This window comes from Pogonomyrmex barbatus, unplaced genomic scaffold (genome assembly GCF_055798465.1).
Source record: "Pogonomyrmex barbatus isolate J1 unplaced genomic scaffold, ASM5579846v1 scaffold1, whole genome shotgun sequence".
Lineage (NCBI taxonomy): Eukaryota > Metazoa > Arthropoda > Insecta > Hymenoptera > Formicidae > Pogonomyrmex > Pogonomyrmex barbatus.
Genome location: NW_028297098.1, coordinates 26,122,717 through 26,244,612, shown reverse-complemented (window position 1 = coordinate 26,244,612; position 121,896 = coordinate 26,122,717). Strand labels below are relative to the sequence as shown.

General features: G+C 39.5%; 4 protein-coding genes across 5 annotated transcripts; 2 read left to right on the top strand and 2 right to left on the bottom strand.

Moving 5' to 3' along the window:
• Positions 1-3,603: 3,603 nt before the first annotated feature.
• Positions 3,604-50,158, top strand: LOC105432273 (uncharacterized). Its single transcript, XM_089085158.1, has 5 exons — positions 3,604-3,978; positions 34,035-34,070; positions 35,457-35,627; positions 47,503-47,845; positions 48,378-50,158. Exons 1-4 carry the CDS (start codon positions 3,927-3,929, stop codon positions 47,673-47,675), a joined length of 432 nt encoding a protein of 143 aa, XP_088941284.1. The 5' UTR covers positions 3,604-3,926; the 3' UTR covers positions 47,676-47,845; positions 48,378-50,158.
• Positions 50,159-51,664: 1,506 nt separating this feature from the next.
• On the bottom strand, positions 51,665-53,173 carry Roc1a (Regulator of cullins 1a). Its single transcript, XM_011647012.3, has 5 exons — positions 53,007-53,173; positions 52,804-52,831; positions 52,552-52,673; positions 52,392-52,477; positions 51,665-51,994 (listed from the first exon to the last, which is right to left on the bottom strand). Exons 1-5 carry the CDS (start codon positions 53,097-53,099, stop codon positions 51,982-51,984), a joined length of 342 nt encoding a protein of 113 aa, XP_011645314.1. The 5' UTR covers positions 53,100-53,173; the 3' UTR covers positions 51,665-51,981.
• A 1,888-nt stretch (positions 53,174-55,061) lies between these two features.
• LOC105432615 (jmjC domain-containing histone demethylation protein 1) lies at positions 55,062-62,603 on the top strand. The gene is made up of 7 exons (XM_089085397.1): positions 55,062-55,346; positions 55,504-55,783; positions 55,916-56,603; positions 56,720-57,044; positions 57,124-57,412; positions 57,591-57,886; positions 59,797-62,603. The coding sequence occupies exons 1-7, from the start codon at positions 55,305-55,307 to the stop codon at positions 60,814-60,816; spliced, it is 2,940 nt and encodes a 979-aa protein (XP_088941523.1). The 5' UTR covers positions 55,062-55,304; the 3' UTR covers positions 60,817-62,603.
• Positions 62,604-64,647: 2,044 nt separating this feature from the next.
• Positions 64,648-73,540, bottom strand: LOC105432288 (uncharacterized). 2 transcript variants are annotated; one of them, XM_089085398.1, is made up of 8 exons: positions 72,614-73,540; positions 69,505-69,757; positions 68,645-68,932; positions 67,247-67,569; positions 66,826-67,069; positions 66,310-66,598; positions 65,894-66,197; positions 64,648-65,816 (listed from the first exon to the last, which is right to left on the bottom strand). In XM_089085398.1, the coding sequence occupies exons 1-8, from the start codon at positions 72,782-72,784 to the stop codon at positions 65,655-65,657; spliced, it is 2,034 nt and encodes a 677-aa protein (XP_088941524.1). In that variant the 5' UTR covers positions 72,785-73,540; the 3' UTR covers positions 64,648-65,654. The 2 variants fall into 2 exon arrangements, with proteins under 2 accessions (XP_088941524.1, XP_011645334.2); XM_011647032.2 differs by having other exon boundaries at positions 66,310-66,514; positions 72,614-73,525.
• Between the last annotated feature and the right edge of the window lie 48,356 nt (positions 73,541-121,896).

Genomic DNA, 121,896 nt, shown 5'->3' with positions numbered 1-121,896 from the left:
TAAAAAAAAAGATATTGATATTAAAAATAATACTATACAATAAACATGATAAAATAAGTAAACTAGTAGCTTTTTACGTCATTTATAAACAATTCCAATTTACCTTCAGTATTGTTATTAGATGACACTATTCGTTTGAAAAATAAGAAATAATTTCTCTGATTTATCAACGCCGGAAAATAATGCGAATGCAACATTATTAGACTGACAATTATTTAAATATGAATCTTCAATCTCGTGAAAGGAGATTGTCGTCATCATCGTCGTCGCCGAAACAATAGTAGCCTAATACCACGCAGGAGAGAAACCTTCTCATACTACCGCGATATGGCTTTAATTCGTGACGTCTTATTCGGCTGTCTGGTGAATCCAATGGTCGTTTGATGTTCACGACGCTTTAATATACAACGGCTGGTCAACAACCGGGTACCTATGCACCTCTCTCAAGAGCCTTCTGATAATGATTAACAAGACGAAAATTAACGAAGAACGGATTGGATCCGTTTAACGCCATTCTCGTTACCCTTTGTCTGGAAATTCTGTACTTACAAATACTTCTGTAATTGCTCGCATCCTTCTACAGTGTCTATTCAACCTTAAAGTACATTTCGTAATTCCTTCTTGTTACCCCGTAGCTTTTTATAACAAATTTCATTATTAAAGCATTAGACGATTTTACTCGAACTGTATTTTTGGATTACGTATCTTTAAGCAGACAAAGTCTCTGAAAGATTTAACGTTTGATCAATGAATCAAGATTTTTTTTTTTCATCAAACGCCTAAAGTGCGAATAAATATCCATCGTAACTTATTGAACAGCTCGATTATTCTGTCAAGTTATTTTGCCAAGTACCTTTAAATTATCTTTTTAATCCTTTATGTCTGACTATGTTGCTAAAAAGAATCTTTTATTTTTAACGATTTCCTCATTAAATTTCATAAGATGATTGATCATTTCTCGCCGCAACAAAAATTGTATAATTTATATTACCAACGATGACGGGTTGATTTATAGGCATTACTAAAAAATACATCAAGAGATACGAAAACAATTAAGAATTACGAAGGCCACACCGTATCACCGTTATTGCGTAATCTACGCCTGCAATATAATATAATATATAATGTTTTGGACGAATTGCGAAATGCGAGAACGGCCCATTGAATGTTGGATGTTAGTATAACGTCGACATACTTATTGCCCTTTGATGTTGCCTTTCGTTTAATACATTCCAAGCTTAATCCCGTGGTAATAATCCACGTATCCTGCTGCTCGCATACACAAATCTCTGCAGTAAACCGGGTCAGTGACGTGATTCACATTTGTTAGCAGCAGGATAAAATTCACCCTTGATATATATTTCTTAACAATAAAACTCATTGGCTTTAATTAGTGAAAATACTGCGACGGCGGCGGAATACGATTTTTATAATATTGTGCTACTTGTACGATATATTCTGATAAAATTGAAATAAAGCACTTTTAGTGAAAAAACGATACTTTATAATTTACTAATCTTCATTTTATTGTTGCAAGAAAAGAATAATTTTGTTGCAGCCAAAGATTTGGCAAGATACAAATCTGGAAAATAATTTTATTTGAATCAAAATTATTATGTAGGTCAAATTATGTTTGTTTCAAAATTATTATGTAGGATGTTTAAATATGATGATAAAATTGCCAAATTTTTTTATATTCTAGCAATTTGAATCCTACATAATTATTTTGATAACCTAACAAAATTATTTTTCAGATCTATCTCCAGTAAACTGTTTTCTCCGTGTGTAAAATTCATTACTTTTTTAAAACCAATGAGGAGGCAGTAATTTCGCATCTATTCTAGGAACATCATAAGAGATTAGTGATATTTTATAGAAAATTGTTCTATAAAAAAAGAATATATCTATAAAAACTGTGTCGTGCAAAGACTTATAAAAAAAAATAACCCACATGCAGAATAGTCATGTTGATGTAGGACCGAGCAAAAAATAAATCTCGTCTTAATCGACGCTTTGGTTCTCGCAAATTTTTTTACAATAAAGTTTCCCGTCAAGGATCGGCCCGTTCCCGTTCGACAGGACTCTACCACGTTAATTCTGCAGGACGTTACATTAATTCCAAATTGGTTTCGGCCAAGCGGAGATCCTCGGCGTCGCGCCAGGCACGAAGGATCACCGATCCACGGAATACCCGGCTTAGTTCCGTCGTAATTACAGGCCAGAACGGGGCTTAGCCTGTCCTTATTTATACGCAAGCTAGGACGCGACGCGACGCGCACGCTGATACTTCATTCCACTGCTCCCGTACGCCTCGTATGCGTTTCTTATTAACTACACGGCAGGCAGATATTGTCCTCTCCGATCAGTCCCGATGTGCGATCGAGGCTCGTTCAACAGCTCGTATATCCAGCATTTCAGCTGGAAACGAGACAATGCGATTTTGATGTATTTACATCTCAATGTTAAAGGCAGATTTTGTATAATTGTATAATTGAAAATTTATATAATTTTCTACGTCATATATAATAACATTAAGAGTTTAAGAGCGACCGAATAAGAGTTAATTTGAATTAAAGCGATTCCAAGTTCTTTCAACAGTTCTTTGATCTGTTTGAACTCTGGGAAGAATTATGCGATTTATCGAGAAAATTTATCTGCGTTGTCAAAAAAATTTTCCAATACTGCATCAATTTCGTTTTTATTTTCAATGAACAAGAGAGCGACTATATGTCTATTATAGTAGTGAAAGAAGTTGGTGAAATTCCGAGCGCGACTAAGAGAGGCGCGACTAAGAGAGGCGCTCGTAAGAGCGGGTAAGAGCGGGTGTCGGAGGATGGGTAGGGGTGTCTTAAGCACCACATCGCTATATTTAGAACGCATCCTTATCTCCGACGACCCCTTCTAACCGCAGTTTTGAATCGTGACGCGCGCGCCGGCGCTAAGCGCTGGTCCACGTCGGTGGTGATTCCGCGGTAGGAAGGGGTTGCACACTCCTGTGAGACAGAGACAGACGGCGAATGAGGCGAATGAGGGGAAACTGAAAGAGAGAAGGAGAGAGGTATTGTAGAAACGAGAGAAAGCAGAGAGCTGGCAAACGATGGGATAACCCCGTGAGTGGTCAAAGGCGTCGGAGCGAGACGGCTGACAGTCGCGACGAGGGGGATGAAACAGCTCACGGGAGCTAAAGGTGTCGTAATGAAGCTCTGCTCTGCTGAAGGATAAAATGAGACGGCGAATAAGTAGAAGGGGTAGCAGGAAGAGAGACGAAGACAGAGTAGAGAAACCATCGATAGGAAAAAGAAGGAGAATCAATCCTGAGGAAAAGAAGAAAGGGAGAGAGAAAGAGAAAGAGATGTAGGACGACATTGTGAGAGAAAAAAGGAAAAGATGTTGGAGAGCTGGAAGGAAAATAGAGAAGGATTGTCACGCTCGTCATCCTGGTGGGGACGAAGATAGTGGGGTGACATGGAACAGTGCGAAACAGGGGAGAGAGAGAGAGAGAGAGAGAGAGAGAGAGAGAGAGAGAGAGAGAGAGAGAGAGAGAGAGAGGAAGAGAGTGAAGGGTGAGAACGGAGACAGAACGAGGGTAGCGAGGAGGGGTTGAAACGCGTAGGGACACAGAGCCATAAGAGGGTTGATGGCGGCCGGGGTTGGCCCCAATAGCACAGTCGCGCGCCAAACTCCCGTAAGAAAACACGTAGCCAGTGGTTCGAACGCTCTCGTGCAATCTGCACCCTATGTCGACGGACGGATTTCTTTTTTTTTTATCAATGACAAGAGAAGTTCAAGAGTTCGGGATGCTGATCCGCCATCTCCGTCATCGCGCATCTTAGAATTCACATCCGAGAGGGTTGATACTACCTGTGACTATCATTGAGGCCGGTGACACAATCAGGTTTTTTTCCCGAAAAGACTTAAATCTCTTCATGATTGGGACATATTTGAGACACTCTCGAGATGGAAAGATGGATTTAACAGGTAAACAGCACTTAATTTATTAAACATTAATTATTAAAATCGATAAATGAGAACATCAGCCACCCGAGTTGAGATACTACTGACACAGCTATTGAAACTCTATCTCTAATTATTAGCTATCTGATAAATGTATATTTTCGGATTTAGTTTGTCAATCACATAAACATATTTGTTTTTAGTAGTGTTTTTATTTGTATTAATTATATATTAATAATTTTTTCTAAAAATTATTACAAAACACTTAAATAATGATCTGATTAAAAAAATGAAAATTGCACAAGATTTCATATTGTTTATAACACTTTATATAAATAGTGCTCTAATAAATTGTTATCTGTCCCAAATTACATTTGAGTTGGTAAAAATTAAATTTATATTTAATATATATAATAAGAAAATAAAAAATTTTACATTCTGACAGCATATTCGACAGGTATCTTTTTCTGTTATAAAATATTTTTTTTTGGTTTGCGGAAAAATATGTTGTCGAGAGAATCAATGCTTATGAGTTGAACATGAGATAATTATGCTCACTGCGTATTTCGTGTCGTGTGTCGTCTGCGGTATTTATGTCCGCGTTTCGTGAGCGGCATTTGCATTTTGCGTTACTGGCGCCTGACATAATGCAAAAGTTTCCGAACGGCGCCAGATGTGACTCTGTCCGCGAGCGAGAGAAACTCACTGTCTTCTCCGCGCTTGTGTCGCTCGTTACTGAAAAAGTAGTCTAATTTACCAGAGTGTTTCGTCCGACACAAATTCCGGGAGACCTATCCCCAAGTTCTAAATGATATCCCCAAGCTCTAAATGATATCCCTGTACAAACGCTTTCTGATTACTGAAAACTTTGAAAAAAATCTTGTCTCGAAATTTATTTTAATTCTATGAGACGTTTCGACGGAACGAAATATTATATTGCGATATGGAAATTCCTACGAAATAACATTGCCAACAAATTTGTTTATTTTTATAGAGCATCATTATCATAATTTCAAATAATTAGAAATTCAATACATAAAAAATAATAATTGAAATATAATATAATAATATAATTTCTAAACGTAAATGCAAAGTATCACATATTATTTTTTAATTAGTAAAATGTTAAGTATATTTATCAGTTTAAAATTTAATAAATAAACTATCGCAATAGTGTAATAATTAATTAAATATATCTCGAGAGTAAATCAGTCTGTAGTGGATAGTAAAAATTCTCCGCGTTAATTCCAAAGGTTTAATTTCATACCACTGCTTTTGACGAGAATTCTGATTATGTCAACCGAATCACGCGATAGAGCTCTGGCTCGATCTCATTCATTATCGAAACAAAGTAGCCGAGCGAGCTCATTATGCCTCGCGCTGATCGGACGTGTTATACAAGTGCAACCAAACGCAGTATTGTGCCGAACGGCCGGCCGGGTTTGCACGACAATTTGCTTGACGATTCATCGCTTAAGCGTCGAGAGATTAACGCATTGCACGTGCTGGCAAATGCTGCAAAATTGAATCTTCATAGCATTTTGCGTTACTGGCGCCTGACATAATGCAAAAGTTTCCGAACGGCGCCATGTCTCCCTCTCTCTCTCCCTTTCTCTCTCTCTCTCTCTCTCTCTCTCTCCCTCTCTCTCTCTCTCTCTCTCCCCCATCGTTGTAGCTACAATGTTACTGCCCCTCGGCGCAACGTAGAGATAAACGCATAAATGTCGCAATGGCGATGTCAGCGAAAATATGTACGCATTCGAGCGGCGAATTCTTTTAGGATCGCGACCGTCATCAACAGATGTATCTTTATATCTGCTCTCATGATGTATAACGGGGGATCATCAACGAGGATCGTCGCCGTTACGTGTTAACGTCCCGTTAAAGAGATTAAGTACCAATTACGTTCTTACCGCGGCGAAATTACGTGACACGGTTAAACTTCTAATTCGATAAGTGGCAGTTAACCGCGCTCGAGCTGTGTCTGGCGCGCTCCTCCAACTGGATGCATTCACTCGTCGTTGTTTGCATCCTACCATTCCGTTGAAGTATTTAGCAGCGACCTCTTTTGAGATTAACGCGTCCGCGAAGAAACCGCGTTCTTCTTACGAAAACACGATTGAAATATCGTACCTGGAAAGTCTCGATTAATGTAGAAATCGCAAAAATAGGCGAAATAGAAATATGTAAAATTTAACGAAATTTAAATCATGGCAATATTTAAAATATTTTTCCAAGAAATATTTATCGAAACATTTCGTGAGTTTTAGATCTGTATTCGTCGGCATAAATTTTGTTGGCTTACTCACGAGGCAGTAATTTTCATACCTCCCTCCCCTCCCCCCGTACATTTCTTGATTGAAGTTAATAATTAAGAATATCTGGAAAAACAATGTGTGTGTGTGTGTGTATATATATGTGTATTTGCGCGCGCGCGCGCGCGCGCGTGTATGTGCGGATTTTCTTCTTAAATTACTTTTCTCTCGGTCGGTGCAGCTGTATCTCTATTGTAGACGATGCTTCCACCCTTCTCTGTTTCTATGTTGTTGGTTTTAAGACGTATCCCATTGTCACCGTAAAAATGCGCTTAAATTCAGCACAATTTATTTCACTCTCTCTCTCTCTCCACCTAACTTCATCCTCGCTCGCATATCTGCACGAGCAACTGACTTTATGTCTATATGAAACTATCCGTTATTCGTCTTATCCATATTATCCTCTTCGCCGTCTTAAATATATTTAATAAGTTTTCCGCACGATCGTTTTCCAATGTAACGTTTCTTTTTTTTCTTAATACGCGATAGATTGTTGCGCATTGAAATTATCGCAGGTTGTTGTAAGAAACTTATTAATTGCAGATACAATAATCTCGTGTTTCATTTTATCCGAAATCTCGTCGAAATTTCTACAAAATTTATGCTCAACCGTGCGGAAGATGTAACACGATGTTTATCAAATTCTCATGCAATCTCAAGTTTACATGATATACAGGACATTCGGAATATCGCTCATATTTTCAACAATGTAGACTTCTTTCATGAGTTTTCATGAATCTATCTTTTGACAGCAAATATTTTATTTAAGATTATCGAAAGAACTTGTAAAAATATTTATCAAATATTTACATACTCTCGCGCGCGTTTACACAGATATCTCTGAAATTATTATTTGGAAGCTAATTGATATCACTGATATCCCGACACACACGGTAAACAGCCGTAGGAGACGACAAGGGTAAAAAAAAGAGGGAAAAAGGAAGAAAAAAAAAAACGAGCGTAGATATAAGGACGCGGAGAGGACGAGACCGACCTCCGGTAATTTTCATTCCGGAACGAGACAGCGCCGAAGCTCTGAGAGGCTGAAACGTCGTTTAAGGAAATCTTGCCTTAAGTCGAGAGAGGCGTAGCGTTTAACGCAATTGGAGCTCATTTAAAAATCCCATCAAAAATGTACTCGGAAATATCTGCGTGTCCCTGCCACCCTCGCGAGGATCACCAGTCACCTCTTCCTCCTCCTCCTTCTCCTCTTCCTCCTTTTCCTCCTCCTCCGCTACAACTATGCCGCCCCTTACTTAAACCACCCCCGAGGCTATTTCTGCGGCCCTGCCGCTTCTGCCTTACTATCCACCCTCTTCTTGATCGTCACCCTCGCAGCTACTACCCTTCTCTCTTCTCAAACGCGCGCGCACTGACACATACACACTCGCTTCAGTAGACTTCTTCTTTCTCTCGCTTTCGTCATTCCTTCCCTCGAGCGTCTGACGAACCTCGACGGAGAGCTCGAAAGAGAGACAGAGTCAGGGGCTGTCTGATTGGATTGTAAGCTCGATTTACACTACCTTCGGGTCTCCCGTGTTTCCCTTTCTCTTTCTCCCTCCCTCCTTCTCTCTCCGTGAACGCGACTCGACACGGTCCATCTACGTACCAATTTCGCGAACCGGGGCGTTTTAGGAAGTTAGTGGACGAGCACGGTGCGCGCCCGGCAACAAAATAACGCCGACGGTGACCGAGTTATAAAGGGACAAGTTACGTGAGAATTAAATAATGTTTGCTTAACAAACATTTTTTTATTTCTCATATCGGAGTTGGAATTTTGCACGATGGATGTAACACAAAACGAAAAAGTTTTTTGTGAATTTTTTACATGCAGCTGCAATCAAATCTTTTGCAATTTCAAGATTTATATAAAAGCTGCACACGCGAGTATTCAAAAAGAGGAAAAAAAAAGACATAAACGAGAGAGAAGTATACTTGGAGATTGTTAATCGAGTAAATAGAATCTTTTATGGAAGCTGTGGTGCCCTCCCAGAATATTAATATTGAATCGCGGTAAGTGTCATTCATTCTGAAATGCCGCGCGTGCACGAAAATGGCGATTAAAACCGCGCGCGAGTCTTCAGCGAAACTTTAACAAATCGCGACGCGATGGTATCGACGAAAGTATCGACAACTTCGCATTCGCGGATGTCCGTCGCGCCGTCAAAACATCGCACCGAGTTGAATGACTCGATGATTGCAAAGCATCCAGAACATTTGTTTTCGCAGTTAATGAAGCATCGCCGTTAACGAACCCATTGTTCACAAGCGGAGTTTTGTTTCTTCGTCCTCATTCCGATTACGCGCATCGCATTATTCGCCGTAGCGATTAAATGGTTGCTTTGCAACTTACTCATTAACGTGTAAAAGTAGTGCAGCTTGCGTGTAACTTGAGCCGAAACTCATCCCATAAAAAGATATTTTGGCACAGAACGGTACTTTGATATATACTAGAATATTTATCCGAAATCGTCTAGTGTCTACAACGATATCTTTTCGTAAAAGATTAATTATATACGAGTACATGTTTAAACAAGGCACAAAACATTTTTAGAAAATAATGTGTCAAACAACACAATTACTTCAACAATATTTTTTTGTTCTTATTTCGTAATCAATTTACAATTCAAAACTTACGATATTATTTTTTATCTTTTATCATGTAATATAAATAATATTGTTGGAAAAAACAGGTTTTGATTTAACCAAATTGAAACGAATAATCATAAATGGCCGAAAGAAAGATAGTGTGATAAATAAAAGAAAAACCATATATCCATTTACGATTTGATGTGTCGGCTATTATTTGAATTTAACAATTTTATACATCTCGTACAGACCGGTTGAACCGATAAGGAGATATTGCAGCGAAAATATCAACGAAGTTATGATCATGTAATATAGAAGAAGCGTTGGTTTTAATAGTAATTATTTTCTAGCCACGTGTTCTACTCGTATTTCTTCACCTGTCCAAATTATCGTCTTCATATCTCACGTAATACAGTAAAACGCGATAAGAACAAGATAAAAAGCGCTAAAATTAAATCTTCACTACAATGTGAGGATATGAATGTGAATTAACTCGTGAATTTTTCACAGCGAGGAAGAATATTGCAATGGATTGATTAAAGAGATACGGAGAGTTGCAACTTTGATAAAAGGAGCAAAAAAGAGTGTAATTCTGTATAAAGTTAAGATTGTTAAATTTTTTTTAAATTCCTATTTGGTATCACGTTCATGCTGGAAATCGCCTTCTTCCGTTTATCGCCGCTGCTCATATTTCATCTTACCCTTCATTGCGTCTCACGTCGTAGCTAATGTAGGCGGCGTACAAGGCGCAGCGATTATCCGCAAGTAGTCAATGGCCGACTTTACACCGACATGAACGTAGTTCGTACCAGGCGGGGTTTAATATCGCCGAGCTGGCTCGCTTGCGGCGATGTTGTCACTTCTGCAGGCTCCTACCCTGGCTGGCAAGTATCTTAATCTTTAATTATTGCCCCTCGCCGTTCTTAATTACGCCGTAATTGTAGTTAGATAGCGTATCAGTGTCCCGCGGAAAAAGTTTGACGGCGGACGCCCGTCGGTGACGTCGGCGTGAACGACGTCAATTCCAAGACGTCCAATTATCAGGAGGCTGATTATCGGGGCTGATTATCGGTTGAATATATACGGGAAAGGGCTAAAGAGGAAGAGGAAAATGCGGATGAGAAAGAGAAATGAGGATGAACGAGCCTCGCCCTCTTCCTGCAGCGAATCTCGTGCGGGGCGATCGTTGCGTTAATCATCTTTCGCTTCAAATTTTTTAATAATACTTCTCTCCTGCTAACGTTTCCCAATGGTGCCACTCGACACTCGAGAATGTTGTTCTTTATGCGAGTGATTCTAATTACGTTAACAAGTACAAGAGGCAAGGATTTTAATAATTCACGTCTACCTGAATATTTTTACGTTATACTTATTATAAAACCAATTAAGATAATAAAAGTTTAATTTAAAGCAATTTGATGGATATTTTTCCATTTGATGTTCTTTTTTTTCTTTTTCTCGATAGAAAATGTATCTTTGATGAATTGACACAATTGTCGATAATCAACTTGAGATTCGAGGAAGTGAGCATAAAGTGTACATCGTACACTCGTGCGCTGCGTAATTACATATTTTCCGGTAAAGATAGGCGGCGATTGCCTCCCGGTGCGAACGTAATTACAACCGGACGCGAAGGGTACGGGAGGGAATGGGTGGGAAGGCGGAGGGGAGAGGGCTGACAGCTTACATGTAAATTGCTGCTTAGAGCGCCGATCGTGCCCAACTCTCTATCCTGGCAGCTAGATTAGAAAAAGTAAGGAGCCTCTTACGCGCTTGACTGGCCACGAGCCACCGTGAAGAAAAGGGGATTGAAGAGGGAGGAGGGATGGTTGGGGATGGTTCGCAGGCGTAAAAAAGGATGCAAGCGAGAGGCCGAGCTCCGAGGTAAATAAGGCGAACAAAGAAAGGGAGAGCGAACAAAGAGAGGCAGGTGTACGAGGGAGGGTAAGAGCGAGCGAGAACGAAGGACGACGAGATACTCTCGAAGCACGCTAATTCGTTGCCGGGCCGATAATCAAGCGGAATAACGATCGATCTGGTAGCCACTCTGCCTAATCTCCGTGCATCTATGTCGAAATACAGAGAGATAGAGAAACGAGAGGGCAACGAGGAGCGCCTTTCTGCGCGCTAATGCTCATAATTAGTATCCCCGTTGGCCACGCGAAGCGTGAAATAACACGCGTGAAATATAATCACGGCCGCGTCGAATACGTTAAACAGACACGGAGTCGTAATTCCAACCCCGCGGTTTTTCTTAATAATTAAACGTGGATTATATCCGTGTCAAATGAGCGGCGGGGCGATCGTAAATCCGGGGGGATAAACTTTTTATGGAGATTTTCTCGTGCGTCTCTCGCGTTTGAGAAGGAATATCACTTGACGATTTTCTCCTGATTTTCGTTTCGTCCCTTAGCTCGGTGTCGACTCGGAGGAAACTGGCGAGACTCCAGTCTGATACGCGTGTGACGTGGCGTATGAGATACGTGTTATTGATATGGATGTTGGAATAAATCACAGCGCGTTAAAAACACAACGCGTTTTCACTGCTTTATCAGGTCTATCGGATTTCCACAAAAGTTCGTCTGCCAAGTGCAAAAGATCCAATAATCTCTCTGCGCTAGAAACTAACAAATAGCTTTACTCTGAAATATATACATACATTTAAATGCACGCTGTGTCGAACACAGCACTAGATTATGAATCAAAATAAAAAATGCAACGTGATATGACATTTTTTTTTGCCTGAGTTTAAATATAAATCTTCAATGATTGATAAAACGTAAATTGAAAAATTCCGATAAACGTATTGCATATGTGAAATCAGATAACAAAGATATGATTTGATCGTTTAAAGTACTTTTTAAAACATATAGATATTTATCTATTGCAATATTTATTGACTAAAAAATTATGACATAGCAATATAAATATAACATAGCTTGACTGAATAAAAATATTTATTATCAATTAAAAACGGCACTATGATATTTTTTTATTATATATATATTCGGTATCAACAACAATTAAAGTGCGAAAATACATTAATCAAAAAAAGAGAGATTAAAATTACTTAATAAATCAATATCTCAATGATTTAATATTTAATAATAAAAATCGTCTGTTGTTAATCTCTCTGAAATTTTGAAATATCTTTTAGACGGCTCATGTGTTTTTCCTAAAGAAAGAATCCCAAAGGCATCTATGATCATATTCAACGACATTTCACTAGCGGAACAAATCTAGTTTATCAAGACTGACTGTTTCGGGGTAACGCATAGTTCGGTAATAAAAACGTATGAGGACGTTGCCTGGCGAATATCCGACGAAGAAATTGGCAGGAGAGAAAATATCGGACCTATACAGCTATAGCCAATGGAACTCGCAGCGATTCGTGCAGCGTCTGTGCGTATAGGCAGCAATCCTATCTATTCGCATACGTCTACTTTCGTTTACGTATTTTTCTTTCCTGCCTGCGAGGCAGGGGATTGAGGACATCGTGAAAGGAATCGGTGAAGAGCAGAAGAAGGGGGGAGGAGATCGCTGACGACGACGACGACGACGCGCTCGGATGCGGGATGCAGCAAGGCTGAATTCAACCGGGCTGATTGATTTCACGGGAAAAATTCCGCGCCAATGTGCACACGTATATCTCTTCGCTCGGGAAGAAGAGGTCGAGCCCGTTCGCGCAACGACGCGAGATTTCGCCGATTCATCCTTGTAATTGTACAAAATCAGATTGTACAGAAGCGGATCGAGCCGTTCTCGATTAACCGACGTCTATATCTCCGCGATAGAGTCTCCTTATCAGCGTGTGCGTAATACGCAATTGCACGTGGGGAAACGGCGGATTCGCTCTTCGCCAACATTCGTTATCAAACGGTCTTCCTTTTTCCTTCGACGTGCCCACGAGATCGCTTTCATAACGAGCATTAACGTTTCCATTGTGAAATCAGAGAGATAATAATACATCGGTGCCACGTGCACGAGATGAAACAGCACGCGATAAAAGCGCGGATTGCATCAACGACTCATCGTCGATTCGCAGTAATCTCCCGCTTCGAGCTCGCATGGCAGAGGACATTTCTCCACGTGGCGGGTGGTTGGTTCAAAGGTCGGCCGGTATGCAAACAGAAATTACCGCGTGGCTAGCATAATCAGATGAGATGAGGAAATACACGGTCGCGCAAGTCGCGACAGTGTCTCAATCTCTTCATTCTTCAGTCTGAATTACGTTCAATTTGTCTTTGTATTCTTGATCACAAATGAAAAAAATATCTTTTTTTAGTATTTATAAATTTCTTTTCATATTAATATGTCGAGACTTATTTTTACAAGATTTGCTTTTGCAATTTAATTTTTCTACGCCATATCATTAGGATTTTATGAAATCAATCGAAATTTATGAAAAATATAATTTTATTGAACACTTTTTAAAATTTTCTTCTTGTTAATTTAGGTAATGAAAAATGTTTTTTCATCGCCAACAAAATTCTTTGTTACATTAAATTTCTTAGAGACATAAAATGAGCGAAATACAAATGGAGACCAATCATGATTATTGATAGTCTAATGATTCTTGAAATAACGATTATTGTACGATGCGATACTGAAAAGCGACAGAACATTTAAAAATATGCCTACTGCGCGCAGTATCCGCAATGAGGGCTTTAAAGACGAACGAAATCGCCGACACTAACACTTAAGCCTCTAAAAAATTAAATTCTCTCCTAATGGGTAACGGCGAGTCTCGCGGAAAACAGCCGGCAATAAAATTAGAGGCAAAGCCTCGAACGCTTGTAAAATTTTATTTTATTCGCCAGTCGGCAATTCGATTCGAACTATTCCTCCAGTTGTGTCTTCGTTGTAACATCCTCTCTAAGCATCTACCATTCCCATTTCGGTGGATGGAAGCCATGGAAAGCCGATGTAAACACTTCTAAATAATCACAATTTATCCCTTAATCTCTGTTACATCTATCCTCGTAAATCACGATCTTTTACATCAAAAATGTAGGTAGATAGGGCATGATTTGTAATCGTTTAGCTTTATAATTCATAATGAAACAGCGATTTATAACAAAGTACAATTAATCCCTCATAGAAAGATATCTTTCCACCGGCGGATAAAAATAATTGCTCACTTAACTGTGTGATAAGAAACGTGAAATTAAATTGCCACGCAGAGCGCAGGATTACTCGCCGGTAATCATTTCGCGGATAATCTTGAAGTCTTTTTCTGTTCTGCCGCAGACTTCATTACGTTCTATCTTGTAAGTGGAGCGCGAAGAGATTGAAATCTTCTAAATCTTTAACGCCGGAATTCTCTTGTCTGAAGATACCGAGGTGTATCGCCGTGAATTTGGATCTTGCCACTCGAGATGAAACGAGACGAAAGGAGTATCTCGTTCGTGTATGGAGAACCGATTGCGGCCGGAATTGAAACAGAACGCCATGAAAAGACGAGAGGCGGTTTCCGTAACGGCGTATCTTCGATCGAGCCGTATGAGGGAAGATTTCCGAGAAGACCGTACGTACCCACGTCGTTAGGGGAGTTAAGGGGGTTGCGAGCCGCGTTAGCACGTTCGCGCGACGATCTCGAAACCTCCTACGAAATCACGTCCGTGCGAGGCGCGTACACGCTCACGCGGATTGCGGTCGAAACGTTGCGTAGATGCGTTGCCACCCCCAACCCCCGCAACATCCCTTCTCGCCGCTTTCTCACCGTAGCGTTCGAATGCGTCTTCGCGCTAACATCTATGGGACGTGCCCGTCATCGGCGTACGTGAAACCGGAATCGCATTCACGTAAATACCTGGCAATATAACGGGTGCGTATAAAGGAGAGAGCGTACATATGAAATATGAAAGGAATGGGAGCAGAAGAGAGAGAGAGAGAGAGAGAGAGAGAGAGAGAGAGAGAGAAAAGGAGGGGAAGGGAGAAAAGCGGTAGATAGCGGCCGGGTAATAGCGAGGAACCATCCGGTAGAAAATCTCTTCCACTGAATATAAGTTCGAGAGATAGAGAGGGAGAGAGGGTGAGCATAATATAATGGATATACGCGAGCTATCACGCAATGCATACTAAGCTCTTCTGACCGTTCACGAGTTGCGGCGATCTTCGCCATCGCTTTTTCCAGCCTCTTTCGCCTACCGGTTAAGCTCGGATTGTCTTTCGGTTTTGCGAGGATCATCTTTGCGTCAGGAAGACGTTCCTCTCCTCGTTTTCCTCGCGACGATTCAGTTTTTCTCCATTTCGAACAATCGCACTGGCACGTACCGCAAAATCGCATGCGCCGGCAGAGTTTTTCGATATAATTTCGAAATTGTGTTTCCGCGATATAAATGTCACAAGCTGACAACTTTTAATGAGACGCTCCGACATCGTGTATTTTATTAACCTTTAAAAGCTAAAACTACGCGCGATATGCATCCCACGAAATGAGAAATTACTCACTCGTCGATAACGTATGCAATTTTATCGTGATCATTAGAGCATATTTTGTACTCGCATAGTGAGAATTTTAATGTTCTGTCATGAGATCAAAGTTAATTTAGGATAATCATTTTATATATATATATATATATATAATCTAAATTATAATTATTATAAATAATCCCAAGATATGAAAAATCTAAAGTGATAAAAGAATTAAAATAAAGATTTAATATCCAATCTACTTTTGAAATTTGTCTATTGAAATTGCAATAAATCGAAAATTGTTAAATCTATAATTTAGGCGATATTGTCGACATACGATTAATTTTGATAGCACAAAAAATTGCAAATACGCTATTCAATCGCACGAATATCAACACGGTTGGTAGACCCGAATACGCTAAATTTGTCGAATTGTTATTTGCACATCGTCGCGTCACCCGGGCCCATTCTTTTGTCTATCGTTCGCGTTGTCTATCGAGCGTTTCGCGCAATGGTATCATTATCGCTCGTATCCAATTTCGCGATCCAATCGAAACGATGGATCATTAGGCATGAATTCGACCATCGAGCCATAAGCAATTAACTACGTCACCCGTTAGGTACAGTCAGTTGGATAAATGTAAGTTTGTTGAAGTGAAAAAAGAAATATTTTGCAATTATCATTAACTCTTCGAAGTTTAAAGAAACTTTTTGAAAGAACTTATTTATAACCGTAAAAGCAGCATTTCGCCAGAAATAACGTCCTATCACAAAGCGGAGAATGCGATTAATACAAAATACACAGATAATCAAGAGACTAACGTTTGTTCATTCATATAAAAAAATATATACATTAAGATTAACGAAAAGCCCTTAGAAAGAGATGTTTTTGCATCGCCCAAAACGTGAAAACTATAATAAATTAAATAATTACGCGCGTTATCATAGCGGTTAATTTATGCGAAAATAATCCGCGGGTTAAAACTGTATTTGCTCGTAATAACGCCGATAAATATTCATGAGTCTTTGAGAATTATTCAAATCTGAAACAGAACGCTATTAACATTAACGCCGGTTACTCATAACTGTCTCCGCGAGAGAGGGAGGAGCGTTGTTGAATCATTATTCTATCTTATTATCACTTTTAAATTCTTCATAAAGTTTCATGATAAAGTAACGCAAAGTCTTGCCTGTTAATTCCGTGGAAATTTATCTTCGTATGTTATTATACCTTTTGTACTATTACATTTATAAAATTCGATAGATCACGCATATATAATATCTAAGAAATAAAATATCATGATACTTTAATTAATGTAACTCTGTTCGCATTACATTTAATTAAATAAATCGACTCGCTTATTTAATTAATTAAGTAAAACATTATTTGCGAGAGCTTCTCTTTTGCCGTAATCGAAATGCTATCGCATGTTTGCATTGAAGTTTCGCTAGCTCGCGTTTTTTAATAAAAATTTCCAGAATACCATGCCATACTATAAATTTGGCACTGCGGAGCAATTGTGATCCGAAAGGAGAAAACAATGTTCTATTCTACTCTATTTTACATCTATTCGAGACTGCATAACTCGTAAAACGGCGGCCACGTTTGCGAATTCATCGAATACCGTCGATAAATTCGCGCGGCACACCGGAAAGCTGTAAATTCGATAAATGCCGCGCGCTCTCGCACGCCGGCCAAAGCTGCGCGGCTCGGTCACCCAGTTCATTCGCAAAAATTAACGCTTAAGCCCGGTCGGATAAAACGCCACTGAACGACCATTGATCCCCGTAAGCTCTCCGGTCGTGCTCCCTGATATCCCGCGCGGAATCGCGCGTGTATGCGGCGAGATTACACGTACGTTCACGCTACGTGCTCGCCACTCGGACAGAGTGGATCCCGACACGACGGGCATGCGTACGGGGTGGCTTGAAAAGGAGATTCAAAAAATGCGAAAAGTACCCACAATGCGGATGAAAAATCACTAGTTTCGCAGATTAACTTTTGCAAAAATGTATAGAGATAATTTAATTCATTTTTTCGACATTCATTTTTATTTATAAGTATGAATGTATGTACATACGATACAATAAGCACAATAGACAATCTCATTCGGCATCCTTATACACTTATCGGTCACCTGTTTTGATTGAATCATTGAATCATTGAAGCATTGAATCATTGTTACTTTATCATGAAGTTTACTTATAGCTTTCAAGTATAAATCACTGATTTAATAAGACTAATTTGTAAGCCTACGTTAACTCAACATTTTTGTGAATTTATCGCGTTACGTTAATTTCTAAATGTTTGAATCGTATTTCTAGATTACCCTGTATACGCAATCGGTAGTTTCTGCGTCTCTTTTTATTCCAAGCCGTGACCCCCGTGTGCGGCCGCCGCGTACGTTCTCGTTATCGGCGCGATATTTCAGTTAGCGAGCGGAACGAAAGCGCTTCTGCAGGTGCAAAGCGAAAATCGAGCGCAATCGTATAAATTTCACGATCATAAAGAAAGATCCGTTTGTGCGCGCTTAACGGTTTTAAATCGCGGTAGTTAGCGGGGATTGCGGCGTGAAACTACGGAGTATGTTGTCGTTGATGGCGTTTATCGGGACGTTGTTGTTGCTGGTTATCATTGAACGAGAAAGAGAGGGGCTGCAGAAAAGAGTTTCGTTTTAGTGATTTTAGATGGGAGCTGAGAGACAAATTGAATTTGCAAGCAGAAATAATTTCATTGACAATGTCGCGTATTATTTCTGATAACGTTAATGACATTATCATTAAATCTCTGGTTGAAGAAAATTATATAAAATCTTTGTGAAATTTATGATCTCTCTCCCCTCCCCTCTCTCTCTCTCTCTCTCTCTCTCTCTCTCTCTCTCTCTCTTTCTTTCTCTCTCATATCATCGTTAATTAAGTGTGACATAACACTATGCAATGAATAATTTTCCAAAGAGATCGATTTGAGGACTGACTCGGCCGAATTGAGGTTTTACTATAATATCTTCGCTGATAACAAGGAACAAAGGATATAATAGCTCAGATTGGAAATGTTCTACTGATGTCTATTGTGACGCGGGACAATAGATTAAGAGTAAAAAATGTGGGGAGTTATCAGTATCGAGGCAAGAGAAATACATGATTGTTCCACGGCTCGATAATAAGACGGAGTGTGCGATTGGCAAGGGATTTAATGCGAAAGAAATTCGCCGATCAAAAGAACGTCGTCCGATATTCTCTCTTAATGTTGCGGAAGAACGCTTTGAATCTAGCTTGTTCACGCTTTTCCTCCTCGCTTCTCTCTCCTCTTTCTCCTTCTCTGTCTTTCTCTCCACCCCTACCCTCCCCCTCTCTCTCTCTCTTTCTCTCTCTCTCTCTCTCTCTCTCTCTCTCTCTCTCTCTCTCTCTCTCTCTCTCTCTCTCTGTCTTAACCTCTCTTTTTCTGTTTCGCCATTCCGAATGCCCGATGTAGCCTACGCATAATTAAAGTCGTCGCGAACTTAGATTGGCGAGAATTGCGCATCCACTCTTTGGCAAGCTCGCGAGGAAATTGGTGCTCGTAGCTCCAGAGAAACTTCGGTGGGCTCTTTAATTGGTAGAGATGCAGCGCGAGATGCCGGAAATGGAAATCGACCTTGAGAACCGCGGATATGCTTAAAATTTCGTTAAAACGCTGAAAGGAAAACCGCAGCTTCGCGTCCCGTCAGCATCGGAATTCATTTCTCGACTGCTCTGCGAAAATAACATCGTTCTCCTCCCACGTGAAACGGATTAATGAAGATCAATGGACAAATCAAATTCTTACGAGTATCTACTTGTTTACGTATCGATGTTTCCGTATCAGATGTATTCGTCTTTTATTTCTAATTTAGTTTTTAAATGATATACTATGCCTATATCCTTTCCAGAAGAAAATATATTTCCATCGACCAAGAATTAAAAGTATTACGAAAAAAAAAAACGAGGGAAAAGTTACAATTCATGTATTCTATTTCAGAAATTACCTATAATGAAGTTACATGTCCAAGCATTTCTTTGCGATTGATGTAATTTATATCAATAATTATTGATACTTGATATAAAAGTATTAAATATAATCTGAAATATCATTCAATGGTTCAGTAGAATTTCAGATGAAGTTGGCTAAGCTGGAAATTATTGCACGTAGATGCATTTTTCCAAGGAGCATTTAATGAATTCTTTTTGCGGTATTCCGATCCGAATCGTTCCATGGAAAGTCGGCAATGGGGCTCGCGTACTTTCGTTTAGATATAATAATTGAGCGAACGTGACGAGAATTCTCTCGGACGCTACGCGGCAAGAACGATTTTCGCGGACGAGAACTTTTTAACGGGACATTAACGGAAGGGGGGGACGAATACGATTGGTCGATAGGAAAGGAGGGGGAGAGAAACGGGGAAACGGGTAAAAAGCCGCAGGGGTAACTTCCACGGAGTAGAAGTAGCAGCAAGCAGTGGAAGGTGGAGAATGTCGCACCTACGACTTTTAGAATCGTAAAATTTGAAATTGCCCCGGGGGCCATTTGCATGCCGCGTTTTGAGAGGACGGTTTGCCGCAAATTTATTCGTCCTCTCTCGTTTCCTACCCCCCGTTTCTATCAGGCCTCCTTTTTCCTGCTCTCGATCTTCGCACCGGTGTGCGAATAGAATGGGCTCGGTACTTTTAGAGACGGAAATGATGCTGAATTCGGAATCTATTGGAAAGCACGGGCAAGAAGTTGATTACCATGTACGAATTCACGCATGGAAAAAAATTCTTGTCACACACGTCAATATTTGCACGAAGAGAGCAGATATTCTCTTTTCATATCTTTTAAATTGATAATCGACAAGCAAACTTGTATAAGAATTTTGTGATGATTTAATATGTAAAAATTTTTGTCACACAATTTAATTAAATTTAAATTCAAAAAACTACGATAATTATTTAATTATTTATATATACATATATATATATAAGATATAAAAGAATATGCTAAAGTTATATATATTTCACATTGACATTTTAATAATGGATATACAGAATCGAGATTTATTAATTTCTAGATTTTACTTTTTAATTGCAGTTAAATGTAATAAAAATAATCGTATTTTCGTTTTAATGACTTTGAATAATCCATCTATGAGAAATATATTTACTCGGATATTATTTATATCATAATAATTTTCATGCTAATCCGCTAAAATAAATTTTCTCTGGACGAAGTTTCTAATATCATGTTGTAATTATAAGCTGTTTGAACGCAACGTTTGAGCTAAATCCGCACGCATTTCGCGGCCTAATTCTAATGTTTATCAAGATTAACCATTAACACATGATGTAATATAGTGCTATTTTGCAGCGTTAGACGTTTACGATCACAGCTACGTGATGATGAAGCTTGTTTTGCATATAATAGGTTCATTCCGTCATCAAAATCATGATCCGTGAAATTTCAGAGGCTGCGCTCATTTTCTTTAAGTTACATTGATGTTGAATCACCCAAACAGAAAAACTTTGCGTCCCCTCCAAACAGAAAAACTTTGCGTTTATGTTTTGCACATAAGAGAGAAGGAGAAAATAAGGGGAAAAAAAGAGAAATAAAAGGAAAAAGAGAGAACAAATAGTTTCTCGAGAGTGAGGAACAAGAAAAACGGGTCACGTCGATCGAACGACATATGAGGAAACGGCGCGTAGATATCATGCGAGAATCGACAATATCACTTCGCGCCTTCGGCTGTTTTCTTATCTATAGTGCCGATCTGTGGGCGCAAGCGGCAGCAATCGCATGAAAAGCCGATAGGAAGTTGCCACTATCGGCGACAACGAGTACCGCCCATCGGCTGTACACTCGGTACGTGCCTTTATTGCCGTTAGATAACTCGTTTGAGACTTGCTTGCAGGACCATTGTTAGCGATCGTGCCCGGTGATCTTTGCTCTCGGACCGCGACACGAAAACTTCAGTCATTTTCCTACCGATCCTACCGATTATTATCTAAAACGGAAGTAAAACTATTACATTAATAACATATTAATTTTAAATATATATATATATATATATATTTATAACATATATTATTACATAATTATATATATAAAATAATTGTTGTAATTATTGTAATTAATATTCTCGTCAATATTAATTATTAAGTGTTTTAGATATAATTTTATAAACGAAACGTAAACATACAACATAATGATATGATAAAACGGTCTGATCGTGATTGACTGCTTCTACTTAAAATGGAATACGCTATGAGGATCGCCTGCAATCACAGGTGTCTGTCTGAAAATGATTTATACTACTTCGGTCAGCTTAATCCCGAGTTTATTCCACGTAGTGTCGATGGACTCAAAAAGGAATCTCGCGAGAGAAGATGAAAGACGTATCTTTTTCTGCAAGTTAAACGCATCAGGATCTAAATTCATTATCGCTTGTTTCGCGAAGTTTAATTGAATGGGGAGGCGCGGCGGGGTGTTCTCCGTAAATCCGAAGACAATGGCAGGTAGGGACATTAATACGAGATACCCCGCGAGAAACGGGGAAGATAAAGATTGCGAAGTCAGGAAATTAATAAGTGTCTATGCAAATATTTCACGTGGGCAAACCGCTTCTCGCGATTCGGTAATTAAATTTCCAGAAAAGCGAGGAAACTTACGTCGAGAGCGCCGTTGTTACTTACGAAAACGAATTACTAACAAGCTCAGGATGAAAAAGTTCCACGCGTAATTCGCCCGCGATAAAATCGCAACAATGATCGCATGCGAATTTAGGAGAGCCGGTCGTATTAATTTCGCGCAGTGCGGAAAACGACGTCCTGCGCTTCCGCGACCTCCGCAATTATCCGACCGAGCTCGACGTTTAAATTGCGAAAGTTGAACGATACTCGCGACCCAAGTTCATTACGATTTTTCACAAAACTCGCAATCAAGTAAATAACTCGATTTCGACCGGCGCAAACTCTTATTGCCGGCGCCATACGACGCGAGTTCTCTTTAGCGTGGCTAACAGGAGCGCGAGATGAAATTACGAATTTATCGATTTACGTAATTCAAAAACCAGCAGGCGAAACACGTTCGCGCGCTTTACAAGCTCGTCAAAGTTGTATGCAAAAATAAAAAAAAAAAAAAGAAAGGAAAAAAACATGTGTTCCACTTTCTCGCCGAAATTTAAATCAGAAAAACTCGTCTTGAGACGCATCTCCTTTACTCGGTTTCCGTATTTACGTCCATGAGTATTACGACAAAATATAATTAAAGCGCATATTGATCACAATTTCTATCTTTCGATCAGATTTACGACAGTCAATCCGGCCGAATGAACATCACGCCCGACTCAATTTTCAGGAGTGACAAAATCATTCGCAGAAATTGAATATGTCAAGAGTGACATCGGTTAAACTTGCAATTCGATATTCCTTCGTGCACGCACATTCCACAAGATACGGTCCATTATAAACAGTACACCTAGACGTTCTCCGTTCGTCCTGAATAATTCGATTTGTTCGGGGGCGTTCTGCTCTACTTTTCATTGAAAGTAACCGAGAGAAGTCAACAGCCTGATTAAAAAGCGAGACTGTAGACGCGAAGGCAACGTCACTTCTTGAATTTGCGGCATGCCACGCGAGTTGTGTGAATTACTGAATGCGTGTCGGGAACGGACAATGACGTTAGAACGTAGAGAGAAGACGAGAGAAGGCTGTCAGATAGTAAAGCCGCGATAGCCAGATCGATTCACTGTTACTCTACACACACACACACACACACACACACACACACACACACACACACACACACACACACACACACACACACACACACACACACACACACACACACACACACACACAAACACAAACACACACACACACACACACACACATATCGCCTCTCATTCTGTCTCTCTCACTCTCTCTTTGCGCACAATGTACCCTGTGCGCACAATGCAGTCGATTGCCTGCGACATAAATGCGCATTATGCACGCACATTCTCTCTCTCTCTTTCTCTCTCTCTCTCTCTCTCTCTCTCTCTCTCTCTCTCTCTCTCTGTCTTACTCTCTCGTTCTCTTGCTTTCTCGCTCGTTCGCTCGTTCGCGCACGAGCGCAAAACGTCGAGCACAGCACGCTCGAATCGTATCTCGAACGGAAGGCGCGCAACGTGCATTGTCTCGCCCGAGCGGCAACGCCTGACGTCGCCGGCGACATTTCCTTCGCACTTTAAACACCCGCACTCCGTCTTTCTCTCTCTCTCTCCCTGTCTCGGGATCGCGTATCTCGGGATTCTCCTCTTCATTTTGCGTATACTGAGTGTATTCGAGTGTCTTTCGCCGCAGCTTCTCTTTCGGGAAGGATATCAAAGGATGCCAATCATTTCGGTGTCGAGATAAAACTTAAGTCATTATAAAAACTTAAAACATTTAAACGATTTTGGTCAGCAACGAAAAAGGATGAAACTATTTTTTTTTTTTTTCAATCATCGATAAGCAATGGCTCGTTTAATATAGAGCCAATTTTAAAATATAGAAAATATTTGAAAAAAGATTCTATTTTTTCCACAGATATAAAAACTATCGTGTTGAATTCTCGCTTAAAAATACTTAAATAAATTTTTCCTAACGTGGATAAAAAAAAACACTTATACGCATTTTCGCATATATTTTCGATTCGTCGCGAGATCGCGGCGCGAAGTCACGAGTTTAGCCCAGTAACGAGTTTTCATTTAAAAAAATTTTTTAAAAAAAATTCCTTTCACCCGTCGCGGCCGGCATCAGCAGTAACAACGACAGCAACATCCAAAATCTCAACTTGAAGCCGACGTCTTCCTTTCCTTCCTGTTTGCTGGTGCCGGTCACCCCTCCCGCCGCTTCGCAGCGTAATTTTATTTCTCCGATTTTAAGCGACGCTCGGAGCCCTAATTTCGTTAAATGAGTTGTTTGCTAACTCGGTTAAATTCGCGAGCAGCCAGCCAACCAGCCAGCCAGCCAGCCAGCGAGCGAGCTATCTAGGCAGGAGGCAGCAGTCTAGCAGTCAGACAGGCATGCAGCTCTTCCCGGTCGGTCGTCGGTCGACCGACCAACCAGCACCGAACCGGTCGACAGGGTCTCGCACGGGTAATGGTTTGACATGGTTATTGACGTTTCAGGCCGAAATCTAATTATTTGATATACGTGCTTGTCTGCCGTCACTGCGGCATACAGATACGTCAACCATCAACGGTGACTCCTCCCGTTGACCCTCTCTTTCTCTTGCTCTCGCTCTCCCTGTCGTCACTCTCGCTACGACTACTACCCGCTTCCTGACTACCCAGCACCTACGGCCATAACTGCACACGAGCTACAAATTGTCCAAGGTATATCAACACTTGAGATAGACGGTGGAAATATCGAGCGTGAAAAACTCAGAAAAAGAAAGAAAATATCGGAGAAATTAATCGAATGCGTAAGATATGAATTCTTAGCCATCTCGAGCGAAATATTCTTTATTCTTCGAATAAAAGATTCCTGAGAGTCTCATGCGTTTCGGACGCATCGTCTCCCAGTTCTATGTTCTAATATTCTGATATTCTGATGATAATTTGTGCCACATGATAACATATTAGAGGAATCGATATTATGTAGGCTTGCACGAGAGGCTGAAAAACTTCCATCCCGTAGCGACGCCGGCAAATACTCGATGGAGCCCGTACATTAGGCATGTGCACGACCAAAGTACAGTTAGTTAGTGTCTGATCACAAGAGCGGTCGGTTGCACTACTCTATAACAGCGTTACGTTATAGGCTGGCTCGCAATATGCTTCCCTATCTACCGCTCCTCCTCCGCGCTCCATCCCGTGCTCCCTCCCGACTCGTTTGCAAGGGTGAATCTCGGGGCAACCAACTACTGGGAGCGATGGTAGTTCACTATACCTGCACTATACGGCTTTCGCGCGCGGTATACGCGACGGTGTACTTAACATAATTACAGGACGCCGTAGCATTGTTCCGCATCACGATGCCTTCGGGACAAACGATAATAAAGGTCGAACTTTGCTCGCCAAACCAACCACTGATTTCCGGTTTAATCTAGCTGCTTACGATCGGCTCGCTACTTTCTCCTTCTCCTCCCCTCCCTCCCTCTCTCTCTCTCTCTCTCTCTCTCTCTCTCTCTCTCTCTCTCTCTCTCTCTTTATTGTACGACTTTCTACTATATGGTTAATGAACTTATCTCTTCTTCAAAACTAGATAGTCCGTATTCAATATGGCTCTACGTTTAAATTGTCATAAATCGTTGATTTTGTTAATCTTGATTTAAAATTGGAACTATATGGTTGGAATTATATGGTATAATTTTCGCGAATGCGACGCGATAAAATTCGCATTTGTTTGATGAGAAACGAATCAATAAACGGGAACTTTATCCGTCCTTTATTCTGGAGTCGTGCTCTCGATCGTTCATTATTACGATATACTCGGGCGCTGCGCAACGTCGTGGCCTAAGTTCGCAAATGAAGCACAAAGCTGTCGTCTCTTTGACGCGTCCACCGTCCGTGTCCCTCCCTTTTATAATTTTAATCGTTATAACACCAGCAGATAACGCCTCGAATGAAAGACGGGCCCGGCTCTTTACAGGCAGACGAACAGGTTCACCCGAAATCGATCGCGCTTTTCATCCGGGAGATGAACCGGACTTCGTCAAAGGACGTCGGAGAAGCGATCGGTCGGATTTTCGTGAAATATCGCGGCAACCCGGGTCCATGGCATCAGCTTTACGCGTATGGAAGTTTAACCGGTTAATGCAACAAAAAAAAGAGCAAGAGAGAGCGAGGAAGGACGGAACGAAGTACTTTACCGGGCGTCTCTCTCTCTTTCTCTCTCTCTCTCTCTCTCTCTCTCTCTCTCTCTCTCTCTCTCTCTCCGCAACGCTCTATTCCTCCACCTCTCCACGCTGACGCTTTTTTCTCCCTCTACGATATTTTGTCGTCTACTAATAGGAAGGCCTGTCAATTGCGCTTTTCACAAAGCTCTCGTTCGGCGCTTTACAAAGAGCTTCTCCGCGGCGAAAGAGCACGGATGCGCGCGGCGTGTGGAGTGGCGCGGCGCGACGCGTCGCACGCACGGGCGTCCACGCGCGTGCTTGCACATCGCAGGCAGGCGGGACACGTACACAAACACAAATGATGTTTGCACGTATACACGTGTATACGCGTGGAAAAACACGTATGCACGCAAACACGCGTTCATGCGGCCCGGCATGTGCATGTACGCGCGGTAGTTCGTGATACAGGGATGGACTTTACGGTCTGATCGCCGCGTGTATCCGCGCCCGCCTCCACGGGACGTCTTTCAGGGAAGTAACATCGTAATTTCATTAGGTAGCCTACTCACTGACTCATTCGCTCCCGCTTGTCCTCTGTTCCTCTCTCTCCCTCTCTCTCTTTCTATCTCTATTGTGCGCGCGTAGATGTGCAAACAATGCCTGCCAATCTCTCTTCTTCTCTCTTTCTCCCTTCCTCTCTCTTCCTCTTTTCTCTTCTATCCTTTCCCCACCGCCATCGTTCTGCTCGTCGTCGTCGTCGTCGTCGTCGTCGTCGTCGTCGTCGTCGTCGTCGTCGTCGTCGTCGTCGGCTATCCTTCCTCATTAACCCAAGCTCGATAACGGACGGCGAATAAATCGGGCGCACGTATCGAATGCGCTTATTAACTCGGTTAACGCGGACGATTAGCGGCCGCTGACGGAATATTTAGCGGGCGCGGCTTACAATAATTTCGTGTCACACGTTGCGCTCTCGTAATATCATCGTAAGCACTGATTAAACGCGAGCCGGCCGTAACGATCGCGATGCGATACGGCGACCGCGGTAATTTCGCCGGGAGTATTACGAGCGCAGTAATGGAATCGATAATAATTACACGGCCGTGAGAGCAGCGCGACGCGTTGTCCTCCGGAGAGAGAGAGAGAGAGAGAGAGAGAGAGAGAGAGAGAGAGAGAGAGAGAGCCTTCTTTCAAAGGCTGCCCTATCGGCTTTATCCCCCAGGTTGGCGGACTGCACGCATAGGACGTTAAAACCAAATCGTGATTTCTTTTATATGGGACACCCCATTTTTACCGGATTAATCGTTAACAGCGGAATCTTTGGCGAATTCCCGCTTATTTCTCTCTTAGCGGAAACGTCGGTGAAAACTATCAGCCGGATAAAAATATCGCTGTACATGAGAAGAAGATTTGATTAAAATAAAATTAAATTACTCCGGCGAAAATAAATAGAAAGGAAGGTGCGCTGTTTCTGCTATTTCTGCAATTGAATCGAATCTGAATGATTACGTGGAGTCAACAACTGAACCCATCACCGGTGTTACGTTTCTGATCCAAATATCACTGATACAAGCACGTATCAGTTTTAAATGAAATATTATTCTACTTATTCGTAACAGAATTTATACATAAAAAGAAAACGTTTCATTCAAGAACGAAATATCTGTTGCGGATTTAAATTCATGAAATGTCAGATTTATTTTTCCTGCATCAGCTTTCTATATTTTCTTACCTATTTAAAACAACGTCATGCTGTAAACCTTGGGCTCGCTTTTTAATATCAGCTTTCTTGAATAGCAAAAATTTTATAAAGATTTCTGTACTACACAATAAATAATTTTATCTTACACACATATAATTTTTACCTATTCACAATTTTAACTTAGATATCTCCTTTTCTTTCACTTCAAAAATTTCAGTTATGAAAATTTTATTAAAATTTTTCAAATAAAAAGGAAGAATCTAGTTCTAAGTCAATGAAATTCTGAATAAGTAAAAATTGAATGAAGAGATTAGACAGTTAACATCTTGACTCGTCGTATCATTTGGGGATCAGTACGGAAGAAACATCGGAAGCATCAGGAAGAGGATCAAGCATGGACGCAGACGTCCGGGTTTCGTGACAGGCGAGCCGTTCATAAAACTTGGTTCGTTGTCGACGAAACCTGCACGATCTGCAACCACGTCGACGGTGTGCCAGCGGCGTGTATGTCGCGATGCGGATACCTCGGATTTCTCACTCTGTGTGTCGGAAATAACACACGGCGAATGAAAACCGCGAGACCTCAAACAAAATCGCAACGCGTGAAACATCGACGAGCGCGTCCGTCATGTGAAACGACGCAAGTAATATACCATATCGCGAACAAAATGAACCGGAATACCGGAAATATGCACGAGTATCATATAAACGCACGATTCATCGTGTCTGATGATATAGGGAAATATATGGAACGTGAACTAACAAAAGGGAATTAAAATGCGTAATGAATATCTCGAATAAAAGAACACACAATTAAAAAAGAGCGTATTATATTATTTAGAATACAATCAAAACTAGTTTTTCTTTCACGGTGCAACACTCCTTTAACAAGATTATTATTCATTGTCAATGCAAAGTACATATGGTTAAATTATTCTGTAATTATTAGCTTTACGCAAAATTACGTCCATTTACAGTTTTCCCGTAAATATGAATTTATCGTGTACTTGGGGGGAAATAAAGAGAATGTCCTTGTTCGCGATAACAGGATAATGCGGCTATAAAAATAATAGCTTCGTGATATCGACAATAGCAGACTTTAGCTATTTTCATCCGCAATCGGCGAGTAGTATTTTGTTCTATTTTGATTGAAAAATGAATTTTATACTTTTTGATAATAATTGCATATAATGATATTTCCCAAGATATATTATACGATATCATCACTGCAATTATGATATACTAAACGCTTTATGCGCTTCATAACTTGTTCGATAATACCGCTTTAGAGATACTCGGGAAATCGAGATTTTAGGATCTCGAGAACAGATTAATATAAGCGGCTCCTTCTCGAAACTGGGTAAGCTCTTAAATTAAATAAATGTTAACCCTCGTTACTCAGCCAAAGTTATCGAATTAAAAAAGGCCGCGCAAGCCAAAACGCCGCTTTGAGGAAAATGCATTTCAACTTTTTATTTTATTTTATAAAATACTTAGAGAGAAACCACAACTCCATTAACTATTAACGGAGTTTTAGTGTTCCCTTCCAGGTATTCCGTACAAGATGAGGTAAGAACTTCAAATGCGTTTTTCTGAAAAATAACATTTACGAGTCTTTCGCAGAATTTTCAATCAATCAAGATTTTCGGCAGAAATGCGTCTTTCGCCAAAGATCACCCCGAATCCCGTAGGACTCTCGACGGTCGACTCTCGTTAACTCATGCGATGCAAACGTAGGCGAAACGGATGTTCAAGAAGGGCGAAGCAGCCGATCTAACGAAGTAGCGAGAGGATCTCACTCGAGGTCTGCTTAGGGGTTTCCTTAACTTGAGATTAACTCGAGGTTAATTCACTTAGGAGGACTTGGCCCGGGCACTGCTCCGGGCTGCTATTAAGTATTACTACTCGGATTAGTATTACCAGTTTACTCGAGCTGCGCCACACGATGCCGACGCATCGTGTCGTGTACGCTGATCTGCACGTACTTACGCACGTACTTACGCACATACGCAGGAATTTACGCGCTTTACAGTAACGTGCCTCAAGGTGCGCATCTAGAATATTCCCTCCCCTCCTCCCCCCCCCTCTCTCTCTCTCTCTCGTTTTCGAAAATGGCTCCCGAGGCTATCGTATTTCCCTTAATAATACACCCTGTGTGAAGGACGACTTTTCGGGATTTCACGCGACGCCGCTGTTTTACGGTGAACGCGGGGATAAAGCGGCGTTACCGTAAAGCGATGCAGTTGCGCGCGGCGTTTCTACAACGCTCGAGGCATTATCGTAGATTGCACCTTCGTACTATCTCTGGTGTTGTTTCGCTATAGTATGTAGAACAACAATGCCAACTTTTGAACCGACAATTATAGGACGGTTCGGTGAGAAATAGTTTAAACGTCCCGTGCACAGTTCTTTTCACTCTTTCTACTATCAATTTTTTCACGACGAATATAGAAGAACTATAGAAAGAACTATAGAATTATAGAACTATAGAACTATAGAATGTAGAAGAATATAGAAGAACTAAAGTGTTTACGAGATTAACGAAATTCAACGAAATTAGTGAAATTAACACGAAACATCCACTTCTTTTCGTCGTGGGATTTTAACATTACATCGTCAAAGTTTTTAGTATGAAAGAAGAGAAATTGTTTGTTTTATATCATAAAATGATGTTGCATAATGAAATTCTATCGCGTATCAATTATAGATATTTGCCTCAATTTTTGAATATTTGTAATATTTTAGTAATTCGTAAATCATAGCTACAACAAAAAAATTTCCAGTATTTTGCCACTATTCATGAACAGACAATTTAAACACTATTTTCTATATGTACAGTTTCGCAAAATGTTCTACGTTGACTACCTTTTCTATGTTTATAGAAATAAAAAAATATGTGATATTTATTCACGGATTAAATTTGATAAACACCTACATCTCTGCAAGCTCTGAAGAATATTAAAATATATCTTTTAGTACCGCAAAATCATCCCTTTCTTTTATATAAAAAGTTAAAATTTTATAAAATTCTATTTTCAAAGCTAAGAAGCTTATTTTTCAAGCTATTTAATTTATATCTTTTACGAGAAGGTTCGTATATTGTCTTATATTCATATACAATTTCGCAAAAGATTATAAAACGCAGTTATTTGATCGTTATAGTAAAACTTTTTAGAAACAAGTTATTGCTATATCCGCGCAAATGACTTCACACCGCGCAAATGACTATATACCTTACTCCCCTAGAGCCCTGCGATATTTTACATTCCCTTCTTCTCTACTTTCTGCATATATGTCCGTCAACGACGCGCGACGAGGCCGTTTCTCTCTTCTCGTCGTTTCTGCTCGTTTCCCGACTTCGTTAATTAGAAACGTGTCACGTATTAGCCATTAACGGCAGCGACAGACACGGGCGTCTTTTTCACGCGCACCGACGACGTTTGACGTCCAAAATGATCATTACCAGAGCTATCGGAAATCATAACGTATCGTCACGCATACTGCATAATAACGAGGGCTGTTTCGTAATGACAATTGTCTATCACCTGCGAATGGACGAGCGTGACCCGCATGTAGCGATGGTATCGATATTGTGCCAAATGTGAGTGTTTCTCAAGCATCGACCGCGATCAATTTTCAAAATATTCAATCGCCATTAGAAATAAAATGTAACGATGTAAACGTTAATATATAAGCACAAAGATCTTCTTGAAAGATCCAAAATAAAAATGGATTAAATTCAAAATTTATCGACTCTTTCTTACAGACAATACACATTTAAAATAAAGTGTATAAAATGTGGATTGGTATATTTTTGCTCTTTAATCGAGCCTCCCTGTCGATCGAGCATCCATATTCAGTTTACTCGAAAATTGCGAGCAAGCATTGGTTCGAGGGCCATCACTTCTCGCGCGTGCTCTCTATCTCTATCTCTCTCTTCCTCTCTCCCTCTCTCTCACGCGCGCTCTCCAGGCCCTTCCGCACGGTCGCCGTTCAATACTCACGTATGAATAGCGATGCGAAATCGGACAGCGCCTCGCGAATTCGCGATGCACGCCCGGGACTCGTTTAAACGTGTCACAAATGGCATGCATCTGCCCGACGAAATCGCCGTGCCAAATAGCGGTAGAAAATTTTTGCGCGTCGACGACGCCGGTCACTCTTGCGTGCGTCACAAAGCGGTCGTTTGACAGAAAAATGGGGCAAAAGTCAAAATTGTCGCAGGTAACTTGATATCAGCGAGGACCGATACTCAAAAATTATCTACACTTTATTCGATGAAGTTTCACTGAGTTTTAAGGCAATTTCTATTTGATCCTATCTCAATAAAATGTCACTTATTCGTTATTAAAAATCTGCAGCTTAAAAATTTTCACGAATTAAGTTGAAGAGAAAATAAGTATACTAAATTCCAAATACATTTTAATAGAATGCTTTTATATGATCGCACAGATATTAGAAGGTAAAATTATAGATTAATAGAGATTAATTCTTCAAAAATGTATGACGCTATTACTGATTAAATAATTTAAATATCGTAGCTTTTAAATTTACGAAATAAAAACTTTTATTAGTTGCATTATATTCTCTGTTTTTTTGAATTGTATATAACGGATTAAATTTTTCTGAATATATGCATCAGAGCCGAGCAAATAACAAACTAAATGTACGAGAGATAATAAAAATTTACATTAACATTAAATTAAATATATAATAGCTTAGTTCAATTGTAACATTGCAATTTTAAACACGTTGCTCTACGAAAGATATATTCACGATACGACGATACAAAATTTCTGAAACCTTAATCCGTCTTGCGTGTTTGTCATTCTCAGCAAGAAATAATCATCGACGATTAAGTTGAATTCCCGAACGCTCTCTGTTATAATTTAAATTGTAAATCCAGAGTTAATACACTGGAATTAGTAGTCGGATGCGAAAGCCGTTCTGAATCGAAAGACCTTTACTTCTTTCAATCTTCGTTACAAGCCGAAAGCGACATCGGCAAACGGGCACGGAGAAAGAGGATCAACGCGGTTCCAGTAGGATGATTGGCCGAGAAAAAAGAGGATCTAACGAGAAAACGAGCAGCAGCGGTGGCGGCAATGGGTAAGAGCGGCAGGCAGATTTCAATTACAAACAGGAACGTATCGCAAAGTGGTGGACACTGGGCATAGTATTAAAAGCCGGGCGGACTTGGCTTTTCGGCGCGAACCACTGAAGAGAGAGAGAGAGAGAGAGAGAAAGAGAGAGAGAGGGAGTGAGAAGGAGAAAGCCGGGGCGAGAGGACGAGCGCTCTCTCGCATCACCCGCACTGGTCCAGCATTCATCCGTTTCCATTGAGCCCCGACCTGGCTGCCGTGCAGTCCTCGCACAATGCCGAGCTCTCACTATTGCGCGCGCGAGAGACCTATTATTTCATCAGCTCGTCCCTTTTCTTCGATCCGCGTATCCGATATATCCCCCTCCCTCCCTCCCCTTCCCTCCCGATATTCCGACCGATCCCTTGTTTCCCCTGAGCTCCGTGCGCTTCCCTCCCCCTCCCCCCCTCCTCCCGTCCGACCGTCGATCTTTTCCTCTTTTCGCGTTGCCTACGTCTCGCCTACGTCTCTCGTATTTCGCGTTATTAAGGATCATCCTGAACCGCCGACGTTGCCGTCGCGATGCGCTCGAGCAAGCTCGAATCGATTTTCAACTCGTGCGCTTGAGAGAGCGGTCTTCCTCCTCCGTCGACCGAGGAAGACCTTGAGGACACACCTGCACCTGCACCTGCATCTCGCTCGAAATAAGAGATCGGCTCCTATTCTTGGTACGCGCGGTTTCGTTCACATTCCAGGTTAAAAGTGAAATGGAATTAAATTTTATCGATACTCACACTCTATAGTTAAGGAAGCAATCAGCTATAAAAATACAGTTATGTGATCTAATATCCCTTTTCAGTAGTATTTCCTACCTTTTTCTCTTTTCTCTTCCTGAATATCTTGTTTTGTAATGTATTAAAATATTCGTACTCGCGCCGTCTCTCGATAAAAAAACTATCAAAATAAAAGTATCTTGACATCTTATTTAAAGTTATAAATTCCGTGAAAATTCAAAATTATTATATATTATTATATATTATTATATATACATTCTAATTTTTAATACTCGTAATACTTTCAATAATGTCCCTGTGTCTTTCCCACCTACATAATTTATTTTCGTTTCTATTATATATACGTTATCTATTACCAATTAATTAATTTCCTTTATCTCTTGTCCCCAGGTCAATCAATACCGGCACTGACGTTGCAAGTTTTAGGTAAATTTTCTATGTATTACAAAGTAAGCAAACCTATTGTATTCTCTTTCTGTTTAGTCCTATCTCTCAACTTCCTCGTCTCTCTTATGTACACATGCACGCTAACAGGAAGCTGTGATAGCTCTTGACAAGTACGTGACATTTGCAGCCGTCCTGTTACCGAGTATGTAATTATCGCATAGCGCGTAGGCAGCTAGTCGCATTCCGAAAAATCGCGATATATTAAGAGAAATGCATTTCGATTGTATTGGGACGTGTGGAATGAAATGTATCTATTCGACGTGCCGCCATGCGGGAGAAAATAAATTTGAGCTTCAATTTCACGAGCAAACCAATAATAAAACGATAATGATATGAACCTAGTCGTATAATAAAGTGTGCAAAAGCACCAGTAATTCTAATGCATAAAAATCGCCGAGTTGAATTCTATTCTACTAAAATATGTAATTTAATATATAATTTAAAATAATGAATAATGCCTTTCTCATGTACCGTGATAAATATTACTAATCGATGTTTGCAAATTAGAGGAAATTGTAATATTTTAGGACATCTTGTTACGCGCGTTTCAAGAAAAATTTACCATGCTTTTCGATAGCGCCGATACGTGTGACACAGAATTTGTTGAATATACTTTCAAGTTAGACTTTATAAAAACAAATAAATATTCAGATATATACGTGGTGTGTATATTTCTAAACGAATATCAAATTCATTCGCTAATATTGAAGTCAGATATCTTCAACGTTACAAAAACGCTTTCAATAAATAAATCTGAAATATTCGATAATTCTGTGGTTCTGTCCGCGTGTAGATCGTATTAAAAAAAAAAAAATGGTACGATCTCCCTGTTAGGCTACCGGGCCGGCTAATCCAGCAATAACGACGCGATAGCGCTCGCAGACGATCTCACATCCAACCGACTCTTTCCGCATTAGAGAAACTTAATTGCACCGCGAATAGATCGAGAGAAATGCTGGACGTGAACTCGTTCTGCGGTACTCGTGCGGAATCGCGTATTGTCTCATCTCCCGACCAACCCTTCAAGCTCGCTTCGTCGCCCACACGCCTCGTTGGTGCGGCACCCCGTACCACCCGCTCCACGTGCACGCCGTCCACGGTAACGAGCCATCTCGCCATCACCATCACCGAGCAGCACCAGCACCAGCACCAGCACCAGCATCAGCACCAGCATCAGCACCAGCAATGACCGGCTTTACCTCTCACGCGCGCGACAGTAACGCCGTTGTGTGAAAGCCGCTCCTGATCATTCGCGCGTGCTATATTATTTTTACCTCGGCAACTAGAGCGGTGAAACACGTAGCGTTATCAAACAACGGCTTTGTCTAACTTTAATTGAAAATATTGGAATAAATTTTCCAATAGACGTCGCCGATGAAACCACCGCCACCGTCGCCGCCGTCATCGCCGCCACCAAGCGCATGGCCACCCACCCGACGCAGAATGAATGGATGACTGAATCGAGCGTGGGGAGAAGAGGGAATGTACCGGAGAAGAGAATGGAGAATCCATCGGCACATACCGAGAGAGAGATGGGTAGGTAAATAGCCGTTTTGCGAGTTTATGACGCGGAATTGTTGTTCAAAAACGGGACCGCGTGGCCAGTCAACCGTTTTCGGCTTCGATTGATGTTGTACCGATGTCCGCACCTCTTCCTTCATCCGGATACGGCAGGTAGCTCATGACAGAATCATCGGTGCCATAAATGGAACGTATACGTACGCTCGCAAACATCGGTGGCGATAACCACCGCCGTCGCGTACTAATGTGCGCGCGTGTCGGGATAAACGATGAAATCGGTCAAACCGCGAGCGAGCGACGCTGTCGACGATTAATACACGTCCCCACGTATGTCGCCAAGATCTGTTCGTTATCCGGGAAAGGTTGCAGCTATTTTTCACGGCTGGACTCTCGGACAGCCGCCAACGTCCGTTGGTGATCTAGCCTGCGGTAATCTAGTTGATGATAAGCGGCTCTTGTGCAAAACACGTCAAACCATGGTAACTTGAATAATTTATATTGCAGGAAAACACGTAAAAGTTATAATAATTTCAAAGGAAATATTATATAATATCTACGATAAACATTAATCTTTTATTAAAATTGACTATGAAATAAAATTCAATTCAGCATAGGGTGCAAAAAATTTTTAGATTAAAAGTCGTGAGAAAAAATTTTTTTTCTGATTGAAAACTAAAATGATCAGTGAGAAGCCGAAGATAATCATTTATCATCAATGTAACAACGGCACAGGTGAGAGGTTCAACGCAACGACGAGCTTGCAAAGAATAAAAGTATTTCAAAAAGTTAAAAGTCAATTTTCTATCAATTATAAAAGCGATATGATAAATGAAGAGATAAAATCAATCACTAATCGACTATTACAATTCGAGGCAGGTGAGAGGTGATTCAGGGGCGGACAGGTCGCAACAGGCGAAATTACAGACTGGAGGGCAGAGACCGGAAGCGAGTTCACCGCTCATCTGCGTCAGGATGGAGCCATGCCCTCAACCCTGACTTCTGCACTTCCCCCGATTCTCCCCTTCGATTCTCTCCCGTCTATCTCTCCTTCCCTTCCGAGCCCTCATCCCTCATCTGCGTGCCCCTTGCCGTTAACCAGTCCCGCTGGATGCCTGGGGCCCACCGACGATCTCCTCTTCCCGGAGGCGGGACCAAGCAGAACCGGAAGTGCCCGGATATGAGTTTCCGGCACGGACAATTTGCAACGCGAAATTGAATGATCGACTCCGATAACCGTCCCAGGGCTGTTCCTACCTAGCAGCCGACTGCGCGGTATTCGAGGACGGCGCCATCGCCGTTATGTCGAAAACGAATCGTCGGGCTGCCTCGCCATTACTGCGATTCGTTATCGTCATTACCGGCACCGACGGTGCACGCCGGATCGTTCTGGGGGGAAGGACGAAGGAGAGCGTGTGAGTGATTGTTGCAGCCGCGGTTTGCGGGCGCGAGCGCGAAGGTCCTCCTCTTTCGATCTGGACCAGATCAAATGGTAATAATAGCAAATATGATGAGATAAGTTAAGGATAAATAATAGTCAATCAATAGTGATAAACAATTAATTATCAATAGTGCTAATCATAATAGTTAACTCCAGATTCCCACATATTTCAAATTATCACGGGTCTCCCACATTGGGATAATGGCTACCCCACGTCTAACATTTCATTATAGATTTTAAAAAAATCAACTGTTTTTTTCATCGAAACCTCAGGCATCAAGGAATTTTCCTATGCATAGAAAAATACTAAAAAGTAATAAAATATTTACGTGTAAAAAGAGGTCACACTCGAAAATGGTAGATTTGAGAATTTCACTTAGAGTAATAAATTTTCGGAGTGGGAATCTAGGATTAATAATTCAGTACAGAAACTGATCTAGAGTATACCAATAATTTTATCTCAGGGATTTCGATTCATCGAATCAGGTAATTCCCGCTAAATCCCATCTATTCTTGTCAATATTTATATCCGCCATCAAATCAGCACGATTTTATTAACATTGTTGCTACTCGTGTTTAACGGAATTATAGCAATAACAATCAACATATGTTACGCCTTGCAAACCGGTCACGCTTCAGGCAAAGTCAACTTGCGTGTCATCGGTGGCGCTTCCAGCATGATACAATCGATAATGGCGATTAATAATACGGATATCATGATTATAATTAGTAGAATCATACGGGCGGCGAAACGGGAGAGGACTCGTCGTTTAGTGCGACAATAAATTTTCGCTGTTATCCGCGTCGGCGATTTGATCGACGTAAATTTCGTCGCAATTAAACGCGCTGCGCGAAACCGCATTTTGACCGAGGTGTCTCTCTATATATTCAACAATCGCTGCATCGCGTTTTGTAATATTTCAGCTCGAGAGAGACCAGGGCGAAACGCCAATGCAAACGGTAATAGCTTACTTCGATACACGTCCACCCTATGTAACACTTTTTTCAACGCCCACCATTTCCACGTGATTAAAGTCACTTGCATTCACAAGTGATTGATTTTTTTCGCAAACCAACTAAAGAAGTTAGAGAGACATTAACATAAAATATTCCTCCTCTATAGTATAGTAATCTTCGTCCTTCACACACATCTTCTGCAAATTGCTAAACTTTGTATAATCATCGTAATCAATGTCTCTTGATTTCTAACGATCTTATCATATCTTTTCAACACGATGGAAGAACGGTTCTCGACAGCGAAATTTTTCGGGGTCCCATCCCAGCCTGCGTTTCCGACGCGAGCAAATGGATAAAAGAAAACTTATCTCCGTATCTCTTTCTCTGTCTCTCTTTCACAAAGGGACATTCGCGCAGCGGGCTTTTGTGCGATTCGTATCGTCAGTGGTAGTTGGTAGCTGCTTGCAGCTTGCAACGCCATTACCGCCTTGCCTTGCCGGCGACAGAACTGAACTCGAGTGGCACATTACGGCTGTTTCTGTCGACTAACGCACCGATAGCGTCACCAGTTTCCACGATTCGTTCAACATAATTCAAACAAAAGTTCCCGAAGTTACGGCCGTTGTGTACTGCAGTCGGCATCATATGTACCTACGTCGAATCAATGCGCCGGGGAATTACAATCCAATGAGGTGAAGGTAAAAGGAAGAGACTGCGGTCGCCACTGCGACAAAGATGCTGCTTCAAGTGGTACTTTAACGTTATCAAAGTTATGTAAGCCTCATCTGTTCGTTTAATTATATTTTACAAAGAGAGACCTTTATCGTTTCGATCTTCGATAACAAGGAGAATAAATCTAGATAAAGTTACAGGTATAAAATCACGCAACAAATATTAGATTATCTTGAAAACTTATTATTATTATTATATTATATTTCTATTACGTACAAGGTTATCCATCAGACAGATTATCCATCTTTGCGCGTTAGTAAAAAATCAATTATAAATACTGATATGTTTGTCGATATCGGAGTACGCGTTCTTATTTTTCAGATCAAGAATTTAATTTCCTTTTCTAGCTGCATGTTAAATCGGTAACAAACTGTTTTCGATCTATTTGAACGTGTTCAATGCGAAACAAACGCAAAGAGAGAGAGAGAGAGAGAGAGAGAGAGAGAGAAGGGGAGGAGAAGGAGAGATCGATCAATCACTTCTCGCATAAAGAAGAGGGTGAAGAGTAACGCACAACAGTACGAATGAGAGAATTCTCGGATCTCTAGCGAGACCTTTTTGTCCTCGTTTCGCGAGGAGAAGGCAGAGAGATTGACTCCGGCAGAATCACTTTCTTATACTAGACGATTAAGCGAGCGGGCGGGCGTTTTGCTGCCACCGTAAGAAAGAAAGTTCTGCGCGTCGGCCTGCTAAAAATTCAAACGCCTGAATTTTCCCGGGAATAAATTTACAAGTTTCCCGGCCGAGAACAGCCGAGCAAATACATCGTGCCGAGCTTACCCGGCGCCGAGCAGCCAACGCGCGGACCAACTGGAAAGTTTGGCGCATTGTCAGCGAATAAACGGAAACGATTGTTGTGCGCGACGCTCGCGATGGGATGGAGGCTGGAACTTTGCGGACGCACGATGCGCATTTATTGGCGCTCACGATTGGCAACGAATGCGTCTCATGCGGGGTGACGTAAGTCAGAATAGCGTGGGACGTGCGAAATAAAAAGGCGTTTTAACACAATAACTCATTCAGAAAAAGAGAACGCGAGAAGAGTCGCGCGGCACGAAGTGCGAGATACTTCGTTGAACACTGTGGAGAATAACAACAAGAGGGAAGATTGCCATTCTCTCATCTTCATGAAAAATAAAAAACACTTTTAAACGCTGACGTGTACATAAAAGGAAACTAAATCGACATCGGATAAAACGGTTTCGATATCAAGATAGTATCTCGAATGAAATTATCCAATTGTTGTTTTTCTTTATAAAATTATCCTTATAAGTATTCGAAGATTATCGCAAACGCGGATGTTCCGTAAAAGAAAAAAAAAAAAGGTTTCGAAACTGATAATTATCTGTCAATTTAAACGCTGGCAGAAATATATCCTAATCACCGTGATAAATACTGAAAATTAGCCGCGGAATGATAATTTGGTTAAGGAAGATCAAACAAAGTGGTCCACCGTGGATTACAATCGGACACACGTGACTACAAGCGGAAACATTGCAGCACTTGGTCAATCATGGACATGCTTTGCGCGAGACTGCTTGTCGTAGTCGGAATAGCTGTGCCAGTCACGACCAGTCTTAACCACAGAGTACTAGTTGCTCCGAATCAGATCACTGGCGACATTGATGGACCGTGTGTGCATCTCCCGCTTACAACAGCATATCATCATTGTCCCCGTATACCTACTCTATTTCGTAATAAGCAAACAAGTTGAAGCCGAACTTGCGCAAATTTCTAATACTTGCGAATTATAAATGCCAACTGAATAACAAGAATATTGTAAATTATGAAAAGGATTATTTGCAATTTTATTTGTTTAGGAATATCGTTTAATAATTTTCTCGTTCAATAATTTTCAAAAGGATTAAATTATATTCTTTGCCAATTTAATACAAAATTAATACGTGAAATGAAAATTTGAGAACATGTGACACTTAACTCATGTTTGAATTTTATTTTGCTTATCCCATTTTCATTATAACACAATTTCATTATTGCAATTCGGTAAATTTTCTAGATTTTATAATATATCGAATAATTACCTCAATATCAATGTAGAATTTAATTTTTTGGTACTTTCAAAGCAAATTTCTTGTTCGATATATTTCCAGTTTTACGAGAATGCTCCTATCGATTTTATTTGACTTTAATAACGCATTCTGTCACGTGTCAATTAATGAGATAATCAAATAACGATCTTGAAAATGGTAATCGACGTTCGCGTAAAAAAAAATATATGTTCCATCGATTTGACGATTTCGCAGATTAAAATACGTGGCGATTTAAAACGTAGCAACAAGTTAGGACGAGCATACCGTTCTCGTATTGCGGAAAAAGCGTAACGGCACGTTTCGCAACAAAACAACAATGAGAGCCTTACACATCGCAAGCGAAGCAACCGGCTTTTGTCTGAGACTGGGTGCGGTGGTATTTGGCGCTGGCTCACTGGTATTTACTGGATTGCAAATTGGGGCGGAAATAGCTTCCGGCCTGTTCAGGGCGATTATACCGCGTGCTCTAGGCTGCTTCTGATCACGGCCCAGATCACTTCATATTCCTGAACGGCCTGAAGAATCGACAAGATCCAGCCGGCCACATTCGTAAGATTCGCGCCACTGTATTCGGATCGATGAATCTATGCGAATAACAACTTGCAAAAGAAAGTTTTCCGAGTTTTAAACAAAAGATAAAAAAAAAATTACGTGCGTTTGTATCGGGAAATCAATATACGATTATATCCGAGATGAAAGTATGTCACGTATGAAAACCAATATTTAATCATACTAATTATGGGATATTTAATCTATATAGTAAAATCTTAGAACTTTTTTATATTTAATCGCATAATATTGATGCTTAATTATCTGTTTAACATTTAATTCATAAATTTCTTTTACTCTCAACTATGACGATGTCACAAATCCTTTCTAATAAAAGATCGAACATATACTCTGAACATATAACGAACGAATTCTAAAAAAATTTAAATTAAAATTCTCTTCATATAGTTGACAAACTTTAATTTGTATTTTAAGAATATTTTATGTATCAAGATTATGACAATTGTCATTATATAAAAACTAGAACGCGGCGGTCGCAAAGAATGATTTTGTGCCACAACAATCGAGTACAAATGTAGACGATGCACGCATCTAATTATTATCATTATTATCCGGTTAATTTGAGTTCGATCGCGTGATGGTAACGGCCACTTTGAACGGTAGACTTGGAAGCATTCGCCTTACTATTCTATGCAAATCAAGGACAACTGATCGTTACGTAGATAGAGGATAATGGGAGGATGGGCATCATCGAAGCAGGAATTACATTCCGATAATCAATAAGCTTTTAATTCCGGCAAGCGTCGATTAACCATGCCCAGTATTTATCGAAGTCGAACGTGATATTTATCGGAGTGCGGCGCCCGATATTTATCGAGATCGCGGTTGCCGTATTTGTCAACGGGCCGTTGGATCCTGTTCGACGTATTTGCGAGAATCCCCCTTGTTCCCTCCCCGAAGTCGTCCGACCATCGCCATCGAAATTATTTCAGCGCGTAAGTGATGTGAACTTTTAATCGCCGAGATAGTGTCAGTATTGATTGATAACGGGGATGTTTGCCGCGATAAAATTGCACCGGCACCTTTCCGAAGAATCAAAATTTTTGTACCAATGGACACGACAAAATCGATTTGTGTTAACAATTGACTCGTATAATTGAATAATTTTCAATACACACATAGTCTACAATGCATAGACAATTGATATATTATATTTTAATATATATATATATATATATATATATATATATATATATATATATTTTCATTAAAAGTAGAAATAATTATACGCGTTCAAAGCAGCGAAATATGAATTAAAACATATATATAAACAATTGAATTTGTATTAGGTATATATAATATAAATAATTATATTACAATATATATAATTTTATTGTATATACGTAATTATAATAATATTATAAGATAACTTATATCTGCATTGATATTGCATTGATATTGCAAAAAAGTTATATTAAATTGTTTAGAAAAACAATTTAAGTTTTATCTGAAATGCAATCTATAATTATAATATTACATTATTTTCATATCATATATTTATTGCCCTAAAAGTTTTTTTAAATTAACGTTAATTTAACGTTATTAATTTAACATTACCTAGAAGAAACTGTCCTGCATCCTGATTTCTTAGAAGTTTTTATAAAAAATCGCTAACTAAAATAAAATTTTATCAGTAAATATCGAAAAATATTTCAATAATGTTATAATTGGATTTACTCCATCTACATACAGTTACTTTCTTCCGAATCATAATCCGATATGTCAGTAACAGAGAATACAAATTTTATTGAGTAAGATCGATTTTGTATATATTTGCTTCGGGGTGAATAAACTTCGCAAGAATAGAAAAATGGAAGATTGCGCGATGACCAAAAAGGACGGTTCGCGAAATTGATGGAGATACGTACTTTTATCGACGTACTCGAAAAAGACAGACGGCTACAACGCTGAAGCGGGCCGGCGCTCGACAGTTTGATACGGTTTACGGTAAACACATTTCGGTGGCAATCACGTCATGGGGCAAGCAAGCAAGTAGCAAGCAAGCAAGCAAGCAAGCAAGCAAGACTAGTTGAGCCGAAGAGTACGTGATGCGTCCTAGGTTGGGGAAGGTGCGCGAGTGGTCGCTGAAGAGCTCTTAACCGACCCTTTGTTGTCCCTGCCATCCCCACTTCTGTCATCACGCAAGGGACGACGGTGGGGCTGGTATGGGGGTTAAAGGGTGACCTCGCTCTTGGCCAAAGGCCTCTGATTTACTTAGCCTATGGAGTGCTCTCTCGGAGACTCGCCCGCACTAAGAATACCGTGTACGGAATGATCGACAACAACTATCGTACGATACTTTAATAGCACATGCTGAAGATTAATTAATTTAAAGTCTCTAATGCGTAAATATTGAGAACATAATAGTTTTCAAATGGGTTTCAAATTAAAAACAATCAGGCATTTGATTTATCGAAATGGCATAGAGTACGCGGGTGCAATCTATAATTACGCGAACACAATGTCGATCTGTCATCTTTTATTTATTTTATTTGCTTAAATAATATTGATTTTCATTATTATTAATTTTTAGCTAATTTTGTCTTTATGTAATTTTTTATTTTTTAAATTTCGTTGCGATGACCTAAATTATTACAGTAATTATGTATAATTTTTTAATTTAAAAACCTGTATTTATATTATGCATATCCGAAAACGAATACTTTTTTATGATACAAATTATAATACAATTATGTAATACCATTTAAAAATCGTTGATTTCTCTGATTTTTCCCCAGTCGCTCTTCGTTAATATTAATATGAGTTTGTTCATATGTTAATTATACTTTTCTATACAAATTTTTTTATCAATATGGCATTGATATCTTATTAATTTTAAATACTGAATATTAATATCAATCTTATAAAAAATTATATCTAGAAAATAGAGATTAAATTTAAAATGTAATATTTCGTATACTAAATACGTAAATATATCAACGTAAATATATCTATTATAAATTTTTACCATCATTATTTATAATATCATTGTCATTTTGAGTATAATAAGGGAAATATTTCAATATCAAATATTTTAAATATCTGAACAATTTTGAGATAATTTATATTAACAACTTTTTTCTTTTGCCATTAAATATTTTTATTAGATTCATTATGTTTTATATTTTATATCATATAATATATCAATTATGACAATATCTATATGTATACATAAGTGACTAGCGTAAAAAATTAAAACAGAACTGGTGTATTATAAAAATAATTAAGAATTATTGATGTGTTTAAAATATATATTTTTAAATAACAGATATTTTCCGGATTTTGAAATCATTTTTATTTTACGTAAATAAATTAACTTTTTTTATGTATTTTTGCCAAACATACTCGTAATGTGAAATATTTTTTATCTTTTTTCATTCATATAAGTTTTAATTCTCTATAAATTTCAAGTAATTTGTGTACTTCGTAATTAATATTCTGCTGCATAATAATACATCAAAATATCCCAATAAATGACCAAATCGGTCAATGATGCATTGATAATAAGCTCTATTTTATGAGCTTTCATATATATTCGTTCTTGTTCATACAATAAATCGACATACAATAAATGATTATATTCCAGAGTTAAATATTTTGAATAACGTTCCATGTATTTTAAGGCACACAATGGATCTATGAGATATACATATATATATATATATATATATATATATATATATATATATATATATATATATGATACCCTTTTATTATAATATTACTTTTAGTGTATCATAGAAACAAATAATAAATAAAGTTATTAAACAATTTGTTAAATTAAAGTAATTAAAAGTATGTAACACAATATACACAAAATATTTAGTCTATTATGATACTTATTATAAATTTAAATTTTTATGCATTAAAATATAGTCGCCAAAAAATGATTTTTATATATAAATCTTTAATTTTTAATTCATCACTTCATATTTTATACGTTATATTTTAAATTATAAATCCATTGTACCTCTTGAGAATAAAATAAAAAAATAATACAACTTACCGAAACGATGCACAAGTAGAAAGTGATGAAAATAAGTTATTAATTCTATAATTACTCCGCGTCGTCACTCAGGATTTCTTCTCCGCTCACGTTTTCCACTTCTCATTGTTTCACAATGACATAAACAACATTCACTCGTGAAAACATGGTTAATTGTGTAATAGCAACGGTTGCTTTTCACCCTAATATTACGTGATGCAGTTAATAAGGTCGCGCTTAATGGCTAATTAGAATAGATCGAAAATATAGTCAAAATTTAATATCATGTACAAGCGTAAACGCATATATTTTGAATATTTTGAATAAATTCCACGAAATGCATGTATTATTAATAAATACAATACGGTATATCATGACTTTTCATTATTTAAATTAGACTATTCTACTCCGACTACTAGTTGTGTAATTTGAATGAGTGTAGAATCTGCTCTTTCTTTCGATTAACAAATATTACAAATTACGATGAAATCATAAAAAAGTCATAAAAAAGTCAAGATGTCGAAATGTATTCGAGCATCGAGAATAATCGTACAATTCCCGTTCGCTGTCGCCTCGAATGAATTCACGTGAAATAACTACTTCGACAATTAATAGTCGCCTCGATACGCGCGCGAATCGACAGTCGTAATAATGACGATCCCGTTTTTGACTGTCTTTCAGTGCTCATCGTATCTCGATCGTATCTCGAGGAAAGAATGCGAAGAAATAGCGCGTTGCTGCCTTCCTGCTCGAGTGTCGCTGCGCGAATGGTAGCGTTACAACCTTGCGTTACAACCTTGTATACATACACACAACGCGCTGCGTAACTATGTCGCAAAAAAGCAACAATAAATACCAACTATCGAGTACGAACCATGCCGACTATTACATTACAAAATATTCAACGTGCTACAAAATAAACATCATACCATTCGAATATACCATTCTCTTGTATATATTTCAAGTATCTAATTTGAACGAGCTATATCTACATATGAATATGTACATCTTATGTAACTTTATCATACTTAACTCTAGGATGGATACAGGGGTAATCCATTTAGGCGCAATCCTAATTGTTTTTAAAATTGCCTCTTGTTTTATTATCTAAGAGTTGTCATGAGCCATAGTTTATTAAACGATGTTTTCTTAGAGTGTGAATAAAGTTTTTCTATATTCAAGTTATGATATCGCCGTTTTCATTATGGGATGATTTACTATCCCATGTATCCGGTCTAGAATCATGTAAAACCTCTCGTTTTTAATCGAAAAATATTTAACACTAAGCTTAATTTCTGTTTTCTAAACGCAATTTCGAAAGCTTAGTCATAATGTTTAATCCTTGAAAATGATATATAATATCAATGCTGCACTATAAAAATTTATATAATTTATAATATTATGTAAATGTAATTTCTATAATGAAAATGCTCAATAGTTTACGAATATAAATGGCACAAGTAATAAATTAACATTCATTATTAATATCGTTGTGCCAAATTTTTATCTTCTGAAGGAATTCTCTGGAAGGAATGAAATTGCGTGATTTTAATAAATCGATAATTGTGATTTTAATAAGATGATGAGATTAAATCGCCGCAAAAAGATGCGGCAACTTAATCTCGTTTTCTCAATTTATGGGAGAGAGAATCACACAATTTTATTCCTTTCAAATTATAAGAAAAAAGTAAAACATAGTAATAATAATATACTAATTTCTACAGTGATTAAGATAATAAAATAAACTTAATTTTATTAATTAGATAAATATTACTATTTATTAATTAGATAAATATTAGACTTAATATTAGATTAGATAGTTAATATTAGATTTAATAGTTAAAATAATTGTCTATTTAAATTTTTATTTTCTAATAGAAATATTTAAAATTTAATAAATATTTAAAACTTTTCGTAATAACTAAAATTTAATAAATAGTTAACTTGTTAATGCTGTTATACATTTTATATCTATCAATAAAAAAATAAGAAAGTGACTGACTAACGAGCAATAAAAATTAATAACGAATGACAGATCGAGCTCGATACGAGCAAAAAACATAATTATAAAATGTCTCAAATTAAATAAATTTCGCAGTTTTGATTTTCTTCCTTATATTACGTGGCGACACATAATGTCTTAAGAAATATTAAAAGGAAGGAAACTGACGACGGCAACCGGAAATTCGCCACGAGAAGGCAAAGAGGCGGCCAAGAGGAAGCCAGGAAGCAAGGAGGCCAGACAACCCCTTCGCGTGATAAGAAACTCAGAGAGAGGGAAAGAATATCACCAAGTCAGTCGGTGCCCTTTGTTTTTCTCGCGCATCTAACGAGGATTTACCGTTGTTACAACTACCCGCGTTCTCGGCAGTCGCCACCATCACGGACGCAGCATCGGTGTGAAGATCTCTCGATGCCGGGGAAAAACGGTGGTATCTCGGTTCCGGCAGGAGTCGTAAGGATAAAGCAACGACGCTGTCTCCCGCAGGAACCAATTTAGGTACGCTCTCGGACAGATTTAAATCAAATCAGCCACACCGCTATATTTGCGAAAATTAATCCGCGACGAGCTGTCTTCCGAGTTTTTCTCCCGGAAAAATAGTGGTATTGCAAAAGTTCTTAATTTTGTGGCTTAAATTGTTATAACCGACTCATCATCGTTATCTGTTATCTCTATGTTTAACGATAAATATTAAATCGCTTTGCTCGGTTAAAAAATTTGAAAGTAACAGTTTGTAATACACAAAGAAAGAATAAAGGACTGCGAGTTTAATCTTTCTTTTATATTTCACTTCAAAATAAAAAAATACGAAGGATAACAATAATAACGATCGGAAGTTGACATCGAAACTCGAAACATTAATTAATTATTATTTCATTATTCATAACTCTTTTACATTTCACATAATTCTATTCTTAGAAATATTTATATTAATATGACAGATTTGGGTCTATTTATTCCTTTATTTATATTTTCTTTTTCAATTTGTCATTGTCTAATTATTTCATCTAATTACTCGCATTATTTTCAGTCCTGTCAACTGTTTGAGAATAACCTACGGCCAGAGGAGAAATCTCTCGATTTATCAGCGCACTCATCCCTGAGTCGCATCGACAATCTCGGCTGATTCGAAAGTCTGCGGCGCGAGGAGGAACAAGTAGAAAAGGACGACGGCGATCGCGGCTTGGCGTGGGGCGACGAGGTGAAGGAAGTCTTGATATATCTGCCAAACACAAGAGGCCCGAACACCTCGGCGGGATTTATCGGGACTACGGATAATGGATGGCTTCGTGCAGCCACCGAGGATGCCGTTTTTTTTTGTTTTTTTTTTTTTTTTTTTTTTTTTTTTAAATAATACAATGCAGAACGCTGAAAAATTCCTGATTTTTGCGATAACCGCGGCTACTCGAAAATGTGACAAATATAATGGAGATTACCGAAAAACTGTCGATTCCGTTTGTTAAGTGAAGCCGTTACAAATGATTCTGTTAATCCTGATTTGATATATTTACCATATCATTCATCAAAACCACGATAAAAAGATGAGTTATCTTTATATCAAATAAATGTTTATCCTGCTTAACAAATTCTGCTTGAAACTATTTTGAAAAGTTTTGAACAACACGCCAAGTTAAAGAAATGTGAGAATCTTTTACATTTTTCACAAAAGTATATGTTACATGCATAATTATGATAAATGCGCACTGTGCTTTTAGTTTATCGAGATAAAAAATTGTGATAATATGTAAAATATACTTTCGCATCTCCTGTCTCAAACGCGAATACTATATAAGAGAGTGAAAGAAAACACGTGGCTATTTCAACGTAAAGAAAACATGTGACTATTTCAACGTAAAGAGCGTAGTTACGGCGGTAACGTTAAAACTCAAAGGATTTCGGCGATTCGGGCTTCAGGTGTAGCACAGTGATGACAGCTTAACAGCCTTAACCGGCTTTCCAGAGCAAATTTACCTCTAGAAAGTAGATTTACACTAAGATTTAAGTGGAAGCAGGAACGTTCGGGCGGACGAACCGCGAGACAAAAACCGCGAAGGCACTGTCGCCGGATTGGATCCACCGCGGGAACGTATTTAATTCGATTGGACTTTGCCGCCGCCGCTGCCACCGTCGGATCTGAAGTAAGAAGGGTGTGAAGAGCGGGATGGCTCTTACCAAGAGAGGGGGGGAGGGTGAGAGAACCTCTGTTTCCGCCGGAAATGAGGCCCTTGCTACCATCCCGCGTCGCCCCGCACCAGCGACCTACTCTTCCTATCAACTTTTCCTCCTCTCCTCCCTTTCTCCTACCTTTCTTCGTCTCCGCCGTCATCGAGGATGAAAATCGTATTTATATCCCATCTCTCGCGCGCCCAGGTAAATATTACGGGCAGGTGTACGCACCTGCCACTACGAGCTGTGACAAACAAGATCCACGACGCCGAAAAATCGACGCTCTCGTCGCTACTCTCGACACACCAACCCAGCCACGCTTAGATATTTTTACGCTCGTAAATTACGAGCATGGCAACGAGAAATTGAAGCAATGAGACCAAAAACCTCCGGTTTACTTGTCACAAGGCAGACATGTTAGTAGTTTACGCTCAGGATTAAGAAGTAATTGCGAATTTAAAATTAAAAAGTAATAATTAAATATCCTGAACAAAGAACCGAGTTTTAACGCCGTAATATAAAGACCGACTTTTATTACGAACTCTGAGGAAACTTAATTCATATAGCTGCGATATTTAGATACTCGGCTTGAATATTTCTCTCTATGTTGTATATACATAATAGCTAATAAAAATATGAATAAGATTAGTAGTTTTATTCATATGTTAGAAGAACAATAAAGATTAATAAATCGATTAAAATTTTAGTCTCTATGCTGATGTTGATTTTGCACATATATAACTATTTTCTAATGTCTCTTTGCCTACATATTTTTATTATATTTTCTAAATAATTCAGGAAGTTAGATCAAGTCCACTTCGCGAAACAATGCTCACGGAAATATTTCTCCATCCCTCGAAATATCCGCTCGCAGCGAGGTACATCTCATTTCTCATTACGAACGCAAATTAATTCGAACTTTGATATAAAGTAATATAAAATCCGTCCAATGATCCGAATCAACCAATCGGCCGAGCCACCCACGGGTTCTCCCCGTTAGGTGTGCGCTTTCCCCGAGAGAGACTGAAGGTGATCTCGCCCCTTCTCACGCCTCACTATTCATAAGTCCTCTTAGAACAGGTGAGGACTGTAGTTACTTCTTTCTCTCTCTCTCTCTCTCTCTCTTTCTTTTTCTTTATTTTTTTTGTCCCGCACACGAATCCCCGAATAAGGCGGCAAGATCTAGAGCCAGACGACGGAGAATCGAGATGGAAGTAGCTTACCATTGCTCTCTCTAGGCAGACCGGCTCTCCTTTCCCCGGCCATCCTGCGAGAAGATGTAATTTTCGCTGTATGCCCAGATTAGAAGCCAGCTCATCGGGACTACCCCCGGTAGTTCCGCCTACCTGATAAGTATTGCCTGCCCTACGCCAGCCTCCTACTGAATGCCCTAGAACTGGAAAAGGGATTCGAGAGATGATCTTGGTACGATCGATCGGTCTTACGACGTGACGTCACGGACGACGATGGTTGCCCGTTATATCTCGTTAAGGAGCTATGTATTCGCATAGACATGGATTTGCAGAATCGCCTTGAGCGTAATGAAGATCTATTAATTGAACTATATTAAATAAATGTCATTGCTATTAATACTTAAGCTTAAGGCGAACCAGATAAGCCGTGTATGACATCTCGTTTAAACAAAGCAGTGAACTATTAAAAAGATATAATGATCAATTTAATATATGAGTCTTCGAATTGCATAAAACGAGAAATTTTTTTCAAATCGATTGATATCAGAATTAAAGTTATTGGATCAAAAGGAGAGTGTAATAGTAGCAGCATGCGTTCAGAGGTAAAAAGAGTAATGCTTTTACCCCCTACTCCTTTCGTATTCACTTCACATGATTCTTGCGACAGAACGGGACGAAACTTTTGCTAGACGAAATCTCTGAAAGATCGGATAATCGGATTAATCAAAGTTACGGTTAAAAGAATCTTTATAAAAAATACAAATTAAAATATTAAATACTTTAAAAAAAAATACAAATAACTAATATACAATGCTAATGTATCTAAAAATGCATGTTTGATCAAAAATATCAAAAATTGATCATATCAAAATTTAATTTAATATTCCATAATATTTCAAAATTAGAGATTGACGTTTAAAAAAATAACGACAGGAATAATGTGGATAAATCATCGGAAGCATGTGAACAATTTTCATTTATTATAAGACTTATAATCTATACAAAAAAATTACATAATTGAATAATTTGATGATGATTGTGATTGTTTTAATTAATTTTGTTTGCAATTGAAATTTTTATAACAAAAAATTAGTTGATTAGTCTATATATAAGTTCTCCTATTTTTCTGCTCTTATTTTTTTCCTATTTTCACTTCATATGTTCGTCACTTTCTTACAAAGTATTTTTTATGAAGAGAATCTCCTAGTATACTTGTATTATATTTAATATAAATAGCAGCACAGATTTCTGGCTAATACAGTTGAATATATCCAATTAATGACCATATCTGTAAATAGAAATGACAAAATTATAAAAAATTTAATTATTTCAGAATTGACACAGAAACAAGTGTAGTAGATCTTATTAACATGTAAAAATTTATATTTTAAAATCTTATTAAGGATAAAACTAAACTCTTAAAGTATTTTCAGCGTCATCATCACTATACAAATCACAATGTATACCAGACAAATATAGAGAACAAATACCATTCAATATAAACTGTATCATATAAAATTAATTAAATTAATTATTAATAATTTGGTATTGTTAAGGTGTTACAGATATCTGTTTATAAATTTTTAAATTTAACATTTCTAATTTGAATTTTTTATTTTGAGAATAAGATAAAAATATGTATGTATATACATGAAAGTTATATTTCATCAAACAAGTTTACTTACTTTTGAAATTCCCATTCACGATTATCAAGTGGACAGACTTGTCGTGTCTTCAACCAACGTGAAATACAATGAAAATGAAAGGCATGCTGAAAATAATAACAGGTGATTACTGTGAGCTCTGAAATCTTAATGATACTAACATCAAAATTGTCAAATTTACATTGCATACACCCCAGGCTACTGTGCATTCCTCACTAGTAGCAGATGCTTGATTCGCCTGACATTCAATACAGAGATCCATGATATGATTACGACAAATAGCACAATTGTCCACGACGATATCTGAAGGACATATGCAAAAGATTGATGTTAAATAAGTAAAATATGTATAATAAAGATGTTAAATAATCTCATTATATCTATTATATTGCATCTCAAAGACTGCATAATCATAATACTTAATCATTCTTACCCCAAGCCCACAGAGCCACCGCGTTCCACTGAAAAAAATGTAATCATGTTTAATCGCTCAAAAAGATAACAAAACGCACGTGTGTCAAGAAATAGAGTGAAGTGATAAAGCGTAAATGAGGTTAGGAATTACATTTGCAAGCCGCGCGGCGACTACGAGTAAAATTAATTTTATATAATCCATACTGCGTGATTCTCACTTACTTTCTTCACTTCGAAACGCTTCTTTTCGCCTTTTCCGCTGCTGGAGGTCGGCAAATCACAATCATCATCGTCGATTTCCATGGTCGTGGCCATTTTATAATTTTAAAGCGTCGGATAAAGCAGTGTTACAGAACGTGCGACTGTTACCGACAACGACCAAATGACGTCTACCGAAAGCGGAGTATAAAAAAAGCGGGATAAATACACTATACTTAAGTCTTGCGTACAATGGAGGGAATATTAGGAACAGGAAATATCAAATTTTAGAAATGAAAATTTGAAATGAAGATCAAACGTTACACACAATAGACATAAATAAGTATAAGATATAGCATATCTAATATTTACTTTTTCAATCTTTTTTTAACTTTTTACTTTTAATTGAACCTATATTCACGATATAATAATCGGTTTTGATTCAAACGTACTATCGCTAAATTACTATAATATGCTATACCGATATAATATGTGAGACAAACTCGACCAATGAATTTTGAAATATATTCTTACTAGATGAGCAATTTAAACAAAGATGCGAGTACGCAATCGCAATATTCAATGTCCTCGGCAACGAGAAATTGTGAAAAATTCTTTCCTCCTCCTTCTAATCAAGAATAAACGATTGCCTTCAAATTAACCCATTAACATTTGAAAATAATTATAATTAATAATCACACATTTTCACAAAATACATATACATTTACTTGAATACTTGATTTAATTAGCAAATGTTTAAAACAAGAAACAAATAAATGACAGGATGTCTACTCAAATTTGAAATTTATTCCTTGAGAATTTTTTTTATTTTCAAAACAATTTGTTAAAAGTTTCAGATAAAATAAAAATATTTTTAAATGTATCTTATAAATAAATATATATTTATTATGTAAAGTCCTTAATATTTTCTACTCATACAAGTTTATAAAACCTAAAACAGAATAAAAATTCTCTCGAGTTTCAATAGCTATTAAATTTAAAAAATATTTAAAGAAACTATACGAGCTCTAAACAAGAAATATTTTATATTACATAAACAAAATTACATACAAAATTTTCAAGTCAAAAGTTACAAACAGAATATATAATACATAAAAAAATTCAACTTTTGGAAAATTATTAAAAAATAAATTCATCAAATTCCTTGAGAATTCCACATTTTTCAGATTTTTCCAAATAGTAGACACCACTTCGAAATCGATACCTGATAAAATATCTACTCACTGTTAAAAAGTTTTTGGCGCCATGATCATCTGATGGATCTGCTCATCAAGAAAGATTCGTCGCACTCAGATATGAGAAGCGCGATTAATTTGCACTTAACACGGCAATTACTCAACACCATGTTTGACACTCTCGACGTGAATTCATACACGCGACATTTCATTTTTGGCGAGAAAATTGCGCGAAAATGTCGGAGTTGCTGGCGGCAACCGAACGCGACGCGATGCAACAATATGGCGATCACGCAATCGCGTTTCTCGAATTTATTAGCGCGAAATGACACAGTGCGATATTTAGAAAAATATTCAGTTCTCTTATTTCCCTCGATGTCGCATCAAGTAACGTTTGATTTTTCTCTCGACTTTCTGTAAAAAGAAAGCAAAAATATTAGGAAGATTGTTGACAAAAGAAATATATATATATATATATATATTCTCTATCTCTCTCAATCTCCAATTTTTATTTCTCTCTTAGAAAGAATTTAAGAAAAGTTATTATAAATTATTTAAAAATTTAAATTTTGAATTATTTAAATTAAAAAAATTATTATTCGTAACTTACCGACGTTTCCAACAAAGATGCGTACACTTGTACTCGAAGAATGCCTCTAAGTGGCTTGTAAACCTTGAGAAAGATTGATTGTAATAAAGCCATTTTTAGAGGTATTTCTATTAATAAAGAGGATTCAGAATGTGGATCTGCGTCGATCACACAGACGCACATATGTTTCGCAGAGTTTTCTAACGTTTTATTGACCTCTCGAGCTTCCACACTTCTTCTAGACTCGCGACACACATGCGCGCGCTTTCGGAAGTCGTATGACCGTCGCGGGAATTGGATTGCTAGGTTGGTAGCACTGGCCGGTAGGAAAATGGCGTTGCCGTTTCGCTGCGAAAGCGTACACGAACGAGGAACGTGCTTCCGCGGCGTCATTGACGCGTCGCGCTTGACATGTAAATGGTGAACGATAGACTGCGATCGATCGTACTAACGTGGTCCCATTTTCGCCGTTTTATCGACGTCCCACTGGGCACTCCGATGAGAATTCGGTGATACGTTTCTAGCTGCGTGTCCGCAATGGCCGACGACTCCGCTCCGCTGCCGAAGAGGCGCCAATTGGTAAACAAAGAGCCCGCGCGAACCCGGCGTCGGTGTTGCCATCGGCGACGTCGACGCCGTCGACGGCGACGACGGCGTCGATGTTGACGACGTCGACATTGCGTTGCATCGCGTTAAATAATTTTAAGCGATATCCTCCACGTGTGTAATCTTACAGCGCGAACGACCCAGGAAGTTGTATACGGACGATTGGACCATAGGTGATGAGGAAATCGAGGGTCGCCGTACTTTTCAACTTGACGAAAAAATCGAGGGCAAGAAGTACGATCTGAGCAATTTCAATGGCCTGTTCCGTGAGATGACCGGACCAGAACTGACTTTGACGTTCTTGCAAAAGCATGGTCTGAAAATACCGCTATTATTCAAGGAGAAATCTGGATTGGGTTTGCGAGTGCCCAGTACCAATTTTTCTGTTAATGATGTTAGAACCTGTGTTGGTAAGTTTCAAATATATAGAAGAGAAAAAAAGAGATGTTGCTCAATATATATATATATATATATATATATATATATTTATTTATTTATTTATTCATTTATTTATTTATTTATTCATGACGTTTATATAATAGGTTCTAAGAGAATTCTGGATGTCATGGATGTTAATACTCAGAAAAATGAAGATATGACTATGAAGGAGTGGCAAAAGTATTACGAGGATCCCAACAAGGAGCGCTTGTTAAATGTGATCTCTTTAGAGTTTAGTCACACCAAATTAGAGAATTATGTACAGTCGCCTGCATTAGTGCGACAAATAGATTGGGTAGACGTAGTATGGCCAAGACATCTGAAGGAGTCTCAGGTAGAATCTACCAATCTTCTAGAAGATATGATGTATCCAAAAGTACAGAAATACTGTTTAATGTCGGTGAAAGGTTGTTACACTGACTTTCACGTCGATTTTGGTGGTACAAGCGTATGGTATCATATTCTGCGTGGTGGCAAAATCTTTTGGTTAATTCCACCCTCTGAAAAAAATTTAAATCTCTATCAAGAGTGGGTGTTAAGTGGCAAACAGTCAGATGTATTTTTTGGTGATATGGTAGACAGATGTGGTAGGATAAGTCTAACAGCTGGTATGACTCTGTTCATACCAACTGGTTGGATACATGCAGTATATACTCCTCAGGATTCGTTGGTCTTTGGTGGTAATTTTCTTCATAGTTTTGGTATCGAAAAACAATTAAAAGTGGCGCAAGTAGAAGAGCATACAAAAGTACCACAAAAATTTCGATATCCATTTTTTACAGAAATGTTGTGGTAAGAATGAACAATATATTTTTTTAAATAACATGTATATTATTTATATATATATATATATATATATATATATGTGTGTGTGTATGTATATTATAAAAATTTATATATTTCTATAGGTATGTCCTCGAAAGGTACGTGCACGTACTCTTGGGTAGAAGTCATTTGGATATACCCGAATCGCAACGCCAACACTTAGCTCCGCAGCATAACCAGCATGTGCATCTCACAAAGTTTGAATTACATGGCTTGAAAGCCATAGTCATGTATCTCCATTCATTACCATCAACGAAGAAAAATGTTCCAGATTTAATACGCGATCCGGTCGCTCTTATTCATGATGTTCGATGTTTAGTTGAACAACATAGAAACGATAATTCAGAAGCTGCTGTGACAGGCAATCCTGTTTTACCACCGCCCCCTCCTTTGACCATTGCTGATAGGGTATTTATTGATCAACTATATGAAATTAAGACAAATATGTTTAAATATTTTAAATCATTCTTGTATCATGTTTTATTAGGAACGCATGAGAGTGACGAGAAAAGTGTTTGTAAAAATGAGACATTCAGACAAATCCGAGAGGGCGTTTCCGCGAAGAAGACGCACTAGATGTAAAAAGTGTGAGGCGTGCACCAGACAAGATTGCCGAGAATGTGTTTTTTGTCAAGATATGGTTAAATTTGGAGGTAGTGGTCGTGCTAAACAAACGTGCCTCATGCGCCAATGTTTGCGACCTATGCTTCCAGTTACATCATCTTGTAAGATTTGTCACTTGGATGGCTGGAAACAATCGCCCGCACCATTGACGGGTGCGTATATAATTTATGATTAATTAAATATATTGATTAATTGTATTGTGTATGACGGTACATTTTATATTAGCAAACTTAAAAAATTCTTATATTCTTTAACCATTGTATGATTTAAGTTATATGCAATCTATATTTTCTTTAATCTGTAAATTGAATGTTTGAATAATAATTACAGGTAAACCGTTTCCCACGATACCATCTACTTTAATGGAATGTTCAATATGCTTTGACATTGTACATCCAGAATGCATTGGCTTGAATTCTAAAGAGATAACTGTCAATGATGATTTGCCAAATAGCTGGGAATGTCCACAATGTTGTGAACAAGGTAGAAATTTGGATTATCGGCCGCGTCAGCCAAGAGGCCGCACGCGAAAATTATCAGTTTCGAGTGCAGCTTCTTCAGCAGCAACTACGGATTCCGAGCGAGCTATGACACCAAGTAAACGGTCAAGACATGATCCTAATGAGGTATATCAATTCTTTCATTCAATATATCTCAGAAGTCGAAAAATTAAGAGATAAAAATAATTCAAGGCTTTTAAGATCAGTTAATTGCAATATTTAATAATAAGAGCCAATATTGTATTATAATGTACACTGTATTAATCAAATCTTTTTTGAGTGCAAAAAGGTATGGATGGTCAAGTGTGTTTTTTGCTTACCTGGAAAGATGTACGATGATAGCCTAGAGATGACGCGACTTCTGTATTAAAAAAAAAAAAAAATCATGTAAATTATATATATGTTAAGATAGCAATAAAGTAATGTAAATATTTTTTGATCCTTGTTTGAGATCCTCGAAAATCAGATTAATATTGACGCAAGTTAAAGACACAAGTTATTGTAAAAAATACAATAAATTAGAAAAGACTAAATCGTAGTTTGTAAATAAAATAAAATATTAATAAAATGTGTTAGTGCACAATTAAAAGTGAGGCAAAATTGTCAAATACATATATGTTATTGTCCAAATTCGTTATATAAAAACAAGTTGTATAATAAGATGAAAACAAATGACATGAATACACGAATGACATGGTATATTATATGGCAAAATTATGAATTGTTATGCAATAAAGTGATTAAGAGTTAAAACTATTTGCAGTCAGATAAAATTGATAAACTTGTAAGAGACTTTCAATATGACTAAAGATTTTGTGAAAACAACATCAAATGTCAAAGAAATATAAATAATCAATCACAATTATAGAAATGAATCTTTCAGAGAGGAAAGCATCATGTATTTCAGAAACAGAAATATAATTGAGACTTTAGTGATTACATTATTAATTTAGAATTAATTTAGAATTAATTTTGATTGGGCTAATATTATAATACTTGATGAAGAAAAAATCTTAAATAAAATGTTTAATCTCTGAAATCTACATTGAATTTGCAAAACAATACGCAGTTCAATTTACCTTAACTTAATTGTTTTAAGAACACATGATGCTTTTCCCCTTCTCTAAAGATTTGTCCTTGTAACTGTAATCTGTTATTTATATTTCTTTGACACTTGATGTTATTCTCACAAGATCTTTAGGTACATCAAAAGTCTGTTCTGAATTTCCAATTATCTAATCATTATGATAAGTCTCAATTACTTCATTATATAACAATTTATAATTTTGCATATATTATGTGGTGCATTCACTGAATTCTGTATTATACTGAAATGCTAAGTGCTAATAGAAGGAAATGGATGGAAAGAAACAGAAGAAAAGTTCCATCTGTATTCTTTTTTTCATGTTGGACTTTGAAAAGATCACTGTTGATCATTAATCAGAAATTGCTACATAGAAGGAAACTGAGAAAGAACTTATGCTATCTATTTCTTATCTCAGAAGAGTTCGGCTAGTGCATTTAAATCATATTTTTATTTATCTTATTATATCTTGTTACATTTAATGTCTTATAATGAATTTAGATCATAAATATATATTAATTATGTATTTGGCAATTTCCACTTATCTTTGACTGTGTCCTTCACATTATTTTACTATTATGACTGTTTATCTTACAGATCATTAAATTTATTCTTTTCTAATTTATTGTATTTCTTAACTTGCATTGATGTATTAATTTGATTGAGAAAAATCCAAACAAAAATCACAATTTCTACATTATTATTTCATCACTCTATATATATATATATATATATATATATATATTTTATATACATAATTTACATGTATATCGAGTATTGATTATTATTAGCATCATTCATAAAAAATATATTTACTAAATATTTAGATATTTTTAGATTATATAATAGATTAATTTTTTGCATGATTGAATTAGCGTAATGATTTGAGATTGCGTAAGCCACATTGTACAGGATATTATTGTATAAATTTCACTAGGTTTTTTTTTTTAAGGCATGGAATGATTCGCCAGGAGAACCAGCCGAAGGTGAACAGAAAATGAGTCAACAGCGCACCCAGTTAGCTATGCAGTTGATTGCCTCAAGCAGCAGATCTTTGGTGAGGCCGCACATAGTAGTTAGGCCATCGGTGCTTAGGCCACCGCCACCTATCCAAGAAACAGATGGCGAATCAAATGAGCAGAATGTAATGTACAACAAGACAGCAATGCTTGCAGTATTTCAATATCTTAGCATGAAGGATTTGCTTAATTGTGCCTTGGTCTGTCGTACCTGGGCGAGATATAGCATAGATCCCAGTCTATGGAAGAAACTCGATATGTCACACTATAGTCTCCGTTCTTTACACTTGACCGCTATTATTCGACGACAACCCGAGAGTCTTTTACTAGATTGGACTAATGTCAATAAGATGCAATTAGCTTGGTTGCTGAGTAGATTACCACAATTACGAGCATTATCCCTTCAAGGCTGTACTTGGGCTGGTGTTCGTGCCTTGAAGAGCTGTAGTTGCCCGCCTCTAGAAAAACTGAATCTGAATTATGTTACTTCTCTAAATGACGCCGTTTTAGAAGAAATCTTAGATTCGCCAACGGATTCAAGACCAGGTCTTATAGACAAAACATCGCGACTAAAACATCTCAAGAATCTGTCTCTAGCTGGATGCGATCTCACGGATCGAGGAGTGAGATACATAGTTCAACACTTGTTGGATCTTGAAACCTTAGATCTTTCTTCGATCGGCAGACTCACTGACGCCGGCGTGGCGCACTTGATGTCGCTACCAAAACTAATGTCACTGAATTTAGCAAACTGCAAGTTGCTCACTGAAACAACTCTCGACCACTTAACGAGATGTAAAATGTTAAAACGTCTGGATCTACGACACACAACCCAAGTATCGACGCAAGCAATTATTAAGTTCGCTGCCAAGAGCGAACACAACTTACACGTGACAGATGTTAAGCTGGTCGAAGAGAAGAAAAAGACCAAAACCGAATTCATGGACACGTGAAAAAGCATAACGCTCACACACGAACTATTGTTCAGTGCAATCCGGTTATCGTCGCATGAGAACATCGTTTACAGAAAATTAGAGCCATAATACATTCTACAATCAGTGATTATTTATTTTACATGAAAAAAATCTATATCATTACAATGCATTTTTACGACAACAAAAAGGACCTGACTAATATAGAATTTTTATTTGGGTAACACTTATTTTTATCGATATAAGACAAGAATGATTTCTTCGCAATTTGAAAATTTTTTATTATCCATTTCAATTATTACAAATATTTGTCTATTGATTATCTACTTTATTGTGTGATTCATATATCACATTTATATTTTTCAAATCTACCAAAAAAAAATCCAAACCCTGAATATTTCCAAATGATGTTTTGATAAATATTTTGTTATATTTCGAGCTGACTTTTTCTTTGTAAAAATCGAAAAGAAGTGGTTTTCATTTTTTTTTTAATTTTTTCATTATATAAAGCACAAATAAAAATTGTATTAAATTATAGAACATAATTTTGTTATTTAACATTTCAAACTTTCAAATTTGCAAAATTAACCATAGAATTTTTTCATTAAAAAAATATTTGATGATTTGAAACATTCAATGTATACATTTTCGCACGAATGTACACACAAACACAAGTGTTAATAACTGATATACATTATGATTATTATATATGTATTATTAATGATATATAGATATAATTAATATACATGTATTTACATATATATTACACGTATATTAATTATATAATCCATAGATATACAAATATATTTTTGTTTATTTTGCATTAAATCTATTTATTCTGCTTCATTAAACCACCAAATTTTGTAAAAAATGCAAAGTAAGAGTAAAAACACAATGTTCCTTAATCATATTATCTTTTTTATATTTGGTATATTTTATACGCGCGCGCGCGCGAAAATGTTAATTAAGTTACAAAAAAAAAATCTACTAAGTTTGAAAAAAATGTACGAAAGTGGAATGGTACATAAAAATTTTATAGAATTATACTCGCATCAAAAACAGTATTTTTCGCGTAGATTATTGAAAATAGGAAGCGCTCGAAAATAAATATTTATCTCGCATGAATATCTGAACTCTCAACCAAGAAGAATACATCGCAAAAATGAGAAAGTGATCTATAATTATACATTACATATACATATGTACACAATTTATCTGCAAATGTGCGTTAAAATGTCAACTGTATTGTTTTATATTATGATGATTTTACATGTTGAAGACAGCATGTATGTTTCGAATTTTCATTTTTGATTTGAATTTCATTTTGTGATGTTTTGTGCAAGCCAATGTACATACATACCTGTTTTTTTATGTGTATACATTTCAATTGTGTATCTTCTTTCTTCTTTCCGTTCTTTAAATGTGCTTTCGTGTAAAAACAATAAGGATAAACGAATTAGATATCGATTCAAGTGCCATCGTGCATATTATGAAATTTCTCGTTTTTTTTATGATCTAATGCAACATTACGATCATGTGTATCGTTTATATTATAATATTTTGAAAAAGATACTTTGGTAGCAAGAACGTTCTTACAAATGCAACAAATTTTATTACCTTTGCCGAGGACATTTTATCACGAACGAAAATCGTTTTCATCTCTTTTTTTACTTATATAATCAAATTCAAATTTCATTTAGCGCAATTTAACAAGAAGGAAGTCGCCACGCTGTAACACATTGTATAATACATGTAATTCACGGAGAGCAATAGCGATCTCTGATTCCAAAATATAATTTTGATTTGTACATGATTGTTAATTTCACCCCTCTTTCTTCATTGTCCAATTTCTTCAATTTACACCCTGTAATTTATAAACGTGTAGAAACATGAATTGTGTGTTTCAAGAGAAAATCTATCAATAAAAATAATGTGTCTAAATTTTCTTCTTTATAGAAGAATTTGTTAAGAATATAAATCTATTTCACACATTCTTTGAACAATCAAATTTAAAAAATATATATGTTAATTTAAAAATTTATATAAATATTGTATTTAATTTTTTCAAAATTGCATTAATTTTAAATTAATGGAAAAGAAAGAAAGGGAAAAAGAAATAAAATCAGTACACAAAAATCAGTAAGATCGATGTCCATTACCTGTATCGATTGTATATTTAAAAACTTATTCAGAATCATCCAACGTGGATAAAATCTTCTCTGAAATAAAAAAGGCACCTTTTAATTTATATGCAATAATAGAAATATAAAGTATAGAATTATGTTTTTCGTGTCTCGCATAGTTTGCGTAGTTTGCGATGCACGAAAAAAAATTTTGCTGAAATATTTTAGTAGAAAATTTTTGGTTACAACAATGAAAATATTTTTTAACACATGTTTCTATTTACTAATTATTTTGTTAAAATACAAAATTATTTTGCTATAAGAATTCATTGATTTCTATTCTGTCATTTTATATAGTTTAGTGTGTGTTTATTAATATAGTTTTAATAAGAGCAAAATGCAATATATATATATTCAAATTTATAACCTTAAGAATAAATTTGTTCTCATTGTTAATAAGAAAATCGATTTTATCTGATAATTGAATGCGATAAATGTTAGTCTCCATAAAAATGAACGATAATTTTGCAGTGACAGCAAAATCTTTTCCTTTCTGTAAAATTATGAATTTTGTAAACTTTTCCTTTCTGTAAAATTTGAATTTCGTAAATTTTCTTTTGTTTCTTTTAACAACAAGATCTTATATTAAATCTTATATTAAATATTAAAAAATAAATTATCGACACATTAAGATTCACTAAAAATTTTAAAAACTTTATTTCTGAAGATAGTTTAATTGGATACAAAAATATTCCCAAGTGGAAGGATATTGGAAGTATCCAGAATCAACAAAACGAAAAAAATTGGAGGACACTCGGTCAATCAATAAAGTTTTTGAGACATTCATTTATAGATCGACCGATTTATTTTTCAGTAAATTATTAATAAAGTACTTAAACGCGCATAGAATTTGTATCGGTCCGGTCTCATTTCTCTTTCATCTTTCGTCAGTAAAGTTCAAGAAAATTTAATAAAGAAATAGGAAGTGTGTTTGACAAGCATTTTTGCACGAAGTTTTAAGGCAATTTAATTTTTCTCCTTCTGTTTAAAAAAATATTTAGAGCGCACGTTTGTGTTGTCTAGTTGAAGATAAAAATCACATTTTCTTACAGTACTTCCTGTTTCGATTTCTTTCAAGTATCTCTTTATTATAATAAAATCTATTTTGTAGACCGCATAACGTACATATTAATGATATTAATAAACGTTATCGTAACTACAAAAATTCTGTAACATTTTTCTATTTTTACGCTAATTTTAATATGCTTTGTATTTTTTTAATCCAATCGATTTTTTATTCAATATGTAGAATAGTTATTCAAAAATGCAATTGCAATACCTTTAATTATTGCTATTGTCATAATTAATTTTGTATTTTATTTTACAAATGTTTTAAAATTAATATTTAATTTAAGGATTATATAACGATCTATTTATATTCAATGATGACTTTTCTAATTAAACATTTTTTTCGTTTGCGTCATGTTTAGAAATTGTATCATGATTATTATTATCAAAATAAACCAAATAGATATCTAATAAGGAAAAGTTTTTATGTGCTGTGCTCAACGATCAATTTCATCTATTTTTGATCGATTTAACTAGCTGAAAAATGTTTTACAAATCCATCTTGACTTAAACAGTTGCTTCTTAAATATTCTTAGAAATATCATATATAAAATCATTTCAACCAAATCTATTTGCTTCGTCAGTAAGCTATTACAAGAAATTTTATTCGATCAATAATAATTTATTAAAAAATATCTTACACCTCTTAAGATAACAAAAGAGGGAACGATTGCTTTTTCACTACGATATATATCGAACTTTTGTTACTACAGAATATTAATCCATTGTTTCTTTATAGTTCTTCAGTCTTAATTTCAAATTTCAATTTGTTACAAATTGCGCATTAAATGATAAAACAAAGCGTTCATCTTAGACATGTATTGTATTGAAATAAATTATTCACTAAGACGTAATTAACATTTTGCCTTAACAACGTTCGATATTTCGCAATTGTACAGAGATGTCCATTACAAGTCACAAATTGAATGTAAATTCTTGTTTGATATTGTGCGCATATATAAATGTTTGTGTTTTTCAATACAATACACATGTTAAAGAAACTATGTGTTACTTGTTAAATTAATTTTTTAAACGCGAAATTTCTTATTTCACCGAATTAATGCATATAGCGTTTTTCTAGTCATCATTCAGTCTTTTATAAATAAAAAACTTTCACTCTACACTCTACATATATATGCTGAATCCAAACTAATCAAATTATAATAAGCAACATATTCGTAAATGTTTGTTCATGATCGTTTTTCATGATCATTCAATTAATCTGGACGCGACTTAATGCAACATAATGATATTTATGCGTTGCAATTATTATAATATTAAAAGATTATTACATTATTACTGAGCTGAAAAAGCTGCATCTAGCGTTTATACAAGCTTTTACATTTCACAAGCTTGAAAACCGTTTAAAATCCGCAATAAAAGTCAATGTTCATAAATTTTTTAATAATTATATTTTGCGACACAGTTGACAGACATCTCTATGGATTATCGCTGTTCCCTATAGAAATCTTTCGATTAAGTGTGCATGTGCAGTGTATACGAGTGTGTAAATCATTTTTATAACGTACAATTGTCTATATTTTAATAATATGTATATGTGAGTGTGTATACAATTTCTGTTGAAATATTCTTCGCTGTATGTTTAGTCTAACCTAGTTCCGCTAAGACAGAATCAAGATCCTCCTGCAAGCTGATACTATCCTCTCGCTGCTTCACCAGACTGTCTTTGATTCTGTCCACTTGCGCCTTTAATAAATAATTTCCCTTTTTCAAGGCCGCCAATCGCCCCTCGTGTTTCTTCACGCGTTTCTGAAAGAAAACAAAAAGCGAATCAGAAATTACATTCAATACACGGCAATAATTTCTTCGCACGGCGGAAGACTCACTTGCAAAATATCTTTACGTTTCTCGATAGGTGCCTGCTCGTCGTCAGGCTCGGACTCCTCTTCTTCCGATTCCTCAGACTCTGATTCTTCCTCAGATTCCGTCTCCTCCTCCTCCTCCTCTTCGTCCTCGACTTCTTCCTCTTCCTCATCGTCGTCATTGGCATCTGACATCAGCTTCGCCATTTTGTCTACTTGTTTCTGCAATTGTTTGTACTTCTTCTTTTCTTCAAACAGTAATTTCTGTTGCTGTTTGATCTGCTCCTTCAATGCATGTCTTTCTTTTCTCGCGTTCACAGCCTTGTCCCTATTCAGGCAATTTTTCGTATTTAATTTTTTGTATTATTTAATGTATATTATCGTTGCTTACACTTACTACAACAAATTGAACGTATCTCGTAATCTTCATCGTCACTCACTTGAAATTCTTAATTTTGGAAATGAGAAGCTTGACCTCTCTCTGCGCGCGTTTCTCTGCTCCAGCTTTAGGATCGTCCTCTTCTTCCTCCTCTGTGCTCTCTTCTTCCTCCTCACTTGTGCCGCCAACGTCCTGTTTATCTATACTCTTTTGCGACGCGATCCTGGCTACATCCTTCGCGCTTGGACAACCGGCCAGTGCCATTCCTGTAATATCGTACCATCCAATGTCTTCCCAATCCTCTGCTAGTTCCACTATCGGCTCAGCTTCAATAGGCGTAAGCTTTTCTTCTAATAAGCAAAGCAAGGCAAAGCAAAGCGAAAAACAGCGATGTTAATATAAGCACTGATATAAAACATAGGAAGAATAATATGACATGTTTCAAATTAATAATAATAATGATCCAGTTGTACGAAAAGTGATTAAGTTCACTGCGATAAGCAAGGCAGATGAGAACGCAGTTAATTCGAAATTATTTTTTTTTTTTAGCGAAACAAACATTCTCTTAATTACGAACCAGCTTTCATACGCTTTTCCAACGCCGCATACATTCTTTTCATTTCTTCCAACTCGCTTCTAGCTTTGTCTCTTTCCTCGGCAGCAACGGCGAATTCTTTTTCCGCCTTTTCCGCATCTTTTCTCGCTTGCTGTACCTCCCGCCTCAAAGATTCTGTAAGCTTTTCGTCCTGCTGCTTACTCTCCTGAGCGTTCTTTTGTAGCTTTATACGTTCCACTTCCGCCTCAAGATTCAAAATTCTCGCCTGCGTATAAAATCCCGTAAGAATTTAGCTCACTTTTTTATGCTTATCCGCTCGTGCTGATTATAATTTACATTTCGTTTAAATAAAAATATAAAGAATTTCAAATAGCACGAGTTAAAGTAAACGTCTCCTCTTCTACGAAACTTTTCTCAAAATGCTAAATCTTAATCTTATTACCTGCAAACGTTTATTATCTCGTTCCAAAGCTTCTTTATTTCTAAGCTCCAGCGCGAGCATCTGCTTGGTGCTTTGCAAATCGTCTCTTACAGCGTCAATGTCGTCCATTTCATCCTGAATGACATCATCCACTGGCGCCTCCTCGGCCTTCTGGATTTGTTCCTCGATGGTCAGCTGTCGTCGAAACTTTCTCAGACCCTCCAACATTGGTTTTGAGCGGTCATTCGTCTTCACACTTTTGAGCTTTACGCCCTGCTGAATCTGCTTCAGCAGCTGATTGTGCATATTCGATTTTTCAGATTCGAATACGAAGTGGGCTTTGCCTGGCAGAGAAAGAGACAATCGATCAAAATGAAAACGTACATACATGTGTGTTGCTGTCGCTTTATCGTATTTCATTTTAATAAAACCACGAAGTGTTCCGTATCTAATACGTCGTCTTGTAGCAGCAAAAAGGAAATAAGTATTTTCCAAGTCGTAAAGCAATATAAGAATATGGTTTTACATTATTTTATATTACGTTATATATTAGAATCAAGGAAGACAATCTCTGTATATATCATCGTATTTCTCAACTTAGTCTTGACTTTAACAAAGGATTTAAGTCTATATTTAAATTGAGTAATGAAAATTGAAAAATTATTCATAATAATTTTTGCCTTATTTCTCCTTCAAAATTTATTTGCTAAAAATTAATACTGTAAATGTAACAGAATAATATTTTGTTCAGCTTGACAGAAGCGTATAAAAACATCGTATAAAATCTTACGAGACCATTAATTGATACTTAACGCTTCGTATTGGCGTATGCATTTTTAACGAGCACGACGTCATCTGCCTCTGAACCTGACGTTTTCGTTTCTCATCGAAGTTGTCGATTCGGAGAGTGAGAGATCCTGATCGCTGCTCGCTCGCGCGACAGGAGAGAAAGGGAAGGATGTCGGTAAACCCATTGAGAAACACGAAGACAACAGTTAATTCAACGATAATCAATTAACAGTTTAATTAGTCCAACAGTTTAACAATGGATAAACGATGGCTCGCCTATTGGCGGGCGTAGAGGGTAGTTCGAGGGTGACATTGGAGAGGGGGGGGGGGGGGGATAGCGACAGAACATTACTGCTGGCTATTTGTACTATAAACGAGACGCAGAGGAACGTGTTGCGTTAATCTAAATTTCTGCTTGCGCATCCAATTGATCGCACTACGTCGCTCACGTCGCCCCTTCAAACGATCACGCAAGAAAAGAAAAGCGGAGGAAGTAAAGAAACTCTCTCCGCGAAGTACAGTTTTTCTCTCTACGACGATTTCTCTTCTTAAAAAGGAACACTTTCTACAAGGGGGGAAGATACGGCCCCTTTGGTATTTGACGGGGATCGAAGAGGGTTCGACGATCACCTGCTGGATCGGCCGTGACTTTGTTCACCCTCTCGATCAGGGGCGCGCTCCGGTCGTTACATTTGACATGTCTGAGCTTTTTGCCACTCTCAACCTCTTTCATCATGTTGGCCCAATCCGGCCGTTTTCTCGGCCTGGACTTCAATACCTCCAGTTTCTGCATTTGGTTGTCGTTGAGGGGCGGCAAATCTTTGAGAATCGTACGACTGGGTGGTGGCGGCGGCGGCCGTGGTGGTGGCGGTGGTGGAAAGTTTGCTCGTGACGAGCTCTTCGATAAAGTTGGAGCACCTTGGCATAGAGCATGGTCCTCGTTATTTAAGAAAGGTATAATGTTAAAGTGCACAAAAATCATTGTTTCTATCTGATGTGTGTAGGAATATCTTTCATTTTAATAGATAAAATAAAAAGGTTTCTATTTTTGAATGCTATAAAACTATATGTTTCTTAGTTTTATGTCAAGTTTTACTAAAATAAAAAAAAAGATATTTCATATTTAATCCTTTCAACATTTGTGACACTTTACAAATTTATATTGTTACGTGACCGTTTTGTTCACATCTAACTAATGCCATTTGATTTTTCTTGTAATGAAAATTATTTGTAATTTTGTCCTGTTTTACTTTATTTCTCTATAGAACTGTTTTAGATTCGGCTTTTTTATGATCAATGATCCGATCTATTTGACGATATTATTAATAAACTACTTCCACCACGCGGAGGAAGTAGTTTTTGTTTCAGCAAAATCCCCGAGCTGGGGAAAGGAGAGTTCTGCATTTCGAGAGTTTAATGAAAGGATTAAACATTTGATACCGTGAATGACAGAATCTAAGGGAAGGAATGACGATCGTCGTCGCTCGTACCTGTAGTGCTCTCACTCTTCGAGAGTGGTAAAATGTCACCCCGTGATCGAGATCTTTCGATACGGATCTGTCGTTCGAGTTGCGGCCTCGAATTTGGCTCCTGTCGTCCATTCTCGCGCGGCTTCGCTGGCACCGGTCGGCCACTCGGGATTTTTTCATTATTCTGCTGCGATGGTATTATCGTAATTTTGCTTTGTTTACGCGGTTGTCCATCTGACGAAGGTGCTGCTGGCTCCGCAGGTTTCGGCACACTCTGTTAAAGAATCAATACTTATTTAATTATAACTGTTAATAACAAGCACATTGAAAACATTAATTTTAATTTTAATTATACAATTGTATTAAAATATTTATTAATTTCAAAAGTACTTTGAAATATATGAAAATATAATATATATATATTTAATAATTTTATATATATATATATATATACCTTTTATCTGTTTCAATTTTAAATTATTATGTATTTTATTTATTATTTTGCCATATGTTTACTATATATTTTATTTACATATTTTATTAAATTATTAGAACATTTTAATAATTAAATACACATAATTAAAAAATAATTTTAATCTTTATTCTATTAATAAAATAACAATTCTGTTATAATTCAAGAAACGAATTAGCACCATCGCCTCATCTTTTCGATTCACAATTCGCGTTTTTGTTATATTTTCACAACTTAAATCAATTTCCCGCATTTTTTATTTCCATAATTTTTTTCTATAACTGCGCCACATTAAAAAGAATACGAAAGAATAATCATCGTGTGTCTAGTGTAAGATAATCGTGACAGATAATAGAAAAAGAAAGAATCATTCTCCTTCCATTCCTCTTTTCTTGATTGTTTGAAATAAAAAGAAAGATCAAGAGAGAAAGAAAGAGAGATTCAAAGAGTTTTCTTGGCAAGTCTCGAAAAGTTTGTTCCGCTGGCTTTAAATAATCCACATTGAATTTCGCACTTGAGATATCATGTTATTCAATTCTGATCGTCATCGACGCGGAGTTTCCATTTTTTTAAATAATTAGGCTCTAGTATCACCGTTCAACTTTGAAACATTCAAAATTCTCAGGAATTTTTGTCATTTTCTCTTTGTTTCCATAAAAATCGTTTTGAGCTCCAAAAAAATCTGTCTCCGCTTTCGGCGCAAATCTATGACGTTGCATTTGCAATTTTCGAGCATGCTCAAGCGAAATCGCGGTGTGAAACACATTAAGAAACTGGCGGAAGACGCAGCTGGCAGGCCATTTGAAATAGAAACGCGTGTTCTTTAAATAATCGTGACCCAGAGGCTTATATGTGGGCACGCGTGCGACGAGTCTCACTTTCCTTCACGATGGGAAAACGAATCTCAATTGACAAGCACGTGTGACATGTCTGAAGACTTTAACGAACGGCCATGAACTACTTGCAGCGTATACTTGCAATTATATACATTATATACTTGCAATTTTTTAAACGTTTTTTTATTGTAATTACAACGATCCAATCAATGATTACCTAATGCAAAGATAAATAAAATTTAAAATTGGAAAAAGATTTTATCAATTAAAAATTGGGAAAGGAAATCTTAAAAAATAATTTTATATTTTTAATTTTGATATTACACTTGTGTGATAAATAAATCTAATAAAAAATTATGCGTGACATCATAAAATATATGAATATGAATAGAATCCGATTAACGACAATTTTCTGATTTGAATTTAATCTGTTCTGTTGATGATCTAAGCGCGTATAAAATAATATCGCGACATGATGTCAGGCTACGCAAATCTTCATTTTATTTTAGCGGTTTTACGCTTCATCTCACACATACATATTATGTATTATACATTAATCCCGTAATTTTATTTTCTTGTGGTCGTCGCCAAGAGATTGAAAGTAATCTCTTAAGAATTTTCTAATGTGTTGGAGGAAAACTAGTAAACAACTAGTTTAGTCTCACATGTGCGTGTGATTTTTCAAATTACCGTTATTAAATCTTTCTTATCTTAGGTTACATACTAACTTTATAATAAACACGTTTTTATGTAAATTATTTAAAAGAAAATAAGATTTTAATAATTCATATTGAATTTATGATTGCAGTGTCAAAATAAAAGAAATATTTTTCGTTTAAGATATTTACAAACTTTTTCTATAAAGGAAAGGAAACTCGTAAAGGAGTACGTTTTTATATCAAGATGGACTATTAAAATGCACTGTTTGCATACAAAAGATCGTGTGAAATTTCTCGCCACCCGAAATGTTTATCGCGCTCACTCTTTACAAGACACCCACGCTAACTATTAATATCACGATCAGTACAGTAAAGTCCGCTGACTTTGAAACCCAATATCTGAATGGAAAAAGACTGCGAAAGTTGCATAGATGATTTACATGCTGAAAACGAAACATATTATATCCGATTTCGGCGCAAATGAAATTTAAACCTTGTTCAACTAACGATATTGATTCTAATTTTTTTCAACTTTGCGTTTTGCCTCAATTAATTCTTATTTTGTAACTTAAACATTAACACATAACATTATCCAATATCATTGATTTTGTGTTAATTTTAAAATATTAATATTTGATTATAAAAATAAATGTAAACATAGAAACATGATTTAATTCTTTAATAGTTACTATAATATGATATGTGTTTATAATATAATACGTTTTTATAAATTCGTTTAAAAAAATAATAGCAAGAAATGTAATTTAATATTTCTCTTTTTATAATTACAAGAAATACTTTATTCTTAATAGAAAATGTTAAGAAAATTATAATTATAATTTATTTTTCCGCAACATTCTATTGAGTAAAATAAAGAATATATTTTACAAACAATTTAGGCTCCACCTACTGTCATCTCGATCTTCTATCTATGAAAGTTCAAAGTTTCTTCAACTTGAATTTCTTCGACTTCAGAAATCCATCGCAAAGTTGTAAAAATGTTTCTGAAGAGTCATCTCTGAAGAGCGACTCGATATTCCATAAGCTCTTTCATCGTCCTCGAGAAAAGAGGAAAATAACTGTTATCTCGTAACAACCTATCTCGCGATTATCGCGAAGAAGATAATATAGCGTTATCAACCCTCTTGATATTCTCCACCCACCTTCAAGGTGACTTGGGTAAAAGCCGGAACTTCCTCGGTCTTCGGCTTAGAATCCCTGCGGGAGTTGAGAGTCCAGGGCGCGGTGGGCATGGGCAACGGGTTCGGACCATCCTTGACCCATGGTGGTCGAAAGGTGGTCCTTTGCGGTGGCTGACCACCGGCGCCGGGCATCGTCGCTCAGCGTTCTCCCTCTCGTTACGGCGATGAATGATCCTGCTCCCGCTTCCACCCTCGGGGATCTTCTCGTGACGTTCGACCAACGGGCGGTGACTCGCTCGCGTTAACCGATAATTTGCGGAACAAATGAGACGGTCCACACTGTTTCCCAAATCGACGACGATCAAAGATGTATGCGAACGTGATGATCTCCCACTGAGGGATGATTCCTGGACCGACGGGATCGCAATAGGTGGGGACCACGCGTGGGCGAAATTCCCGGCGCAACCCACTTCTCGGAATCAGGAGTTCCCGATCGTGGCTGCACCCTTCCGGAGAAAGATCCTTGAAGACGCACGATGCGGCACCGTGACGCCGACCGACTGTCGCGTTCTTGCGTCCTTTTTTTTTCCCCTCTCGTTCGCTTTCTCTTGCGTTCTCGTTCGGTCAGGAAGGTGACTGCGAATCACGGCGGGGTTGAGAATTTTTGCGCGAGTCCGGGAAAGATCGAGACCTGGACCGCGCAACAGGCGGACTGCACCTCCCTAACCGTACGATATTTCCGTCCGTGTGACGTCATCGAGAGACGGGAGCCTGAAATAGAAAGATGATTCTCTCCTCCTCTAGGACGTCCTCGGCGACGTGCTCATCGGGGCCTCCGTCGTCTCCTTCGTGCCGTCGACGTCCTACGACGCATTCCGCGTCTGTTTACGATGCAATCGCGCCGATCATGACCGACCATGAGGGTCGATCAAGCCTTCAGGGTCAGTCTCAAGCTGTCACTTTTCAATCATGATAAATCTAAAACAGCTGAAAATTATTTGAAGCAAAAAGGATTTTAATAGAGGAAATTTTAATTTAATACAGGAAAATTTTTTAATATAATATTTGGATGTTACGAAATGCAAGGAATTGAAAGACATAAAAGAAAGAAAAGTTATTATGCGCAATAATCATTTTCACATATCAATATTTGTTCGTTAAATTTGTTAAATATTACACTGGTTATGTCTAGAATCTCTGTCAAAATGCCAACATTATTTTATTTTCATTCCACTTAATTTATCGAACAACAATATAAAGAGAGATTTTGTCAGCAGCAGATGATACTGAAAGATTATCATTATAACAATATGCCATTGTTATAAAAATGTATAAATGTATAAAAATGTATAAAAAGAATTATATCGCGTTATAAATTAAAAAAAAATTTAACCCGTTATTTAATGCAGAATTAATGTTTCCCTTTTGACTCTATGTCGTGAAAGTTTTAGTTTTTAATTTGTGATTCTTACAACAAAATTCTCAAGTTATAAGACCATTCCCAAGAATTAAAGTTCCATAAAAAGAAAACGAAGAAAATAAAACGAGAAGCATTTTTTATATATATGTGTGTGTGTGTGTGTGTGTGTGTGTGTGTGTGTGTGTGTGTGTGTGTGTGTGTGTGTGTGTGTGTGTGTGTGTGTGTGTGTGTGTGTGTGTTTGTTTCATATTTGCGTTATTTAAACACACACATAGAATTAAAATAATGATTAGAATTAAATACAAATAAAAGAAATTGTCAGATGAGATCTTGTGTGAATTAATCGAATATATCAAATAATAATAAAAAAAATCTCTTAAAAAAACTGTAGCATAGAATTGGAAATTTGTGTTATTTTGTTATGTTTTAATATAATCTGATATTGAATTATTTAAAATAGAAATGCGTTTTATATTAGTGATTAGTTAAATTTGCGACGCGTTGTAGAAAATTAGCTGAACGTTTTATTTTTAACATTAATGTATCAATTTATATATATTGCACATTAATTATTATTAATTTTTATATTAAAACCATATGGTAGACATAAATTGCCCATAAATAATTCTACAAAAATTTTAAATTACTATATTTTATTTAACAGATTATTTGGATAGAAACTAAATGAAAATATTGTGATATTATTTTTTATTTAATAAACTTTTCAAGTTTTTAAAAATATTTGAATTTGGATTTTGATATATATAAAATTTAAATATTTAAATATTATATAAAAAAAAAATACTGAAGAATGTTGGTCAAAGTTATCGTAACAAGATAAGGGCATTTTTATATTCGCTTAATTTCGTGTGCTAACACAAGATTGCGCTGTCAGTTCATACTGCGAGAAAGCGCAATAAGTTGAACGGCGAGAAGTGCTGAGGAAAAGGTTGGTAAAATTTCTTAAATAATAATTTAACTAAAAAAATAATTAATTTTAAATTACTACGAAATTTATATTTTAACATATTTTAACATGTTTTTTTATTATATATAAATAGTATATAATAGTATATATGTAAAAAAAAAATAGTATATGTAATGCATAAAATTTAAAAATTCTCCACACGAGCTGATTGCCGTAGAAAATTAGTTTTCTCCATCTATTTAACAATAGACATGATTTACCACAATGCTCTAGTTTATATTTTGCTAGATAACTCCTAAAAAACGTTCCGTGAAGCCTAGATTTTCACGTAAAGAGATAATTGAACGCCTCGCTACAATCGCGAACGAAAAGAAAGAGGCGAGGTTCTCCTGTCGCCAAAGTGCGTACAAAGTCGTCGAGTGAATTAGAACTCTATTATTGTCGTCATTACCGCTGGCTCGAAAGTTCCAATTAGGCGGCACGGGTCTCTCTCTCTTCGGCAGAAAAGGGCGAAGAATTTCCGAGGAATTCGCGGCGGGTACAGCTAGGTGGTCGCCATTAATCCTCGCGCGTACGCGGTGACAACCATCGAATTAGTCGGGCGATCCGTCAAAAAGCGCATTTCCGTGGGCGAGCATGCGTTATATCCGCTGTCTCGGACGAACACATGGCGTTCCGGGCATTTCACACGCACGCAACCACAGTCGCATCTTCATCGCGGGATGAGAGACGCGTGCACGTCCGAAATTTGCAGTAGAGATATCAGAAATCGGAAGCTCGACACAAGAGACCTGTTAGAAATTAAAATCTGAAGAAATTAAATTTCAAATGGTATAAGAAAAAAAATTAATCTTGAATCAAGACATAATATTCTCATACATATAAGCAAGAGTATTATAATCTCCTTAAAAAACTTCTTTGGTTCTTGATTTAATTCAATTTGTATCGATGCATTACTTTTTTGCTCAACATCTTGTATATGAAGATTATAATATTCTTGTTTATATTATACTATGTGAAAATATCTATATCTATATCAATATAAATTTAATCAAATCAAGATTAAAATTTTTCTATTTTCTATTTTTCTCACGACTATATATGAGAATATACAGTTTTGATTTAAAATTAATTTTTTTTCTGTGCAGTTTGTCTATTAGAAGAAAATTAATGATTTATTGTCTATTGTTAAATCCGTAGTTGTATCCATAAATTAAGCGGAAAAAAATTCAGTACAAATAAGCGAATGTTTTTTCTTCTTTTCCTTTTTATTTTTTTCTATTTAGATTTTCATTGTATGAATACAGTATCACAATATATTGACTTAGGTCTGTTTTTGACTCCTACATGTTAATAACGAAGAAATATCTTTTTATTTCAAATTCCATAAGGCTGACGCGTTTAACTGGCATATTTTTCGGAGAAATCCAATTGTGTACGAAAGCTAAAAAAAGCAAAGCTATTTGTTCGTATCAGGTTTTTCCAAGTTTTTGCTCGCTAGTAAAACGTCTTCTCTCTACGTCACTCTGAATGAAATCGAGCAAACAAAAGCAAACACGCTAGGATTCCGGCCATAGATCGCACGAGTTCGTTATCATGCGCTGCAGGCATTTGTGAAGGTATTAGCGACTCCAGAATGAGGTAAAAGACTTCCTCCGCTCCGTTGAAGCTTTAAGAGAGGCCTAATTTACATAGCTTTCTATTTTACATATCTCATAATATACGCAATTATATTTTATTATCCATTTCTTTATTATTAAATTAACATATATGTCTCTCTCGATTGTTGTAACATGTGAGCTCTCTTTTTTCTCTCTTTTTCACTTCATCATTCCGTGCTTTTAATTTCGCGATACAAAAGCTCAACTCGCGAGACACATGCCCCAATACAACGCGAGAGAGTTGCGTGCTCACTACATTATCCGAGCTGATTCTTTCAAGGCAACATGTACATGGATGTTCACGCAAGAATCGCGAGGAACGTCCCGCGGCTCTCGTCCTTATTCGCGCGTTCGGAGTCGTTAAATTTTTTATTTCGATTCGGACTCGTGAGTTTGCCGTGTTCTAGGGGCACGCGAGACCCCTAGGTATCTCTTGAAGAAAATATCACGCTAGAGAAAAAAATTCGTTATTCGCTGATTTTTGTGATTCGTCGTTTCTTCAAAAAAAAAAAAATATTTCTCGCTAAACGATTTTCGATTCTGTCGTTTCCTCGGGAAAAAATTTTCTCCTAGAACGTTTCTCGAATTTTGCGAACAAGATTTGTTCATATATTATTTTTGTCAAGAGAGACAGTCAAACAAGATAGAATAATATAATTTCAAGAAAATATTATTTCACTATTTTTTTTATTGTAAAATTTTTCAGAAATGAATTATCTTGATAATCGATGCGTTAAACTTTATATTATTTAATGAAACAATAATCTTACTAACTTTTCAAAAAGTTTACGAAATTTATCATATAATTAACTTTAAATTCAATTGCAGCTTTATAATTATCTTTCCTATTTTATTATGTATACAGAAAAAAAATTTTAAGTCAAGACTCTATGTTCTCATATATAAGCAAGAATATTATGATCTTTATAAAAAAGATTTTTAATCTTGAACAAAAGTAATATTTATATTAATATAAATTTAATCAAATTAAGACTAAAATTTTTAGAAAAAGTATATAATATTCTTGTTTATGTATGAGAATATTTTTCTTGATTTAAAACTAATTTTTTTGCGTATTTTGATATCTACTTTTTCTAAAAAAAACGTGTTCGATTACTGTCACGTCTTTGCGGAGATGACTTTAAACTTATCACGTCGAACTCCTTTCCCCAAAGGTTTCTAAGCGAGAAATTTTTCACGAAGGTGTCACGTTACAATCTTTTCGGGGATAGCATTACTTGGCACCGGCGCGAGTTATCAACCCTGAATGTTCATATGCGACTACGTCGGAGGAAGGGTAGAGACGGTGGAGACGGAGGAAAAGGAAAAGGGAGGCCGGCACACGTAATACATACGTGCATCGTGCGTGCAATGGCCCGTAAAAGCTGACTGGCTGCTCGGCACCCGAGAGAAGAGGGATGCAGCCACGCCAGCTATGTTAATTAAACGCGTTTCTAGCCCCCGCATAGGGAACCGGAGAAAAAAGAAGAAGGGGCCGCGGGAGGAGGGAGAGAAGGAGGAAGAAGAAGAAGACGAATAGAAACAGGGAGGAGACGGCAGCAAAGGGAGGAGCAGAAAGAGAGGATAGTGCCGGGCTAATAACACGTCCCGTACGACGAACGCACGCCACACGCCCGTCTCTTCTTCTGCTACTTCTTCTTCTTCTTCTTCTCCTCCTCCTCCTCCTCCTCCTCCTCCTCCTCTTCCTCTTCCTCTTCTTCCTCCTACTTCTTCTTCCTCTGCTTCTCGTTCACGCACGGCGCATCGGGGCCGTCTTTTTGCCACAGGGGGAATCGAGCGACGCCCGAAAGAATCGAGAGCGCGCAGACCGACGGACGGACGGATGGACGGACGGACGAACGGACGACGAAGAGCGTTTGAGAAACTTTGTAGGAACTGGAGTGAAGGCAAATTGGAGTATTAATTATCCCGGCGAGAGCGTGTATGGGAAGTCGATTTGCTCTCGCTCTCGCGCGCGACGGACAGAGATTGCGTCTTGACGTCTTCAAAGGGTTGGAAGCTGTCGCGGCAATCTTTCCTCGTTCTCGATTGGGAGGAGTCCTCTGGCAGGGCGGTCTGCACGATCTCGTCCGCACGACGACGACGACGACGACGACGACGACGACAATGATGACGACAACGACGGCGAGCGGAGATAATCGCGGTGGCCGATGGGTAGGTAGGGAGCAGAAACGCAAACTGGAAAACCATCAGCCGTTTCCAGCGAGATACGGCGGCCTTTCTTCCGCCGTAAAGCGGAGCGTGTTAATTGCGCATGGTAATTGCTGAGCGACGGGGAGGCTCGCTCGCTATGTGTGGGGTATGTAAGGTCTGATCGAAATTAGCAGGCTCTTAAGCGAAAGTGCTGGTAACGTAAGTAACAAGAGTAGGACATCGTAAAGGGAATATCACGCGAATTCATGAGAGTTACCAAGAGAACAAGGAAGATCTCCCTCTCTCCGCGAAGAGCAAAAATGTCGGCGACTTATTAGCCATTCGCTTTAATTTCAGAAGCCGCTGTTTCTTTTTTTTTTTTTTTTTTTTTTCTTTGGACGCGATCGCGCGACTTCTTTGTTCCGAGTCGAGGCGCTCGCGCCGCTCGGCGAAGACCGGCGTTCGAATCATCAATTTATTATAACGAGGTACGTTCGTAGACATTTGTCAGAATATTACGCCGCGCGCTATGGTCGTCGGCGATGCGCCACGGCGGTAATAATTCTCGACCGGAGGGCAAACGCGGGGACGCGTTTGCAGTAACGGCCTCGTTCGTTCGTTCGTTCGTTCGTTCGTCCGCCGCGAAACAAGTTTTTCGGTAATTTCGCTGGCCGGCTGTCCGCTTGCTGTCCGTCTTTGCTCGCCGCTCTGACAGCGTCCCGTTGCGGATAATCACTTCCTGGACCTAATGGCCTACGGTGGAAAAAAGAATGTCCGAAAAACTCGTCGATTGTCTGCGAAAAATTAATCAATATTGCTGCGAATCGCGGGAATCCTCCAGCGATTTGTCAACATCCGAGAGTACACTGATTGTTACTTGGATCTCTGATGGAAAGACGGCAAGTTAATTGCCCCTCCTTTTCGAATCGGAGAATCCTGAAACTAGCTTTTGGCAATAACAATTCATTGTCTTTCAGATTGTAAGCTAATTGTAGAAATTTTTTTATTAAAACTATCTTAATCCGACATTCTTTTGTGCTTAACGTTCTAAATTAGATTGCGACACTTCTCTCCTTTTTTGCATCGAGATTAGATTATCGAACTTCCTATTGTCAACATCAAGATTAGAGATGGCCGAAACTTCCCTCGGCAATACTCGAGGAAATTTCATTGCGACAACGCCGACGTGTTTTCTCTTTGTCTCGAAAAGTTGCATTAATGATTCTCGGAGCTCTTTTGTCACACAAAAAAATCAAGAGTGGCTCGAAAGGGCGGTCGAAGTTGTGCTGTCGACAAATTAGTGCCGTCGAAGGGCTGTTGGTTATACGAGGTCGCAGGACGCCCGTCATCGTACTCGCCGTCGTTTCAGGGAAACGCACGTGGATCAGGAGGGCCAGGAAAGGAAGCGACAGAGTGCATATGTCCGACAAGAGCACTTAATCATCCGGGGAATTTTTCCGTCGACAACTGATTACCCGCGCTCAAGCCGAATGGCTGATTAACACATTTTAACGTGCCCTCCCTTCCTGAAAACGATATGGTCGCGTCGGAAGCCACTTCCGTGACGAACCACTTTATTTTTATCGCGGGCGTGTATTGGTGGTGCACGAAAGGCCGTAGTTGCTGCCATCGGTAAGCTTTTAACTAAATAAGGAAATTTTAGGAATCTTTTTAAGCAAAGAAAGACTCTCCATGAGTTTTTCTAATTGCTTTAATAATTAATTTAATTATTGCCTCCATAATTAATAATAATTAATGATTATTCAGTAATTAAGTTAGTATAATTATAGAGTTCTATAAAGGTTGTTTTAATATAACTAATATTTTTAATTCGAGAACTATTACGCGACTAAAAAGTGTAAAAAGAAATATACATTGAAATATAAATTGAAATATAATTTATATATTTTAGATTAAATTCTGATGATAATGCTTCCGATAATGCTTCTTTTTATAAATTAAAATTTATTTTTAAATATTTTGGAGAAAGATCTTTGCGAATTTTAGAATGGTTATGCGTTTTTTTATTTTCTGCAAGGGTTAATATGTGAGATCACAGAGCGATGACATCATGTCACGCGTGGCTGATCGTTTTTGTCACCCTTTTGTAATGGACGGTCTTATTACGGGCGCTATTAAATTTTACGCAATTATAAATAATAAATTACAGTATATCGACGCTCGCGCTGATAGATGAGGATCCGACAAAACGACGTATTACAATCAACGTATATTTATTATGCCATAATTAACCGGAAATTGTCGTTACGTTATTAACTAAATAATAATGATGTATCGCGCGACAAATAGATGAGGTGAAACGGCATCGCCCTATCGCAATTGTCATTATCATTTCCATCGCGATTCTTTTTCCGTCGTTTTTTTCTTTCGTCACTGTATAATCAAAAGCCCGATAAACGCTAGATAACGATACACTCGTAATTTTATAGGCGATGACGGCGCGTCGCCGCGCCGTAAGCAGATCCGCTTCGCAATCCGAGAATCGCTAACGCGACTGCGGCAAAATGATAAATCTTCGTATGTACGGAAACTTCGTGTGCAGAATTTCCGCCGAAAATTTATCTCCTTCGTTATCGTACAGTCTCGCGACGGCCTTGAAACGACGAGTATCACATATCTTTTCGCGCAACGCGCAGATATAAATGCCGTTGTCCACGCGACGGCGCAATAATAATTTCGCTAAAGAAAAAAAGAAATATATATATATATATATATAAGTTATCTTTGAAAGCAAACAGGTGAAGAAAACGCGTTACATTTAAATAATTTTCCTAATTTATTGTTTTTAAAGTTAAATAAAAGATAATAAAATCCACGTTGTTTGTAAATTTTCAGCTTTCGTGTACCAATAAAAATAATATCTTGTAATTTGTAATATTTTAACAATACTTATTTTTATTAATATACGTAGTGAGGTCAAATTTAGTAAGGACCTAATGGAAAATAATATATTTAAAAAATTAATTTTTTAAAAAATATACTCTCTCTCTTTTCTCTGTCAATTCATATTTAAATCACATGGCGTCTGAACAGGATAAGTTCGTGCTCTACGACGACTGAAATCGAGGGAAATTTCTCGATATTCCAGTTGAGTGATAATTTTGCAAAAACTGACATTACCTTAGTAAGCTCAATAATTAATATTCTGCCTTGCCAACAATTACAGCATATTGGCAGCGGCCGACGATCCGCTTCCTGACTTCGTGAAGACAAAAACATGAAGAATATCGCCTTTTTGTCAGTGCGAAGCGATTTTCTCACGGTGTTCATCATGTCGAGAGAGATAATTAAACCATGTCTTTGGGAACCGGCACGAGATGCGGAATTGACAGTGCACACAACGCGATTTTCGCGAGATAGTTTTGCGGTCAGTTTGGTCGCGGTCTTTGAGATTCTAATGCTCCTCAAATCTTTTTTTTCTTCTATTATACGTTTACCTAGAAGTCCATCATAAGATCTCACTGCGTATTATCTTACGTAACACCTTCGATAAAGTAGTAGTTGCTCAATGCATATGAATATGAAGGCACATTCATAGAAATGTATTAAAAGCAAGAAGAATAAAAAAATAAATAATTTTAAAATAATAATTAAAATAATTTGAAATTAAAGCATTAAAAGAAATAATAATATAGAATTGATTAAAGAAAAAAATTATTTAAGAGTTACAATAACAATAGCAAGATTTAAAAAAGTGTAGTTCAAAATTTGCAAAGTTATAATTTTAATATTAAGAAAATGGATCTTGAAAAATGCATCTTCATAAGAATATTTTCTAGTATTGACCTACTAATCACATTGCATGATGATTATATTTCTGTATCAAAAGCTCTGCACATTTAAAAGTTTGTCAATATTTCCTTTGAACACAATTGTAAATGACTTTGGTCATCTTTAAACGCAATCGAATCCTTCCGATTTGGATTATCCGGTACAATTGAAATATTGTCGCATATTAATGAAGGAGTTTTCCACAAAACGTAGCATTATCGATTAAAAAGAGTCATTATTAAAACAACTTTTATGGAATTATAATTAACTCACGGTTTGTACAGTATTGAATGTAGCAATAATTATAGGCTGGACCGCATGATTAATCGCCGCAGGTGTAATAATTTATTGTCCCGATTACTATTACTTCTACTACTTTGGTATTAACATCTTCTTCATTCAGTGATTACGGTAAACGATAATTGAATATTCGCTTTTTAAACTTGAAGTGAGAGAGGGAGAGAGAGAGAGAGAGAGAGAGAGAGAGAGAGAGAGAAATGCAATATAATATATAATCTTATAAATTAAAAGAAATCGAATGGATAAAGGCATGATTTATTGTTGTCAAAGGAATGAGCAGAAGCTTCTGTTACATATGCGCTTATTACTTATCAATACGTGTAACATTAGGTCATTGTCAATCAATTTATATAATTTTCAATTTATTTAAAAGTGAATATTGGATCGTTAATTTCATATTTTGTAATCTTCAAATTTTATTTATGTAAATCTAATTACACAGTTTTAAATCCCTTTAAGAATGCGTGGAATATTTTAATATCATATTTTTTTCGAATACACGTGCATTCGAAATTGCATGTTTGTATCGACGTGTGTGTTATCTGCAAAGAATACTCTCTTTAGCAGATGATTACTTGTGTATATTACTAGGATAAAAGAACTTCCCTACAAAGTAACTATATATTTGTTCCAACTTTGCTCAATTCTCGTCTTCCCTTTCGCGCGCCATAAACACCCACAAGTTATGAAACAATTTCGCGGGGTTCTCTTCGGAATTTTCGCGAAACGCGAGCTTGAATCTCGTCGTCACCGAAAAAACTCCTTCTCTCTCTCTTTCTCTTTCTCTCTTTCTCTCTCTTCCTTCCACTCTCCTGCCTCTTGTGCTTCCTGTCTCTCTCGCTTTCTCTCTGCACATCTCGCACGCGAGGACAATTTTAAATATTCCCGTAAAATATCCTTCCGACATTTCGCCCCGATTAAATCCCATATTCCACGCGCGCGGGCATAGAGCGATCTAAAAAACGGAAAGAGAAAAAGAGAGAGAGAGAGAGAGAGAGAGAGAGAGAGAGAGAGAGAGAAAGAGAGAGAGAGAGAGAGAGAGAGAGACGGGGGGGAGAAAAAAAAGAGAGAGAAAATGGGAAGAGAAAAAATGAGAGAAAAGTTCCCAGAGACCTCAATCTCCCTCAAATCCACACAAAGAGAGCGCAGAGCGCCAGTGCTCGTGCAAATGGCGACTCCGAATTCCCGCGCGCGCTCTCTCAAAGAAAATATATTTATAAAATTCATGCGCCCGCGTCGGCGGATACGCGCGCGCCCCGGTTAATCGGTTTCCCGAGGACGTTGATCAATTTCGCCTAGAAAGAAGACGAGGAATGGAAGAGCGAGAAAGAGAGAAGGGAAGGGCACTCGCCCTCTCGACGTGCGAGCAAGAGAGAGCCTTCCTCTCTCTCCATTCTCGGCCTCTTCATCACCGCCTATCCTTTTTTCTTTTCCTCCTGCCACCCTCACCCATCGCGCGTATGCCATCTCTTTCTCTTTCTCTCCTTTTTCGAGTTGTCGAAAAAATGCGCCCTTCGGGCTCCAGAAACTCTCATGGTTTTCACCCGGCCCGACAGAGAGAAGGAAAGAACCGCTGTTTCTCCCCCTTTCTCGCTTCTCATTCTTTTTTCCGCCCAAGACACGCGAAGCAAAGCTAAGTGCCCGAAAGCTCGAAACCATCTTTCCTCTGCGAGTATTACGCGCCTACGCGCGTAAACAAAACGCCGCGCTCCCGGATGGATCCGAGCGGCGGCGCGTAGATTCTCGTCTCACGGATATCTCCCGGTTTTCTCTCTTTCTCCCTTCCCCCCTCCCCGCCCCGCGCTTTCTCAGCCTGTTACATGGAAAAATAAGTGCACGCAGCAGCACCTAGGCACTCAGAAAAAAGCCCTGCGCTTCTCCGGGCGCGCTCCGGCATCTCTCGCCGCGTGTCTCTCCACAGACCTCCTCGCTTTTCCCTTCCTCCCTACACTCGCGCTATCTTTATTCCTCCGCACCCTCTTACTCGCCGTCCTCCTCCCGCTCTCATGGTGCGCGCGCGAGAGCACACGAGAGCAAGCGGCGTGTCTGCGTGCACGTACATTAGGTACCTGAGCGCGTATATATGGGTACCTATCTATAGGTACCAAATGGTAAATGAGAGGATAGACGCGAGGTCCGGACGCCCGCAGCTAGCGGCGACCCAAAGCTTCGTCTACCGCGGGGCTGTATGTGCCACCGCACGTACCGGGTGGCCGAGAAATGTCGGCATTTTTTTCCACCGGGCGCCAGCAGCGCGGGATACCAATCGGGCGGAGGGGAGGGATAGAAGGACGAGGGAATCGAGTGGTTAGAGCCGGCGATTGGTTACGGCAAGGCCAAAACGTGAACGTGAATTCCGCGAGTGTGGCAATTGAGTACGTCACGACGAAGTTGCGGCGGCGGCGGCGGCGGCGGCGGCGGCGGCGGCGGCGGCGGCGGCGGCGGCGGCGGCAATGGCGGTACAACAACGACGTGCAACGAAATTGAGTTGTTGGATAATGCTGATAAACGGCGATCCCGATGTGCGTTAATGATGTGCAATCGGAATGTTCTCACGTCATGCGTGCATGGTGCGCGGGATTCATAGTCGATCCGTAGATAAGAAAGAGCCGCGGGACGGACGGAGCGGAAGGAAAATCGAAAATGAGGGTTTAACAGCAAAGGGAAAAGGAAAAATCGAGCCACTGAGAAAAAGCATACATCACGCGCGGAATATCGCTTATTTCAGAATTCTTGGCGTGTAATCTCATTTGTGCTCTCATTTCGAGAACTCGTATTTATATTAATGTTTTTCCGACGAACAGTAGGTATCATGGGAGAGTCAGCCCTATTTTTTTCAATCTCTTACGTGATTAGACTTTATAATCTTCGTTACTGCTCTACGTTACTGCAATCGTAAATTTCGCAATTATCTCATAATATAGTTGTCGAAATGATATATTAATTACTTTAGCAGAAGTAATGTTAAAACGCGCTAACGTTATCGAATACATTAGCGTGTTTATCAAACTCTAATATACTCATCGCCGTTCACGTCGCGTGAGCGAAATTAATAACAATTGACGTGTGTATACGTAAAACTCTTTGCGAGTTTCATCTCCTCCGCATCGCGGATAATTTACTGACTCGCTTCGCGATAGCCAGACATGCGCCACTGCATCCGCACAAGACAGAGTTACAACTGGAAAATTTCGTAGAAAATCCTGGCTTTTGGTCACCGTGCCGCGGCACCGGGACGCGGTCGCGCGGTTATGAAATCGTTAAGCCACAATACCCAATATTGAAGCAACTATTTGCAGTATTTACCGTGCGATGCCGAGCGGATGCATCCGGGATGCAACACGGGACGGATACACAACGCGTGCGTTCCGCGTGCGCAAATTGGCAATCGGCGCGCGCGCGAGCTCACCCGCGGAAGCCTACATTAAAACAAACAAACAAACGAGAGGGAGGGAAAGAGAGAGAGGCGAAATGGAAGGCGAGCAATTTTCGCGAAATCGCAAACGGGCCGTGCGCGCGCGCCGCCAGAGATGAAAAATTTTCTATATCGCGAACTATTATCGTCGCTTTAGCCGCATTCATGGCCGACGCGCGTTTTCAATCGCGCCGCCCGCCCGCCGGCCCGTTGAGTGTATTTTGTTCACAATTCCGCGAGCGGAGCCGGAGGCGGAAAAATGCATCAGGGACACGGAGGACAGCGCGCACAGGGTGACGGGGAGAGATAGAAAAATTGCTACGGCCCGTGCAAAATTTCATATTTTCCCGCCGTACGATAGGCGATAATTCAGAGGCGTACCGAGAAGTGCATCGTACACGATAACGCGTACGCGATAACTCGAGGAAAATGGGGTAGAAACTGCGTTCCCGGGGAAAAAAGGTCACGCCCACGCGTACGCGTACGTATACGGGGTGAGCCCCGAAAATCGCACACCGGGGGACGCGGCGATGTAATTAAATGCGTCCGAGCGGGCCGCGCGAGCGTAATCGAACGGCCGTCCTGGGAGTCCGTATTACATAAAATGATTCATTTGTATTTATATACGCTTTCGGCGTATATATTTTCCTTAAAAGAGCTCTCATTACGATTTCGATTAAGTCCGCGACGGATAATCGGCGGCAGAGATACGCGAAAATAAGTTTAATCGCTTTTTTTCTGCTACTACGTACGAAATCGCTGACTTCATTTAATCCACGTGATTCGATGCAATTTGCAACAAAGTAGCGAAACAAAATATCGTATACGACCTTTCTAAGTGCCGTTGACAACAAAAAAATTAATTTTTTATTCGAAATTGCGGCGATTAAAAAAAGTAGTAACGTCGGGTGTTACGATACCATCGTGGCTTTTATAAAATCGTAAAATTGCTAATATACTCCTTTTGTTCTCGTTTTTCACGCAAATAAAAAAGTATTGTTGGATAATTTATTATTTCCAAATTACTAACTGATTTACACAACATTACGCAAGGTTCATTTTCTTTATGAATTCATATATCCACTCCCAGAGAAGAATATCCTTAAAATAAGAAAGAATCTCTCTTCTTCTCGTTTTCTTTTTCTTCCTTTGTTTACCGTTCTCTCTTTCTCCCTCTACCTCAAATTTGCTTCCAATTCCCTCTGTTTCTTCCGTGTTGCCCGAAAAACGTCGAGGAAATATTTCCATCGCGCCACCCTCGTGTTAGCCTCGCCGCCGCGGCGGTGGCGGCGACGACGATGTTCTCGTTTTCGCAAAGGGCAATCTTTGCGAGAAGCCGTACACATTTTTTCGGTCGGTGGAAACCTCGGGAAATCCAGGCGCGAGAAATCCCGCTGGCTGTCGCCATTCCGCACGCACGTGCGACTCTGGGGCTTTCCGCCCTGTATAACGAATGGGGCCGTAACCGAAGCTGTAAGGCGCAATCTGGCTAGCCGATCTTTCGCGCGCTGCGGGATCAGAGCCCGGTGATTCGAATTGATTAACTTCCTCTCTTTTTTCCCCCTTTCCCCCCCCTCTCTCTCTCTCTCTCTCTCTTTCTGTCTCTCTCTATCTCTTTGTCCTTCCTTTCTCCTCTCCTCCCTTCGTTCCGAGTAGAACAATAATTCTCGTTCGCGAAGAGAACACCTCCGCCACGTTTCCACGCGCGAATCGTAATTCCTCCGCGCCACGGGACGATTCGATTTGCATTTCGATACCCGGTCGCGGAGATAAAAAGCGACGGACCGAACGGCTGCCGCGTGCACGTCGTTTAGCCTCGCCGTGGCCGGCCGGCCGGCTTGGCCGCGCCGGGCCGCAATCTCCGTGTCCTCGCGTTCGTTAAATAAATGAAGATTGCGTCCGTGCGAGACGCCACGTATTAAATTACGACGGTGCGGAATGGACTCCGGTTGCGGTTTGCGACCGTAAACCGTGAGGCATTTCGGCCGTCTCCGATTGCGGCTGCTCGCGAGTCCGAATTGAATAGTTCCGGGACGCTTGCCAGATTGTTTATGGGTCTAATAATTCATTAATTGCTTCGAAAAATAATACGAAACTCATCTCGAATAATACAAAATCCCTCTCTCTCTTTCTCCCTTTCTTTGTTTCGATGATACAGTTTAGAAAGTACTGTACTTTACTCACTGTATTTTACACACACACACACGCACGCACACACACACACACACACACACACACACACACACACACACACACACACACACACACACATTTTATATATATATATATATATATATATATATTGCAGGTTTACCTTAGTCGAAATCTGAAGCACGAATAAACGTATTTCATTATCTTCATCATCATTATGCTCGCGTGTTAAATAAGACAGGTTTAGGACGCGTATATATATATATATATATATATATATATATATATATATATTCGCGCATCTATATATTTCCCGTATTAGAATAATGTTCGCAAATGATCATGAAGAAAAACGTTAGCACGCGATAAACGTTAGGATATATACCCTACATTAAGCAACTGTGCGCAAGTTATTGCGCCGGTAAATAATAAATTCGAGTGACCTGGCAGTTTCAATCGTGCGAACGCGCGATTTACGATGAAGTTCGTAGCGGCGCTCAACGCGGCTAAACGCACCCCGAAGACGCGCGCCTCGCGATCGTACTTCATAAGGCGGAGGTTTACAAGTTAGGAGACCCGTCGTGTAATGAGAACTATAGGCCACTTTCCCTGCGCCGTGTCGTTCTCGTTACGCCTCCTCGCGCGACGAGAACATAAAATATCTCGTCCCGCAATCTTGTCGCGGACGGCCAATCAATTTGCTTGCGGCACGCAGACGGACGAACGAGATCGGGGCCGTGCCGCAATTTGTCGACGGCGGGGTGTCGGGATCGACACCTGTTACGATCGTACTTACCGAGGATATTAAGTAGCGTGTGATGCACGTAAGGGCCGTAAAACCGTAGGCCGTGGCGTGGTGTGCGTGACGAAATCGGGGGATGCCTCTCCGACAATCACCGATAAACAGTCGGCCGAAGGAAAGGCAGACGGCGCGAGTCGTAATTAAAATCGGGCATCGCAATCCGCCCGATGGACGCCGCGATGCAAATCCGATTGTACCACATTGAATCGGATCGACGTGCCGCGACAGCTGTCCGCCTTGCCCCTTTGTCCGAATTTTTTTTTGTCTGCCCGCGCACGTCAGGCCAAAGTGCGTTTACGCGAGATCCTCGTGTGTTGCTTTCCGGTATCTCGCGCAAATGTCACCTCGAGCCACCTGAGAACGCTCATTACGCACGCTGCGAATCCGTTGAAAGACGCTCGACGACGCTCGGTGATTGACGGTTCTCTCCGTGTTTGTCACCGCGCGAATGCAACTTTTCTTCAAGACGCAACACCCTTCTTCCTAGACGATGTGTGATTTAGATCCTCTTTAGAAACTCTCTTTAGAATTCTGGTAACAATATTGCAAAAAATGTTGCGTGTCCTTGACACTTAATGTAAATTGCAAGAATACGTTCCATGCATTTTGATCGTGGAATTCACATTGTGAAAATAAAAAGTTAGAAAATTCTAATGTCTCGTAATCAGCATGTCATGAGTGGATTAATCAAAAAAAAAAAAAAAAATTTGCCAGAGGTACCATTTCACCGTCAAAGTTTCATTCTAAAATCTACAGGGCTAAATCAAAATTGAATAGAGCAATGCAAATATAGTTGCGGAAAATCGCTTAAAAATTGATTCACCGACTAATTGCATTCGGAATCATTCTTGTAGAATATTTTTTACTTTATATATCACAGCTAAAATGCTTGAAATTCTTTCGATGATTTTCAAGATAAAAATTTTTACGAAATCGTTTAAGATTTACATGACAGTCCAAGGCGTTGAAAACTGCGCGCGGGCGGAGCGTACGAGAGATAATAAAGACGGAGATAATAAAGTTTCAACGTTGTCTCGTGCATTAATTAAAAGAACGAGCGAAACATGGACCACCCGTTACATCCGTTTGTTTACGATCGCCTCTGCAAAATCGCACGCTTTATCAATGGCCGAATATTATTCGTCCCTATTATCGTTCGTCGTTAATTCCCCATCGCGGCGGACCCGTCGTGGCAGCAAATTCATAAAAAGATATACGCGCCCGATTTTCCATCAGCGATTTTTGCTTTACGGCCAGCTCGCGCTGTTATCGGACGCCACGAACAATAACAACGTCCCGTAAATAATTGCTAAAAATTGATAGCATCCGTAACTTGGGCGCGTAAGCGTGAATTCAAGCCTTTTCCGGATGTCCTCGTCTTCATCATCGGATGAGCAGCTGTCAAAATATTTACGGGAGAAACGAGACAAAATTATTAGCACTCACCAATAATATTGCTTTTATTGTTTAATATTCCACGTTTAGTGAAACAAAAACGTGATGGTCTGATTTCTAATACATCTAATAAATCGCGTACAAGAATATAGTTGCAAGTATGATGATATGTATACAAGTTGAAATTAACTTGGACATAATTTGCATATTTCTGTATCGGACGGAGAGGAAGATGTCTTTATTAAAATCAAGCTTATGAAAATTCCGCTTTCTTATGCGAAAGGACATTTATCTCTCGCGGAGGAGAACGCAAGCTGTCAGTTGACGCGCACATTTTTCTCCGGTCTTCTGCCGCGGTCTTCCCATGTCCTTAAAACCGTCATGCCTGGCGACATTAAACGGCGAATGATTTATGTGGCGAGCCTAATATTTTGCGGCTCGACAGGTCGCGTTTACCTGCGAGGCAACACACAGGCGAGCGAGCACCTGTTATCGGTCGTCCAGTATCACCTCGATACGATATATTATCAAATCTTGTCCCGTGACCGGAGGTGGTCGAAATGCCATTTCAGAATGGACGACAATTACGAGCCGCGTTATAGAGCTCGGCCAGCACGAACCAACGTGTAAATCAAACATAGGGTGTTGCGATACGTACGCACATTGCATTATACTGTTTATCGCGAGTCCCTGCGGTCGAGCATCCGAGAATTATCATGGATCATTCAATACGCCGCGAAAATCCTCCAAAATTCTCATTGTTCGTCAAAGAAATCGCATTCTCGATGAATTGCAATCTGCGAAAAAAGCAACGCGCTCAGCAAGACGCTCGAGACGTTTCTTCCTCTCCGCGATGTGATAAAAAGCAGTGACACGTAAAATATTAGCGAAAGTGTCCCTTCGAGGCGGTTATTAAAGTTTGAACGTGTCGGAGAGTAAGTGCCTTGATATCGATACTAGATTATTATTAAAGTTAGAACGACCAGTTTAGAGAAATGACAATTCCTTGCTTCTATTTCTAACACGCAGACTGCCATTCGTTGTTCCACTTCGGAGGATATTGATATATTAATAGAGAATGCAGAGCAACTATAAAGTTCGCGATATCGACTGCACACGCAAGTCGTGAAATTTTGCGATGAAAGATCTTGCTTCTGAGATTAGACAGGTAATTTCAGAAACGAATCTAAGAAATTATATTATCGTATGAAATTATATTTTCAGGAAGCGAGAAAATTATATAAACGCATCGAGATATCACAACACGCTTGATAATCACAAAAAAATATCAATAATGAGATTTTTAATAATGAGATACATTATAAGACTAAATTATTTCATATTGGTCAACTTCGTGTCACATGGTTAATTCACATAAGAATTCGATTCCGCATGCAACAAATTTTATTTCCGATCTCCGATATTTGTGAATCGCTCTTCGTCGATGTTCAAGGCGACTCGAAAGGGTTTTTCCGAAAGGGTTTTTCTCAAGCGGAATCATCTCGCATCGCAGCACCAACGTGCATCTCTGCGGAATGTTCGCTCGCGCTAATTTGCGCTCGCTCGCGCTCAGGTGCTCGTATACAGGTGATCGCATTTCGTGGATCTCGATGGCGGACACCCGTTATAGCGCGACCCGTGTTCCCGTCCACGAACACAGCCGCGCCAGGCCGCGGGACTATATCGGTGTAAGAACGGTCGGTCGATGGGATGAGAGAGAGAGAATCGTCGTCCGGACCCAACGTCTACCCACCGAGTTGATAGGTTGTTCGAGCGAGAGAGCACGAAGAGTGAAGGAGCGAGACGGACGGCGAGCGTGGAGAGGATGCGAGACGCAGAAACGACACGGAAGAAGTGCGAGAGAGATGGCGGGAGAGGCGGTCGAGCGGCGAGATAGAATTAGAAGAGGACGTCGACAGACTTCGCCCGGTCGTTGGCGGAGGATGAAGCGAGAAGGGAGGAAAAAGGGAGTACGCGGAGGGTGGAACCGGCGCGAACGAAGCAAAGAAGCTCGCGGGTGCGAGCGAGAGGGAATGCGCGTGGATGCGTTGCGTACGTACGCGTGCACACGCGTGTACAAAATGTGCGTGAAACGTGTGCGTGTACCACACCGCGGGTAGGAGGAGGTGGAGCGAATAAGAGAGAACCGTGTTTCGTTTCGTTCGGCTTCGGCTCGCGGCCTCGGCCCTTTCGTGCTCTCGTCACGAAACCTAGAAGAAGAAGAAGAAGAAGAAGAAGACGAAGGAGAAGAAGAAGAAGACGAGAGAGGAGGATATCTCTCACGTACGCGCCGGAAGAAAGAGAAGAAAACCGCCACGGAGGGACGGGCCTCCATGTAGAAATCGTCCTACCGTGCCCTGCTACTACCTGCGATCCCGCGGTGAATCCGCCTTCCTTCCAGGATCCCTTCCTTCCTTCCTTCCTTCCTTCCTTCCTGAAGCGCTTCTTCCTTCCTCAGTTACACGCTATCCCTTCGTTCTTCTCCTTCACCATCATCATCTTCTTGCTCTTCGGCCTCTTCCATTTCGCTTCTTCGTCCTTCGTGAGTTCTCTGTTGATCCTCCGTTTTTCGAGGTCTTTTCGTGAAAACTATTGTCTTTTCTACGGCTGAGGATAGATACAGTTAAATCCTTAATTTTTCCATCTTCTTCTCAAAGTGTCGAAATGAATTGATATTGTAAAATAATCTTCCTGTGTCTCTTTTACAGTGCTAATATACTTGTGGGAACGAAGAAGAGAAAAGTGGTAGGAAATATACAAGATGTGATAAATCCATTTATAACAAGTTCATATAATTTTTATTATATTTCTGCATGTGCATAACTCGTAATAAATTAAAATCTTCAAGATCAATTATCAAACAATCTCAACAATATATTAAAATTCTTGATATCGATTTCTCGTGAATATCGTGGAATGATCGACATTAATATTAAATTTTTTAAACGTTCTTTTTCAACTAAGACCAAGAATTCTTTTGAACTCTGAGTTTCAGATAAAGTCTTTCTGATTTTCATTTTTCTTTTAAATTTAGTCGTATCTCTTTTTTTCTTCCGCAGTACGAATAGATAATTTTTCTGTCCAGCAACACAAAACTCGCTTTGTTCCTTTATGAGTGTATTTAGCGTGAAGTTACGCTCTGCTAGAGACTTAATACGTTGCGGGGGAAGCGCAAAACTTCGCGGACTGTTCCCGACAGATCTGCCTTCGATCGCGGCCTTTTGAGGCGGTTCTTCTTACGAAATCGCAACCACGCAGCGTTCCGTCTTTGACTTCAGCATGCGCTTCTTCTCGGCTCGCTGCGAGGCAAAACGAAACGTTGCATACTCCGAAAGCAGTCGTAAGAAACTATACAATATTTGTTATACCTTTTAGTTAGAAACTAGCTAAAACTTACTCTTTGTTCACGTGGCATGCGTAGTGCTATCAGTTAACGGTGAAACCGATACTTTTGTATGATTCTGAAATCGTAGGAAAAAAGCTGCACTGAAATTCACATCTCGCGACTCTTGGCGTTTTTTAAAACTCTTACGGTGCATGTATGGTTTTTCTTTATTCGACAACTTATTGCATTTTCTTCTTTCTCGAGGACCATTTACCGACTTTATGATATCGCAAAGAATAATGCGATTTTATGTGTGAACTTTATTATTGTCCTTTCTCCTATATTTACTTCCTGACGACTATTTTCATTTATCGTCAGATATTCTGTTACTTAAGAATTAAGTATTTCACTTTCTATGGTTATCTTTTGTCTCTCTTTTGTCTTTCGTCTTCCATTATTTTCAATCCCTATCGATTTCGATACTCCTGTCGAAAATTTCATTTTCAGTTTGATACCGAGAATTGCATAAAATAATATTATATAGTTAAATTATATAGTTAAAAGTCTTCGTGATTTTTTAAATATTTTAATTAAAAATGAAAATTAAATCAATTATCAGATTAAATTATATCACAGCAAGATATTCTGCTTCCGGAAGATATTGCGTAAAATTTTTGATTATTTCGTTTTTGTAGGTAGTTGGAATAAATGTTAGAACGTTATAATTTTTTTTATATAGAGCGATCGCATGTTAGAATTTTGCAATCTTTTTGTGCGTTGGCGTTTTCTAAAACATCTCTACTAATATTAAAAGATCTCAGTTCGACTAGCTTCACACAACAAAGTTCCGTACTAATCAGACAAGCGTCGTCCTCGCACGAATCCCGAGAGATCCGCGCGCGATTGGATGTCCCGTTAATCCCTCACCCTTTCTTCTCCTCTCCTTTTTATCCTTTTTTTTTTATGTAAACGCGTTTCGTGCCTGTCGCCCAAAACGCCCCGTTACGTTCCACGAACGGAGCTCGTTCGCATGACGGCGCGGCTTAAGTTTCGCGTTACACGGCGGCGGCCTATCAAGATCAGAAAAATCGATCAGTCTATGAGAACGCTTCCAACTGCGAATTAAAATTGGCCGTCCTCTCTGCCATAACGAGGAGGAGAGAGGAGAGAAGAGGAGAGGAGAGGAGAGCGTACAATGAGACGGTATAGGGTGTGTCGATGATCACGTAATATCGCAATAGCCGAATTTGGAAACAATTTAAAGATTGGACAGGTTTGATTTTTATCGTTAAACATTAGGGAAATATAAAATCTCCGATTTCAATTCTGCCAAGCTCGGAGTTGTTATGGTTCAAATATATAGCGTTAAGATACTTACATTTTCAGTACTAAACTACTCTGTAATTTAATACAAATTTTAACGAAAGAAGAATACTTTTCTTAAAGTATAAAATCGCTGTGTCGCAGCCAAAATCAGAGAGAAAGAGAGAGAGAGAGAGAGAGAGAGAGAGAGAGATATCAGTCGCATCAGTACCAAGCTGCATTCTAGCGTTGTTATTATTTATCAATTTATAAAACGCGTTGATTGGCGATTCGAGATCAGGCTTTTCCAAAAGTGTACAAAGTTTGACTAATGTCCTACGTATTTATTAGCAATTAATTTTTTTCTAAAGACATGTCTCGTTTGAGGGAAATGAGCTTCCCTCGATCCATGAAGAGGCTAAATTACCGATCCGGGAATAATTAATCCAGACTAGCGCGGCAACTCAGGCGTACCTATTAGCAAAGCTAATCGTTTGCGAATCCCTTCTCGTTTCTCAAATTCCAAAAGCCCTGTTGTGCATCGCGTCCTTTCGAGTTGCTGGCGTGCAATTGTAATCCGATCGATTAAATTCATACTGTGCCATTTCGTGCATCGCTGTGCATATGTCAATCGACGATGCCGTGAAAAAAAAATGAGAAAAAAACATCCGTTTGCTTTTTGCTTCCCGCGGGGTGATTCACGATAGGGGGGGAAGGGGGAAGGGAAGGCACAAGCTGACAAAAAAAGAGACGCGCGACGAGAAACGAAACTATCACGAGAGGGTGAGAGAGCGAGAGATCGCGCTCGGGATCGATCAAACAAATCGATCTAACGATCCACGGAGTGTATACGGCCTCGCATACTTCTTCTCGTTAATTGCCTTTTTTTCAACGCCGCGTTTAGGGAGTCGGCCTAAAGAGACGAAGAAGAAAAGGATCCGACCGAGAAGGGGGTACGAGGAACGAGAGAACCGGGGGAGGAACCCGGGGGGAAGGGGGAGGGGCGAGGCACACAGGTTCGAAGGAGGGCATCGGCTGCTCGAGAAATAGTTTACGGCGCTGGCCGATCGAAGGGAATCGCGTGAAATCGAATTCGTACGCACGTACGACACGCAGGAACGCGAAAGGGAAAGAGGGGTGAGCGAGGGGGGCGGGGGGGGGGGGTGGCGGAGGTGGGAAAAATAGAGAAAAGAAAGAATACACGGGAGAGGCACGAAGGAGTGTGGAAAGGGTGTGAGAAGGGAAAGGTGTGTTGGAGCAATCGCCGAGCCGGAGCACGATCCGCGCTGCTTTGAGAACGACGATCGTCGGCAGCGCGATGACGGGGCTGCTTCTGATACCCGGCGAAAAATAAATGGCGCGCCGCGCGCCGCCGCTAGCAAGCCGGGCGTGATAAGCGCGACGAGGTGATCCGATCTCGCGGCAACGTGTCGGCTCGCGATCGCGACATTTCCGCGTTATTTCACGGCGTGGGAATTTAAACGCTTGAAATACGAGGCGGGGAATAATACAACGAAGGCGATATCCAAAAAAGAAAAATCGCTCTGTCATTCGCGTTATTAGCTGCGAAAATAATTCGAGCGAAGCGAGCCTGTCTCGACGCGTAATTTCTGAAATTATACGCGTTTCGTTCGTTTCGTACGTGAGTTACTTTAAAATAAATACATATTGAATAACAAAAATTTTTTTTATTTTATTTTTACGTTATTTTTGTGTTCACGTGTGTTGTTTTGTATTTTAATCCTCTTTGTAGAAGCGGTTACTTTGGAGAAAATTAATAAAGGCGGAGTGGTTCAAGTTGCCGTTGGATAATATGAGGAATGAAATAGCGACCTTTTTCTAAAGTATCGACAGGGAGTTTCGATGAAGAGCTTCCTGTCTCCGGTCTTCGATTTTCGAGGGCGATCGAAAATGCGTCAAACGGTCAGAGAGAAGCGGTTTCCCTCCCCCCCCCTCTCTCTCTCTCTCTCTCTCTCTCTCTCTTTCTCTCTCTCTCCCTGTTTCTCTCTCCATTTCTTTCTCCTTCTCTCTTTCTCTCTGGATTTTGCCGTCGTTTTGTCCGTGTTGACGGCATGTCGTTAGGACGTCGATCGACAGTTACAACGGTGACGAACCTGTCAATGCAGAGAGCAAATAAACATTTGGAAATGTAGGGATTTGAAACTGGAACGCGATATGCGAATGGAACGAAAATCAGGAAAACGCAAACGTCAGACGGAACTAAATATTCCTGAAGCTTCTGAAAAATTAGCTCGAGATGAAAATTAGAACAAAAATTAGCCATGCTCGGATAAATTAACAAAATTATTCAACAGATAAAATTACAAAATACAATTGTAATCCATCCGCTATGATTTTTCTATCTTCATGCAAGTATTATTAACATTAAATTTTGAATTGTAACATCGAAATGAGAATAAACAATTTACAAATATTATTTTATATTTATACCTGCTTAGTTATTAAAAATGTGTATTACATTTGTTTGACTAAATATTATCATGTTGCAAATGACAATATATACAAAACAATTCTGCGTAATCAACAGTCCATTAAATGAAAATTTATATAAAGTTTGCGAAGCATGGATTTCGCAGACAATTGTACGGTGTCACGAACTGAAGCAATATTTGTTCCCGTATATACGCATTTCACGATTGCATCATCATCGAGAATGCTATTTTGTATTTTTTCAAACTATTGCGTTGTCTTCGCGTGTAATCGAAGCTCGTAGTGCAACAATTCGGAGGATATTAGGTAAACAGCCGCTTGTTTACCCCGCGAAGAAAACTCAAATGTTATGTGAAAATATGTAATCTCGGCCGGATTTCGTTCCGGAGCCTGGAGCACTTTCATCGCGCGCGATTGCGTCCATGTTGATTTTCCAAGAAATGCGTTGCTGCATTCCGTTTTCTCTTGCGCGCGCGTATGTCAGCGACAGACCCTGGATTTTTCAAGCGGACCGGAAAATATTTTTGCTTGACGAATGAGCGAGAGAGGTAGCGGGTATCTAGCAATTTACGACTTTGAACGATCGCCCCTGATCGACATTCGGCTCGAGTGTCCGCCATATCCGCTCGTCTGTCTCTGTGTAAATTCGGCTGTCCAAAGAGATCTCTGCGTAACGTGTGACGTATGTATTAGCGCAATCACAAAAAAAAACAAATATCAGACGGAGTCTATTTTACGATATATATTTCACTAGTTGTCGAGTTTTCCTTTAGAGTTTTCATTTATTTATTAATCTTCGTCCCTATCGTAATTTTTGTACTAGAATGCGATAGCTCGCTATCTCCTTCCTGTTATCTTTCATTTTTCTCGCATCCCGTGAGATCTCGCGACGGCGGTTCATTCCACGACAGGCATCTCTTGCATTTTTCGCAATGACCTTCTCTCGATCTCTCGATCTTGGGGAACAGCAATCGGCGGGGTCCTCGTGCAGGAGGAAAATCGTAAAGCTCGTTGTCATAAAACGTCGCCTCCGCCCACTCCCGTCGTCTTTTTTCTCCCGTTCCTTCCTCGTTTCCCTCGAGCACCAATTTCCAGCATTGCGTAAGACGGTCGTTCGGGAAGTTAGAGACGGCGAGAAGCGATAACGATAATCGCCCCGGCTCGGACCTGCACATCAAGAGAGAAAGAAAGAGAAAGAGAAAGGGGGAAAGGATGAGTCTCTCTCTCTCTCTCTCTCTCTCTCTCTCTCTCTCTCTCGGGTTTCTCCCGCAAAAATAAATGCGGTAAATGCCACGGACCCGCGATATCTCGGACCCTTTCGTGGATCTCGCGGATCCTGTAAAGGCGAATGGAATTCGCATGCGGTTTTCTCCTCGCGGCGACCCGCACTTTAATTGCGAGCCAAACGGTCGCTAATTGCATCGGATTTATCGCGCGATATATTGATATTCGCGCGAAAGGTCGTCGGTGGAGGGCAAGTCCAGGCGCGATGAATGAAATCCGCCATCGGGTGAATGAAGGCACGTCGACGACATTAACGCGGCTGCCGATCGCAGAAATTCAGTTTTACGCCGCGATCGTAAATGCGCGGCGATGCAACGCCGATTTTACAGCTTCAAAGGACGACGAACTTTTTATATATGCATCGAAATGGTGAATATCGCGAGTATCGCGTCTAAATTTGTTAATTGGACGTCGGCTCTTTGGCTCTTTGTCTCGCGCGCACAGCGAAAAAAATAATTAAAGGCTTATTTTTAAATAATTAAAGGCTTCATTTTTGTCATTTGAAAATTATAAAGAAGTTTTAGTGTGAACGTTAAAGCCGCGAGAGAGGAAAGGAATGTTGAAGTTTGATTCGTCGGAGAGATGTTTCTTTCGGCTGATAAGGCAAATATTTTAGCGGCAGAAGCGCTCCGTATACCCGCTAGTCGCGCGAATATCAAAGCACATTTACAGAATCTCATTTTCCGAGGCAAAAAAGAAGATGGTTTATTAACAGTCATACGCCGTTCGAAAACGATCCGAATGCAGTGCCTGTTAGTTTCTAGAAACGATATTCGTGTTCAAAGGGATATTTGCGCTTAATTTAAAATCGCGGCCGCGCAATATCGGCAATTAGCGGCGACTACTTTTGACCCCAAAGAGAGTCGCGAATTCAGTTACCGCGTAAATTCCACGTTCGCGCGATATTAAAATCAACTGCGAAACAAGAACAGTGGGTGTATTTTATATTTAAAGCAAAAAACGCTTTTGCGCTACGCAAAATTTGATTCGCTCGCTAACCTTTTTGAACGCGCATCAACTCTTAAACTGCGCTCCGTGCGGTCGAACATAAATCTGTTTTTTTTTTGTCTTTTTTTTCGGTTTTTTTGTGCTTTTACAAATTTATAGAATTATCCGTCCGTTCGTTTATCTATCTACGAATTGTGCTCATATTACTTTCCTATATTACACACAACCACAGCGGCGCGTTGCGGAAAATAGCTCCGTTCGCGTTTGGAAAATGGATTACCGGATGAGAATTACGCGTACGTATCGTATTCCATCGCGCTACTAATCTACCTCACCGGAGTCTCGACGTTCCCTTCCGGAAAACAAAAATGACTCCGGGTTAAGGGTCAAGCACGAATCGGCAACTACCTGTAATCAGTAGTATGCGCCTCGCGCTCCGATTACGGGGGACACGGCGTTCGTGCGAAAGTAATATCCACTTCCTGACCGCGGACGATCGATTTCCGGCGTTATTGCGTAAGGCGACGGTTATATCGGTGATCCTGGAAGAAAGAGAGAAAGGGAGAGAGGAGGCGAGGCACGATAATAATGATAATTGTTATCGCCGGCTCGGACCACCGGGTCCGTGCAGCCGTCTACTTTCGAGTGCACGAGATCTATCTTTGGGCACTTAAACAAAAGATCATTCGAAAATCCACTGTGCACTTTGATTGAGAAAAAGAGATCTGCGGGATTATTTACGAGATGAAGATACGGGCAAAATATTATCGTTAAATCTGTTTTTTCGTGCTATGAATTTTATTTCTATAAGTTATCATTTAGATTTCTATCATTTACCATTTAACTTTCTTAAAGGAAGATTGGACTAAACGGAGAAAAAGTAAAAAAACTTGTGAAAATATTTGCGAAATTCGCAAGCTATCCGGCGGCGATAAAGCCGCTCGGTGATGATTTTCCCAGGAATGTCGACAATCGTTTCCGCTTTCCGTCGTCGATAAACGGCCCGATTCCCGTTTTTTTGTGTTTCTTTCTTTCTTTCCTTCTTCTTGTACAACGAAATATTCCGTGGATTGCCATGCGGTAGGCATTTCTTGAATTTTCCATATCCAGGCTTGAGGAAAATTAGACGGTAATTTCTGGAGAACGGTTCGCAAAAAAAAAGAGACAGTAAAATTTATCTCATATTGCAAGACTAAGTTCTATTCGCGTACAATAAATAATTATATCCTCTTAGTAATCAACCAAAGCGAAAATTGATCCAAAATATCGAGTTGTTTAATCATGCATTTCTATTGCAAAAAAATTCATTGAGTGAAGCGATTTGAATTATTACGCTAACGCATACTTGATTATGCATATGGATTCCCGAATCGTCTGTTCGGTCTTGCTCAAATGTCAGAGATCATTTATTATTGAATTCCATTCGATTGACTAGATAAGTTTTTAAATTTAAGAAGAGACCAAATAAAAACTGAAAAATTAATCGTAGCATCAGTAAGTAAGTTGTATCATCAACATGTATTGCTCCGTTTCCTCTAATTTAGTAATAGACATGTTAAAATGCAAAGTGGAGACTAATCCAAAGCAAGAATGAGAGAGTGAGAAGAGAGAGAGAGAGAGAGAGAGAGAGAGAGAGAGAGAGAGAGAGAGAGAGAGAGAGATGTGAATTATGATAATGAGATAGATACATCGTAATTGGCAGCGATTTCGTTGGCGGCTTCGCTCAACGCCTTCGTCTGGAACGGATTATGGAGATGCGCCGCTCGGATTCGCTCCACAAATAATTGCAATTATTTCGCGGAATCGGCGTAATCCCGCCGCGTTGTTTCTCGCACTCCGCGTTTCGCACGCTGCGATTTAATGGTTTGCGCACGCATTAAGATTCAATCTTCGCGGTTCGAATTAGCGCGTGTATCGCGACGCGGCGCGGCGGATTTCTCGCGCGGGATTGTCAGTTTTCAAGCTTCCTTAGCTAATCGGCCGCGCTGTTGACACACAGTCATTAAATATTCCCGTAGGATAACAGACATCTGCTTTCCTGTACGGACAAAATTTTCGAAGCGTCAATATGTCGATTGTAATATGTCTTATTTCCAAGAAGGGGAATCCGTCGTGCGAGGGAAAGGAGCGGAAGATAATCACTCCGCTTTGTTCATTATGCGAAAACGTGGCGGTCGCATACCACTTGCCCTCATTGTCCCGTCGGGGATTCGCTTTCCGAGACGAGAGAAGTTCATTGATCGATGTTGAATCTCCCGACTCTACCGATCAGATTTTCTCAGCGAGCGTGCAACAATCGCGCGCGCGGACGCGCGCTGATTAGAATTATATTCCGGATCCGGGAACGCATTCCCATTCCCGTTCGCCGATTGTTTCGCGATTGCAGCCGATTTCAGGGCGCGGGATTTTTCCGGCACGCATAAATCCCCGCGGAGCTTTAATAGTTTACGCGGCCATTAAAAGATCCGATCTGATCTCGCGCGGCGCGAATTAACACGCGTATCGCGTTGTATTCGTAATTGTCTAGGCGCGATAAGAGACGGCCAGGCATGTCGTAATTAATTTCGTATCCTCGGCGCTTCCCTCCCTTTCATTGCGACGCACGGTGTAAAAAAGGGACAGCGCGAATGTCGCGCGCATGATTTGTGATCTCATCAATGGGAGCAAATGATACCCGCATCGTCGCGATATTAATTGATGGCTACTTATTATTATTTGCTCTTCCAGTCGCTCCGCATTCCAAGCCGCTGTTTTCGAAACGGCACCTATTACCGTTCGCGACATGTATTAATTTCTTCGTGCCAAAAGTGGATGCAATATGATATTTAAAATTTTTCATGACGAATGGATTCGAGTATTCAATAGTATTAATCGTGAAAATTAATTTGCGAGAGAGAGAGAGAGAGAGAGAGAGAGAGAGGGAGAGAGAATAAAATTGGGTTTTTCGAAAAAATTAAAAATACAAAGTTAATTTATCAATAAAGATATTGTTAAAAAATCGGGGAATTGAAAAATGAGAGAAAGAATATCGCGAGCCACGCGGTTATATAAAAATATATAACAAAATCCGCAAATTTAACGAGACGTCAAAATAGATCTCTGCCTTTTAAATTTATAAATTTTAATGTATTTCAACATAAAAATATTTCAACTCTCGGGGAGATCTCGTGTAAATTTGCAAGCTGTTAAAAACTGTACGCGCCCTTCACAACGAGTGCATCGCCGAATTGTAATTTGGCAACGATCCACAAATAGGACGATCGCCCGATTCGCCAGCGCTAATACTCGTGCTTGATGATTTCCAACTTCCCGTGCTACCTGTGTTATCCGTTTCTATTTGCTCTATTAATTGATACGGATCTCGCTTCCGCGCTTTCCGGTCGGATTCGCCGGCAAGAATGCCACTAATTGAGCAGTCTCCGCCGCGCGTTGCGCGATCGCGATTACGCCGAATCGGAATAATTTCCATCCCGTAGTTAACCGCGACCAGCTTCACGCGTCGCGGCTTTCTCCGATCGCCAAAACGCATCTGCATAATACCACGCGTTGCTCTTCCACCGAGTGCATTCGCGATGCGGCTCAAATGCACTTCGTGACGTCGCTCCAGACCGTCTCGTTCTCGATACATCCCACATTTTCGACGTTTGAGAATATAAAAATTCTCCAAGTGATAGAGAGAAAAATAGAGAAATTTATTTTTAAAACATTAAATAATAATAAACAACATAAGTCATCTATTCAATTTCGTAAGATAAAATATTTCTTTAAGAGGAAATCTTTGAGATTCCGTGTATCACAAAATGTCAAATAATGTCGATGACCGATAATTATTTCCTTGTTGCAAATATAATACGAAAATGTGATTTTAATTATCTAAATAATATCAAAGATTATTACAATCGTACATAAAAAATGGTTTTACTAAAATATTTAAGAATTTGAATATAGATCTAATCTATACAGTCAAATACAGATTTAAAAATAATTTAGACAAAATTATTTAGATATCAAGAAATAGGATTATACAGGACGCTTAGAAATAACTATAACACTGCAAGAAAGCCTTTCTAGCAAACAATTTGAATATTCTACATAATTAACGGCTCGACAAAATTGTTTTCAGATTTGTATCCGAATTTTTCAATAAAACTATTCTTTTCCACAGAACATAAGAAGATGCATTTGAAGCATTATCACGGTTAATTGTGCATTCAAGGAACACAGTTTTTCCCAGATACACGTGCTAATGGACGAAACATCCTTGGTACCATTTTCGCACGCGTGTGCAGCGCATAATAGACACGGGTGCTCGCTCGTAGCGGCGGTGGCGGCGGCAACGGTCGGCAACCACGAAGCTCTGCTTCCAAGTGATCGGGAAGGGCGATAATGATCGTGACCAATTTGTTTTCCGCGTGAAACGCCTTCGAGATACAACGTTGCTGCAATTATGATAATGACGTTACGGTAAAAAGCACGACGGACGGACCCGTGATTTATCGGCGTAAGCGTTCGTTTCTCCACTCGCGGATCGAATCTCGCGTTCTGGCAAGGGCGCGATCCGTTGCGCGATTCACCCTCCGCCCCCTCCCTCCCCCCCGCCCTCCCCCCCCTCGCCGGTCCGCACGATCCGCGAGATCGCCGCTTTTCTGCGGTGATTAGGCAATAAGAGCCTCGCGCAACTGACAAATCGGATTCGTGCCCTTTCGTGCTTCTTCCACCGTGCTACAGTGCAAGAAGCGGCGGTCGTTGCTTCAGATCGGTATCGCCCGCCTCTGAAATTCTCGATAAAAAATATCAATTGTTGCTCTTACGATATAGACTCTAGCTGGATGAAACTGTACTCTGTGTATCTCTATATCTCGATAAACTAAAATTACGACTACTGCAATCATTACGAAAGATGCAACAATTTCTAATTTTTAATTAACGAATAACATTACGATTTAATGATTCTATTTTTATCGTCCGAGTGATATTTAATATCACTTCGTGAATTTATTTCAAGAACAGAAATCTCAAGTTTATTTCGTACATCGTAAATGTGTGTGTGTGTGTGTGTGTTTGTGTGTGTGTGTGTGTGTGTGTGTGTGTGTGTGTATTAATCGTATTTTTTCTCTGTAAACGAGGAACGCGAAAAATACATGTGTTTATCGGGAGACGTTATATTAATTAACAAATTCGGCACGGATAAATACGATGTCTTACACGAGCCCCAATTAGCAGACGCAAGTTTTACGACTTTGTTCAAATCTACGCCATTTTATCGCGCGTGCGAAGGTGAAGATAAAGAATATTGCATATATTTCACGGAGCGCTGACTCTCTTTGTGGCCGCGCCACGGCCGGATCGCCGTTCCCCCCGTAGTAGTGCGTTACCAAACGATAATTATTACAGCGTAATGATAGTCATACGAGACGCGGTCGAGCTTAATCCTTTCTCTCTCTCTGGGCGCCCGTACAAACGTACTTTTCCTTCACTTTTTAACATGCGAGCATACTGGTTCAGAATCAATACTATCGTTCCCACTTCCAATCGTAATTGAAATCTCATCTTGGTAAAAATTAATATATTTTAATTATATAATTATATAATACGCGCTTAGAATCGAACGTTCTTCTACAAGGAAGAAAGAAATGACGTGCAGACTCAGATATGGAAGCAGAAAAACATAAAGATGTTACTTCTTTTCTATTTTTTACGGAAATGGAGATATAACGAATAAGCGATTAATTATAATTTTATATATATATATATATATATGTAAAGATATTTAGCGCTTGATATTCAATTTTATTCAGATATTATATACATTTTTATATATTATATATATAATATCTAAATAAAGTTGACTGTCGAACGCTAGATGTCTTTTTTCCACCCTTCGAGAAGCGGGGGTTGTAAACTGTCGGCGTATCGTTTGGATTATTTCAACGCCGCTGCGACAAGTGCGTTAATCACTATTTTAACGCATCTCAAACGTTTGTAACGTGAAATATCGCTTTGTCGCGCGCTGCCAAAGGCCCGACTGCAGGTCGAGCTTTAATGATCGCGAGCGCTTTATGCATGTTGCCCAAGCCCTATGTAAATAATTTTCGATGACTTCACAGCGATACCGTGGAATTCGCCAACACCCACCCGCCCCTACTCCATTCCGCAAGTATACGCAAAAATTAACCGAATCCCTCTCAAAGGCTGAAGGTACAGTTAATTCCGACATGATATTGATTAAAAAATATGTAGACCAACATTTCTGCGAATCGTCATTCCGATAAAAAAGAGAAAACAAAGAGGAAAATACTATTTAATTTTAAATTTGCCGAAATGGACGTTTCACGATATCAAAATTTTTTCACGAGTAACTTCTCGTTCTTTGTATTCGTTCAATCATGACGTTGAATCATTTCTATCATCTTATCGTTTCGTGGAGTTTCGGGCGAAAATTAACATCTCATAACTTACCTGATTAACAGCACATGGAAAAGTCCAAATAGTAGACAAATTGACCGATCATAACCAAAAGTTTTAAACCGATAATTTTACATTTTCAATTTATAATTTTCATCTTGATTAACCAATTCGCGCTTATTGTTAAAGACTGCTTACGTTTTCCTATGTGCTACTTTACTCTGCCGTCGCAAATCGACTAAAAAAAAGCGCGAGGTAGCTGTTACGTGACCGATAGCGCGATACTACTTGTTACAATGCTAAATCACGCTAAATGATTTCAATAATCTCACCGCGTCGAGGTGTATTCTCGCCATTTGCATACGCTCCGCGTGCGATCTCAGCCCGATAGTTTTCCGAGATAAGAGGACAGCGAAAATTTTCTGAAAGATCACACGCCGTGAAATTTTATCCGAAAAATAAATGGCAATAAGAAATATGCGAATTCCTCGTGATAAACGAAAAAGACAATGAGAAGCAAACATTCCTCTCGAGAATATATCGTGTTTCCAGGATGACTTCGGCACAATCAAAGAAAAAAAAAAAAAGAAAAATTCAACGTTTGACAGAGGGCTCAGGGCAACCGCGACTCAGGGCAAAGGACAGCGATTAATCATACTCAACAAAATATCGACCGGTGGATGAACTTTTCACCAGGCATCGTAACGCCGTCGCGAAAATCTTTCTCTCTCGTATAATCTTTCGATGATTATTCCCACTCGAGGGGCAAGAGAAGTGAAAGATAGAGAGAGAGAGAGAGAGAGAGAGAGAGAGAGAGAGAGAAATATTGTTCCAAGGCTGTCACGTACGACGTTCAATATCTCCACAATTTTTCTGTCGCGACTCGCCGTAGAAAGCGCCGACGATTCAGAAGCTTGATGATCGCCATTACTCACGATCGAACCCTCTCCCCTTTCCTTTCTCAGCTCGGATAGTTTACCGTTCTTCATTCGGCGGAAACGCGCGCGGCGTTTTATTTCAATTCCGCGTCTCGTCGCAACAAGTGCGTCGCGCTATGGCTTAGATTCGTCTCTCCCTTGCGCGCGTAGATATATAAAATATCGCTTTGTAACCGCCGTGGGCCCGGTTCTCGAGCCAGGAGGGCGTTAATGATCGTGACCAATTTGTTCTCTGCCGTGAAACGCTTTCCCGCGGCGACTATGCCGGGATTTTTGTTTCCTGCCGCTATTCCGCGCCGTTCATGGTCGCGTTCCACGTGTGCAATCCGCGAACGAGCGGATCAAACCACCCCGCTGTGCTCCACACCAAAAACGGTGCCCCAATTTTGTACAAAAGAAAAAGAAAAATTATTTATCAACTGTACCCCTGGCATAAAATGTCGCAATTACAACGCAACAACATTTCAAGTTAGTATCATTCGATAATTTTACACACGCAATTGCATAATGACTATTTACAAAGTGTAATCATTGAAGAAAAGCAAAAGTGTTTTTCTTTTTCCTTTGTAGCCTCGAGACTTGCCTCCGAAAGGGGCCGGCCACGACGGGAAATAAAGAAATTCGATGGAAGCCGGAACATCTTCTTCTCGTGATCTACGACGGAACGGGCGACACGTGGACAGAAGCCGGCACGAATTCCGGATGCACCTCTCGGGACGGGCGACACACCTAAGCGCGTCGTTCAGATTCTAATCTCGAGGCCATCCCGAGGCACTCGTCTTACTTACAGATACCGCGACAGCGCATCCTTCGTCCGACAACCACGAACCCGATCGCGTACAGACTCGCCTTACCTACCTCTACGTACTGGGTGGGCCGGTTGACAGTTTTATTACGACGTAGTAGCTTACTTCCCTGTAAATCATTATTTTTCGCTCGGCGGCACGTCGAGACGCGTTTTATAACGCGTTCCTGTTTTTTCTCTCTCTTTTTTTTTTTTTTTTCATCCCATCGCGACGCCGCGACGTCGAATTTAAAAAACGAGTGCGCGCGATTTATGGACGGCAATTCGCGTCGCGAATTACGATCCTGTTATGGAGATAAAAGAGTTCGTGAGTCCTCGCGGTAGAATTGCGATTTTTGTGAAACGGGAGGAGGCATCTCATGCGTCCTGGCGGAAGCAAACGCGCTTTCGTTAACTATATTTTTAAGCAACAGATTGTAACGTTGAGAACGTTCTTTTTTTTTTTTAAAGAGAAAATTTCATTCGAGTCTCTAATGGAAGAAAAACAGAATGACGAAATTGATTAAAAAACGTCGCTTCCCAAATGACCGATTCATTTATGTCACTCGGTAATACTCAGCCGACAAATTTTCAATATCGAGCGGAGTACCCTCGCTGACTTCCGTTACGTTTGATTTGTTAGTCGAGTATCAGGGCACCGGAAGCGTTAATTTTCAGGCTGGAAGCGTTGATGTCATAATTTTTCAACGACACAATCTCTCTCTCTCTCTCTCTCTCTCTCTCTCTCTCTCTCTCTCTCTCTCTCTCTCTTTCTTTCACGAGGAGGGCAGTTTGCACTTCCTGAATGCGTCCAGGGCGGCTACCATCCATCCGTTCGACCTCCAGCGATCCTTTTTGCGCTGGTAATAGGTGCGAAATTATATCCTTTCAAACGGCGAGGCTGTCCCTCGGCCCACCCCGTATAATTTTCTGAGGACGAATCATCGTCGCTTCGCATTCCACTCTGTCTCCCTCGCTCTCTTATTCTCTTTTTCGCTCCCTCCCTCTCTCTCTCTCTCTCTCTCTCTCTCTCTCTCTCTCTCTCTCTCTCTTTCTTTTTCTCCGCAACTGCATCTCGCGGGAGATGCGTGCATCCCGCGAGATAAAGGGAAACGTGTTCTCGCTATCTTAACGAATCCTTTTCGCGGCGCTAAATTACGGTAAACGTCGCACGCGCCGAAAGCGCGCACGATCCTTCGATGACTGCCGGGCTTGAACGATAAATTTGCACACGAGAACGAATATTCCTCTTGTCGCTGAAACGCCGCCTAAATGTAAAGTCCCAAAAAATATAAAATATAATATAAAATGTATATAATGTGGAGTGCCATGGAGTGCGAGCGCAAACTCGCGGCAACTCGTTGATAACATAACTTGCATAACTCGCGTGTTGTAATCGTGAATCTTCATATTATCAATTCCTTGGTAAGTCATAATGAAATTTTAATATTCGACCCGTGGCGATTTATATTAACCCTTTCAGTAGTTACGCGCGCCGCGTATCAACTGTCGACAGTATTTTGATGAAAATATAATCGCTACTTTCAAAATCTCCATAAAATAATGAGACTATCGAGAAATATCTATTGGATTCTTTTATTACATAGAAAGAAAATTAATCTTTAAACAAAATAAATATTCTCATATATAATCTGGATTTAAGACTATTTTTCCCGTGTATTTTACACAAACAATTTAAAATTCATAAATAATTCTTGGCATTCTTATGTCAAAATTGAAGTTCTTACTTCCATTACTGTAATTCCATCTTGATTGCATTTAAGTTGCAATTTGAAAAAAAAAGAAGAAAACAACTTTTACATTTTTTTTTTAATTTAATGCAGAACTTTTACTTGGCATCTAAGTTGTTATATTAACATCTATTCGAAGCAATGGTGAAGTGACAATAATTGTTTCGCATAAAAGTAGCGCAGAAAAAAAGCAGCTTGGCAATTAATTATCGCATGTTTCAGGCGATTAACGAATAAATTTCGGTCGCTCTTTCCGAGGAAAAGTAGTCGGCGTCCGCATATCGGAGCGTCCATAAAAGTTAAGAAATTCCTCATCAGCGTTACAGGCACATCCATAAAGATAACCGTGATGAATACCGGGGCACTTTGTTTCTTATCTCCGCGTTACGCGTGCGCTAGGAAGTAACACCTGTAAAATGCGTTTAGCGCACGGTCAGAGATACAATGAGATAGGGGAACGAGAAGGGGGATGGCATCGGGAAACCCTTGATAACCAACGATATCACTTTTCCGATTCTGAGGTGAGCACATTGATTCGCGATTTCGTCAATCAATTCGTGTCCAAGAAATGAAACTAGCGAGTGAGATTCACGCAGGCACGGGTTAATAATTTCAAAACGAAAATGGCTCTTCCAAGTAAAGGAAGTTCTTATTTTGTCTTTTTTTTTATCATGAGTCGTTTATTTAAAAAAAAATATACAAAATTCAACGAATCCTTCTTAATAAATAGAAATGTGCATCTTCATCATTAAGAGCAATTTATACTATTATACGTCAAGTGTTAAATAATGTATTACCCTCTTGAATTAATTTTAGAGAAACTCACGAAGCATCGAAATCGGGATTTTCCATGAAAAATTATTGAAAGTACATTCGCCGAGTCTAAATAATCTCGTATATAAAATTGCAAAATCTGCGTAATAACGGGAATGAAAATATAAGAACAAACAAGAGAGAGACACAGTATCGGCCAGTAACTCGCATAGTCCCACGTCGTGTATCGACGCCCGCGTCGTTGCGAGCGTCTGATAATGCAAATTGCATTTTTACAATTTCTCCCCCTGGCGCTGACGTAATCCGGCGTGCAACCGCGGAAAGAGCCCGTCTCGGCGCTCGTCAGCCCGGAATTTGCCTCTTCGGAGTGCCGGCGAGAGAGCCGCCGTGAGACGCGTGTAATCGAGGATTATTTATGGTGTGCGGCGTGTACAGAAAATCTCCTATCCCGTTGTTTTCTACAAGCATTATTCTTTACATTCCCTCCCGACACACGAATGGCAGCGCGTTACTATTTTAACGTAGGCGAAACACCGAGCTACAAGTGTAGTGAAAACAAGGCGCGTGTATTGATCTCCATTGAAAAATATTGTATGTATAAAATTGTCAAAGCATGCTACTGTATTGTGATTCTGACAGTAAATTTTAAATCTGATATACGTTACGTTATTTCCTGAAAAAAAAAAATAGAAACGTTAAAGATAGTAACTTTTGTTAAATATTTGAACGTGAGTGAATATTTTGTGAAAATTTTTAAATAAAAGCTTATTTTAATAATTTTTAAAATTCGAGAGAGAGAGAGGGACCAAATCGAGCGTATCAGTCTTTTCCATTAATCTTGGCGAATAAAAATAACGTTGTGCAACCGGCTCTCATTCTCTCAGATCATCGGGGCGTCGGTCGCGCGGGATCGTCGTCGTCATCGTCGTTGTCGGGTCACCGGGCCTCGCAGTAAAAAGCCGCCCCTCGTTCTCTTTCTTCTTCCCTCTCCTGACGTGCGCATCTCTCGATTTGCCTCGAGTCAAAAGTTACGGACGAACTGACGGACAGGTGACGCAGACGGATGCCGCTCATTTGTCTCGCTTCGAGTGGAGCGAGCGAGATCGCTGGGTAGGGATCGTGGCACAAGGAGGGCGCGCGGGGAAACGCAGAAAAAAAGAGAGAAAGGGAGAGAGAGAGAGAGAGAGAGAGAGAGAGAGAAACAAAGAGGGACTAAGGGCGGCCTTAGGGAGAACCCGCGAGACCGAGGAGGACGGGAGAAGAGTTTTCGGGCGAAGGGGACTCCCCGTCGCGTCGGGGCCTCCCGCTGGCGGCGGTCAATTTGCTGTTCTTTTTTTTTCTTATCCGTTCCTTTCGCTCTTCCGCCCCTCCTCAAGGTCCTCTTCTATCTCTGCTCTCTGTTTCTTTCGCGTTGCGCCAAACTCCCGGCCGCGAGAATCCTCTCTTCCCTCATTCGCCTTTCTTCCATTCTTTATTTTCCGTCTGTTCTCTCGCCCTCGTCCCCTCTCTCTCTCTCTCTCTCTCTCTCTCTCTCTCTCTCTCTCTCTCTCTCTCTCTCTCTCTCTCAGGTTCTTGTTTCTCGTTGTTGCTCGAAGTCACAGGGTCATTCCGCGCGGCCGCCGATTTTTTTTCCCCCGAGCGAAACGCGCGACGCGTAATCGCGCCACGCGCAACGATCGCGCAGCTGGGATTTAACGCGGTTCTCGCTTCGGGGAACTGACCAGGTTAACTTTTTGACGAAATTGAGTTGTACGTAGTACTACCGATGTAATTTGCGATAAGGGCCGGGTCCCGCCGAGCGAAATTAGGTCAAATCTGCTTTCCGCGCGACAGCGGACGGATGTTACATTTTCGGACAGAGCGTTTCCATTAGATTTACGTCCAGTTATTTAAATGCAATTTTTCTTTATTTCTCGAATGTTTGTCCGAATCCGGACGAGCATTTAAAAGTCATCTCTCTCTCTCTCTCTCTCTCTTTGCAATGAATCACTCCAAATTTATAGATCATCTCGAATAGATTAGAGAAGCGCTCCAAATTGATAACTTCGATCGAATTTGCAGACGTGATTTTCAAACGTTTCTTTTCGAAGGTCGAGGTCGTCATTGGCCGTTATCAACGACAAAGCAAATTTTGTCCACTGAACGTAACAAATATGTTACATGCAATTATTGTGATTATTATAATTAGCGTGGCGCGTTATCGCTTTGATCGCAACGTATGTTTAAAACATGCACATATTCTATATCGTCGGACGCAGTTTTCGCCATGACGTTGCGCGCAAACACGACAATGCAACGCGGCGCCGTTGCTGTCTGCGAAATACACGCCGTTTTCTGTGCTTCTCTCCTTTCTCTCTTTGCCGAGTGAGCCTCTACATTCGTAATTGCAGAATTTCTGCCGGCCGCCTCGCCGGCATGTATCGATCGCTGCTACCTGCGCTTTTTCATTTATGTCAGTCTGATTTCAAAGGCCGCATGTATTGTAGTAAAAAAAAAAAAAAATAAACCGATGAAGCGTTTCGATGCCAAAAAACGTTACAATTAAATTTTAAATTATGTTTGTCTTTTTCAATACGGAACTGAAATTAGCTAAAAAAATATAAGGTCTCCTTGTATCGTACTGTATTCCTAACTGCCGAATAAGCAGATATAAAGATAAGATCACGAGAAGAGAAAAATTATTTTTTTAATTTAACCCTTGCAGAACCCTTGAACGGACAATGGATAACGTGCGATTTAATGAGAGAAATAACAATTTTCTTACATCTTTCGATCCTTTCCTCTATACGTCAAAATATAAACCCCGTCGCCGTCATCGCCGACGATGGGCATACTTCGCCTTCTTACAAAGCGACGCGACATATAGAACGAACGTCCAAATAGCCCGATAAGGTACGAAGCGCGCTTTTCCTTCTGGGAGATGCCGCACCGCTGTCGTAATGCCCTTAATCCAGGGATGCAGTTTCCGCGGCGGATCTCCTTTTCCGGGCACGGAACGAGGGAGACGTCCACCAAATCTCGTTACCGTTATGACACCGGTATACGGCGTCGCTTTATTATCGTCGGCTTTTCAAAGGAATCCAGTCTCGCCGATAACACGCTCTTCCTCCCAGCGCGGAAGTTTCCATCTCGCCGAGATGCCCGAGAAGCTGAAAAATTCTCGGGAAACACCGGGAAAGACGACGGACCACGTCGACCGCGATCGCTGGGATTCTCGGCGACGCTCCTGCATTACGAAACGCGTCGGCGTTTCCGCATTACGGAGCCACGACGATGCGCAACAACGTGGTGGATTCGTTTGGTGTTAACCCCTGGCACCCGAAGTGATTTATTCTTATTGCGGAACGGAGACGTTATTTTAGCGACAAGATCGCGAATGACTTTTTATTTAATTTTCCGATTGTGAGATGACATCTGATGACGCAGATATGTTGTCGATCATGCTCGGGACATGTACGAGTAATTGCGTGCGAAGTTCTTTTTCCAAGCGTCAAGGTGCGTCGAGTCCCGATAACATCTCCGAAAAACCTTCAGTCCGTGCATTTCATCAGCCGTTTTATCAAGCGCGGCCACCAAATCGCAATCACGAATAATTGCTACCGATGAAACTTCCCCCGGCCCTACGTCCCCCCTTCTCCATAAGTTTTTAATCTTTCTCTCAATCTTTGAATATATTTATAATCGTTATTTTTAAAAAAATTCATCTTTCGAGAAAATAAAGATCTAATTTCTATTCAATCTCGAGAAACCTCTTCTCTCACGAAGATTTTAATTAGATATCAAAATTACATAATTTGTCAATTCTTGGCTTTGCCGATCTCATCGCCGATAATTTGTTCGCAATCCTCTCGGCATCCCCTTTCACCGTGTATCGTGATCGGGTTTTACACCGTCCCTCTAAGAGGCGGAACAGTGCATCGCATCGCATCGCATCGCATCGCATCGCATCGCATCGCATCGCATCGCATCGCATCGCATCGCATCGCATCGCATCGCATCGCATCGCATCGCATCGCATCGCATCGCATCGCATCGCATAGCATCGCATCGCATCGCATCGCATCGCATCGCATCGCATCGCATCGCACCGCACCGCACCGCACCGCATCGCATCGCATCGCATCGCATCGCATCGCATCGCATCGCATCGCATCGCATCGCATCGCATCGCACCGCACCGCACCGCATCGCATCGCGGCAGCGTATCACCGCACCGGCGCTATTCCGGCTATTACGCTCGCTCGCCGGCAAATCTTCCTTTTTCGCGCGATCAACGCGGCTACTCACACGTGAAATCGCTCGCGTAGCGAACTGACAATACCTCGATTCCCGCGGCGCGTCGCGAAAAGGAACGTCCGTCGCCGGGGTCTCCTCTTTCTTTCTGGCCTTCTCGTCCCAGACGTTATTTCTGCCATTATGTTTATTCACACTTTACTCCTCCTCCTCCTCCGATCGTCCGCCGCCACGCCGGCCGCCTCCCGCTTCCTCGCGCGGTTACGCCGCGGAGGAGGCGTTACGTGCAATCCCGTTTTCTCGAATACACGCGCGACCAGGAAACAATCCGCTCTCGAGATCTCGTCGCACACGAACGGGTTCTCGATTCTCCGCGGTCCCTCAGGATGCCCCTCTGTTACGGGATGAGTAACCGAGAATATGCTTCGAATCGCCGCGTGGTTCTTCGCCAAGATCCGAAGACAGGCGACACTCGGAGGAGAGACATGAATAAATCATATCAGCCGTGACGAGTATAATTAAATCCGCGATAATTAAATCCTGAATTGAATCTCCGAATTAACTGATGTCTATCTGAAAAGTCAGGAAAATAGAACAGCGTAAACTCTAGCTGGTGATACATCGACAAGTCGCGGTCGCAGTCGTCTCCTTCGCGATCGAACGACGCGCGAATGCGACGTGTTCGCGCGTCGCATAAAGTTAAATTCGAATCGGATGCGCGGGGTGCCGTCGGAGATAACGTTCGTAGATTAGTGTCCGATGATACCGGGCGATAATTAATTGGTGTTTCTCCGCGAACAGCGTCGCGCGCGACGGTGAGTGCGTCCCGCGACGTTCCCCCATTTCTTAGCATCGGAATTAATAAGCTTCATTATCCGCCGCGCTGCCGGTAATTAATTTTCGCCTGTAATTGATATTGGAACGATCGCGCTACCGCGTGTGCCCGTTTACGATGTGTAACTCGAGCTTTTACCATACGGATAATTTTATCCCACCTTCGCGATACCGAGGGAAAGCCTTTTCAATGTAATTCAACTCTTTCCGTTTATTTTTTGTTTATTTTTCTCTTTTTTTTTTCTTATCTAGTTTAATAAGTAAGCAAGTATAGTATATTTGATTGCACTGTACGTTATATGTATGCGTGTGTTGTGTATATGTATTCGTAAATAATATAAATAAGAATGAATCTTAAATTATATATTTCTCTCGCATGAAATATCCATTGATTTGATTGAATTCATTGGCTAATATAAGTTTGGGGCAAATATATCTCATGGAGTTTTCAATTTAATTATTGTTACTGCCACATGAATCTAATTATTGTAAATTATTATCGTGCGTCGATAATATTATTCATTAATGAGCCAGTAATACTGATAATTGATTTTATTCGCCAATTACTGCATAAAAGTATTCCTTCCTGTATACATTGCTACTCGTTGTGTAACGCGACATATTATTTATCATGTAATAACAAAGCTGGTTAGTTTCTAATAACATCAACATCGAGTTAATTAATTACATGATGATACGACTCTAATAAATTTCAGAGAGAGACTCATTTTTGTTCGCCTTTTGCTAATGTGTCTTTATCGATTATGTATTAAAATATTTACTTCAACATGTATTCATATATTTAATTCTTTGTTGTGTAACAACTCTAGATCTCTTTCAATAAATATTTTAAGGAATTATATTTATTTTTTTTTTATTTCTATTATTTTTATTTCTATTATTTTTATTTCTATTATTATAAAGTAATTTAAATATAAATAAATAATTTTGGAAATTATTTTGGCAATATTAACGATGTTTAACGTCGATGCATTTCTGGAAGTAATTTAATTCGCGACGGATTAAATCCACCAAGAAGTATCAATGGTAGTTGATGTCTCAGCTCTTCGAGATTGGTGTATCGCTCAATTCTCTTATCGCTTCTTCCGCCCCTTTACGTTCAAGAAATTGACAATTCCATGTACCTTGCCTCTCGCGTCCGCTGTTTCTCATCTTTCTGCCTTTTTCTCGTGTTTCACGTCCTTCGGTCCGGCAGCGGCCCCGAGGTCCAAGGGAAGCCCGAGAGACGAGGCCTCTCTCTCCTTCTCTCTCTCGTACCTCTCTCCTTCTCACTTCCCGCGACTCCCTCGCTCATCCTCTCTTTTTCTCGCAGGCCAAAGACTTATGGATATCCATAGCAACGAAGTCAAAGCCATTAATAACTCCGGTGGGAACGCCTATCCTCATCTCGTGCCTTTTCTTTTAAAGTCGAACGTGTGCAACAAACGCTCGTCTCGCTCGCTCAAGAGGGAGAAAGGGAGAAAGATGAAGAGAGGAGAGTCTGAGAGAAAGAAAAAGAAAGGGTGAGAGAAAGAGAGAAGAAGGACGAGTACTAGATGTACGGGAAAAGAAAGGAGGAGGAGGAGGAGGAGGAAGAGGAGGAGGAGGAGGAAGACGGGGGCCGAGGAAGCGGGAGAGAATGAAAGATCGAGAAAAGGAGAGAAAGAGAGACGGAGAAAGAGAGAGAGAGAGAGAGAGAGAGAGAGAGAGAGAGAAAAAGGATGAGAGAAAAAGACGAGACGAAAGAAGAAAGAGAGAGAAGCCGCGGAACAGGTAGATACGCACCGCGGAATATATTGGAATACCTGAGAAATTTAGTGGCGGGGCACTAAATTTCACCGCCGTGACTTTGCAGGAGGCGATGCTCGCCGCAGGGCGGGAGCCACCGGGCGAAAAATCGTCCCTCTCCCTCCCGCTCGCCTTCCGCCCTTGCGGCTACGTGCCCCGCCGGAGATATCGCCCCTTTAGCACCTGCGGCGACGCTGCGCTCGATGAGCAAGAGCCGCATATTGTGCCCCCGTGAAAGCGTAGGAAATATTAATTATCTCGATGCGAAGTAATCGCTTGGTATCGCTCTGCGTCTAAGCTCGATCCTCAATACATCTAATTCGTTCTGCGGTATTGTCTGTATGAAAGATATATTTCAGAGAGACACTTTAACCGTGTCCCGTTATTTATAAAAGAAATAATATAACTTAAAATAATATTAATTAAATACAAATGAGGATCTAAATTTTTCAGCGTGGTGAGAACAATTACGATTACGCGGGGGATGCCACTGTCGAAACATTGTCGAAACTTCAATCAATCACACCCCTGTGTGAGAACTAAACGGTACTAGCGATTTCGTTATTCGTAGTTGATTTGAAGTCAGCAGAGGTTCGACATTCGACCCCCCGATATCGCAATCACGGCGCGTCTCGCCGTACACGATAACGCGCACGTCGCCGGCATCTGCGGTGTGCCGTTAATCGGGAAAGTAATCATAATCAGGGGGGCGCGTAGCGCGTTGCATCGGCGGCGTTGCGCTCATCAGCGAAGCGCAGCGAACGAGTAGCATGCACATTCCATCGCGCGCCCGTAATTTAGCTCTGGCGAAAATATCATTTCTCCACCCTGCGCGTCCCTTCACCACTTCCTTCGTGCCTCGTCCCTCTTCTGTCTCGTTCTTGCCTCCCCCCCCCCCCTGTTTCTTAGCTTCGAAGCAGCGAAAGAAGGAACGGCACGAGCGTGGAGGAAAATGAGAAATACGTCGCGCAGCTCCTTCGTTCGTCCGTTGGCTGACTCGTTCCAGCGAGTGTTTCCACCCTCCCGCCCCGCTGCCGCCGCGTGCGCGAGAAAAAAAACGACAGAAGGAAGAAAAAAAAAAGCGAGAGAAGTAATCAACGGCAAGGCTGAACAACAGCCGCGTTGCGATTTGGAAACGACGTCGGCACGGAGGCGAATTTTCATGAAAGCGCGCTTTCGCTCCGCGCGAAATGAGAGCGCGACGTAGAAAGGGTAGGAGGCGAGGCGAGGAGGGTAGCGGACGAGGCCGGCCAGCAGCGGAGGTGGAATGATGGGGCGAATGAAGAGCGGGCGATAGGGGTGAGTAGTAACGCGGGCGCGCTTGCACTCGATTACGCATTCGATAGACGTTGATTATCGACAAAACACGTCGATTCGACAACACCTGACGATGACGAGCGCACGCGTGCACACACGCGCGGCTGCGTGTTGGTGCACGACGGGGGGTTCGCGGCGGACATGAAGTCACGCGGTATCGCGGGGGGAGGGGGGGATCCGATATATAGTACTATTCATAAGTTACGCAACGAACTCGATCGCGACGGGAGAGGGCAAACGCGAAGGAAAATGAGATGAAGAGATGAAATTTCTATTAAACTGTGATTGCGGGATTTAACAAAAAAAAAGCGATTTTTTTTTTTTAAGATGTGTAACGGTCAATTATCAAGAAGAAACGAAAGGTTTTTGTCACATTTTTCTTAAGATAATTTTTTAATGAAAAGTGTGTGAAATATTTTTACCTTTAAAATTTGCTGCCAATCGCGCTTGTAGAATTGATATTCAATTACGAGACGTAGGTCGTGACTTACGTCACGGAAAATACAAAAAAAGACGTACCTGATGTACGGAACTTTTTGATGCGGTAGAAACTGAACGGAGCGTCACGAAATAAAAGCTGGACGAAGGTAGATAAAAGTCAAAGTATTTCAGTATCATTATCGAAAAGGGCGGCGTCGGAAAGCCGGTTGAGAATTTATGAAGGCTCCGTGTGTACGGGCGCGTGTACCTGTCCGCGCGTAAAACGACGTATTCAGGACGTCGCCGTGTGTTGTAATCCGTAAGAGAAGGCTCGGTAGGTCCGTTCCGACGAGATTATCGTTCGACAGGAACTGTAACTTTCAATGAATCGTAAACATAGTAGACTATACACCAAACATCGTACACGTTCCGAAGTGGCGGCCAACGCGATCGAGACGACAAAGGCGGCAGAATTGTTCTGGGTTACCGATAGTAATAATCTCTTATCTTTTCCCGTTATTTCGATCACATCGTTACCTTGAACAGCGACATCTTCGCCGAGTTATATTAGGTTTAAAGCAGATAAAGCTGAGAAAAATGTATATTTGTTCAACATTTTATCTCATTTTCTAAAACTTATATTCTCTTCATATTTTTAAAGTTCTTGTTTTTTCTAACACTTTGTAACAGTGGTAATATTATTCCATCGTTTTCGGCTTTCTATCTTTTCGATCAAATTTGACGAAACTTAATAAAACTTAATAAAATTATCATTATTATTATATGTGTAATTTATTTCCAGATTTTCAAAGCAACTTATTAAAAATTTCAAATTTAAAATAAACATATTTTTATAAAAGTTCAAAAAGTTCTCTGAAAATTTTCTGATTTTCCAAGATCTTTTAGGTTTCTTTAGGTAGTCTCTATATTATCTTCCAAAATTACGTAATCTCTCTGATTCTTTCATTCGTTGTGACTTTTATTTAATATCTAATAATAATATATTTTCCCATTGAAGGAAAGCTCCGTTGTCTGGAAACCGTATTACAGTCTCTCTCTCTCTCTCTATATATATATATATATATATATATATATATATATATATATATATATATATATTGAAAAGAAAGTCGCTCTTCGACAATTCCTCGAACGTTGCCGTGACGGAGTAGCCGAGACTGACGGTGTTATTCAAATATGGGAGATTACGCGATCTTCAATCCAGGCGCGCGACGTGGTACCTACCTACCTACCTATCTACTCGAGGCGCGCGAGAGAGGCGATCGTAACGGAATATAAAAGCCGCGTGTATTTGTTACTGTACGATCCACGGGCGCCGATCGCCGATAAGACACGTCAATACGGCGATCAGGGAGACGGCTCGTGAGGGAGAGCCGGAGGTGGGCGTTCGTGCGTGGGCGTTCATGCGTGCAGCCGCCAGTCGACGGATGAAGTCGACACAGAGAGGGATAAAACCGCGCGCGAGAGCAGGTACGCCACTTCATTTCGCGTACGAGGAATTCATCCGTAATTATCCTCCCTCGATGTCCCGACACGAGGAACGCGCGAGCTTTCCTTTTACAAAAGATGGAGGAAAGTTGAGAAATCTCGGAAAAAATCAAGCGGTTCACGTGCGTGTCAATCGCAGGATGTAATGAATAAACAACGTCATCTTTCTCATTACTTTATCCGATTACCCGACATTAATCGTTAATTATTCCCCTTAATAATTTTTAATTATTTTTGATATTATTTCTTAATTGTTCTCATTAATTCTGTTATTAATTTGCTGGTGGGAACCATTTTATCTCGAGCCATATTGAATTTTTGTATCGAATACCGAAGATTCAATGTCGCGGGATCGAATTGGATTCGGAGGACCACCAGATCGCTTTCCGTACATAATTCTTTCACGGACCTCCTCGATACTCGGAATGGGCATTAATCTCCCCGTCGACGGAAGCTTCGGGAAACCCTTTCTCCGACCTTGACACGGCGTCTATAAATAAAATCTATTGTCATTAATTAATTCGCGATACAGCCGCTCGGGATGATCGGTGGAGGAGTTCAGCCTTGATCTGGCCGATCGAAAAAAAAGGAGACGGAAAAAAAACAAAGAGAGGAAGAATGAAACGTCTTGCATGTTTAAAATATAACGATTTACAACTCACTACGTCATTAATACTATCGTCGAAACGTTCGATGAGACTCTCGAAAGAAATTAAACTATGCATATATAAAAAATTATACACATTGTGATACTAATTCTCATTCTCGGACAGCGCGTATATCTCTTATTATTGAAAAGCATAAAGGCGGTTTTTTTACAAAATAGAGCGTCGAATCTCAAAGTGAAACGAAAAGTCATGGGAGGCCGGCGTTGATCTAATCGTATACATCCCGAGATGAGTTAGTTATCGCCAGATCCATTACAAACTAGACTACTCATTCTCCGTTAATTAATAGAACCGAATTCGAAAACTGATTCCTTACGTTTTTCTAAAGTGAGCACTTACATGCTTTAAGAAAGTCGATATGCCAGATAATTTCTAAGTACATTTTCTAAGCGTATAAAAAATAAACATGCTAGATTTTAGATAGACACATTAAATTCACATTTCTACATGAAAAATAAACACGCTAAATTTTAGACATTAGATTTCCTAAGCAAATTAGATTCTAAAAATATAATAAAGAAAGTAGTTTTTTCCAATATCAAATTTCCAAGTTAT

Coding starts and splice junctions, on each gene's coding strand:
- LOC105432273 (XM_089085158.1), top strand. CDS start 3,927: ATGATTGGGACATATTTGAGACACTCTCGAGATGGAAAGATGGATTTA. Junction 3,979..34,034: donor TGGAAAGATGGATTTAACAG/GTAAACAGCACT, acceptor TCTTGTCCCCAG/GTCAATCAATACCGGCACTG. Junction 35,628..47,502: donor ACATACCGAGAGAGAGATGG/GTAGGTAAATAG, acceptor AAATATTAAAAG/GAAGGAAACTGACGACGGCA.
- Roc1a (XM_011647012.3), bottom strand. CDS start 53,099: ATGGCCACGACCATGGAAATCGACGATGATGATTGTGATTTGCCGACC. Junction 52,832..53,006: donor AGCGTTTCGAAGTGAAGAAA/GTAAGTGAGAAT, acceptor CATTTTTTTCAG/TGGAACGCGGTGGCTCTGTG. Junction 52,478..52,551: donor TAGCCTGGGGTGTATGCAAT/GTAAATTTGACA, acceptor TATTATTTTCAG/CATGCCTTTCATTTTCATTG.
- LOC105432615 (XM_089085397.1), top strand. CDS start 55,305: ATGGCCGACGACTCCGCTCCGCTGCCGAAGAGGCGCCAATTG. Junction 56,604..56,719: donor TTTTTTACAGAAATGTTGTG/GTAAGAATGAAC, acceptor ATATTTCTATAG/GTATGTCCTCGAAAGGTACG. Junction 57,413..57,590: donor ATCGCCCGCACCATTGACGG/GTGCGTATATAA, acceptor TAATAATTACAG/GTAAACCGTTTCCCACGATA.
- LOC105432288 (XM_089085398.1), bottom strand. CDS start 72,784: ATGCCCGGCGCCGGTGGTCAGCCACCGCAAAGGACCACCTTTCGACCA. Junction 68,933..69,504: donor GAAGAGTGAGAGCACTACAG/GTACGAGCGACG, acceptor CTCTATGCCAAG/GTGCTCCAACTTTATCGAAG. Junction 66,198..66,309: donor TCCAAAATTAAGAATTTCAA/GTGAGTGACGAT, acceptor TTGCCTGAATAG/GGACAAGGCTGTGAACGCGA.